The sequence below is a fragment of the Neomonachus schauinslandi genome, chromosome 2 (genome assembly GCF_002201575.2).
Source record: "Neomonachus schauinslandi chromosome 2, ASM220157v2, whole genome shotgun sequence".
NCBI classification, from domain to species: domain Eukaryota; kingdom Metazoa; phylum Chordata; class Mammalia; order Carnivora; family Phocidae; genus Neomonachus; species Neomonachus schauinslandi.
In genome coordinates, this window is record NC_058404.1 from 81,672,230 (window position 1) to 81,816,408 (window position 144,179).

At 38.0% G+C, this 144,179-nt stretch overlaps 2 protein-coding genes across 2 annotated transcripts in view; one reads left to right on the forward strand and one right to left on the reverse strand.

The window, feature by feature from the left end:
• Positions 1-7,433, forward strand: part of ANAPC10 (anaphase promoting complex subunit 10) — a 254,833-nt gene extending 247,400 nt beyond the window's left edge. The window contains exon 5 of the mRNA XM_021679318.1: positions 7,270-7,433. Within this exon, the coding sequence (XP_021534993.1) occupies positions 7,270-7,398 (129 nt within the window). The 3' untranslated portion in view covers positions 7,399-7,433. The remainder of the gene's footprint in view (positions 1-7,269) is intronic.
• A 10,139-nt stretch (positions 7,434-17,572) lies between these two features.
• On the reverse strand, positions 17,573-108,119 carry LOC110571204 (hedgehog interacting protein). The gene is made up of 13 exons (XM_021679319.2): positions 107,335-108,119; positions 101,222-101,414; positions 95,123-95,279; positions 94,236-94,437; positions 50,276-50,427; positions 49,723-49,896; positions 48,869-49,012; positions 45,315-45,436; positions 42,863-42,986; positions 41,757-41,887; positions 37,504-37,585; positions 22,117-22,265; positions 17,573-18,902 (listed from the first exon to the last, which is right to left on the reverse strand). Exons 1-13 carry the CDS (start codon positions 107,611-107,613, stop codon positions 18,709-18,711), a joined length of 2,103 nt encoding a protein of 700 aa, XP_021534994.1. The 5' UTR covers positions 107,614-108,119; the 3' UTR covers positions 17,573-18,708.
• Positions 108,120-144,179: the final 36,060 nt, after the last annotated feature.

Here is a 144,179-nt window from a genome sequence, read left to right on the forward strand (position 1 = left end):
ATTTCCTGAAACATTGTTACTCAAAGAGGAGTCTACGGGGCAGCAACATTGGAATCTGAGTCTGCTTAGAACTGTAGACTCTCGGGTTCCACTGCACACTTAGTGAATAAACTGCTTTTCACAAGACTCCCAGGTAAGTGGTGAGAAAGGACAGTAAAGTTTGAGAAGCACTGGCCTTAAAGACTGCATACTAATGAGCAGGGCGGGGGCTGGGGGACCAGGATCTGAAGTTGAAGAAAGGAGCACATACTTTATTTATTTATTTTTAAGATTTTATTTATTCATTTATTTGAGAGAGTGAGAGAGAGAGAGAGAGAGAGAGAGAGAGAGAGAGCACACGAGAGGGGGGAGGGTCAGAGGGAGAAGCAGACCCCCCGCTGAGCAGGGAGCCCGATGCGGGACTCGATCCCGGGACTCCAGGATCATGACCTGAGCCGAAGGCAGTCGCTTAACCAACTGAGCCACCCAGGCGCCCAGGAGCACATACTTTATGAGGTTTGGGGTTCTGAGGGTTTTGGCACTAGAGGGTGACACTGGGCTGTACAGCTGAGGGAGCAAGGCCTCTCTCCAGGAAGCAAACAGGCATCTTAAAATGAGGTACTATCAAACATTTTTGGTCGCATGTTAAATTTTCTCTAGTTACCAAATAATGACTGACATCTAGTTAGCATGAACTATGTGCCAAGCACTGGGCCAGGCCCTTTATGTGAATGGCTTCATTTAATCCTCCGAGGTGCTATCATTGCCCCACCTTAAAGATAAATTGGGGCTTCGGGGGTTCAGGAAATATGTTCACGGTCACACAGCTGAGAAGTGCTGAGAAGCGCTTTGTCGGACTGAGTCGGTCGGACTGAGTCTGTCGGACTGAGTCTGTTGGACTATGAGCCTGGGCTCTGATCCTCCATGTCGTGCTACCCTCTTTTCGCTTCTCGCAGCAGCCCTGCGCGGCAAGCATAATGAAATAAACAACTGCGACTCTGCTAAATAATTAAAATAGAAGAACAGAGAATTAAGTTAAAATTCGGTACATTTTTAATGCACTTTCTTTGTGAGGCAGGAGAGCATGGAGGTTAGGTCTACAGGCTGTAAAGTCCTTCTGTTCAATACAGGGGCCCCTGTATTGTTCAATAGCCACGCCCAGCTGATGAGCACTCGAAATGTGGCTACTGTGACTGAAGAAATGAATGTTTAATGTGCTTAATACTGATTAGTTTTCCATTAAAAACCGAGACTTGATTCGGTTACTGGAAGCTTTTAAGTGTGCTTGGAACAACTTGGGTATGTGAATCTACTTTTTCAACTGTCACGTCGTTTTGATAAAAAAATTCATGTCTGAATTAAAATGTACTTTAAGTGTAGAATACACACTGGTTTTCAGACTAAGGATAAAAAAGAATACAAAATATTTCCTTAGTAATTTATATACCGATTACATGTTGAAATCATACTCTGGGTACATGGAGTTATATAAAATATATTACTAAAAATAGTTTCACCTGTTTCCTATTTTACTTTTTTATCGTGGCTACTAGAAAATGTTAAGTGATACACAGGGCTCACATCATATTCCTGTTAGACAATGCCACTCCCAGAGCTCGATTGTTGGGTTCAAATTCTCACTGTACCACTTAATAGTTACGGGAATGCTGTGTCCCTCCATGTCCTCATTTGTGAAATGGCATAAGAATACCTACCTTGCATGATCGTTGAGAAGGTTAAGTGAGTTGATATTTGTAAAGTGCCCACTGGGTGACAGTTCTTCATGGGTCTTTTGTGTTTCTGCACATCTTGTAAAGGAGAAGCACTGAATGCCTTTGTTCTGAACTGTTTTTTCAAGGAAAACAGAGGTAGCTTCTCCCTCTAATGCAAAGATCAGATAGGTTTGCGTAGCTTCCATTATAAAAGAGTTGGTGCTCCTACACTCAAAGTTCCTTTTCTGCAACTAAACCCACTGTGTGTGCAAGTACCCATCTGGCCCTTTCTGTGTTACTTTACGGAATTTGGGGCTCAGAAAACTAGATGCTGGTTATGGCTACTGTTTTGAGTAATCAACTATCCTTTGTCTCTGAACCAGGAGTGTCATGTCTTCTGCCAGCATTCATGAAATTGTGGCAGGCTAATTTGTTAGCTTCTAAGTAGAGTGAAATTCTCAGACCCTTCATAGTTCTTTATGGTACTTTGAATAGGTGCCTGGCATATGGCACTATGTAAGGATTAGATATTACTACTTTTACCCCCTACTTATTTACACTTGGTTTAGATGAATTGCTACTGTCTTATGCCTTTTGTGTCTACTTTTGTTTAGGGAAACCTCTTTTCTTCACTATTTCTTTGGGCCCCTGACAGTCTGCTTGGTTGTACCTCTTTGCTTATGCTTCAGAGTTACTTCAGGTTGCATGTGGTAAAATTGTCAGAACTGAATCTTATAGACAGCCTAATGGATTTGCTTTTTCTCTCTCTGAATGTTGTTGGTTATTGCTCTCAAATTCTTCTCCTCCACATGAATTTTATACAACTAAAAACAAAAGCACATAGTGGCGCTCTCATGCCCCTGGTTCCTCTGTCTGTACTTTGGGAAGTTTGGCACATGACAAGAGATAGCCACCATGACTTCTGTCCCCCAACATTCTGTGTGTGTGGTGCTACTTCTTCACTTGTGTATACTCAGAGATGTGCATACACATTATTACAATGCATGTTTCCACACTTGCATAATGGATTTTCACTGTACTATAAAACTATGCCCAGAGTTAAAAATTTTATTGGTTTTGGTCAAAAGCCAAAGTAAAAAATTTCAGAGCAGAGTATACGGTACTCTTCAGTACTGCAATAGTACAGTACACTATTTGGAATAAGCTACAGGATCAAAACAGAACAAAGTTACAGGGAATGTGAAGCATTTCAGTGTGAATTATATATAAGGGATTATCAAACAAATATCTCATCAAAACACTTAAACTGAACTGTCTGAATTGCCTTTAGTTCTGGTTTTTGAAGTAGCCAATATAAAAAGACACTCTTTCATTTTGGTAACTTAAATTTACATTTAATTAGAATTAAATAAAATTAAACATTCAGTTCCTCAGTCGCACCAGCCACATTTCAAGTGCTCAGTGGCCCCATGTGACTGGCTAGTGGCTACTGTATCAGACAGTGCAGGTATAATACATTTCTATCATCACAGAAAGTTCTAGTGGGCAACCCTGGCTCTAAAAAGTGCATAAATATTTGAATCAGATAGTAAGTATTATTCTTTTAGTGAACAGCATTAAAAGTTGCTTCTAACGCATTTTGACATCATTCTAGATATGTTTAGAACTTCAAGTAACATGATTATATCTTGGTGGTAAGAGAAAGGTATAAAACTTTATTTCTGAAAACTCAATACGACACAGAAGTGATTTTCTATTTCTTTTCAAGTCTATATCTACATTTCAATATATTTATAGATAGTGACATTTTCCTTTTTAAAGTGTTTTCTCTTGACAGGAGTCCTTCACAGTTTTCTGTTATTACTACATACTATCTTGGCACAATTTCCACAGCTTAAAACTAACATATATTTTATTTTATTTTATTTTATTTTATTTTATTTTATTTTATTTTTTATTCTTTTTTTTTTAAACTAACATATATTTTATTTATGGAACACATAGCCTTAGCAAGCCAGTTTAAGTTGATTTGGAACAGATAGATGAATTCCAGTGTACGTGAAAATATTGTACTTTTCTGTGTGATTATGATGCTATTGCTGAAAATGAAAACAACAGCTGTGGTAACAACAGCGGGCAGCCCCAGCTTCGCTTCTTGAGGAAGACTGACTGCCATGTGCAAATATTTACTCTGTGCTCTTGTGTACATTCTACTCAGTTAAGCACAAGCCTGGAATTAAGATATAGGACATTTGCTTCTTTCCCTTTTGGAGGCAGAGCCATGTTTCCATCAAGGACAGTAATACTATTCTGTCCTTATAGTTAAAACAGCCTATAAACCATGCTTTAGATCCTTGCCCTTCAAAGTGTGGCCTGTGTGTCAGTAGCATTAGCATTACCTGGGAATTTATTAGAGATCTAGAATCTTGGGCCCCACCCTAGACCTACTGAATCAGAATCTGTACTGTAGCGAAGTCCCCAAGTGATTGGAGGCACACTGAAGTTTGAGAAGCACCACTTTAAGACAATGAAACCAAGACCTCAGGAAGTGTGATGCCATTTCTGGAACATGGTGTTATGGGTTGAACTGTGTCTCCCTCACAAAATCCATCTGTTGGCCTTCTAACCCTCAGTACCTCAGAATGTGTCCTTGTTTGGAGATAAGGTCTTTACAGAGGTAATCAAGTGAAAGTGAGGCCATTAAGGTGAGCCCAAATCCAATATACCTGAGACATGGCTAAAATTTTTTAAACAAAAGGTATAAGAGCTCTGTGCCTATTTGTATGTTATGTATGTTACAGGTGTGTGATATTGTTCTACCTGTGGATCATATTGGCAAAATTAATTTGTAAAGAGCTCTATTTAATTGGCTTAAAGAAAAATAAGTGCTTATGTAAATGAAGTAAACAAATCCAAATCTTTTTCAAGGTCACATGATAGTTCCTTAAGTTGTCAGTTTAATAAAAATAGGCATGCCTTCAGAGTTATCAGCATTAAATACAATGCCGATAAATAACTGATTCCACCTGGGTTTATTAGTGAAATAAATTCATGTTCTCTCTGTTACAAAACTTGTTAGCAAGAAAATCCACTTGAGATGATGACTAACTTTGCTTAATGTCTCATAAAGTTTTTGTGAGTAATGTAAACATAATTGTTGGGAACAAATGATTAAGATAGATAAAAATGGGATAAGAGTTTTTAGATGTCATAATTATGTTTTATGGTATGTGTACTTAAAAAAGTAGCTTCCACAAATCTTTTTGGTAACTTGAAACTGTCAGGTTTTGCTAAGTTAAACATGGGAATTTCATTAAATATCTGGATCATTTTCCAAGGAAGATAAAACACTAAAACACTAATCATTGAACAGAGGTTTATCTACTTTTGGCTTCCTATTTCAGAGAAACAAAAGATAAATTCAGGACTGTGAGTAACCATGTCTCGTGCCACATTGAAAGATTGTACTATTCAAAGGGGCATATGCTTCTAGATAGCATAAAATGTATTTATACATCTGTCGGCCCACAATTGCTTACTTCTTAGTTTTTCACTAGGAATTAAAGATCTTAAGGGCTAAGAATTCTAATTAATATATGTAGAAATCAACTAGTAGGAACAATAAGGAGGGAAAAAAATGACTGTGTATGAGGAGGAGGCAAGGGAAGAACGGTGTGCATTGCCGGTAAGAGAACAGTAAGTTGTAGAAAGTTTGTGGAAAAGAAATCTTTGAAAAAGAATTTTAATGTGTGGTCAAGCTGGCTAAGATTAAAATGAATTTATTTAAAAATCAGTTTTAATATCAAAATACACTCATGCAAAATTAGAATTTCTCTCTGTTAAAAGGACAACATTTTCTGGATTATTGGCCCACTCTTAATAAGAAATTGTAAACAAAGTTTGTTTACCTTTAATGTAATTTGTCTAGCAGAGATTCTGTGTTTTGTTTTTATCAGGTCATTGATTACTTAGAAAAGCTGAGTTTTCTCTATTAAAAGAGCAAACAAATAAAAACCCACTCAGATTCTTAAATACAGAAAAAAAACTGGTGGTTGCCAGAGAGGAAGGGGGAGTGGGGAGATGGGTGAAACAGGTGAAGGGGATGAAGAGCATACTTCCTGTGATGAGCAGTGAGTAATGCACAGAATTGTTGAATCACTATATTGTACACCTGAAACTACTATAGCACTGTATGTTAATTATACTTCAATTAAAAAAAGAACTGTCTGGGTGGCTCAGTTGGTTGAGTGTCCGATTCTTGGTTTCCACTCAGGTCATGATCTCATGGGTTGTGGGATTGAGCCCCAGGTCCAGCTCTGAGCTCAGTGGGGAGTCTGCTTAAGGATTCTCTCCTTCTGCCCCTCCCCTCACACACTCTCTAAAATAAAATACATCTTTAAAAAACAAACAACAAAAAAAACCAAATGTGTTTCATCTTCAGAGAAATTCATAGAAAGGACTTTGACAAGTTCTTTAGAATGCAGGTCTCTGGTAACTTCACACCACTGAATTGAATTTAAGGAAATTTTCTCAAACTATCTGTGATTTACAGCAATTTGGTAAAATATATCTTTGTGAGCCTATATGAAACAGTGACTTTTTCTCCCTGTCTGATACCCCAAGAATTCAGAAACTCAATGAGTACTCTTATTTTCATGGTAATATAGCTATTTGCATAAGTTTGATATAAGAACCTGTTCTTGTAGACAGGCCACTGCCTTCTCCTAGGCTAAAATTCTATTAGAAAGGATCATTCCCACGTGGAGAACCATCCCCCAGCTTTTGAACTTCACAGTGACTGGGGAACCCACTTTACAGGTCAGGTACTTTGGCAAGTTTGTGCTGTTTGGCCAGTTGTACAGCATTTTCACTGCGCTTACCACCTTCAACCTTCAGGACTAATGGAATGTGCTAATGGCATGATTAAGACGAACCACGAGAGAGGATGGACTCTGAAAAACAAACAGGGTTCTAGAGGGGAGGGGGGTGGGAGGATGGGTTAGCCTGGTGGTGGGTATTGAGGAGGGCACGTTCTGCATGGAGCACTGGGTGTTATGCACAAACAATGAATCATGGAACACTACATCGAAAACTAATGATGTACTGTATGGTGATTAACATAACAATAAAAAATTAAAAAAAAAAGACGTCATTAACAAATTGGTAGAAACTCTTCAAATACCCTGGCTAAAAGCACCACCATTGGTTCTTCTGAGTCTGAGATCTACTTCTTTTGGAACCCCTATACTCTCCTCTTTTGAGATAATTACAGGATGCTCAATGGACCCTGCTTACTTTAATCCACAACTGATAAAAATGAATAGTTTCCATATTGAAAAGGTCAATTGCTTCTGTTGAAAATAACCATATTTGGGGTGCCTGGGTGGCTCAGTCATTAAGCGTCTGCCTTCGGCTCAGGTCATGATCCCAGGGTCCTGGGATCAAGCCCCGCATCGGACTCCCTGCTCAGGGGGGAGCCTGCTTCTCCCTCTGACCCTCTCCCCCTGCTTGTGTTCCCTCTCTCGCTGTGTCTCTCTGTCAAATAAATAAATAAAATCTTAAAAAAAAAAAAAAGAAAACATTTCAGTAGAGCAATCTTTCCAAAGTGCACTCCCAGGAGACAAAAACATCAGATGTCATAATCTACAGCCTGAAGATTTCATCACTGGAAAAGACACCTTCAGAAAGACTCCCTCCAACCTCGCTGAAAGGGACCTTACCAGGAATTGAAGCAGATGACAGCTGAGGCAGACAGCTTTCCCAAGGTGACTGGACCGGATTTGTATACCTTTTTTTTTTAAGTTAGCTTCTTTTTTTTTTTTTTCTTCAGACCTGTATACATTTTCCTTGCCATTGCTTCTTACCTTATTTTCTCTTTCTTTAAGCCATGCTTTTATTCACCTTTCCCAATCTATTGCAAAAGGGGAAAACCTTGGGGCACCTGGGTGGCTCAGTCAATTGGGTGTCTGACTCTTGATCTCAGCTCAGGTCTTGATCTCAGGGTTGTGAGTTCAAGCCCCGCGTTGGGCTCCATGCTGGATATGGAGCCTGCTTAAAAAAAAGAGAGAGAAGAAAAAAAGAGGGGGAGAGGGATACTTTCTGACTGCTGGATCTGTCGCCAGTGACTCCAATCTGTGCATGATGTCAGAGTCCTCTTGGCCTTACCTGTAACAATCTCTCTTTAATCCCCTTTGTCGCTGTCATTTATACCTGCAAGACTATGAATGTTAACTATTGGCTTAGGACATTACAGCTAGGTGTTCCCATACCTTGTTTCAACCTCTCCCCAGTCATTACTATACTAGCTCAACTGAACACCTCCACTTCTGAAAATTGTAAGATATTTGGTTCCCCATGTTCTTTTCCTTATTTAAGTATGATCTGTCCCACCGCACCAAGGGAAATGCAAAGGGCTAACTCCTCTTTGCAAGGCTTTTTAAAAAGGCCACTTTAGGAGGGGCGCCTGGGTGGCTCAGTCGTTAAGCGTCTGCCTTCGGCTCAGGTCACGGTCCCGGGGTCCTGGGATCGAGCCCCGCATCGGGCTCCCTGCCCAGGGGGGAGCCTGCTTCTCCCTCTCCCACTCCCCCTGCTTGTGTTCCCGCTCTCGCTGTGTCTCTCTCTGTCAAATAAATAAACAAAATCTTAAAAAAAGAAAAAAAAGGCCACTTTAGGAGTGGATGGTACCTCACAGAATGTTGTCCCAATTCCTCTGGCCCCTTGCTTAAAGGTCAATCAGGACATTTCAGCTAATGGATCTTTCAATGACCAGACCTTAGCTGGATCCTCTGTGCTGCACCTGGCTTCATTTTTGTCTGTGGTGGATGGCATGTTCATGGGCATGTGAATGTTTAGATAGCCGGTGAATTGGAGGTCAGTGTTTACTAGGACATTTAACTGTCCCCGTTAATATCCATAACAACTCAGAACCCTCCTATTGGCCCTCCCATTGGCCCACCCCATTCAGCCTCCATGGCCATCTTAAACAGGAACTTCCAGGAGTCACACACGACCCTGGGTTTGCCTCAGTTGGGACAGCCTTTCTCCCCTGGGTCAGAGTAAGTGCCAGTGAACATATATGATTAGAAATCTCTCGCCAACACGAAGAGAGCCAGTCGATCTCATGCCCAAAGCAGGAGCAGTCCAACAACGATCGCCTGACTCACTGGCTAAGGTGGTTTTGGACAATCTCATAGCCCCTGGTTACCTACTTGCTAAAGAAAGAGGCATTTGTGCAATAGCTAATGCCACCTATTGTATCTGAATAAATGCCAGTAGAGGTAGAAACTCAATTATACAAGATCAGGGAACAAGGGCACTGATCACAACAGATTTCACCCAGCTCTCCAGGATTCTTTGGTTTGTTCAGCTGGCTACTTTCACATCTTACAGTCATGGTTTAGAACTCTCACATAACTTTTGTTCAAAACAATCCCTCCCTACGCCCTTCTCTCTCCTATAAAAGCAAGCCCTTCTCCTCTGTTCTTTGGACTTGTCTATGGTTCACCATATTTCGCCTGTCCCAAATTGTAATTCCTCTGCTATTCTAAATAAACTCATTTTGGCTGGTTAAGTAACTGGCTATTTTATTTTTAAGGCTGACCTTTCTGTATCATGAATTGTCCGCTTTTTAGATGATGTCTATTAGGCATCTATGCCCTGCATCTGCTTAGAATATGGTATCTGTCTGGTAGGTAGGGAGCCTACAGCTGTCTTTTTGAGAATCCAGTTCACAGAAGAGGGAATAATATCTCTGACAGATTCTGACAGCAAAACTAGACATTAAGGACCCCAGAGGGAATGGTAGCCTCCCTATAACAGTGTATTTCTTGAGCACAAAGCAAATGATGGCCAGAGATTAGATAGTGTGTTTAGAAATTTAGAGTGAAAGCTGTGGGAAACATGAAAGGACTCAAAAATGAACCAAGAACATTGATTCCAAGAACACATCAGAGAAAACAACAAGGAACCACAGAAGGTAGGAGGAGAAGAGGCTGGGAGACTAGAGAAAAATGACTGGGAGCGTCTTTTCTAATTATTTAGCCACCACAAATTAATGAAATGCGGTAGTTAACAGACTTCTAAGATTTACCAATTTCAGATCTGCCATCCACATGAATCCTGGGATTAGTAGTATCTAGTAGCAATACCTGTTAAAGCCGGATGGAACTTAAGTCTCTCATTTTATATATAAAGAAACTGAGTCCCAGTGCAGCAAGAAACTTATGTGTCACCTGGCTAATTAGAGACACAAGCCCAGATCCACATCTCACAGCCCTAGCTCAGGGTTGCTGCCAATCCACCTGGCATGCATGGATTTTAGTAGCTGTAGATCATAGAACACAGCGTCTATGATAATATAAATTGCTTTACATCAAGCACATGGATTTTGCATCAAGTAGTTTTAATTATAAGGCTATAAATATGTCAAAAGGATCTGACAACATCTTATTAAATTACAAGAGTGAGCTGGAGTAGTTTCTGACGTGGGCATGTTCCCAAGAAGAATGAGTTTCATAGTCAGCAGCTACCCAGGCTTCTCCTTCCCTCTTCCTGCCCCCTTTTCTCCTCTTTTAAATTCTGTTTGTTTTAAGCATCGAAAATATTGTATAGAAATCAAACATAAATCAAATGATGGAAATGCAGAAGAAATATTTTATCCAAGTTGTTTTTCTTCTTTTTATCTTCTCATTTCTTTGAATGATGGTAGGATTTAATCTCCAGAGGGACCTGTTTGGGACTCCAAATATGAAAAACTGAATTTTTTTTCTAATGAGATACTTAAGTGTAGCTGCTATTTTAAGTTGCACTTCCTTTGGAACTAGTACATTAGTCTAAAAAAAAAATCTGAAAAAAAAAGTGCAAAGAAGCAAGTTCAAAGAACTATCTCTTACATTAGCTATCAGACTCCTAGACAAAACTCAAAGCTGATAGTTTTTTGTTTTGTTTTGTCTTGCCTATTTTTTTTTTTTAAAGAAGCTCATAGTACATATGGGAGGTATGAAAATTCTAATGACAACTGTGAGAGTAATGGCATTTTCCATCTGTAGCTGCCTAAATAATTTAAGGGTTTGTATCAGGTTTGGAGGTAGGATGTCTCTGATTACATCTTCCTGTGATCACGTTGGGATTCAAGGCAATGATTTCTGAGTGTGTTCTCCTACAGGAGATCTCATCATGTCCCTGTGTAATTCCGCTATGTTATCTCTCTTCATCTGTGTCTGAAGCACTCTTGTGAATACATGTATCAGGTTCTAAAAAAGGAAAACAGAAACCATTTCAAGTGTCCACAACAAAGGGCATTTAATGCGGGGGAATTGATTACACTGATGATGGCAGAGTTCAGAAGCCAATCAAGGGAGAGGGAGGGAACCCAGAGAGATTGCAAGAAACACTCGAGTCTCTAGGCTGTTACCTACGTATGATTATTTTCCTTATGGCAATTATGCAGGAGCTGCTCTAGGGCTGTCAGGGATTATGAAAGTAGAAGATATCCTCAGGAGATTTATAATCTGGTGGGGAAGACCAGCCATGCACAGGAAACCCAGGGTGATTAGGAGCTAAGCTGTGGGGACACATCCTTCATAAAGCAGAAGGGCAGTGCCCGAGGAAGCCAGAACTCTGGGTTCTCCCAGGCCACCGTGGAATGAACTAAAGGATACTTTTCATGGGGTGATTTTTGCCTAACTTAAAACTTTGAGAGACTAATCTGATCTCAGGGACTGTCTATGAATAAGCACCTTATAACACTTTTTATTCTCTTAGAAATAATCATGTCTTAGGGAGAAGCAGCTTTTCCTCTCAGAGAGTCAAAGAGATGTATTTATTCAGGAAGAAAGGAGACTCAGATGAAATCATTTTGCTCTTCTAAAGAATATTGGCAGATTTAAAATTTATGTTCAAAATAGCATATTTGACCATATATAAATCTTGCTGAGGTCCACTGAAAGCAACATGGCCAGGTCAACAAAGTTTTGGGGGTATCTGCAATCACCTTTTCTCATGTCTCGCCCCTTCTATGTGCTTCTTCGCTTCAATGTGGGCACTCAACACTCTCAACAGCTCTTGTACATGTTCCCTTAGTGATTCTAACTGGCTTAAAAGGATCAGATTTAAGTCATTTACAGTGTAGAATACATTTAAATCAGCATAACATCCTATGGCTTTCCAATATATGCATATATATATATATATATATATATATATATATATATGCAATAACTGATCCTTAACATTGACAAATACTTTGGTTGGGGAATAAAGTTTTAAAATTAGAACATGAAAAATGGCAAAAGGCAAGAATATTTTGAAGAAGTAGTTTGGGTATAGAATATTTAAAGATAAGTGCTTATATCATCAGTATGAATATTTAGGAAAAACTTTTAAATACTAAAATAAAAAAGAATTTTAGAATAGCACATGTATATCAGGTCATAAGATAAAGTTTAATACATTTGATCATGTTAAAGGACACAAAACACAGCCAATCTAACCAAATTTCAGGCATGCATTTACATAAATATATTAAATTAAGAAAAGAAATTGTACACTTAAACATCCTTTTCACCTAAAAATCATTAAATCCACAGATCAACAATAAAAACCAATTCTCTGCATTTACCACTTCAAGATACAATCGTTCTATTTTAAAGATAACACAAATACACTTGTTAGAATTTATATGCATTATACATATATTATATATTACATAGATAGTGTGTATACATATGTAGTGTTTGTACAGATAGATAAATATATATACATGGGTGTGTGCACACATACAGATACACACAGATGTACTTTAGGCCATCTGTACTATTATTGCTGGATTCTAAAGTTGAGCTGAATTGGAGCTGGTTGGGTGTGATTATTGTCTTTTGCTTCAAACATGTTCATCATACCCACTGGGCTCACAATCCCCCATAGTAAACGTCCTTGCCTTTTCTATAGCACATAATCATGCTAGGCACTTCAATAAATATTTGTGGAATTAATGGATGGAAGGATAGCTGAATAATAGAGGCTTGATCAAAGAGAGCCGCATGTTATAACAACTGGGTTAAATAAATCAGATTAAGTCAAATTTAGAGGGATTATCTGAGCCAATGGCTTTGCATATTACTCTTCAGAAGCACGTTTATAGGAATCCCAACTAGTACCTGTATTAACTCTGCTCCCTCCAACATGTACCTGCTTTCGCTACTTGCTCCCACAGCTTTCCACCTCTTGACAGAAGTTCAAGCAAGGATTTGTTCTGGTATCTTTTGTGAATAAGGTTATGGACAAATTGTCCCATTTGTCCACAACTCAGAGGAAAATGAACAGCTAGGGAAACTAACACATGTTGAAAGAATGATAAAGTTAACTATTGTTTAAAAGTGGACAAAGTTAATCATAGATAAAACCAGGAAAGACACAGGGTTTTCTTTTCAGATATCTTTTATGCTTATCGATGATAATGATTTGATAATTCTTTCATTTGAATTAGACGGGTTTCTTTCAAATTAATAGTCTTCTTTAACATGGCCTAGGGAATCAAGCCCATCCCCCAAATTCCATAGTACCTTTGTATCATTTACCTTGCTACTACGTGGTTCTTGGTCTAAAAATGTCCTGCGAATATGAGAGATGGAAAATACTTGACTTTCCATAAGGTTGTCAATTCAATTTCTCAATAGTATAATGAAAAGAATATATTGATGTATTAATAATATTAGATTCTACTATGCATGAAATCTTCATTTATTCTAGGAAAAGCATGTCTCAGATTTCAAGAATGAGGTAAATAAATATCCAACATATATTTTGGGCAGAGGCTACGCCAAACCTGACAACAAATTATTCATGTGAATGGAAAGTATTGGCTAGTTGTTTTTTAGTGCAAAAGGAAATGTACAGGAATTAGCTTCTGTGAAGACAAAGCTTATTTTAAATTTATCCTTTATGAATTTCCCATCGCTGTTAATGTTCTGTTTTTTCTATCCTATGTGCTAAAATGTGTTTTTTAACTTAAAATGTTATAGTCAATGGAGATAACTCCCCAAACATTTGTTAATTTGCATGCATATTTATACATGTACTTTGATTTTAAGTAATATATAATCAATGCAAAAAAATATCCCGACTGAAACTTGATGTCTGACTTTGTGATATACAACGAGATATAACTTTAGAATTCATGTTGAATTGATACCTTTTTTTTTTTTTTTGGTAAGTCAATATGTAGTCTGGCAAGAAAAAAAAGCAATAACAAGTTTTAGGCTTAAGGCTTTATGTTGATATGAGGAATCCATTATTTATTTTTTATTTTTTCAACCCACTTATATATGACCTTTACAAAAGAATGCAAGGTAAGTGATGGGTGTCTCTTGGGCTCATATGTAATTGGAGATTTTAAGAAAAGTGCTGATCCGACAGAGGAATGCACCTCTTCCTAGCAGCTAGGGAAAGTACCGCTCTGATTGAGAAGAACATGGCACGGCAACACTCACGCTCTCTTGAATACAGCTTGCTCTCCTAAACAGCTTTAAAACAATTTCCAAAACTTAGGAGAAGACATTTAAGAGAAAGAAGTGTTGAAGTTCACTAGGATTAGTGCTTGGCAGGTCTTATGGTCGTGTTTTTAGTGTTTTTAATATCGAAATGCTTCTGTTCTTAGGTTTCCACCTTCTTTGACATCATTAATTACTGGAGGCATGACTAATTTGGGTTAGTGTGATGAAGAGAAAGAATGTAAGATAGTAAACATGTTTCTTTAGGATATTCTAGAGGAACTTCCTAAAAGTATTGCCAGCATTCACAATAATGGGCCCACTAACTTCCTATGGGAGACACAGAAATATGTACATTTTCTGGGCATGGAACTTTGGTCTAATTTCTCTGCAAGTTCAAGTCTCATCCCAGAGGTGGGCAAAGAAGAGATTTGGAATAATCCTCTTCAAAATAGACTCCACAGAGATGGTCATGCCTGAATAGGAAATGGCTACTAACTTTTCCTGCTGTTAGCTCAAGCCCTTGCCTGGGATATTCTTTATGTTTTCTTGTTTATGAATGATGGCACACAAGCTGAACTGGAGCATCCAGGCTCGTGGTCATTTATGCTTTCGGTTATTTCTTTCAGTAACTGTAATAGATCAATCTAGTATATTCATATTTGTCTACTGTTCTTCATGATATAGCGTCTGAGCAAATGTGACATTGGGAGAGGGTATCTTTTAGGAAAATAAAGAAAAGGTCGTAACGAGCAAAATCAATCACAACCTACCACAGGACGTCTTCATTATGGGTGTACTGAGGACATATCTGTTTATTCAAAACCAATAGAAATGGACGAGAAGGAAGAGGTTAAATGGAAGAAGGATACATTGGGGGTAGGGGGGAAAAAGGAGAGGGGAAGGGGGGGGGGGGGGGTGGGTAGAGATAAATACCGTAGGTAACATTCTATAGAGACATAAGAAACTTCAATTTATTGATCAGCCAACTACATCTGCCTATGGTATACCTTATTTTTCCACTTAAAAATTTGGGTTTGGTTTCTGTTTTCTGTTTCAAAGTTAAGAATGTTAGACTAATAATTGAGTTTAAGTTAATGTGTACTTTGAAAGACCCTAGATGCAGCATCTAACCGTGTGTCTTACGCCTGGTAGGCTTGTTATACAGTTTATGATTCAGAGATAAAAGCAAAATCAAAAGAAACATATTAAAGTTGTTAGTAAATTGGTATGTAATCGTTTTCAAAGAAATCAGTAGAGAAGAGGTGCCTGCTCTGAAGTATATAAATGAAAAAGGGAATGGTTTTCTATTTAGGTTGCATGTGTATTTGGTATGTGTAGGTTTCTCTGTTCCTTATGATACAGTCCATTAATCTGAGAAGACTTCTGAGTATTCTTTGTGATAAAATATTTTACAATAGCCACACTGAAAAAAAATTCCAAGAAGAAAAGGTATGGATGGAACTTCTTATCATCACACAAAGTTTTGTTTTTTTTTTTTAACTCTTTCCTTCTTTTCAGTTTAATGATGTGCCAATTCAGTTTTCTTCTCGTTACCTTAACTAACTGGCAAGAAAAACAGGTTCTATTAACCAGGACAAGAGTTTGGCAAAAGCGGCGGTAGAAAGTTTTTCTCCAACCCTTTATAACTACCTTAACAGCCCTTCACATTAAACTGACACCCAAAGCTTAAGCTCCAGAATGGACAAAGGGATAACCGTACATTTTTCTATCTCTTTATTTTATCTTTATCTCACAAATCTACATTCATGCCAAGGACATTTTTCTCTCTTCTGATTGTGTGCGTTAAGAACCAAGTAGATGTTGCCATTCGCATGACAAAACAATCACTTCTTCCTGGCTCACACTTGAAACCAATTCCTACCCGCCTTTCATGGAGCATTTAAGATAATTCTCCAGTCACATAGTTTAAAAATCTGATTGAAAACAAAAAGGTCAAAAGATTGTTTTTGAAATGATCACAGAGTTTAAAATCTGTAGCCATCAATTAGCCACTGCTCTTTACATCTCTCCCAAGAAGAGAAAGAAATGACTCCAACGACTTGACTTTCTTTGCTCGGATTTAATATCCATGGATCTTGCTATCTTCTCTTTCAGAAGGTTTTGCTCTTTTATTCTAATGACTCACAATAGAAAAGGCAGTGACACCTGGGGTACAGATGTTTCTCCAGGACACTTGAAACTCTTTCACTTGGGAAAGGACTGTGTAAAAAGTCTGGGTCTGGTCAATTTAAGATAGATATTTTTAAATAGGAGGACTAATGGCAATATAACACCTTTTCTTTTGGAAGAGATGGAAGGATTGTGTAAGAAGAGCCCTCGGATTTTTTCAGATTTTGCTGACTCTATAGCAGTGTCCTTATTGTTTTCAGTGAAACTATGAACAGGAGAATGTGTAATAAAACTGCACAATTTGACAGATTTAGACAGCTGGCTCCCTCACCAGAAGTTCACATTTTGTTAATGTCACCCACGTTGAATAAGGGACGATTAGATGGTAAGGTCCATTGACAAAAATGGTTGTCAGGACATTTTTTTTTTTTAATTGTAAAACTTTCTGTGATGGAATTCAGTAAAAGGGCTATGAAGAGAAAGCAACGGAGACAAAAGACTGCTATTAACCTCCAGATGCAGGCTACTGCAGGTTCATGGCAAGATTGGTCACACTCTTGGGCCAATGAAGTGTTAGTGTGACTAGAAGGGACCACCCCTTCACTGGGGTAAGAGGGCAATTTGGTCTCCATGCTCATTTAATCCTGAGACTTCTTTGAATAGACTGTCAATTGAATCTAAATTGTGCAAAATTATGCATGCACTTTTTAATGCAGGCTATTGTTCACTAAGCACTGAACCAAGGTTTCTCAACCCATTTCCATTTGGCATGAGGTCACTTGAAACTTAAGTAATCATATATGGAAGACAAGAGCAGTGTACTTAAACAACCTTTCTACATAAACGCTCACTGTGCTTGAATTGAAAATCTCTCGCCTTCAAACAATAGAGAAATACTAGTTACACGATTTTATTCTTTTTAATTGAGGTTCATATTCCTATAGGTAAGGAGCAGGTTTGGAAAGTCAGCCTATGTTGCCTAATCTACACTAGTCTCCAGTTTAGATTCTGGAAGAACAGATGTTTATAGGACAACCTAGAGTGGGTGTGCACATCACGATAGATGTTTTCTCCGTAGTGCAAAGAGGCCCTATAATTTTGTTATGATCCGAATGTGGAGAGCTGGCCTCAAAAACCATTAAGAAAAATGTCCATCAGACTTTTCGCTGCTTTAAATTAAAACATGGCATTTCTTTAAAAACCTGAGCAGAACATTTACAGAAATTTATTCATACATGAACCAAAGAGGATTTTCATTGAGTTCTAAAGAAACATATACATTAAAACCCATATTTGGCAAGAATTATTATTTAAAAAATTTGTACAAGTGACAGCTTACATAGCCAAGATTTGTTCAAAACGAGTGAGTGCTTCTCCAGTGAGGTTCGTTCAGTGTGAAATCTGCAACATTCTAATCACATATACACTGACAGTCTTGCTATGCACTTTACATATGTTTAATGCTGGAATTTTATAAGGATTGGCTGTTTTCTTGCTTTTTCATCCGTCGTTAATGATTACATGTTGGCACAAGGATACATTGCTAGATTAGATCCACAGCACATTAAAGACTGTTTGCTTTCTCACTCCCCTTCTTTCCAATTAAGTTGGTGAAAAATGTAACTTTAGTATTTTACAGGACAGGGCAAAGGTGTTTCATCTAGGTGATGTCTATATTATAAAAATAAAATAAAAAATATAAATAGGTAACACAAACCCAGTGCCTATTGTTAGATACAATATATAATAAAAGCAGACCTTTTAGGAAGATTGATTTTAGAATATGCTGTTATGATTTAATTATAAAACACTTGAAAACAATCTTGGGATTAAACTAGAGTAACCAGATTTCTCTGCCAATAAAAAGTAAGTGGGTAACATTCTGTAATTGGATACATTGATACAAATGAAGATTACAATTTTATATCAAGTTGCCCATTTAGAAATTCATCAGGGAGTTCTGAAACATTCTCTCACATTATAATCCTTTAATATAAAAATATTGCCTTTTTTTTTATTAGATCCATCAGATTGCACAGTAATGTTTCAAAACTCCATTGAAGTTGACTTAGGTTATTACAGACAGAAAATTCCTGGGAAGCCAAATAATCTCTTCTGGTGACATAAACATTCCGTTATCAATTTACAATGGAATTTCTGTGTAAATTACTCCACACAAGGAAATATATATTTTTAAAACCCATCTGTTATGCAACCACGCGTATAGGGGTTGTTAGTGTATGTGTGTACGTGCCTTTGTGAACAAACGTGCCAACATACACACACAGAATCTGCACATTTCTGTAAATTATTTTTAAATTAATAAAAGAAAATGAAATCACAGGAAGTGTGTAGTAGGATAACAGTCTTTCTTTTTAATGACAGGATAAAAAATAAATGCCCATTGGAAAGGAATATTCAAACAGTCCCAGAAACTATACAATGTAACTTGTTAGATCCAGCAAATAAGATGTCATGTCAATGATCTGATCAAGAATACCTGCCCTGGTCACTCGGCGGATGTTTCTGTCCACTTGTTCACACTGAGGACCAAGATATCCTTTTTTACAGAGGCACTTGTTCGGTCTAACACAGACACCTCCATGACGACATGCCGGCTCACATTTTGCTGGGAGGGGGAAAAAAAAAAAAGCAATAAAACCACACTCTCATTCTGTGTGTCAGAAACAGTGCCGAGTATGAGGCCAACAAATATTTGATGAGTAAGGGAAGGGAGGGGGGGGAGGTAGCCAGTCACAAAATGATCCAAAAGATGATAAATACAAGAAGGAAAGAAGATTTCCAGAGCCACGGTTATGTGCAGGCTAAAGCTCAGTAGAGAATGGGAGACATTTCCAGGGAAGCAGAGATCATGGGAGTACAAGTTCAATCCCTTCCGGAACTGACTCGATTTCCAATGAGGATTCCGGCTCTTTCAAACCCCTGTGCCACTAGGGTGTTTCCAACAGAGGGCCTTCCAAGTAACTCTAGGTTCCCATTCTTCCAGGGTAGGACCTTAAAATGTGGGAAGGGCCTGGCCTGAGAGGGAGGCCTAGCGGCTTCAGCCTCTCCAGGGCCGTATAAAGGCACGGTCAGTTCTCAAGTTAGGTTCGATGGGATATCTCCCATGGGGACTCCCTTGGATTCCTCTTTTCCTTTGCTCCTGGGGAGTGCATTATATTGCTTCATCTCTGATTACACTTTGTAGCCCTTCTTGGGGCGGTGCAGTTGGCCAGGGAAGGATATTCTTAGCAATCCTTTTCAGGGTTACTCTACACACAGGATCTCTTCATATAAGGATTTTTGCCACCACAATATAGGTGGGAAATGTAAAGATTTACTGCTGGGGCACCTGAGTGACTCAGTCAGTTAAGTGACTGGCTCTTGGTTTTGGCTCGGGTCATGCATGATCTCAGGGTCATGGCTCCATGCTGGGTGTGGAGTCTGCTGGAGATTCTCCCTCTGCCCCTACCCCACTGCTGGCACACTCTCTCTAAAAAATAAATTAATTAATTAATTCTCTAAAAAAAAAAAGATCTACTGCTAAAATGAGATACAGAGACAAAATTGGTTTGTATAAGTTAATTGCATTTTACTGATGGGATAAATCTGTAGACAGAATCAAATTCTGTCACTGTAGACAGAATCAAATTCCTTGAACACATTTCTTTACACTTTTGGGGGACAGGGCTATTTTAACCTTTTCAAATGCATTAATCAAAACCCAGGGGTCTGTGGCTGACAAATGGAAAAGAAAAAACTAGAGAATAATTAGACGATTTTTAAAAATTTGTAGGCAATGAACTATGTTAGTATATGAATAAAGTTCTTGCTTGGGTCAAAAACATCATGAATAGATTACCTTTATAAAAGGGCTCTGGTTTATCTTATATATTCAAACTATTTAAACTGACTAGTAGAAAGATTAAAGTACTTTATTGAAATAAAACTTCATGTTATCTCAAAGAATGTCTATTTTCATTTACATCACTTATTATTATTATTAATATCTATAATGTAATGTATAATGCCACCTATATTCAAAATAATTTGGTTATGGGGTGCCTGGGTGGCTCAGTGGTTTAAGCGTCTGCCTTCGGCTCAGGTCATGATCCCAGGGTTCTGGGATCGAGTCCCATATCGGGCTCCCTGCTCAGTGGGGAGCCTGCTTCTCCCTCTCCCTCTGCCTCTCCCCTTGCTCATGCTCTCTTTCTCTCTGTATCTCTGTGTCTCGAATGAATAAATAAAAAAAAATTAAAAAAAGCAAAAGAAAATAATTTGGTTACCCTCAGTTCTAACATACTATTACCAGAAGGTACTCAGTAAATTTTTGTTATCTGATAACCTGAGGTGACTTAAGAGGTTAGGCAAAATACAAAGTAAGAAGTACAACAAAATGGACACTATTATAAAAGAAGCAGAGAGAATAGGTATTGTCAGTCATTAAAGGGAGCAGAAGAAAGATACATCATCAAGAATTAGAATATTTGTGCATTTGAAGACTGATTCTCATTTTTTTGTCAACTATGGAAAAAGAAGACAGAATGGGTCAATAAAAGGTAAGCATTTGTTTTAACTGATGTAATGACCTAATTTTGGTAGAGCTTTAATTATGATAGCTCTCTCCTAGATATATAACCCTAGTAATAATCAACCAGGTAGTGTTATCCCTGCTGAAGCAATTTAAGCTTAAAATGTATACTGTGTATGTGACTTTAAGTGTTGGCTACATTTTGTTAGACGATGTATAGATAAGTTATGGTTATCATTTTTGGAACAAATAATATATGTTTAGAATAAAGGAAAGATAACATTTAGGCATTAAAGATAATATTAAATATGAATTTGGAACACATTTTCATTGGCAAGAGATACTTTAATATCTGAGATAGCAGAGCTCAAGTTCTTTTGTAAGAATATGCATACGCTGGTTGTTGAAAATGCATTAAAAATGCATTTATCCTTATGGAAATCTTTCCCAGTTTTACTGAGAAATAAATGGCATGCATCGCTGTGTAAGTTTCAGGTATAAGCATGAAAGTTCGGTTTGCGTATATTCTGAAATGATTCCCACAACAGATTTAGCAAACACCCATCACCTCATATATAAAAGAAAAGAAAATTTCTCCTGAAAATGCATTTTTCAACACATACCTTCTTAAACTAGGTATCTGAATTTATCTAATTTTCTTCACATCAAGCAGAATGTAAACATCGTTGCATGTAATTGAGGAAATCCCTGGTTAAAGGATAGAGTAACCCTGGAATAAATCTCTTCTGCTGTCTCTGAGTAGCTGCACACCTAGCTGATGGGTCACAAAGGAGTGGCAAAAAGAATTAAAAACCTCATACTGTGCCTCCAGATAATTGCGCTTTCCCCTTTTATTTAATAACACCCACTGAAAAACCCTGCTTTTCAGGCACTGCCGCAAGAAAGCAAGCAGTAAAGTTAGGGAGGGCATTTATGGGGTGTCTGGAAAATGCTGGCACTTGGAGAGGGGCTTTGCAAACACGAGGTCATTGGCTGGTGTGAAATCTCAAACCTGGGACTGAGAGGCTGTACAGATGATCGCGTTGTGCTGTGTTCATTCTGTACTTTTTGAAAGGACTCGGTTATTTAAAAGTCTCTTATGTTTATGATTAACCTTTAGAAGTGCATTGTTTACAACAGGAACATGGGAAAGATTTCATTTACAAGTTTAGAAACAGATTGAGCGTTAATATGATAAATGGCTGAATTTTGAACCGTAGATCATTCTAGAAGAAAGAGCTGACATTAAGTTCTTGAGTTCCCAAGGACTGTCCCATGCCCAGTCTTTCCTGGGGACAACAGAAACACTCACCAATTCTGCAGAAGTCCCCTTCCCATCCCGGGGTGCAGCAGCACTTGCCCGTGGGGGTACAGTAGCCGTTCCGACAGAGCCGGGAACACTCCGAAGTCAACGTCTGCGCAGGTTGTACCGTGGCTCTGCATTCCTCAGGCATTAGAGGTCTGCATCAGAAGACAACGGTTCCAAGTATATGTTGGTTGAAAATCAGGATTAGGATGAAACCCAGTGATTTTTGTCACTTGCAAAGCATTTCCTTTGCTTTCTAAGGACACCTTCCTTTTAAGCGGCTCGGAAAGATTGACAACTTTCTGTGAGTGGAAAATCCACACCAGGGAGGCAAAATCTAACTAACCAATTTTGAACCAGAGAACATACTAGACATTATAAGAAACTTTATCACAATCAAAATTCATTGATTAAAACTGTAATTATGTTGATATTTTCCATTCAGTAGCTAAACATTTCTAGCAATTACATTTCTTAAAATAAAGACGTACCAATATTTTAAAACGTTTTTTTCCCAGATCTACAAAAATTTTTAGGAATAGTATCTGAGATAGTTTTTGCTTGTTTTTGGCATATTTGGTAATATCACAGAGCTGAAGGCATTCATCTAAATAAGCACTTGCAGCCTAAAAAAGCTTGGGAATCAATTTTTGTTTCATTTCATATTTTTCTTGAAATACCTGTCTCAGACTGATTTTTCCTGAAGGGAGATCTCTGTACTGTGTGTGTGTGTGTATGTGTTTACTATTGACTCAAAATTTCAACCCTTTATGCAAAAAATAATCCATATATATACATTTTCAGATTTTGTATTTTGTAATGCTATGAAGAAAAAGAATGCTATTAGCAAACAGACACAAACATCGTATCTGCTAAGTAAAAAGTCATAGACTTTAATTGCTCTACCACTGCCATCATTTAGGGATGCCTTCAGAAGATTTTTATGGTTCTTACTGTTTTTGACATAAGAGGTTGTCTTTCAGGCTGGGTGAGGCGGGAAGCATGGTCACAACTGCTCATTAACTAATCTCGGAGAAACAACGCGCAGTGGTACTCCTCCATCAGTCACTTTTGCCTGTGCTACAGTGTGGTGAGAAGGTTCTTTTCAGTTCAGGAATGTAAACAAACGGTCATCACCGCTCAAATCACCACCATTAAGATGGCCAAGGCAGTAGGACTCCTTAAGCACCGTAACAAAGAAGGTGATAATTATAGGTCAAAGCCACTAAAAGAAGTAAATGATATAGCTTTCCGAGATAAGCAAATAATTTGGCCCTGTAGACTCCAGTTTTCTTGAGATAGGTTATCTTGTTATGTCCTTCTGGCAATAGGAAGTGGTAATACCCTGGGGCCTGACTTCAGGCTATTTCTACAATGACTCAAAACTGTATTCAAAATATATAGTGACTTCTTAAGCTCCTCTCTCCAATAAAAGTCTCACTTTGTGTTGAAAGTACTGTGTTTTGCGACTAACGTGACAATTCAGAAAACTCCCTTAAATCCATTCTACCTCTTTTTTAAAATCTAGAAGCGGTCAATTTATGTGAAAGGTCCTCAAGGCATTCTATGGACTGAGCATATTTTCACTCAGATAACATTAGTGAATAATTTCCATGTGTTCCCCAAGGGAGTCTTTCTGGGGGTATAAGCAGCAGGGGGTTGAGGTGGAGAAAAAGTGAAATGGGTATGCCAAGGAAAGTGGGCGTATTAACTTCACCTTCCTGTTTTGTTGTTGAATAACCCAAGTTGGCTCTAGTTCTTCCTCAATAAAATTTTTACTTTGTGAAACCATGGTGGCATTTTTGATCACTAGAAGAGCTGTTTTTCAATAGCCATGAAGTTCCTCTGAGTCACAGGCCATGGCATTCAGTAAACAGGTATTTTACTGGTAACTGAAATTCTGTTTATCCAATTTCTACTGATTACTCCCTCATTCACTCTCTTTCTGACTCATTCAAGAAGAGATTCTAAAGTAGAGTGTGTCAAAAATATATTACATGTATATGACACCTTGGGGCGCCTGGATGGCTCAGTTGGTTAAACCAACTCTTGGTTTCGGCTCAGGTCATGATCTTGGGGTCATGGGATCGAGCCCCGCATCGAGCCCCGCGTCAAGCCCCACATCAGGGCTCCACGATCACTAGGGAATCTGCTGGAGATTCCCTCTCCCTCTACACACACCCACACGCTTGCTCTCTCCCTGTCTAAAATAAATAAGTGTTTAAAATATATATGTTTTATATATATATAAATACACATTTATATATGACATACGATATATATCATGCTATATATGATGCAAAATATGCAGGCACGTAGCTCATACACTCCTTGACAATATGGTTTATGCCTGAGCAGATGAATTTGAAGAGGCGAGAACACCATTTAGATCAAGAATGTAAATTACCGGTTAAACAACCACCACCAGAAGATGTCGCCCGCCTGGAGCAGAGTGTAGGGACACTGATTCATGTGCACTGGGAAAAGGAATGAGGATGTGACAAATAAGGACCCGATCGTGAAGTACAGTTCTTCAGGGGAGGCATCTGCCTCTTGTTTCCCTGCTGACCCTCCAGTTTGATGCTTTGACTCTTTTTCCCCAAACATTCAATTATGTGGAAACTCAGATGGGGGGGGATTCTAAGTTGTTTTTTGCCTAAGATTTAGTAAATGCTTATCTGTCTGTGGATGTAACTATTTCATACTTGGGCTTGTTTACTTTAGTTTATAAACCTATGTGATTATCATATATGAACATGATTCCCTTAAGTTTTTATTTAAATACCCAGAAAAGAATCCTTTTTCTCTTTAGTGCAGTGGCCAACTGCACTAACATTCCTCACTTAGCATCTTAAATAAATCCTCTCCCTCTCTTTAAACTGTTATTCTATTGGGGAATCCATTAATTGAAAATTTTCATGGAGGACAGCCCATCTTTTTTTTTTTTTTTTAAGTAGGTTTTTATTTTTAACGTGGGGCTTGAACTCATGACCCTGAGATCAAGAGGCCCATGCTTTACCGACTGAGCCAGACAGGCGCCCCAGGGATAACCCATCTCTTACAGAACTTTACTTCTCTTAATGAATGGATTCCCCTATCTCCTTTCCCATCCCCTTTGAAATGAAAGCTTTCTGAAGGCAAAAGTGACATATTCAATCCTCCTCAAGACCAGTCAGTCACTCACTCAGGGAAATACTGTGCTCTTCAAGGGGTAAGACATAAATAAAATAGGGTTCCAATCCTCATGGAGACACCATGGGGCAGACAGACATTTGAACACAAAATTATAACACAGTGTAACCTTTGTTATGATATAGGTGCATATGAAGTAACACAAGAATACTGACAAGGAAGCAATCAGTTTAGGATTGAAGGATGTTTTAGAAGATGACATTTAAACCACCAAAGTATTTTATCTCTTTCAACTCCTTATATTCAGAGGAGCTAGGAAAACACTACAGAAGCATTCAATAAATGTTTATTGAACGCATATAGTAGAAACTTTCTCAAATGCTTTTTCTGGACTATGTTTCCCTTTCTTCTCTTGTGTCCCTCCAGGACCTAGGAAAATGTGCAACATATGGAAGATATTTAAAAGTCTGTTGAATGAATGAATAAATAAGAATATGGAATTTTAAGAGAGTGTTTTTTTTTTTTCTGTGCTACTAAGTAAAGATATCAGGAATATACAGACTATTTAGGAGAGGGATATCATTAAAATCTAGTTGTTATACTTTTATATCCTAAGCTTAAAACTGAAAACACTTGTTATATTTCTGTTGCCTAAATTAACTCGAGGCTTACAAAATTCTTCTAAGGCATGGTTAAATTCATTTTCAATGAAACATTTTTACATTAATCATAGTCATAGTAAATAAACAACAGACTAAGAAGTAAGCATGACACAAAGATAGGATTGTTTTCTGCTCCAGCTGGGAATTAAGCCAATGTATTAAAATTCATTCTTCTGGTTAAATATTTGGTAAAAGTCTAACAAAGAGTTTTGGTTATCCCAACCATCCTCCTCCACTCACTCTCTGTTCTAGTGACATTTCTTCCTGCCATTGAAAAAAAACAGGGTTTCTTTACATGCAATGAGGAGAAGAGAAAAGGGGATAAAACAAGTAAATGTGAACTTTTATAGTGTCACCTTGAAATAGTCCATCATATGCGTACATAATTATTACATATACACAACTACATGGCATCAAAACAAAAATCTAGATTATGTGTGTATATTATATATTTATAGTGATAGGTTACCTCATTTTTCATTCTTATTTTTATTTGACTGGAAAATTGGGTGTTTTAATGTGGGTGTACTAAGAATTGCTTAAATAGTTTTGTTCTTCTTTTAAACAATTAGTTTCTTAACTTTTGGATTCTTATCTCTACAGAATGAAGTCCAAGATAGGTTTCAAAGTAGAAAACTTCCCCAAAGGATATTTAGGTTTGTAATAAGAAATATATCAAACCCATTTGTCGATAGTTATCTCTATAGTCCTCAAACTTAATTTAAATCAGAAAAACACTTTATAATCTTTACACTTGACAATGAAAAAATAAGGACTAGTGCCAAAAAATTGTCCAACATTCTTTAATGCATAAAGCATTGTTTCTGGAAATGTAAGATGTTTTCTTAGAAACCCACTTTTTCTGGTTTTGAGTAGTAGCATAAGGGTTGAGATATTTTCTTGAAATAAAGAAAGAAGTTGAGAAGCATAAGTGATTTATAACATATCCTACATGATGACTTTTTGTGACTAGCTAAAGCCTACAGTGAATGTCTTCAGGTAGTGAGATTATAGATGGCTTTAATTTTAGGATACTTAATTTAATAAATGATTAAATAAATCAATAAATGAGAAGTCCTCTGTGTATCTGGATGGAAGCACAGGGATAAAGCCTGTCTGAGTAAGCCTGCTCTTCAGATTGAGTGTGTTAGAAATCTGTCTATTGTGTTTTTTACAAAAAAGTAAAGGGACTCATTTTGAAATTTTTGTTAGGGGCTCAGATTTTAAATTCACGTTACTGTCAAACAAGGTACATAAATCATAAGTAATACTCATTTATAAATTCTTGACTTATAAGAGGTTTCAGAAGAAGTAATAATTCTATAGCTTCTCTTAGTCAACCATCTGTTTAAGGGAGAAAGGTGATGTAAGAACTATCTTATTCTTGGGACGCCTGGGTGGCTCAGTCAGTTAAGCATCTTCCTTCGGCTCAGGTCATGATCTCGGGGTCCTGGGATCGAGCCCCGTGTTAGGCACCCTGCTCAACGGGGAGTCTGCTTCTCCCTCTCCCTCTGATCCTCTCCCCCGGCTCGTGCTCTCTCTCTTTTTCTCCCTCCCAAATGAATAAGTAGAAAATCTAGAAAGTGTTCCTTTGTTACTGCAACCTTTGCAAAACTAGTTTTATTCCATGCTTTTTCCTATTCTCATGAGAAAGGAAAAAGTGAGAAGTCTAAATCCTTACTACCCATAGCATGGTACCAGACCAGAAGAACCAGCATCACATAGGAGCCTGTTAGACATATAGAAGCTCAGGCCCCTCTGCAGACTTAACTGAATTTACACTCTTGCCAGTTTGTCAGGTGATTCACATGCATTAATATGCACTGTTCTAAGTGAAGGCCACCTCCCAGCCAGTAGCAATTAATGTGGCCATGAATTGGTGTGGCCAGGGGCTTCCAGGTAGAGAATGCTTTGAAATTGTATGCTTGGATGAAGACTTCACCTCTGCACAGGAAGGCAGGCTTTGGAAGCCACCACAGATTCTCTGGTTTAATGGGTTTCCTCACTGTGAGCATTTTGATATGCAACGATAATCCGTAACCACTCGTCATTTCTAAAACCAGTCCTCAGCACTTTTACCTAGAAAAGGGTAAGGGATAGATTTTCCTGTTTCCCTGATGGGATAGATATTCCTGTTTCCCACCTGTCTAGCTCGGGGCGTAGGCATAGCCCTACTTTAGTAGAACTGCATGGTCATCTCTCCCACATTCTTTTCAATGCCTTTCTCCAAGGTCAATACATAAATTGATTTTTTCTTTAGTCTGAATGTTCACTAAATTCTTCTTGTTCACGTTGACATTTCTCTTTTCAGGGTTAGTTTACCCACCAGGAGTAGAAGTGGGGATTCCATTGGATTTCCAGCCTGTTTTGGGACCACACATAACCATTTTGTGGCAGCTAGTGAAATAATACATGATACAAATTCCATTTGGCTGGAAGGAATCTTACACACACATACTGCAATCATATTCCAGGTAAAAGAACAGAGAAAATGGCGTCTCTTTCTGCATAACCAAGCAATATTGCTCTCATGGGGACTTCGCAGCAGTATTGATGGCAATACTCATTTCCTAACAGTATTTTTCAAGGACCATTTGAGGTATTTTTTTTTTTGAATTATTTATTTATTTAAGTAATCTCTACACCCAGCGGGGGGGCTTGAACTCACAAACCCAAGATCAAGAGTTGCATACTCTTCTGACTGTGCCAGCCAGGCACCCCCTATTTGAAGTATTCTTAAGGAATACTGTCCTTGACATTATATCACATGTAGGTTGCAGAAATATCTTTTTAAAAAAATACTTATTTATTTACTTGAGAGAGAGAGAGCACGTGAGCAAGTGGGGGGATGGGCAGAGGAAGAGAATTTTCAAGCAGACTCCCTGCTGTGCACGGAGCCCCATGAGGGGCTTGATCTCAAAACCCATGAGATCATGACCTGAGCTGAAACCAAGAGTCAGGTGCCCCAGAAATATCTTTTTATATATGTCCCAAGCAACCTTGATATTGGAGTAAAGGGAAACATAATTTAAATTCAAGAATAGCTCTGAACTTATATACATTATGTATCATATTAAAATTTTTAATTTGTACTGTATATTTCTAGAATTCCAATTTAGGATGGATAAAGCCCATGTTTGGTCTTATTTCCAGACATCACTTTGAACCACTACATTTCTCTATTCTACAAAGTGCTGAGAAAAAGGGGCCTGGGCCCCAGCCGTTTTTGACACCAATGTTGTCTTCATTCTGAGGTCTGCAATTTAAATGCTGAGCATATACTCATTTAGAAAGTGTTGATTGGCTCTAATACCTGAGCAGTTTGGGATTGAATGAGTACTAAACTCAAAGGGGGCAGGGGCACTGATGATTTGATGAAGGGAGCCACGGGTTTGGCTGCTTAGTGCTGATAAGATTATCAGAATTTTGGGATGCCTGGGTGGCTCAGTCGGTTAAGCGGCTGCCTACGGCCCAGGTCATGATCCCAGGGTCCTGGGATCGAGTCCCACATCGGGCTCCTTGCTCAGCAGGGAACCTGCTTCTCCCTCTCTCTCCCTCTGCTTGTGCTCTCTCTGTCAAATAAATAAAATTAAAAAAAAAAAATTATCAGAACTTTCACAAATATCGCTAAATTTTGTTCTATGTCTAAAGATGAAACCATAATAAAAGCAAATAATGAAGCCACATATACTTCTTAATAATTTCATATTCAACTTATCCTCATGAGGCAGGGCTAGTCCTGTTATTCCCAAATTTAAAGAAGAAGAACATGTATGAAGAGATTAAATGGCTTTCACACAGCTAGTTACACATAGTCTGGAACTATCTCCTAGCCCAGTGTTCTTTCCACTCAACTGGCCCTCTTACTTTAGGAAAAAGGGAGCAAGGCACCCATATTTCAGGCCCTGCTAATCTCACTATCCAAACACCACCACCACAATACACAAGTATCTAAAAGGGTGTGTGGATCTCCATTCAACTTTTCAGGTTAACTCAATGTATATATATCTCCATGGGAAAATTAGGAAATGAAAAGTTATGTATTTCCTTAAAGGGCAAACCTAGGAGAAATAATTAATGAGACTAGATGATAACATCATCTGCTTTTACAAACCAAAAAAAGTCCAATTTTACTAAATTGCCTTCAGTGCCTGTTGCATTATGTTTTCAATGTCCTAAATTCAGAAACTGGTCTATCCCAATATTAGTGGTGAATATAGAAAAACAGGCCGTTCCGCTTTAATTCAATGTACACATCCCTGAAAAATCTTGTATGGTACAAAATTGTGTACTAAAAATAATAGGGCTTATGGGAAAAATAGGTTTGGGGCAGACCGCTGAAGACTGGTGCAACTTTGTAAAGTAAAGCAATGCAAAGCACTAAAACAGCAAAACTTGGTACCTAGGGGGAGAGTTTGGGCAACCCTGTGAATGCGGACAGGAGCTGGAGGCTGCCTCAGCCAAGTTCAGGAATACCCAAAACCAAAATGGCGGTGGAGGTGGGCCAGGAACTCCTGGGGGACGTGCCACCTGCAAAGAGCCCAGGCTGAAGGAAAGCCTCATCGGGGAGGAGAACCCAGTACAGACCCTCGTTTTTCATTTTACCTCTCAGCTGAGAAACCTCCTCTGCCTTTGCAACAGCCTGGCTGAGGGTTTGTTCTTTTTCTTATAATTCTGGCCATACTTGCTTGGAAAGCTATATGATTCCCATGTTATGTAGTCATCATTCTCTTTTATATGTGAGTTAATTAGTGTTAAAGAAAAGCACAGTGGAGCAGTGTGGACTGGGCCAGGGAGCCAAATCATGGTGAATTTTACCTGTCTCAGTATCCATAGCTTTCTGGGCCATTAATTCGGTGATTTATAGGGTATAATGTTCTTGCATAATTTTTTTTTGTCCCAAAGTGTTATTTATCTCAAATAATATTTACATTTTTGATAATGTGTGTGATCTCCCAATTTAAAGTAAAAATAAGTTCCTTAGAGAATGGGACTAAGTTCTCACTTATATTCTCCCTCTGTAGCACATAATACATGATCTTGAACACAGGGACAGGTACAAGATACTTGCAGACTAATTAAATCTCCTGTTTTAATCTTGGAGTATAACTACTTACTCTCATAGGATAAAAATAAAAACTGAAAAATTAGGGCACAATAAAAAGTCAATGCCACTGCTTCCTAATATAAAGAAGGAAATATATTCTGTTCAGAATTTTATGTCCAAAAGCAAGTTTGAACTTAAAAACTTAATTCATAAACCATAATTGATAAAAAATGTTAGACACGAAATAAGAAATGTTTGTAATTGGGAAAATAAGCATTTAAAAAAACACATTGATTACATTATAATTCAAAAGACTTAAAAGCCGGGCGCCTGGGTGGCACAGTTGGTTAAGTGACTGCCTTCAGCTCAGGTCATGATCCTGGAGTCCTGGGATCGAGTCTCGCATCGAGTCCCGCATCGAGTCCCCCATCGGGCTCTCCGCTCGGCAGGGAGTCTGCTTCTCCCTCTGACCCTCCCCCCTCTCATGCTCTCTCTGTCTCATTCTTTCTCTCTCAAATAAATAAATAAAATCTTTAAAAAAAAAAAGACTTAAAAGCCTAGAGTACTTTTTTTAGAAATCACCAAATAATAATGATAATGATAATAATAATAATATTAAATCTTTTCTCACTTAAAGCTGTAGAAGTACCAGTGTTTTAATTTTATATCAGAGGAAGGTAGAAATTTTAAATATCACTAAATGCTTTAAATGGGAAGTAAAAACTGACACAAGTTTCTGTCCTTTAAAAGAACACAAGAATGTCGGTTTAAGTTCTCTTTCAAGACTATTAGGGTGACAAATGCCCAAATTTTGATGTTACACTTTTTGATTCATTTGTCAATGTTGACAAAAACAAGTCATGTTAGCTTTTAACTCGACTACAATGAATTAGTTAAAAAAAAAAAAAAAGATGCTAAGAAGCGGTTTTTCTTTCAAAAAAATACACCTTGCTCAGGGTACCTGGCTGGCTCCATTGGTAGAGCATGTGACCCTTGATCTCAGGGTTGTTGGGTGTAGAGATTACTTAAAAATAAAAACTTAAAAAATAATAAAAAAAATAAAAAGTACACCTTCCTCTAGAAAACATCTTATTACAAATTTATGTGGCTGTTTTATTCAAGGTTAAATCTGCTTTTATCTCAAGTACTGCAATATCTGATGATATGTTGCCTTATTATGAAAGTACACAAAATTCAGATCTACTAAGATCTGACTTTCACCATTGTCCCAGGCAGGGGAGAAACATGGCAATTAAAAAGAAATGCTTTTACGAATTTTTGACTCTTAACACATGAGTTTCATTTTGAAGAATATATTCTTCATTATTTGTATTTTTCATTTTATATCTTTTTAACAAATGCCGCTTGAAAGTGGCAATTCATCCAAGTCTTCATTGCAATCTGCACAATTACTCTAGGAATTGATATTCCAACATTCAAAATTGATAGTTTAAGAGCGACTGTAATTAGCATAAAGCAGAACATTCCTTTGAGTGTTGTGGTCATATATCACATCTCCAGGAAATAGGAGATATATATATATATATATATATATATATATATATATATGGTTTTATATGAACATCTTAAATGACATGGTCACTTAGATAAAATTTTTTTCATAAATTGCTATATGATATTTTCTATTTATTTTGAAATGGGTGATGGCTCTCCGCAGCAGGGTGTGCCCGACCTGAGTATGTTTAAATGTGTGTGCATATACATACATATGCAAATCCTGGTAAAGTAGGACTAAAATTCCAGTTATACTTAGGTCATTACCATACATTATGTATGCATGCTCATTCATTCATTAGAAGTTTCTACTTTGATCTTATCCCATTCTTTGGTAATCTATCTTCAAAATTTCAAATGCTATAGGGCAGCTTAGGAAGGATTTGTTAGCCACCAATGTATCATGCCTCACTACGTACAATACAGTGCATTAAGAGTAAAATATAAGCTGGCAGATAAGAATATCTCCATTTTCAGTTATCGGATATGCAAAAAAATAATAATAGCAAAAACGTAGAACATGCTTCCTTGTCTTTTAGACCTCAAATCCACCATGCTGAATGGATTTTTATAGGGCATATACTTGTTCATGACCTCTAGTGTTAAGAAATTCTGTCATGTTTGAAAACTAGTCCCTGGTGGAGTCTGTGTCCCTGTTAATAGCTGAAAGGTCAATGGAGTTGCTAAACAGTTTGTATTTCTGTCAGGGTGGCTGTGCAGCAAGAGGACTTGGCAGCTGGGTCAACAGGCACTGTGGGGATTTCTCAACCTAGGGGGCCCACTTGCATAAAACTTTGACTGATGAATTGGGACTAGACTGGCTTATTGGGCTAAAGCCTCTCTATTATGTGTGACTTTCTTTAGGATGGCAGAGCTGCCTGCTGGCTCCCTGAGACATATGTGAAGGATAAACAGAACCGATTTCCTCTTATGAAGTGAGGTTTTTTGGGGGGATAAAAAAACAACCCAAAAAACAAACGACTCTTTAGCATCTAGTATAATTAGGAGTAGGATGAAGATATTAAGAAAAAAATAAACAAAAGGGCCATCGAAGGGAGACGTGGGGAGGAGGCGGGTGGGGAGGGGGGAGGAGCAGTTTTTGATACTGGTCACACAGGAGTTTGGGGATACAACATTTCTGTAAAATGACCTCCCAAGCCTGGAATTTGTTTTGTTAATTTATAGACCTCTTAAGGGAAGGGTCTGTGTGACTTGGCTGGATAACAGATCAGCAATATGTTAAAATATAGTAAGACTGGGTACATAGTAATTAAATCAAAATGATTAAGAATAATTTTGTTTTACAGATTCTTGGAGAATTTGGAAACATTTCAAAATAATAAAAAAAATAATATTAAAAATAATAATAAAAATAAATAATAATAATAAAAAAGTCATTTGGTCTCATCTGACGCAAAAATTAAAGAATCTTTGGCAGAGGTGTGAAAAAAATTGTGTTCTACAAAAATAAAGCTTAGAAGGTACGTAACTGTTAGAATTCTTTAATTTCCACCCCGCAGGCACATTTGTTTGATTCTGAAAAGGCTGAATTAAGAGCGAGCATCCAGGGCATGATTTGGACATTTGGAAACTATGTATCAAGAGCTCTTGAAAGCTCCACAGACATCTTTACCCCAATGTTGGAAAGACAACCTTAAAAGTTGAGCGATCACCTGAAAATAATTCTTGAATGCACAGAATGAATACCAACAATATTAAAGAATCTACTCTATTTTAAATGTATGATTTAATCATCTTCAAAAGCACTCCGCAGAAATGAGGAAGGGACAGAGTGATCATGTGCACTCCATTGATGGGCAAAGGGGCAGAGTAGGGTGAAGTAACTTGATGCAGGCTCCCTCAGTAAGGAAGATTCAGAGACAAGACCAGTTGCCTCCCTGTCCTGCCAGGATGGACTTGTTCCTAGTCTTGATTAGTCTTAGGTGGCACGACTAAGTGAAACTAAAATTATTGCCCCCCTCTCTTGTGCTCAGTGTATTCAGTCTGTTTTCTGGAACTACTGGCCAAAGAAGCTCCCCTGACCAGGGCCAGCAGGACCCTGTACTAGAGACTTTTGGGGACCCAGTGAGATGACTCAGCAAGCTGGGTGATTGGTATTGACTTGATCCTAACTCCGCTCTCTGATGAGATGCAACTGTTTCACCTCTGAAAACATTCCTGAAGTGTGTTCAATGTTCTCACATGGAGGAAAATTCACTCCTTCTCTACTTTTTGTTTAAATGACTCCTGAGTTCTACTTAAGGAAAACCGGGTTGTAGTCTTATTGAATTTTCATTTTTTTTAAGTTATAATGATATTTGATTTTTGTAACAGGTTATCTTGCCATCCTTTTTGAGATGGATGCCCACTGTAAAATGATTTTAAACTTATGTAAATGATTATGTAACATATAGCCTTAGACCAAATTGTCCTTACAGACTGAGGTGGTAATGCTGTAACCTCATCTGCTTTTGCCAAAATGACTTCAGAATATTGCAGATGGTTTTTAAACTCCCTTGTCTTCTTTATATGTGAGTGTGTGTGTGCGTGTGTGTAGGGAAAAACAGAAAACATAAATCCTATGGTGAGTAAGAATGTAACCTCTATGACATGTAGTATAGAACATAATTTTTTTTTTTTATTAAAAAATGCCCAACATGGCGCCCAACGCGGGGCTTGAACTCACAACTCTGAGATCAAGACCTGAGCTGAGACCAAGAGTTTGATACTTAACCAACTAAGCCACCCAGGCATCCCAAACATAAAAAATTTGTAATTCATTGTTACTCTCTTCCAGGACCATGAGTCAAGTGCTGTTTGAAAGTAGTGATTCTGAAAACATTATTCTAACAAGTCTGGGGACTCCTCCACAAGAATACAATTAACCTAAGATTTTAATTTGAGTTAGATTTTTGATATAACAAGAAATGTCTGTAACAAGAAATGTTTTTTTCAGTTGATGAGGCCCTTTCTTCAAATTCTCCCTCCAAAATTTTGGAGAAACAATTTGGCTCTGAAGCAGACATTCTGAACACTGTTACACTAGTAATTAGCTTGTGTTTCTAAAATAATCCTGTTCACATACACTAAAGTGTCTGCTTATATAGAACTTCAACTCATCTAGGGAGAAATACTATAATAATAAACGTTGGCATCCAAATTGAAACAGCATGAGGCTCCCAACAAATGTTTATGAAAACATTTGTTTTCTTACAGTCAGCTTCATTTTGAAATTTATGTCTATGCCTGTATACAAGGACAGTGTGTTTGGGACTCGGTAACTGCCCCCACCTTCTGAAAACCAAACACACATCTTAACCCCGGCCCCACACGTGACAGGACTCACCAGAAACAGGCACCGTAATGAGAAGTCAGGCCTTTCAGGTATGTCACTCTGAGACCACCCTACTAGAGGAGGCCCCAAGATCACAAAGCCAAGGTCCCTTATGGAAATCCTGGTAATTAGACACTAATAATGGATGGAAAGTGTAAAATTCACCTCAACTCACCACCAGCAGACTAAACAATCCAGATGAAGAGAGAAAGATTTTGTGAGAAGGAGGAAGAATTCATGATAAGACTAACCGGAAGCTTGTGAAAGCATATCAACTTTGACAAGCATGATGGAATAATGACTATTAGGAAATGAAGGGCATTAGATCTGAGTGAAATCCCTAGACATCATTAGGAATCAGGAGAATGCTGCTACTTTGCGTTTTGTTCTTAATATTGCCAACTTCAACCATCACCGGAGAGTCTGATATTTTTTCGTTCATTATTTTACTTTTCACAAAGAGGGCATTCGTTTCACACCCAAGGAGGAAAAAAATCTCCTACAATGCATAGATGGGTGCTTCTCTTACTGTGGAAGAAAATGTATATTGTTACATAGAGGAGGAACACGACCAGGGCGTGACAGATGAATATATGTGATATGCCGACAGACCATTTAGAATTGATTACGCCTCTTTTTGTTCTCTAGTACCAACGTCAACTTACACTTTTCTCAAGAAAGACAGTGTTTTGTGGTATGGGAAAAGGATGAAAATCTCTATTTTGTTAGTCTGTGATTTTTCAGAAAAAACCTACATCATAACTTACAAATAATATGTTTGAAGTGTAACTAAATTCATGCCTTTCGCAAACTTTTTAGGTTATTAGAATGTATTCTTCTAAAAGAGACTGGAAATATGGGAATTTAAATATGCAAATGGGCTCGTGAAGATAAGTTAGTACAGAGAGAATTTGAAATTCATAGCATGGTGTAGCGAGAGTCTGACAACCATGTGTTCAACAGGAGTGGTATCTGAGGACACCCTAGGTTCTGTTAACAGTTATTTCTAAGCTGATGACTAATACCTTTTTGATAATAAATAATTTTAGCAGCTGCTGAGAGTTCTGACTTTATCCATGAAATTAACAACTGACTAACTATGATTCAAGATAATGCTGTTGTGATGGGGGGGTGGGAAGGAGCAGGGGGGATAAATATATTTTTTAAAAGATTCAACGTTCAAGTGTTCCTCTTGCTGGGGTAAATGACAACATTTCTTCAGTTTCCATTTGTTTCGTCACAGAGGCCTGCATGAGAGCTGTGAGCTGCCAGATAGTTTTGAAATGAGGCTCAGATGTTGAACGGCCAAATAGCTTGTCTTGATTACCTGATGAAAAAATCATACTGAACAGCTGTAATGTCTGCCAGTATGGTTCAAGTTTTCTAGAAAGAACCCGAGGGTTTATTGCTTCCAACATGAAAGCTAAAGCCACAGCCCTACATAGGGTCCTTCTCCAGCATGTAACTGAGGACGCTGATTCCACAAATAGAATGCTGCTCTCTGATGGCAGCAAGAATGACATGAATATGTGGACACGGTAAGGCTTTAAAGTCCAGCAGAGTCAAGTCTAGACCTCATATGCACATGGCCAAAGTGTTCATCTTTGTTGACTGCTAATTGCAATTCGTCATCACCAATTTGAACACAGTAAAACAACTTGGACAAACATTACTTGACTTAAAGGAATATGAAGAGATCTCACCTTTTGGGATCTACAATTTTGTAGAGTTTTCCATTGTGAGTCTGGGTCATACTTTTACTACTTGACAGAATATAAACTTCACCTGTGAAGAGAGAATTACAGTAAGTTAATTTACAGTATCACAAGGCCTTACTGCCTATTGCCTAGGCAGATATTTTATATAAATCGATAGGTGGATATTTTAGATTTATTTTTTATATCTATTTGTAGATCTGTGTATATATGTATGTGTGGGTATATGAGTGTGTGTGTGTGTGTGTATGTGTATTTATATCTATCTGTATTATCTCCGTATATCCTCAAGGAAGATCACTTGCCTAAAGATGATGAGTTTCACAAGTGTACTTTCACAGTGCATCCAGAATCCAATCACTTCTCTCTATATCCTACTACTATTCCAGAGCAAGCAGATACCAGTTTCTCCTGGATTAGGGCAGTAGCCTTCTAGCTGATCTCCCTGCTTCTACTCTTGTTCTTCTATGTTTAATTTCAACATACCAACCCCAGAAATTCTTTTAAAGCAAGTCAGATCATTTAATTGGATCACGCTCCTTTGCTTCAATACCTCCAATAGATTCTAATCTCTCTTACAGCAAAATTAAGTCCTGGCAGTGGCCTGTGATGTCCCCCTTTATTGCTCTGTCTGACTTTATCTGCAATATATCACCCTCTTGTTCCCTCCTCCCTAGTCTCGCTAGCCTCTTGACTTTGTACACAGGAGCACCTGTCGCAGGCTCCTATCTAAGGTCCCCGCTGTTTCAGGCTCTTCCTGTCCCAGGCTCCTGACTCAGTTCCTATCTCAGCTGCTGTTCCAGGCTCTACCTGTCTCAGCATCTGTCTCAAGTTGTCCCAGGCTTCTGTCCTCTAGATCTCCCTTAGGTTGACTTTTCCCCCTCCTCCAAGGCTGTACTTAATATCATAATATCATCTTTCCTGACTGCACTATCTAAAATTGCACTTCTCCCAACCCTAGAGGTAGCAATCTCTATCCCTCTTCACAATGGGATTTTTCTCCAAAGCACTTATTACTAATTGACACTATATGTATATATCTATCTCCATTTATTTGTTATTGTCCTTCTCCTTTAAAATATAAAATTTATGTCTCTTTATCTGCTGCTGTATCCCTAAAAGCTTTGCACCGAATAGGTGCTCAATAAATATTTGTAGCATGAGTGTTGAGTGGCAAGTTTTATCTTCATTTATTCTGCCCAAGATCAAAAGGTTTGGTTACTACGTTGTTATTATTAATTGATAATTGGAGGCCAGATGGAATCCTTTTAATTTAAGTTTTTTAAAACAAATATATTAAAGTAAATATTTGGGAAAAGAGAGACCTGATGTTCATCCCAACTCTACCTCTTTAATTCTTGGTGTTGGGCTGTGTTATCAATGATGAAACACAACAGAGGAGAGAACCACTCTTGTTTAGTACAACTACTTCCATATAATGGATCACATGAATAGGGAATTATAAGCTGTATTTATGATGATATGCTTATAGGGCTTTAAAATTCATATTTGGTTCTCATTCATGAAATAGTCCTTGATTAATCTCTATTTCTCTATTCCACTCTATTGTGGGTTTTTTTTTTTTTTTAGCACATTCTACTACTCTCTTACTTCTGGAAAGGATGTTATGGGTTTATACTAAAAATGCAGACACAACAGAAAAAATAAAAATGAAGTTAGGAAGCAAAGGAATGTAAACAAATAAAAATTAATATTTATTTTGTCAAGTACTTTATACTATTTATTTCACTTAATTCTTACAACAAACCTCTTGGTTTATAGCTAAAAAAACAAAAAAACAACAAAAAAACACACACATAGAAAAAACAGACTCTCAATACTTTTTGTTTCAAAAAATGCAAAAACCTACTCATTTTCTTATGGCTCTTTAGTTTTTTTAATCTTCTTAAAAAAATTTTAAGTTTTATCTATTTAAGCAATCTCTACACCCAACATGGGGCTTGAACCCACAACCCCAAGATCAAGAGTAGCACACTCCCCCCACTGAGCCAGCCAGGCACCCGCTTTTTTAAAAAAGTAATCCCTATACCCCACATAGGCCTCAAACTCACAACCCCGAGATCAAAAGTTGGATGCTCTACCAACCAAGCTAGCCAGGCACCCCCATGTGGCTCCTAATTAAAGCCAAAGAGTTTCACATTAAAGCATAATTCAGTGAAGGCATGTTTAATTTTTTTTTTTTATGATTTTATTTTTTCATTTGACAGAGAGACACAGCCAGAGAGGGAACACAAGCAGGGGGAGTGGGAGAGGGAGAAGCAGGCTTCCCGCCGAGCAGGAAGCCTCATGCGGGCCTCGATCCCAGGACCCTGGGACCATGATCTGAGCCGAAGGCAGACGCTTAACCGACTGAGCCACCCAGGCGCCCCTAGGAACAGCATCTTTAAGGATGGAGAGGAGAGTGCTGTTCATTCTGCCAGGTGTTGTTAAAGGAAATTGTGTTGAGTTACTGGTACTGGGCCTCATTAGGATTTCACTACATTAAAGAGTGGGAAGAGGACTGAGGGTGTGGGAAGCAGCAGGGGGAGGTGGGAGAGGGAGAAGCAGGCTTCCTGCGGAGCAGGGACCCGGATGCGGGGCTCGATCCCAGGCCCCTGGGATCATGACCTGAGCCGAAGGCAGAGGCCTAATGACTGAGCCACCGAGGCGCCCCAAGACATGTTTAATCTTCATTATAAATATACACGATGTTATAGCTTTTGGACACTAAGGATTGTATATGCTTCGTTTGTTAGTTCTGCTCCCAACATAGTATTAAGTGCAGAGAGATGTTTGAGTATTTTAACCGGCGGTGTTGACACTTACAGGATGATCGATGGTGAGTCATTTGCAGTAAGGTCTGGGGAAATCAGAATGATTCAGTCACAACAGCGAAATATTCATCTCTAACTCTGCCGCAAACAATTTAATCCTCATTTATATTTTAAAACCAGAGTTTGCCAATGAAATTTAAATTACATAACAGAGGATTTCAGTGAGAAAGAGTTATCTCTTTGGTTCTTTTGAGTGAGCTAGGAGATATCGAGGGTAAATTAATTGTAAATGTTTTCAATTCTGTAATAAGAAAAGAAGGGATTGGAGGTCTCTTCTTTAAATCATTATATTCCTGTAGTTCTGAAAGGCATGTCAAGTCCCTGTTAACCTAAGTGAATGGCATGGAACTATTCCTGGTGAATTCTGCATCTGATGTAATAAAACCAAAACTGGACTTCTAGGGAAAATATTTTGATTTAGGGACACCTAGGTGGCTCAGTCGGTTAAGCGTCTGCCTTCAGCTCAAGTCATGATCCCAGGGGCCTGGGATGGAGCCCTGTGTTGGCAGGGAGCTTGCTTCTCCTCTGCCGGCCGCTCCCCCTGCTTGTGCTCTCTCTGACAAATAAATAAATAAAATTAAAAAAAGAAAGAAAATATTCTGATTTAGATGGGTAACACAACTCTTCTTTCTTAAGACCTAAAATTTATTTCTGAGGCTGAAGAAGCATAACGGCCATGGTTTGTTTGGTTGCTGTTCTTTATTAAATAGAGTCATTATGAAAGCTACATTTATCTCTATAATTTAAAATTTGGAGCATTTTCACTCTTTCATGGCATTCTAATTTCAATTTCTTTTTGCTTGTAAGCTGTGCACATTTTGATAACATACCAACAAATATATTTTATGTTATTCCATAGATCATCATCCAGAAGATAATTTTTATTCTATTCGAAAGCAGATCTACAAATTCAGCTTATCATGTACAAACTGCATGCCCCAATGCACAAAATAAAATAAAATTAAAAATTCAGAAATAGAGGATAAGGTGAGACTGAGATTACAACAGATTTTTTCTTTATTTAAAGAGACACGGATAAGTGGAAAGGCTTTCAGATAGAGAATAGAAACAAATGACTCAGATTTATCTAAAATTATCAGTAGACATTTACGATTTTCTTCTCTTTAGGACTCAAAAATTCTCTTCTGTTCTTGCCTTCCATTTTCCTGCTTTGTTACTTTTATATTTTTGGAGTGGAAATAAGATGTGAAGACCCCCCAGAGGAAGGTCATTGGGAGAGAATACATAGCTGGGCCATCTCTAATCTCCACGGTAGGTCACCCTTGCTGCGGGTTACATTGCCAGCAAATGGAGGGCAAGATTGTTACGCTTATTCTTCAGAGCAAAACAAAGCCTCTTGGGCTAGGGAGTGAGAATGGAACTTCATAGAAATAGTTTGTACAGTACCTAATTCATCTTCTCCAAATCCCAGTATGTGACCTGAAAAGTAACCTCTACAGGAACCACTGTTGCCGAGACAGAGTGGTTTTTCTTGCCATTGCTTGCTCACAGGACTTTGCTGGAGGGTTAAGAAATTCCTACAACAAAAATATACCGTAAACTTACAATGAAAATATGCTTTTGTTTAAAAAAAAAAAACAAAACAACCACAATAAAATGCTTAGAATTAAGGTCACAATGAATAGTTGTGCCATAAACCTGGCTTCTAAAAGGAAAAATAATATAGCCCATAATGTGTGCGAATACTGTGAAATTCTCATGTGGGGAGAAAGTACTTAAAGATAGTATTTTGTTTGGAGGGGGGCACTAAAAGTACCTGAGTATGAGAAAAGCCCTCCCCTTCATCCAGAGACTGATACTTCCTCTCCAGGACTAGACTCCATGCTGTGCTATTAATCAGAGAGAGGGACAGGGGGAAGATCATGGGGTCAGTAAACTTTTCTACGTCCTTTTAGCGACCAAGCATAGCAGTTCTGCCATATGCCTGAATGCCAGTGACTTGGGAAACAAGATTCATAATTTGGGTTTCATCACTAAGAGTTCCTGAGAATTATCCACACAGTGACCTCTAAAAAGGAGGCTAAAATTTAATTGTGTAGTATTCTTACTGATAGAGACTAATTAAATTCTGTTGCTAAAAGTTCTGAAAGTCTGGCAAAAACAAAAATCCTTAGCCTTCTAATTTCCAAATAATTTGGAAAATATTTACACAAGTCATGTATAACAATAGTTTTCAAATTACTCATTGTCATGATAAATTTATGTTAGGATGAAGGGAAAAGCCTACATAATATGAAAAGTCCATCTGAAGACTTCTCTGCTCTTAAAAATTACTTTATGAACTTAATCAAATTTGTTTAAAAAGCATCTCTTAGGAAGTTCTTTACTTAAACCACCATACATAATGAAACAAAAAGGAAATAATGATGTTTATGTGTGTCCCAGACCTAACCCCCAAAGAGAAACAATCATTTGAATATTTTATGACAGTTTGCCCACTAATCAATGGATATGTCATTTGATACATCAAATTGTGGTATCAGGAAACCTACCCATTACGGTCTCCAAACACATAGCTTCCATACAGTCTTTCAGACTGGCAGCCTCGGTAAACAAATCCACCAACCAAAGGACCATTACTGAATGGCTTGAATTCTAAAAGTGATGGCTCACTTTCTGGAAAGAAATAAACATAACATTCGATCAAATGAAACATTTTTATGAAATAAAAGTAATGGAGATCAAGTAATATAATCATGGTAATTTAGGCTAAATTTGAAATGTGTCCCATGATACACAAGATGAATCCTGTTCTAGATATTTAGTAAAAATAATTAAGTTCCTTTGCTTAAATAGTATAAAATATAAAGAGCTTCCATGTGCAGCTTACCGAAATGGGAATGCTCTACAAATGTTTGCTGCTAGAATTGCCACCCATACCAAATTTTCAATGAAATTAGAATCTGGATATTTTGGAAATCATGGTTATTTACTTAAGAACCAAAAGACTTTAAAAAATAACAATTGTTTTAAAATTGAATTTTTTTTGTAGAAATGCTTCTGCATATACTCAGTAAATTAAGCCAGACCTCTGTCAAGTTATATAAAATGTTTGAAAATTCATATTTTAATGAAAATAAAAGTATAGTACATAAAAGATCTTTAAAACCACATTTGTATATTTAAAGACATTGTCACTCAAGTGATATCTTCATTTAAACTATTTTAATAGTTTTGTTTATAAAGTTGTATGGTTAACAATGTCTATTGCCGCCGTTCTTTTTAAGTACATGTGTATAGTTACATATCTCAGTCTTTGCATGCATGTCATTATATACTTGACTATGCATACGCTAATTGCAATGGAAAAGATCTAAAGCCAGTTGTAAATTAATCTGAAAATTACTTATTATGTGCTTAATGTCAAATAAGTCATTATCAACAGGCAATATTTTAGGCAAAAGCTTTTGTGGGAAGATGGTAATTTTAAAGTAATTCTCCCTTCCCATGTGGTTATGGTGACTATATTATAAAAAGTAGAAAAGATTAAGTTTTAACTAGTTCGCTGAAAGGCAGCATAACTGAATGATTAAGGTCATGAACTCTGGAATCAGTCGACCTGGGTTCAAGTCCAGGCCTTGCCACTCTATGTTGTATGTTAATTAACCTTTCTGTGTCTCAGTTTCCTTCCTCATCGGTACAATGTGGCCAATAATAGTGCCTATCACACAGAGTTCTTCTTCTAATGAAAGGAGTCAAGTTTATAAAGTTACTTCAGGGGTGGGCATGTAGTAAGTACTGTGGATGTGGTTATTTGGTTTTTATTTTTGTTTTCTTCTTTATTGAAGTAAAAATGACAAATAAAGTTGTAAAATATTTAAGGTGTACATCGTGGTGATTTGATATACGTATATGCTGTTAGAGGACTCTGTGGATGGGTTTTGAAAACATAAATGCAAGGCTACGGATATTGTAGCCAGTTTCAGCAGAGCCCCAATTAATGTGATTGGAGAATTTAGTTTAATCTGCATAAATATAGCCAAATTCCATCAAACCAGTGTCTCATAGATTTTTTTTTTCAAAACATATCATTCTTTGGTTTGGTTTTTATAAGATATGCACGCGCACACACACACACACACACACAACACAGGAATACCTGAAAAAAAAAAAAAAGTAAAATAACTGAATACCACATGAACTAACACAGCTGCTTCATTCCTGGTGCTAAATAAATATCTGTATTGAACGAGTAAATAGAAGGAGCAATCAATTTAATAATCTTAATCTACTGTGTTCCCTGAATCGTAATAATTTTGATATATTGCTTCCTCCAAAAGGAGTAAATACTCAAACACTAAAAAATATTGAGTTTTTTGGCCTTCATTATTACCCAACTTTATTTTGTATATGCATCTCTAAAACACTCTAGTAATCATGTTATTAAAAATAATGTCTAAACATCCCGTTTTCATGACTTGGGTAAATAACATGTTTTTACAAGTCTATTACGTTGTTTTCTCTAAAATAGACACTTAAAAAATTACATTCTTATTTGAAACACATTATTTTTCTAATTGCTGAGACTAGCATATTGGGTGTGCTAGTTTCAGCAATTTCTTACCTTTTAACTTGTTTTTTCTGCTGTATATAAGATGTTAAGACAAGTTCTCCTTTATATATTAAATAAATAGAAGTTATTCATTTTGACTCTCAGATGAGCAAAATCTAAACAGCTGATTTTTGAAGGTCCGTTAAATTTTGGGACCTACAGAGCACACTTCAATCCATGGAAAGGTAATTACCCAAATGGAATTCCTAGGGCTTGTGAGTGTCATTGGACCTTTAAAAACTCGTGCAAGTTACTCCCTTACCACTGTTAGGTCAATGTTTTTATGCTTTCCCAAATGCTCATTTTGTAGAAATCCTTTGCTCTTCAATTAATATATTAAAATAAAACAAGGCCCAAACTAAAGCCAAATCAACAAATTATGCTCTACTTACCATAATCTTTCCCCTTTATTATCTGTAGGATTCTGGCTGATGATCTGTTCTTTCCATTGGAGTCCGAACAAAGTATTGTTAAATTGATGTTTATATCAGTGGGATGTCGGTCCACAGCACATCTGCATAACAAAAGGAGGACATCCATGAATTCTTACCGTGTCTTTTCTAAACTCAGACTGGAGATTCCTGACATGGGAACCCTTTGTGGGCTGGCAAGGACCCTGTGGGCTATTTCGTTTGGATCCTCAACAAAAACATTCAGATTTGTTTGTTAACTCTGCTGAAGCTAAATGACCTCTGGAGAATATTTCCTAATTTCTCTTGGTATCTCTCTCTAGTATGAATGTGCACAGTGACTTAAAATATTTGTTAGTGTGTTATTAAGGACTGCCACATATATAATACACTGATAAGGTATGAGAGCCAGCGCTCATCAACTCACATCTGCAACACACAAAATAGAATTAGTTTTGGTATTACTTTTGTGTTTTTTACATGGGATCGCTATATTCTAAAGCTCAAGCTGCTCTAACAAAGGAAAGAAAGTGTACGCTACAATATAGGGAATAAAATAAAGCTGGTCCCACAACCACTGAAGTCTTTTATATTAACTGTGTCTTCGTGTCACCCTCAGTCTGGAACTAGAATATTTCCATGACTTAAGCCATTGACTGTAAATTCTATGAGCACAGGGACCACTTCCAGCTTCTTTATCACTGTATTCCTGTTACCTAATTCAAACCCAGGGATATAAAAGGGGCTCAATATTTGTTGAATGTTTAAGTCCATGAGGGATTGGGCATGTGGAGTTTGGGTTGGGGTAAGAATGAAGCTGTATAATATAATTTTTGAAGTTCTCACAAATGTGGAAAACAGTGTTGCATTGTTTTCAGGTTTCTCAACTTTGGTAGTATTGACATTTTGAGCCAGATAATTCTTTGAGCAGGGGACTGGAAGATGGGGGAGAGGGAAGGTTCTGTACTGAGCATGTAGGATGTTTAGCAGCATCTCTGGCCTCCAGCCACTAGATGTCCGTAGCAGGAACCCCTCCAAAAATGTTCCTAGACATTGCCAAATGTTTGCTGGAGGCAAAATCATCCCATTGGCAATCACTGTTTTAGGTCAACAAAATATATTAATGACTTGACAACCGAACCAAACCATTGGGACTATTAAATAAACTAGAAAACAAAACAACCTGAGAGTAAGTTTTGGGTCTTAAGAGATGTTAAGAGTCATATGTAGCAATCATCTCAACAGTAACAGCAACTACAAAACAAAAATTGTTGCATCCAAATGATCCCATTCATAATAGGGAAACTATAAGCCTGACCTGTCAAAGATGAGTTAGTTGTTCTGTGGCAACAGTCCCTTTATTGTCCTCTTTAATTCAATGATTCACAGAGTACAATGCCTGGCAGGGAACAGGACACAGACATGATGTGACTTAAGATGGAACTAAATCCATACAGGAGGAGAAATTTTTCCCGTATTGTCTTCCTTTTAAAGATGGAGAAACTATGACAAAAGAAGGTTTGATCTCTTTCTATCAAGAAAAGAGCAAATCTGGAAGGAAAGCCCAGGCCTCCCAAAGGCGGAGATGGCCATCAGGCCTAGCTCTGGCTGAATACCGTGGCCACTGAGAACCACTTGACCCCTCTAACCTTTAGTTTCTTGGAAAAAAAGAGGTCGGACAGTGAAACTTCTCTGTATGATACCCTATGGTGGGTCCATGTTATTATATATCTGTCCAAATCCACAGAATATACAACCCCCAGTGAACCCCAATGGAAACTCTGGACTTTGGCTGATAATGATGTGTCAATGTTGGTTCATCCATTGTAACAATGTCCCACTCTGGTGGGGGATGTTGCTAATGGGGAGGCTATGCCTGTATGGGGGTCAGGGGGTTTATGGGAAATATCTATGCCTTCTGCTCAATGCCAGCTACCACTGAGTACTGCTGAGAGGCATAAATAAGATAATGTGCGTTAGATACTTAGCTCAGTACTCTGCACCAAGGTGCTTAATACAATCCAGCTTTACTTCTAGCCAATAATTGTTTTAGTTTCCTTTCTGCTTTATTAAATCTTTCTCTGCTTGAAATGCTCTTGGAGGGAGGCACGACTTCCCTTTAGCCCGCTGCTGCCAGAGGAGGTAAGACACCACGGCACAGACATCCTGCCATATGCAAAGTCTGAAAAGCGCCTCACCCTGTGTTTTTGCACCAAGGGTCCAGGACCCCCGGAGAGGTTGCACGAAAGCTCCAGTGAGACTGTGGTGACTCAGGCTGCTCGACTTCAAAGTGCTCTTTGCAGTGGTATCTGCGAGTTCTGAGCTATAGGAATGGAATGTGACAGTTTCCTCCACATCCTGAACCCACCTTAAGTATTCCCTGTCGCACAGATTTTAAGATCTGCTGAGATGCCAAAAAGGAAATGAACTGTAGACTTGGACTTTGATGGAGCGGAGATGAAGGGCATGAGGGATTATAAAAATAAAAAGTTCGAGAAATACTCACCTTGCACATAGTGAACACTCAATAAACATTAAATAGCAATAATAACTTAGCTAGTAAATGAATGAATGTGGCCAAATATCCCGTAGTATGAACAAGAGACCACAAATTGGATGAAGCTTTCATCATAGAATTGTTATATTATACTTCATAGCATTTTTTAAGTGTACCCCAAATTTCTCACTGTATGTACATCTTAGTACTACTTTCTTCATAGTTATTATAGTAAACCATCAATATGAATTCCTTTAGTATTTATAATTTTTTTTCAAGTGAAAAAACGTTAACATTGAGCTCAACTCCTTACGAACTGATCCTGCATCATCATATGTTAAGTAAAGTTATGATAAGAACTATAATTTATTTAAAACCTACCATGTATGTCAGGCACTCTACTTTGTACTTTAATCTAGATTTGTAGTAAATCATTATAGCCTCCTTGCAAGGTAGTTATTACCACCCCCATTTAATGTGTATGGAAATGCGGCACCTCTTGGTTCCGGCTCAGGTCATGATCTCAGTGTGGTGATCTCGGGGTCGTGAGATAGAGCCCTTTGTGGGGCTGGGTGCTCAGTGCAAAATCTGCTGAAGACTCTCCCTCACCCTCAGCCCCTCCTCTCCTCTCTCTCTCAAATAAATAAATCTTAAAAAAAATGAAAATAAAAAAATAAATGTGTATGGAAAATTTCATTTGGGGGGGTTTAAGGAGAAAATCTAAAAGGTTAATTATCTCTCTAAATTTGAACAACTGAAGTCTTAATCATTACACCTGTCCAACAGCGTTTATCTAATAACACTCCAGAATCTTAAGGTAATTTTTCTCCATTAATTTGTCCTTTTCCATATGTCTAATCTGCCTTCTCAATCTGCTTCACACATTAATAGAAGAAAGAGTGCTCAGATAATGAGCTGGTGTGATTCTGGAGGCGCGACCTTGGAGCGACCTTTGTGCCTCGACCCCTCTTTCTTTTCCCAGTTCCCGAATCCCGGCCTGGCTTTACAGCAGAGGCAAGAGGACAGATCGTGTTCTCACCTGCCTGGATCATGCAGGCCGTGTGCAAACACTTCCGGGGGCTGGTTGGTGCTGTTGAAGTGCGGGTTGCTCCGTGGTATGGAATAAGGCACGTTGCACATATCCGTGTCCACATCCAGCCGGAGCACCGAACCTGTGAAATCACTGAGAAATTTGAGGACAAGGTTCAGTGTTTCTGCTTTTGTTATGTATTTCACCTAAACCAAATGTAGGGCCGTTGCCCTACAGTCCAAAGAATCATTCCCTCATTTGAGACAAAATTATTTAAAGTTACAAATTCCGAATCGTGGGAAATGCAGCCAGGGGCAGGTTGGCTTCAGACAAGCGGCAGCACCGCGATGCAGCTCGATAGTGGCCGAAGACGGCAGCATCAAGGGCGTGCCACATTTTGCAATTGCTGTGTATGTTTTGCCAATCCATGCACTTTATGCGCCCGCAGAAGCGCCGCGGGACTCTGAGTCTAGCCTGCAGTGTGCCGCGCTCGGACGCACGCACTCGAGCTGCTGCCCAGAGCATGCGGAGGGAGCTGTGCCGTTCCCAGCCTGTGTATCCCGCAACCCACGCGGCACGAATGCACTTTAGAACATCTGGGTACAGCGACTTCCAAAAATACCATCAGCGTATGGCTGAATTCCTCTTCATCTTATAAAAGTTAAATATTTAACCAAGGCGACATAATTCAAAGACAGTTCTTTTTTTTTCCCCAAAGACAATTCTTAACTCACTGGCTCTGACATCTCCCGCCCCCCCCCCCCCCCCCCCCCACGGCTGGCTGTCACTTGAAACATTTTAACATCAAGGGGAGCTTTTTTTCCCCTTTCTTTCTTTCTTTTTCTTTTTTTTTTTTTTTTTACCTTAAACCATCCATTTCTTCCATATCATCCAGTGTGATCATCCCATCACCAAGAATGACGTATAAAAAGCCCTCGGGACCAAAGAGTAGTTGCCCTCCTAGATGCTTTCGGTGGAGTTCTGCGACTTCAAGAAATACTCTGGCTGTTCTCAAATCAACTTGATGGGGATTTTTTCTACATCGTGGGGAGGAAGCAATATCATAATTGTTAAAGATGTAAGGTGAACCCACCAGAAAGTAAACCGTACACAAATAGGGGAGAGACACTTAGTGTGTAAATAAGGAAACATATGCTTAAAATGGATCTAATAAAAATTCCCGATAGGTGACATTATTTTCTATGTTTCAGAAGAGGCATATAAGCTGAAAGAGAATTGAGGAAAAGTGCCAAAGCTACCATTTCTCTCAGTTCTCCTTAAGGACACATACGTGGTTTTCAGCAAGATGGAGATTGTGGTTTAATTACTGTCACCTTAACTTCTAAAATAACTAGGAAGAGATAATGAGAAAATAAGACTGAAAAATATTTATGCCTCAGGGCATTTTAGTGATACCTGGATACTGTGTATTCCACAACTCGAAGAATGTGGTCATGAGGCCCGATAGCCCACCGTTCTTGGTTGGTGGTATAAGACACATAGAGCTTTCCATTTTTCTTGTAATTGGGATGGAATGCAAGGCTTAGCAGACCTCTTTCATCTCCTCCCTGCAGTCAAATGAAAAACACAAAGAATTGTGAAGTTAATTATGTTCTTTATTGTGTTTCAACTGGAACCCCAAAAGAGTCTCTCTCTTTCTTCTGGATAATCTTTGCCCAAACTCTTTTCTTTTCTTCCTTGCCTACTGCACAAAAAAGGATTATAAAACATTTCACTTTGCAGAACTCTTTAAGGGTTAGAACAAGACAATTGTCTTGTGTGGTTATCTATGCACAAGACCCTTACACCACTTTTGTCAAGTGATTTGTGTATGCAATCTCGGGAAGCTAGGAAGACAAGTTTAAGTGCTACGAAGAATTCTTTGCCGGGTTACTAGGTTGCTTGTAGTTCATAGAAGACAAATAAAAAGGTTCATAATCAGCAGTCACTTCTAATCCAAGTCTCCCAAACCTAAAACACAGTGTGGGCTGCCAACTCCCACTGTCTTGGCAATATGTTTAGAAAACAGTTAAATTGCTTGTGTAATATGTAAACCTTTGTTTTACCCTGGAGGCATCCACATCAGTTGTCACAACGATGGTGGTCTGTTCATCATAACTAGGTAATAAGCAGCCTTGGCCTATCTACATAGGAATGAGGTATTTTTACATGTATCTTTCCCAGCATAGAGCTTTTCTTTATAGACGGATGGAGAAATAGGAGGAGAGCTAAAAACCAGGGCTGGCATGGGAGTGGGAGAAATACTAGAGAGGAAAGGGAATACTAGGAAATAAAAGAAAGATGCTCAACGACTTTCTTTGTTATTATGTGAACGTCAAGAATTGTATATGTTAGGCATGCCAAATGCTGTAACAATTAAAACATCATCATGTTCTTAAATAGAAAGGCATTTTATCTTTATTTTCTGCTAATTCAGCTTGATGAAACGCAATATGGTCTGAACATTTGTTTTATCCCACAAGTAGTCTAGGGATTTCTATAATGAAATTAAAGTATCTGAAATTATCTAGATCAGAGTTTTAAAGTTCAAAGTCTAGTAAGCTAGTGAGCGCTTTCTCTGTAGTCTGAGGAGTTATTCAAACTGGTGAAAAATGTGACATGGAAACTGTATGAAGCAACTCCTGCGAGTACATCACCTTTACCCACGTGATTGCATCACACACCACGTCTCCTGTGGCGAACAGCTGGAAGTGACCCCTTAGGAGTCTTACAGGAGGGAAACGATCTCCAACACTGCGACTTCTTCACAAGGTCATGCTCAGTAATGGAAGCACCCTCATGCTCTTCTCCCACAGAAGAGCTTGTGTTACTACCAAAGCAAAGAGCTGTGTGTGGTTTGGATTCTACATGGATTGAAGAGTTTAACGTTTTAGGCATAAAAGCTCACTTAAAGTCAACTTTGCTTGATTTAGCTCTTGGACTAGAGAAAAACTGCTTCAGATATATGCCATCCAAAGTGGAGACATCCAAACTTTAAGAGCGTGTAAATACTAAAGTGGATGCAAATATCCCAGCACTACCAAAACATTATTCAAGTGTCAAAAAAGTCAACCTCTTCATCTGCATGTCACAATATGCTTAGTACAAATTTCAATGAAAACAATCTCATTGAAGGGTATGGATCTAGGATCTAATGACTATGATTAATGAAAATGAGCCTCTATTTTTCAGCTTATCTTATAATGATTTGAATATTGATTGGATGTTGCTGTTTTTTAGTGTTTTCATTAAACAAATATCTCTTCTTAGGAGACATTGAAAGCTGGGATGCATAACTAAGGACTGATTGTAGAAAAGCACATTTAAACCGCTTTGACAGATGGATAAAAAAAGCCGAGGGGTGGGATTTAGTTTGTGATTAATTCCTCTTCCGAGTGTGTTTCACTTTAAAGCTGTGAGTGCAGGGTAAGCACTTTATGCCCACTTCACAAATATTTGTGTTCCACTATAAGAAGCTTTTACTGAAAGTAGTTCTTTTGTAGTTTTTAATCAAATCATCTGAAATACAATTTGAGTTGGAGAGCAGCATGGCTTAAAACTGTGCTAACTGCTTTTCAGGAATTAGGAATGTAGAATTCATGCACCGTAGAAAGATGGGGAAAGAGATTTAAACAAATCCAAAAGTGACAGAAGACAATTGTTCACTTTAGAGATTCACCTATCGCATGAATGAATTTGGGGGCATCACTGCATTTGTTGAAGTGCCAGATATGGAAACAGGATGAGACATCTGAATGACAAGAAAATAAATCTAAAGTGCAGTTTTAAAAAGTCCATAATTCTGAATTTTTCAGGTTGTAGGATTTCCATTTGTTTAATTATTACATATGATTTCGTATTTTTAAAGTCAACTTCTCGGTGCAAAGTAGTGATTTGGTTGGCTTAGAAACATGACTCATGACTCTTAAGTTATTTCAGAGAAATCCTTTCATAACTACATTGATGAAAAATTTCATGTATTATGTAAATATGCTAGAGTGTCTCTCAAAATTAGCTTTGTAAACTCTATAGTGAACCATGACTCCTAAATGTTCAGAGATTGTGAAGGGGGGTTATTCCACCACTGTCAGGAGATTAGAGCATCTGTGTAGGCTCACATTTAGCTTGAATTGGCCTTCAGAGTTACATGTCTATTTAAAGTATGTGACTGACAAGTCATGATTTACCTCTCAAATGCAAACCTATGTTTGAGGTATGGTCCACTTTTCAGGATCTATATGGAGAAATAGGTTGGTTTGGCATTAAAGGTTTAAATTTTGGAGCGGGGTCTGCTAGAGGCTACTACGCCAGAAACACCATCAGACATTTGAGGCCTCCAGGGTTCTCTGGTTGCTCCAACCACAGTCTTCACCAGGAAACTGCCCAGCCTGAGACCTTGACATTGGTGCCAGGAGGCGGGGCAGGCGAGCAGATCAGCTCTCACGGCTCAGGGGAAAGTCCTTGTGCTAATGTTACTGGCTCTTCTTCTTCCTCCCCATCCTTTCACCTCAATTATGTGTAGCTTTCATGGAATGAAAATCATGCACTCCTTCCAGAAATGTCAAATTATCAAATTGTTTCTAGTGAGCATCTGGGGAGAATGAACCTCTAGTGATTAGTTCAGTCAAGCTGGCTGAAAAGGGAGAAAGACAATAGAATGGTGAATGGAAGAGTCATGGTCCAGGGAGCCAGTCCTTTCAAAAAGACATTGACTTCTAACATTATACTTTTGGAAACATTAACCAATGTCCAAAATGCTTATCCTGACTCATGTGAAAAGCAGCGATTTATCAAAACATTCCCATGATACTCTGTACTTCATTATTTTTTTAAACACTTATTTTTTTATTATGTTATGTTAGTCACCATACATTACATCATTAGTTTTTGACGTAGTGTTCCATGATTGTTACTTCATTATTATTGATATATTGATATAATTGTATAATTATAATTGATTATATATTGATGTAATTGTACTTATTATTTTTTTTTTAAAGATTTTTATTTATTCATTTGACAGAGAGAGACACAGCGAGAGAGGGAACACAAGCAGGGGGAGGGGGAGAGGGAGAAGCAGGCCTCCCACAGAGCAGGGAGCCTGATGCGGGGCTCGATCCCAGGACCCTGGGATCATGACCTGAGCCGAAGGCAGACGCTTAACGACTGAGCCACCCAGGCGCCCCAATGTAATTGTACTTATTAATACTGAATGCTTGATGTGCACATTGTGCTTCTGGGAATGTACATCAATGCTAGAAATGGGCAAGTAATTTACAAATAATGCTTTGGGTTCTCTCAGTTTGGGGGTAATGCTTTTTTTTTTTTAAGTTCACTGACTGAAACCTCACCCAAGCATCATAGGCTACCTACCATAGGACCCTTCCTTCCCCTTTGCTCAGCTTTCTCAAACTGCATCAACTTCTGGGCAGTGCCACACCAAGCACAACTGATTTTTCAAAATCAGGCAGTTGAATGATTTGAAAATAATGTCCCTGTATACTTTAAATTGACCTATGTTTCAGAGTAAATCATAAAACCCTCCTAGAGACTTTAAATAAGTAATTAACTGCCATTCTAGTTATCATTCAGCTTTCAGGAGCAATTTCACAGGGTCAACAGAAAAGAGATAAATACCCCAAACAGAGAGTATTGATGAGTTTAATGTGAGTACAAGATCAGATCTAGTCCTATAGTTTTGGGACAAACTCTTCCCTAATGAACATATCAAAGTTCTAACCAATTGACCAAGAATATTCCTCTTCTTTGAAGAAAATGGAAGTATCTATTAGAAAAAAGAGAAGTAGGGACACCTGGGTGGCTCAGTCGGTTGAGCATCTGCCTTCGGCCCGGGTCATGATCCCAGGGTCCTGGGATCAAGTCCCACATTGGGGTCCTTGCTCAGAGGGAAACCTGCTTCTCCCTCTGCCTGTTGTGTTCTCTCTCTCTGACAAATAAATAAATTAAAAAATCTTAAAAAAAAAAGAAAAAGAGAGGTAATGATAAAATGATTATATAATATATAATATATAAAATAAATATATATATAATGATTTTTTTAAGAGAAATTGTGGGCATGGTCTTTCATTATGATTTTTAAGGAAATCATTCCCTTCATACTTTCAATGTGGTTAAAGTCAATTTTTTCTGATTTCTATCTTTAAAATTTGCCTTACTCTTTTTCAGGGAATGCTGACTTATATATTTTAGGAAACAAGACTGGGCAGCACTGAACTAGAAGCACCGTTTCTCATTTCTGCATAGTTTTTCTTAGTGACCCTTTGGCAAGTGACTAGCTTCAAATTTGGTACTCTACAGAATGGCCTTATGGTATCGAGAAAGCAATGAAATGTAAATTAAACTAAATAATGCAGTGCTAAGTTCAATATATACCTTGTTATATATAGTCTTTGTATAAAATGTTTGTATTTGACATTCATTCAACAAATATTTATCAAATACCTACTATGTGTTAGGCATTGTACTTGGCACCAGGGATAAGACAAGACAATTAATAAGAACCAGTCTCTGTCCTTCAGAAGCTAATAGTATACATACAAAGTCAGATAACAAAGTAAGTTTTTAGTTGTTCCATTCTCACCATACTTCGTGATGCTGATTTTTGGGTGCGGGGGGGGGGGGAGAGTTAAACATTGCTACACTATTAGAAATGTGCATGGCCCAAAAAACAAGTATTAAAGGGAGTAAATACATATTCTGGGTAACTTTGGACATACAGGCTAATTAGTATATTAGCACCCAAGGTTTCTCCGCTCTAAAACTTGGTAAGGAAAAGAAAAAGCTTGGTTTTGTGAAATCTAAATTACATGAAGAATATTAGGTAGAGTTTCTACAAACAATAAGACGATCTTCCAATTTCTTTTATGCATATGACCCAGGTATGAATGAAGATCTCTAGTAGAATTGGTGTTCTCTTAATAATTAAGGAGTTTCTGAGAATTAACATAAGAACAGAGTGGTGGTATTTTTAAAATTCTCTATAAAATAGATACTTTTATTAAGAGGCAGGTCTTCCTTATTAACTGTTACTCACATACCTACATTTTCTGTTCCTACACACCAGGAAAAGAACAGGAGAACTTGGAAGCCAACATGGGCTCCTCCTCATGCAAAAACTTTTGCTTCTCTTAGACTGCAAACTTTTGCCATTCCAAAATGAGAAATAGGTTTGTTTGAGAATTGTTAGTTCAAATACAATACCAAATGTATTCATTTTCCATTGCTGCTGTAAAAAAAATTACCACTTAGTGGCTTGAAACAACACAAATCTATTATCTTAAAATCTGTAGGTTAGCATCCAACATGGGTCTCCCTGGGCTAAAATAAATGTGCTGGTAGGGCTGTGTTTCTTTCTGGAGGCTCTAGGGGATAATCCATTTCCTCTTCCTTTCCAGCTTCTAGAAGCCAGCTGGCATTTCTTGGTTTTGTCCTCTTCCCTCCATCTTCAAAGCCCGAAACAGGGATGAATCCTCCTCCTATGGCACCACTCAGGCCTCCTCTGCTACCTCTTCCACTTTTAAGAATTTGTGATGCCACTGAGCCCACCCAGATAAACCAGAATAATCTCCCTATGTGCAATCTAGCAATTAAATTCCATTGCAATTTTAATTCCCTTTGCCATGTAAAGTAACATATTCCACGGATTAGGATGAAGACATCTTTTGGAGAGGGGCATTATTCTGCCTACTACATGGATGTTTTAATCTGTTTTTTAAAAGGATCCAGAGTACTTATGACCTGAGCCATCTTGGCCATGCCCTACTGGGAGCATCCTGAAAGAGACAAGTTAAGTTCATCTATAAATTCACAGAAATACTTAACGGAAGCTTTGTCACAGCAAGCACCCTCTCTTAGCTGTCAGTAATGAAAGAACAGCCACCACCCTCTAAAATGAAGTAAGAACACCTTTCAGAATTGAGGAGGAGAAGGAGAAGGAGAAGATCATCAGGTAGCATGTGGACACATATGAACTCAATCACAAGCAAAACTGCTGTGTTTATCACAGGATGCAAAGAACGTTAACATTAAATGTAGACAAACCATTTCTACAAACTAGAGGATTTCAAGCTCAATAAAACAGTGTGATTTTGTTTTGTTCATAAGTTTTGAAACATGCTGTAGAGTCTTAATTTCTTCGTAACTCCTGGAAAAGATGAGAAATGATGCTTTTCAGTAGTTCCAAAAGTGTAACTTGGACTCAGAAGGAGTCAGTTCCCTGAGGATCCTGAGTTAGCTTATAGGAGGGGCTGCATGATTTGGTTCTATGGGATAATGAAAAATATATTTGGTCTTGGTCCTGGGTTCCTGGCCCAGAGCTCCTAAAACCGTTGGAATTTCCTGAGTGACAGGGGTGTTTTTGTTATTCACAATAAACCCCTGTCAACCTTACCTGAGTCTATGCTAATGAAGTGACTCTTGGTGAGCCCCTGGATAGCTTCACTATGAGGGTTGGTAGCCAGAGGAACCAAAAATGTGATTAGCAGATTGGAACTTTCAGTCCCCACCCCCGACAACCTCCAGGGAGGGAAGAGAGACTCAAAAGTTGAGTTCAATCACCAGCACACATGATTTAACCAATCACATCTAATGATTTAATCAGTCATACATAATAAAGCCTCCATAAAAGCCCTAAGCAACAGGGTTTAGATAGCCTCCGGCTTGGTTAACATAATGAGGTGCTGGGAGGGTGGCATGAAGCGCTATACCTTGCCCGATGCATCAATTCCATTGGGCTGTTCCTGAGTTGTAGACTTTCTAAGAAACCAGTAACAGTAAGTAAAGCAATTTCCTGAGTTCTGTGAGTTAGTAAGCCTGAGGGGAGGCTTATGGGAACCCCTGAATTTATAGTCAGCTGGGCAGAAATGTGGACAGCCTAGGCACCCTATTTGCAACTGGTCCCAGAATTGAAGGCAGTCTTGTGGGACTGAGCCCTTAATCGGTGGTGTCTGGGCTAACTCTGGATAGTTAGCATCAGAACTGAAATTGTTGCACACCCAGTTGGATGAATAATTGATTGGTGTGGGGAAAAAAGCTCTCATTTGGTGTCAGAAAACACTCCAGAGAAAAATCTGAGAGGTTCATTAGCCCATCCTCCTTGCCGGAGAGAAGGAGATCATAATCAACTCTGTTGAAGAAGTTGAAGTTAAAGAGTACTTGGGAGGGGCGCCTGGGTGGCTCAGTTGGTTAAGCGACTGCCTTCGGCTCAGGTCATGATCCCGGAGTCCCTGGATCGAGTCCCTGGATCGAGTCCCTGGATCGAGTCCCTGGATCAAGTCCCGCATCGGGCTCCCTGCTCAGCGGGGAGCCTGCTTCTCCCTCTGACCCTCCCCCCTCTCATGCTCTCTCTATCTCATTCTCTCTCTCAAATAAATAAATAAAATCTTAAAAAAAAAAAAAGAGTACTTGGGAAAAATTTGGTAGTCTTCCTGTCATATAAATCTTACTTGGAGATTAACATTTTTATAAAATATCTTGTGTCATTTTATTATTCATTCTTTGGCTTTTTTTACGTTTATTCTCTGAGAATGAAACCAGCCACAATATACTCAGGACCCATTATAATAGCAATAGTTTTCTTCTTTTCTTTAAAATGTCTCCTACTGGGGAGCCTCGGTGGCTCAGTCCTTAAGCGTCTGCCTTCGGCTCAGGTCATGATCCCAGGGTCCTGGGATGGAACCCCACATCGGGCTCCCTGCTCAGCAGGAAGCCTGCTTCTCCCTCTCCCACTCCCCCTGCTTGTGTTCCCTCTCTCGCTGTGTCTCTCTCTGTCAAATAAATAAATAAAATCTTAAAAAAAAAATGTCCCCTATTTTTCCAGATTTGGCTTTTCTTTTAGATATGTTTTTAACTTATTCCAATTATTGTCTTGGTTTCCTGATAACTGAATGCTCTTCAAGGTACTGTCTTGTCTCTTCAAGGCCTCAATCTGGCTTCATTGTATTCACCCACTGTTCTAGTTCTCCAAGAAGTAAATACAATTTTCAAATGCTTGCAGGACCCAAGCTCACCTCTGTCACACTCCCCTGACAAAGAAATCTGACCTGCTTCAAGTGAGGTTGGAGAGCTGCTGGAGGCCACCCAGCAATTCAGTTTTTAGGCAGTTTCTCATGAAGTATACGATTTTTGTTATGTAGCGATTGGTCCATGTCAAATCTGTGTTTAGGACTCTACATTTTATCTTCTGAAGTGAATGCGAAAACAGACTTAAAAAGTACAAACGGGAGCGATTCTGGATAGAAACTGCTAGACCACTAGCTTGTCTCAACAATTCTCTTCCCCACTCTTTTCAAACATAAACTAAATAAATCAGTCATGCTGCGTTTAAGTTACGACCTATATAGGAGAAAGATACTAGAAGTGGTTCTTTTCTAGAAATCCAGCTTCCCAGTTGCTTCTTATGCCAAATACTAATGTTCTTTTGATATCTCACACCTATGGGGGGGAAAACGTATAAACATACTCAATTATGTACTTAAAAAGTATTATGGCCAGAATATTTTATGTGTGTATCATATGATTTATTTTATATAAACTTTATATTTATTGGGTGGAATGAAATTTCATCTTTCTATTTTCCCCTAAGCTTTTTACCCATTTGAACTGTGATATTGAACACAGTATGGCATATTAGATAGTGGATTGACTTGGACCTTTTATCTTGTCCAAGCAGAGCTGCCATAGAACCTGTAACAGATGCTGCCCAAGGAATCCAGTATGATACCAGGGAATGGCTTGAACACTAGGGACTATTTGTCTCAATATGTGTCAAAGGATAATAATATCTATGGTATTCCAAAGTTCAGTTCTCCAAAACATCTTCTCTAAAAGAAAAAAAAAGCCTCAATAGAATTAAACTGTGTGAGACATCTATTTGAAATAACAAAATAATAAAACTACAAAAATATCAATTCTCAAAAGCAAAATCCTGGCCCTAAATACCTTTTTGAAGAAGGAAAATTTATAGAGATGTTGGAAGCATTTAGAGAAAGCAAAGCTTTGATGCTGCGTGTTTAGGCTACATGAAAATAAATTAACAAGAGTTTGACAGAAACTACAAGAATATTCATGGGAATTAAAAATGAATAAAAATGATAAGCAAAAAAGTTTTGTAGCTACACTAAACTTTGCTATTACAACCTAGCGGTTTAATACTTATTGGACCTTAGATTTGAAAAAGTACACATTTCTAGACTGAACTGTAAATGGATAAAATATTGGGCAGCTACCTTGTTAGACACAGCAAAATGTCAGATATGTAAAATAGGAACTAGACCAATTCTCCACTAGACTGCAAGCTTCTTGAAGGCAGGGATCTCTGGTCTTTTGGTGTCTTAGGAAAGACCTTAACCACATTGGAAGCCTTGTTATAAAAGGTAACATAATGAATTCTTCCTATGTGCCAGAGACCATGCTAAGTAATTTACAAGCATTATCTTGCTTAAATTTTATAACAACTCTAGAGTTTAATACTATTCTGTCATTGTCTTTATGTTCTGGATAAGGACACAGAGGCATAGAGGATTTGAGTAACTTGCCCAAAATGCACAACCAGAAGTGGCAAAACAGAGATTGTCTGTGATTGGAGGACAAATAATATAAACAATTATGTGATATTGTCTGTGATTAGAGGACAAGTAATGTAAACAATTATGTGACACTGCCCCACCAACTAGTTCCTAAATGAAGAAATGAACAAACAATGGATAGATTGTATTTCCTCATCAGTATCCATTGTTGATAGCTTGAGACATTACTGAAACAGTCTTACTTAAATTTCCAAAACTTTATGAGGGAATAAAATGAAGGTTATAACTCAAAGGTTATATTAGTTTAACACAAAGGTTAAATTAGTTTTAGGGCAATATGCTGATACACTATCTGGAAAAAAAAATCCTGAATTGTGTATATTTCCATGGTGTAAGTACTCTCACTGTGGCCAATTTCAAACCGGCAAGTTGATGTCACTGACTGGTATCTGAAGAGACAACACAATTAGCTCTTGCAAGCCCATGACCACCACTGTAGAATACTTCTATTCTCCTTCAAACCTCTTTTATTCTTTCCCTCCCTTATTATTGTGCTCCTTCCTTTCTTCTTCTGCTTTAAAATTTTGGTTTACCTGTCCCTTTCAATGTGAAACACCCAAATATTTTTGTGAGTTGAGCAGGGGTTTAAAATCATTAAATAAATCATTATTTAAACATGAGGGAGGAGGCATTTCTTACAGGATTTGTATTTACTTTATTTATTATTATTATTATTTTTCTTACTGGATTTTTAAGTGAAACATACATAAAAACTAATATGCCACCCAAGAATAGAGCAGAACACTCAAGAATCCTTTTGAGGGGTTTACTTGGTTATTTAATGGGGCAAGTGAAAACTTCTCAGTATCTTTCCTCCCTCTCATAAGCTTGTTTAGATAATCAAAGAATGTAAAATCCCTTTGTAAATTGCAACATGCTATTTGAATAAAAGATAACTCTTATAATGGATAGGTAAGAGCCATCCTCAAATTCAACTGACCTGTCAAATAGTAAGATTTTGGAAGGGAATGTTATTCTGAAATACAGAATGTGTAGTCCTACATTTTAATCAGATGAGGAATACATTTAAATGATGTACAGGAAGTATTATCTCGCTGCCTATCATTCAAAGAACTTTTAGACTTCACAAAATTACAGGCATGGAATGGCATATTTATACTTATATTTAGCACAAGGCTCACCACATAGCTTTGATAAAGATCATTCCACATCTCTTCAGAAGACTTAGATGGTATCTATTACCAATGGCTTACTAATAAATGATTTGAAAGACTGGAGGTAATGAGATTTTATCTTTGAATCAAAACATACATTCTTCGCCACTGCAGGAATATTATTTTTTTCTTAGTTAAACAAATACATATACTGTTCATATACTCTAAGGTTAAACATAAAATAATTTTTTTAGAAATCAACCCCAACGTTTGAGTGTTCTCTAATGATACTGATGCAGATCACAATGATCTTTCCTCCCTACCAAAAACAAACTCTATTGGAAAAAGCATACTTGCAAGATTTATGATAAAAACATATGCATTATTGATATTGACAAACAGCTGTGACAATGACCTCAGAGCAACATCGCATAGTACAACACATTTATATGAAAAAAAGATACTGAATTTAGATTCAAATTTGGATATCCAATTATAAACTAAGGAAGAATTTAAGATTATTCAAAAAGTGTATGAGACAATGCACATCCATTCAAAAATATACATATACCCAAAGAATAAAGAAAATATTTATGTTTGGGGAGTTCCATTTTTTCCATCTTACACTCTCTCAAGGATTTCCTTCATAGGATCGTTCTTAAAGTATATTGTTTTTAAAAAATTGTTAAAATGATGAATGTTGGGCAAAACTTGTTAGTAATTTCTACAAAGCCCTTCAATTAATTTTACTTAATGAGTAGGAAAAAGAAGATATCCTTCTATTGTCTTGCAGCTTGGAAACATGTCTCTTAGAATGACTTGGTCTATAATAAAGAAAAATATTTTTTCATAGTTTATTAATAAAGGTCTTAAGAAAGTTGATGTTCTTATGTTTATAAGAATTATTTTTATTCTTATGGAATAAGTAAATTTTTATGGAATTATTAGGAATATTAAATCTTTAATTGGAAAACAAATGAAATAAAATGGACTAATATAATTTCATTTACCATCTTTAAAGCTCACACCTTTGAGGCACAAAGTCTGACCATTTTGTTTTAAACATTAAACCTAGGGGCGCCTGTGTGGCTCAGTCATTAAGCATCTGCCTTCGGCTCGGGTCGTGATCCCAGGGTCCAGGGATTGAGCCCCGGGTCGGGCTCCCTGCTCTGTGGGAAGTCTGCTTCTCCCTCTCCCACTCCCCCTGCTGTGTTCCCTCTCTTGCTGTGTCTCTCTCTGTCAAATAAATAAATAAAATTTAAAAAAAATAAATAATAAATAAACATTAAACCTAGAACTATAAAGCATGTTCCCTTGATAGTTTCATCTGGTCTATACCTCTGTGGCTTGAGAAGTCTTTTTTGTCCTCAGAAAATGGAAGATTCAGGGTCCTTTTAATGAAAGAAAATCACAATATTAAAAATAAATGCTTAACTACAGCAAAGGGTACAAAATTGTTTTTAATGAATTTGACCTCGTCCTTTTATCAAATTTGTTGTTTATGATGTGTGGCTAATATGGTTGTCATGCAGCTAAAAGCATTATCTTCACATCATTATATCGAAATATAACACTAGGATACTTGAGTTTCTTAGCCATGTTTCATTGCTTTTGCCATTAAATATTTCCTATTGTTACTCTAAGAACTCAAATTGGCTTATATGAGAACAAACATTAAACAATTAAGATTATTGCTTTGAAAAGAAACCTTGAAAAAACCCCCCAAAAATTTGGACCACCAAGGAGCACTAATAAATTTAAGAAAATATGAGGTTTCCTCTATGTGACTTCTCTTAAAAAGTTATGCAATAGATTACTGCAACTTCAAGGTCATATAAAAATTATGGTACTTTAAAAATTATTTTCTGAGTAAGGTTTGTAATTACGTGGTTTACATGTCATTTAAACTTGCAATTTATCAAAATAGTAAAATCAAATTTTTGAATCTTTGATACTTTCATTAATCACTATCTTGCAAAATGATAAAACGCAGGATTTTGGCAACACTACAAGACTAAAATATGATCAATTAAAACATTTTTACATTGAAAAACCACTCCGATTCCAAAATATCAATAGCTACAAATCAACATTGAGAAAACAAACTTTTGCTATGTGTCAGATATCCAAATTCAGCAACTCTTTTTGGTATTTGACATATCACATATTTATACTAATTCTGAATAAAAACAATTGATACATATTTCTGAAAAATGTATCCTTGATGTTAAATTAGGTAACATTTTAAAACATACATTTTTGCAGTTTCGTGTAATCAGGAAAGTATGATACTATTCCATAGTACCTATTCCAGAATAAGTGTGGGAACCATATATTATATGGTTTTTCAGGTATCTGAAAAATCTGAAGTCCACACTAAAGACAGGAAACTAATTATAAAATCACGAAGGAAGACTAAAGGGAAGGCTTGGATTTCTTAAGTTCAAAAAAGAAAAAAAATCTGAGAACACATACCTTGCCTCAAATACATGAGGATTAATTTTAAAGAGGACAATGTCTGGCTGTTCACCTTTTCCATGGAAGTGTCACAGTAGGACAATTTTCAATGCACAGGAAGCTCTATTCCCTACAATTCTTAGTGACACATTTTCTTTAAATATCTAGGGATAATATAATTTGGGGCCAAAAGCCAGAATTTGGGGAAACTTCTGATACTCAAATTCATGAGACTGTGCTCTTAGTTGACTGAGGGAAGAGCCGAAGAGAAAGACAGACTAGAGTTTTCTAAGGTCTATAATTCAACATATGCAGCCATTTGGACAAAACTGATGACGTGCGAATGCTTCCCATTTTAATGCACAGAATCACCATGCAGAGAAGAGTTCCTGGTTCTAAATCAAATGAAGTGTTTATAAAGATTCCACTTTCCTGACGGGCAGCACCCACTCTCTGTAACACTTGTAATGTCATTACCATTTATCCTCACTGACGCTGATGGCCCAGCCCTTGCTCTCAGATTCCCAGCACTCCGCTCAGTCATCAGGGGTAAATAGGGTAAGTCACTTGCTTCTGTGGCATGGTGGCTCCGAACTCCTATTCATTCGTGTTGAAGAGCATGGGCTCAGGGGTTCAGATTGCCTGGGTTTGGAACTTGGCTCCTTCACTTGTTAGCTTCTTGACTTAGCCCCTCCGTGTCTCAGTTTAATCACCTTCAAAACAGGCACATTTCCTGTCTCCTGGGTTGTCCGGAGGTCATTAAGGGAGAGAGGATAGATTGGGCCCCCCACGCTGTTGGTACTCAGTAAAAGTGAACCACTGTTACTATATGCCATGGCCATGGCTCTTGTATTCTAGTTGGCGAAAGAGACTTTCAACAAGTAAGCCCTCAAATAAACACATAATTAAATTTTGAAAAGGACTCTAAAAGAATAGGGTGTCAGGGGAGAGCGTATCGGGGGAACCTAATTTAGATGAGGGGGGTCAGGGAAGGCCTCTGAGAAGATGTACATTCAAGCCGAGACTTCAGGGGGGCAGAGGAGGAGACGAGAGAAAAGTCCAAGGAAAGAAAAATAGCATCTCCCAGAGAGAAACTTTATTGAGTATAATTCTTTGGGAAAAGAGAAATGTGAGGGAAGAGCACAAGAGTGGAGAGACTCTCCCATATTTGCTCCTGACGGCGAGAGTGTTAGGTATCTGAGGGCACACATGAATGGAGCGGGACAAATTTGGGTTCTTCACTATGAGAGCTGGGCTTGAGTCCTTGCCTTGTCACTTGCAGGCTGTTTGACTCTGGGAAAGTAATAGAACACCCTTGAGCTTCAAGGGTTTTTCTACTGTAAATGAATTATAGCTTCTCCTCCACAAGACTTCTTTTTTAATGACAAATACACAAAAGTTCACCGTTACTAGAACTCAGCTGGTGCGTATTAGATGCGCACTAATAGCTCCTTTCTTCCTTGCGCTAGATGGCAGAGAGGTGGGCTTGTAGTTCACGTACCTGACAGAAGGCAACAGGAATACTATCCTTAAATGGAAGGGAGGATTGAGAGTTTGAGATTATTACCAGGGACGAATCATCATTCATTCATTCACTGATTATTCTGCCAGAGCTACAAACCCAAACTAAGATGCCACTCTTGAAAAGTAAAAGGTCAGCTTCAAAAGAAAGGACAGGGCGCTTGGATGGCTCAGTCAGTTAAGTGTCCGACTCTTGGTTCGGCCCACGTCAGGAACTCAGGGTCCTGGAATCGAGCCCCACGTCAGGCTGGGTGCTCAGCGGGGAGTCTGCTCCTCCCACTGCTCTCTCTCTCTCTCTCATATATAAATAAAATCTTTAAAAACTAAAAAGGATAATTCAATTATTCCTCCTAAGCACTTATAATTTTTTTCATTTCAGTAGGGAAAACTATTTTTTTCCATTTCGGTGGAAAGCTGCAGTGAGATAAAATGTTTAACTTTTTTTCCCTCACTGGATGGTGTGTGTGACAAGTGACTTGAGGGGTGAGGGTCTCGAAAGGGCCCTGGTGATAACACTTGGTTTTTCTCATGTGTGGCATTTGCAGTAAAGCTGCTTGTTTTACTGTATATTTGTAATCATTTGAAATCAAATAAGGGAACCAATTTATAAAGGCCTTCTTATATACAAAATCTAAACTTACACAGGCTCATTCAGTTATGTCAATAAAGATACTTATGTTTGTATTAATACATGATGTTTGAATATTTAAAAAGAAAATATAAACATAAACACATTAACAAAAACTATATAGATACTTCAAGCATCATCATACAGTTAAAAAAAGTAAAATTCTAGAAACAGCAGTCCATCAGCCAAATTATGGACATAAATAGCGGCAATATTAACAAGCTATTTTGTTCTTCTCTTTTTAAAATATTTCCAGACACAAAATATATTGCCTTTTATGCTCCACCTATAAGCCTGGATTGTGGGAATCAGTGACTTGAAATGTGAAATTACTTATCAAAATTAATATGCATGATATAAAACTTTTTAAGGATTTTTTTTCTTTTCTTTTTTTTTAAATTTTTTTTTAAAGATTTTATTTATTTATTTGACAGAGAGAGACACAGCGAGATAGGGAACACAAGCAGGGGGTGTGGGAGAGGGAGAAGCAGGCTTCTTGCTGAGCAGGGAGCCCGATGCGGGGCTCGATCCCAGGACCCTGGGATCATGACCTGAGCCGAAGGCAGACGCTTAACGACTGAGCCATCCAGGTGCCCCAAGGATTTTTTTCTTATAACCAAAACGTAAGGCCATGTTGATGTGAATATTAGAAATCCAGGTATCTGGAAGCCCACATTTTTATCACTATAATGATAAGGTAAGTTGTTTCTTTTATTGGAAAACTGGCAATCTTTCCATCGTGTGATAAACAGCAGACTGTTTATCTCTAGACAATGTGAGATTGTCTAGAGAACTCTCAAATGTCAGTGAATATTATTTTTTATAACACCACACGTCATTCCAGAACAGTCTAGAAGCAGGAAATGGTCCGAGACAGAACTGCCCTTATCAATGCTGGAGTAACTTTGGCATCTGTCCATTGCACTGGTTAAAGCACAAATAAAGCTAAGTTTCCTTTGAACCAAGTTAGTTTCTGAGAAAAATCAAAATGGAGTTAAGAAAAGCATGGACAGGTAAAGGACGACTCATTTTTCGTCTTTGGCTATGGAAGTTTTTTGTTTCTATTGTCTGTGTCAGATGATTAGAACAACCTTTCCCCACTTCTGCCACACAGGTTTATGAAAAATAAATCCAATCATTTCACTTTGCCTCCTTAAAACAATAACAAAGCTTTCTGACTCTCACCACCTAAAGAATTAGTCCAAAGTATTTAACAGGGAACACAAGACCCATAACAAGACAGCCCTAATCTTCTTCTCTAGAAAAAGTAGGACTTCCACTTGGTACCAGTAGAACAAAGGAGCATATTGCTAACATATACAATAGTTGTGAAAAACCTTTCTCTGATAGCAACAAGTAATAGGCTATAAAATACTGGTCTAAAATTGTTTTTCGAGTTGTAGACTAAGTGAAGCAGTGGTTCAGACAAAAATAAAAGTAATTATTTCCCATTACAAGTTTTAACAAATTTGTGCTTTACTACCATGTTGTTCTTTGGGATAAATGGGTAAAAGACAACTAATGATAATATAGCAGTCCTAGAATCACTTCCTAGGATTATTGTCACTAGAAAACATAAGGCAAAGCAAGTATTAGGGAGTCACACTAGACAATTTGTTTTTCCTTATAACTACTTGTCTAGAGCTTCAGAGCACAAACACTAATAAAAGTCAGTCATCATTATGATGTCATTCTCATAATTTCCTTAGAAATAAACTAGCAAGTACAAAAAATATTTATAATGTACGACATCATCTATGTGCCTTTCCATTGCTTAAACTTTGGGTTATATTTAGGGAGGGTTCCTGTTCGTTATAAAGAACACCTTCTGGGTGAAATAAAATACATTAATAAGAGCGTTCTGAAGTCAAACTATCTTTTCAAATTGCATATGTGCTGGTGTAGCTTAAACACTACGGCCCAAGACAACTGTGTGACCTAATCTGGCATATTAGGACAAGATTTTTTCATTTTTGCAACCTAAACTCTTTGGAAGGTGTTTATCTGTCACTGAAATGATTTCAGTATCTAAAACCAGCTCCTAAATGTTATCCGCCCACTGGTATGGCATGGGCCCTAGATGACATTAATAACACACCAAACTGTTTGGAGAAACGAGTGCTCCAATGACATTTTCAGTTAGAGTTTTCGATGCTCCCCCACTTTAAACCCATAAAACGTCTATGCCCTTTACCCACATTCAATTTCCGAGTAATTACATCTTGCACAGAATGGGAGACACAGGAGAGTTGAGAAGTTTTGTTTGTCTGAGAATGAATTCTCAACCTTCCATTCTTGCATGTAACTTCTTGGATGATGCATTTCCCCACGTCCCATTCTACAGGTGTTTCATCAGGCAGAGTTAATGAGTTTCTACCACTTTACATAGTCTCTTTGACATTTAACACCCTCCCCGTGACATGTGCCTTTTGGAGTATAAAATGGACTAGAAAAACAAAAGAACAAAAGAATCTCAGGTTTTTTCAAATACATTAGAAGGGCATAGCCCTTCCCCATAAGTTCTAATATTTAGACTCTCAATTTGTTTTGGCAGAAAAATCAAACTTCCCACTCACCCAGGATAGGGGAAGGCTTATCTCACCACAGGTGAAACTTTTCCCTAAGACCTGCATGAACATTTTCACCTGTTGGCTGCTTACGACTTCAAAAAAAGAATCTATCATTAATTCTACAGAAGGGCCCTCTGTCAACCAGCATCAAACTGGGGCTCTTCTAGCAAGCCACACTTAGCTTCCTTGACCCTTTATATTGCTCAAGGCCAAATCAAATGTAGCTACCTTTTCTGCTTCAACAAGTTAGTCCAAGATTGACTCCTACTTAAAAACAGGCTGCGTGGACCAGGAACTTGATGAGTGTAACTTTCTATTAGTTTATTATGTAACCCTCATAGAAGACAGCCCCATTGGCCTTCAGTGCTGATTCTGGAAACAAAATTTTTTTCAAATGTTCACAGACTGGATCTTAGATAGTTATTGGACGAATTTTGCACAAGTACTCGAGTCAGACAGCATGAATTTGAATCCTAGTTCTGCCAGTTACCAGATATATATCTTTCAGAAGATTACTTAACTTTTCTAAAAATGAGTTTTCTTATCTAGAAAATAGGATAATAATGCCCAGATCATAGGACTATTGCAAGGATTAAATGGAAGCATATTTTGCAACATCTCTGAAATGTAGTGGACTTCACAAAGGTGCATCCCCTTCCCTAAACCAAAGGCATGTAGAAGACTGGCTGTATAAAAGATGAATTTGCCAGAGACTATCTTTAGCCCCTTTCTGTTTGGCCAGCGTCATCTGAAGGGTCATCCTTTACACGGAGTAGCTGTCCTCCTTCTCTACCCCAAAGCACTCTACCTTTATGAAAGCAATGTTTATTGCAATGTCACAAGGCAGGACACATGAAGAGGATATTATTAGGATACTGAAGGAGACATAAGTAGAATGACCTGCTATAGTATCCGGTTGTAACCAATGAATGATAAGAGGACTGGCTAAGTATCACAATCACATAGAATGACAAAGCCGCGGTATATTATCGAAGAATAAATCACCCTTGCCCTGAAGAGTTGATCGTTTAAGCCAAGCTGTCATGGAGTCTGAGAAATAAAGAGTAATGCCTTGAAAGACAATGATTTGGAAAGAAATCCAGGCTAAGCATCTTTCTTTTCAGTGTTTATGCTTTCATACATATTGTGAGAAAGTTTTTGTCCCTGTGACTGTTGAGACCAGAATAAAGTCTATCGGGAGCTGCTTTGCCGAGAACGCTGTGGCCCTATGACAAGCCAGTAAACAGCTCTTCAGTCTCACTCCTTGATCCCCTTCTTTCCACTCAGAGTCGTTTACATCTTTAATAACTTTTTAATAGTCTATATGAAGTCTATAACTTACTGGTCTAAGTTGTTATCAGAAATTTTATTTTATTATATTTTAAGAGTTTTATTTATTTATTTGTCAGAGAGACAGCACAAGCAGGGAGGGCAGCAGGCAGAGGGAGAAGCAGACTCCCCGCTGAGCAAGGAGCCCGATTGTGGGGCTCGATCCCAGGACCCCAGGATCATGACCTGAGCCGAAGGCAGACGCTTAACCGACTGAGCCACCCAGGTGTCCCCAGAAATTTTATTTTTAAGTACAATTTAATTTGGATATGCAGAGAGCAAATGTCTTCCCAATAATTTAAGAACATTTCCTATTTTTACTTTGTTTTCAATATTTGAGAACATCTTTAATCCCCCATTTCCACCCCCCCCCCCAATCTAACTCTAGTAGCATCTTTAATCCCAAGACATCCTACTCTGGAAAAAATACACTTAATGCACTCAGAATCATAGATAACAAAATATTGCATTTTAACCAGTTTTTTTCCTTGAACAACTTTTATGCCGTTTTCTACTGATTTTTTTTAAACCTTGCAACATTCCCCCAAAGACTGCTTCTCACTAATTTCCTGGCTCTTAAAAAAATTCCTTTTCTTTAAGTTTGGTGTCATAATAATACTTCTCAGAGCCTCCAGGGAGGATACTGAACTTAATTATATTATGGCTACTGTAATTTGGTGGGTCAGCCACACTTACTTCCTTAACCAATTCATATGCTACTCAAGGCTAAACCAAGAGTAACCTCTCTTTATGCTTCAGCAACAAGCTGTTCCAAGAAAGCCGTTGTTTATAGTATTGAGAAACTGTTCCTCCAAGCCACATCCCAGTGTAATGTTCAGTTGGCAAAAAGAAGGTTGTATGTTGTTCAACACGGAAATCTGCCTCATTCGACCACCCAAGAGGGCAGCAAAAATAAGTCACCTAGTAAAGGTGGTCTTTTATACAAAGGTCAAACAGAACTTTACTGGAAACTTTGGGTGGACTGGGAAGTCCTGGCTGAATATAGTGAACTGCATAATTTAACATGTGCTCAGCTTTTACTATATAAGTGAAGCTTATTGCAAGACTGATGCATGCTTGTTGATGTTTTTTCTTTAAGAAACAGTGATTTAAAAAAAAAAAAAATGAAGCAAGATGGCTTGTGCAAGATATTCCTTCCTAATCCTGACACAAGTCTAGATCAGCCCCTTTCTCACTCTGCTTTTTTTTTTCTTTTCTTTTTTTAATTGGCAATTGTCTGTAGTGATAGCCACCTGCTTTTCCTGCTTTTCTTGATGACTGAAAGGAGGAGAAGATACTAGGGAAGTAGGAGAGCAAAAGCAGGAGGCTCGGTCATTGTGTTGCTTCTATCAGGCACAAAATATACTTAAGTTAAAGTTAACTGACATTCTCTCAATTTTTAAAACATTTTTGTTTTTAGTCATTTTGTTGCCATCATCAAGGTCATTTTTATGCCTATTTTATGATAAAGAGTTAGTGATCAGTTGTGGTATAGTTAAGGACATTTTGTAACTTTAAAATTATAAAATTTTAGGGTGGCCATTTGTCCTAGTTTGCTTGGATAAGTTCTGGTCTATGTTCTAATGAAATCAGGAGACCCTCTGTTCATTCTCAAAAATATACCAGTTTGGATGACAAATTAAATTGTCACCCTTATTGTAATACATATTTCACCTGCTAAGCATGGGCAAATGAGGAAAATTCTAAAAGTACGCTTTTAGACAAAAATGTCAGTTGTGTTTAGTAAATGATTCTAAAGGTTGGTATATAGGAAGATGACATCAGTATGGTCCCTGTCTTCTCAGAGTTTAGGTCTACATGGAGAGATAACGGCAGTGTAAGGTGGTTCGTCTTACAATAAAGGACGTAATTCATAAAGAATGTTCTTAGGCTATTTTGTAAAGAGCAGAAGGGTGGAGTTATATATAGACAGTGTTTCACTGTTAATGGTAGAAAGCAGCAGTATACCCAGGGGGTCAAAACAATGCAGTTGGGATTTGAGATATGGATAAAAGCCCCAGGTGTGCCAATGACTGATGTAAATCCAATATAAATAATTTAGAGTAGGAAGTTGCAGAACGCAATCAAAAGCACCTATATTTTCTTGTTACTAGTCCCATACATATAAGTCTCAGAAACAGTTCTTGGTAATGTTGTCCTAAAAAATGCAAAACTCTAAGAATAAAAACCATAAAAAAATTAGGTTTTTAAATAGGACTAAACTGTGACAAATACATTAGACAAATACATTAACTTTTTAAAGATACCCCTAATTTTGTTAAAATATTGTACAAATGACATTCTAGTGGTCTTCAAAGACTTAAAGCAACATAATTTCTCAGAGAGGAGTGTACTGAGAATAACTAATTGATCATCTAAATTTGGGGTCAGCCAACTTTTTCTTAGGGCCAAATAGCAAATATTTAAGGTTCTGTGGGTCATATAGGCTCTCTCTGACCACTACTCAATTCCACTGTTGTAGCACAAAAGGAGCCACAGATAATATGTAAACAAATGTGTTCCAATAAAACTTTATAAAAACAGGCAGCAGGCCAGATTTGGTCTGTAGTTTGCCAACCCCTAATCTAAGTGATTACCACATAGTGTGTCTTTTTTTTTTTTTTAAAGATTTTATTTATTTATTTGAGAGAGAGAGAATGAGAGAGAGCACATGAGAGGGGGGAGGGTCAGAGGGAGAAGCAGACTCCCTGCGGAGCAGGGAGCCCGATGTGGGACTCGATCCAAGGACTCCAGGATCGTGACCTGACCCGAAGGCAGTCGCTTAACCAACTGAGCCACCCAGGCGCCCCACATACAGTGTCTTAAGTATACTTTACTCTGGCCTACAAGCCAAATAATGTCCACATATGTTGAAGTAGTTGGTATAATTTATTATATGCTTTAAATTCAATTATTTAACTATAATCTTAAATTTATTTTCCAAGAACCAACCATTGTAACCACAGTGATCTTTTGTTAATATTTTAACATTACTAAAACAAAAAGAAATGATGTAATTAGCTCCAGTTTTTTAATAATTGGTCACCTTTTATATTCAGAAACTCATAAATATATCATACTTATTCTTTATTTCTTCTATAAAAATGAAGAATAAAGAAAAAGTATTTGCTTTGGACATTTATCCTAAGTAAGGATCGAGATCGAAAAAAATTTTGTTTCTGTTCAATCTGATCCAAGGTCCTTTATTTTAAAAAGAAGTTGAGGAACATCATATTGCATATGAATAGTCTAAGCAAATTAATAAGATTTCAAAATTCTTGGACAAGAATGTAAAATCCCCCACCCCCCCCCACCAAAAGGGTCTATCTAAAGACACATTCAGGGGGTGTCTGGGTGGCTCAGTCAGTTAAGCGGCTGCCTTTGGCTCAGATCATGAACTCAGAATCCTGGGATCAAGCCCCATGTGGGGCTCCCTGCTCAGTGGGGAGTCTGCTTCTCCCTCTCCTTCTGCCACTCCCCCCCACCCCCATGCTCTCTCTCTTTCTCTCAAATAAATAAATGAAAATGAAATCTAAAAAAAAAAGAAAGAAAGAAAAGAACAACAAAACAAGAACATAAAATCCTGAGATCTGAACAATGGAGCTTACTGGAAGTTACTACTTTAATGTGGGCTAGATTACAAAACTAGAGATTTATTTCCAGTGCCCAAACCTTCTCAGGCTTCACATTTCTATTTCTTCCTCTTTGAACCTAAAGATTCTTGAGCTTTCTTACCATCAAAATCTGCATTTGAGAAAAGAGCTGAAATCTCACTAAACTAAAAAGACTGGTAAGGTTAAGAGTCAGTTTTCTTGGGGACATTTGCATTCTAAGAGATCAGACTAATAAAAATTTTTCCATTGAACTTTAAAAAATATATTTCATACATCCTTGCTTTTGTAAATACAATTTTAATGTCTTAGTGGCATCCTTTAAAAGAACAATCTTATCTGTATTTTTTTCACACATGGAGATTGTTTTCTTGAAAATAACTCTAATCATCAATAGCATTAATAGTGCTGTTTCATGTCTCTATTCCCTTAAGAAATTCCATTTAATTGAAATATCGTTGAAAAGTGAATGCAATTCTCTTTTTCTATTTTGGCATTTGAGGGTGTTTTTTCTTTTTCTTTTTTTAGAGATTTTTATTTATTTATTTGTCAGAGAGAGAGAGTACAAGCAGGGGGAGTGGCAGAGTGAGTGGGAGAAGCAGGCTCCCCGCTGAGCAGGGAGCCCAATGCAGGACTCGATCCCAGGACCCTGAGATCACGACCTGAGCTGAAGGCAGACACGTAACGGATTGAGCCACCCAGGCGTCCCAACCTTTGAGGATGTTTTGAAAGAAAGAAATCTAACCCACGGTGAATAGGTTGGCAAGTAGTGCCATTTAGCCCTTCACTTTGTGTTCATGGAGAAACACCATTTTCATCTATGAAGAGCACCTGAACAACCAACAGGTATTGTCATCCTGACATGAATCTGTCAGTCGTGCTGTCTTGACTTCAGGGTATGTTATGGTATGTTCTTTCTACTCTGCAAATCTGCTGTTTCCTACCCTGCTATGTTTCCACTTCTTGGGAAGTCAACCCCTTGAGTGCCGTGTATGTTCTCCATTATTTCACTGTCATTCAGAAACATGAACATTCTGGGAAAACTAACAGCAAAACATCAGACTGTTAAATAATGAAGATTAATTTTACATATAATTCAATGTCAGTATGACTCTGTGTGGCTAACCAATCTCAAACAAATTATTTCGTTTCTCCAGGCTCCGGTTTCCTCAACTGCAGGATGAAAGAGCTAGGTTAAATGATTCCAAAGGTCCCTTTGACTTCTAAAAGTTTTATGATTTTATGACTAAAGCACATGCTGCTTAGTGACAGCTATTTTTCTTTGAAGTTCAGAAGCCATTTTTGCTTTCCCGGCTCTGTCCCTAAAAGTTGATATTGAACTGACTGCCAGACAAATGAGATGCTACAGTACAGTACCATGATCTGAGAGGTCCACAATCTCTTCTAGGCATTTTGGCAATCCAAAAAGTTTGAAAAGCAAGAGCTTTCTTATAAGTTTAGTGTAAATTTATTTTCCAGCAAAACTAGACCTGAACTGCTGTGAAGCATTTTATAGTCTTTATTGATTCCACTCAGTATGCATATTCAGATGTTTTTCTGTACATTTATGACAAGGTGCTACCCTGGACCCCACCACGGTTGTCAAGTAATATGTAATAAGTGAACCATATTGATTTCGTAGAAATCGGAACATCCTACAATTCTGAAAACTTATCTTGTCTCAAGGGTGTCACGTAGAGGATGGTGAGGGACGGCAAACCCGGTATGTTTCTAAGGATGACCTTAATACTACAATGTTTCATTCTTGCAACTAAGAATAAATGATGCTTGGTATAATTTTCATGTTTTCATGACACTTTCATGTATATCCTTTGATAATTCTCACCATGCATCTTTTAAATTATTAGCTAATCAAAATAATCAGCTAATAAGAAGTCCCCATTCCTTGTTATGGGTAAATGGAAATGTTACGCATTTGAATATTTTGCAGGTCAATGTTGGGAACAATCAGACAGCCTCATACTAAATAAATGAACAAATAAATGGGGAGATATTTGAACCTGCTTAGAAAGTAACCCGGGCACACAAATCCGAAAGCCTTCATTCCCTCCATCTTTCTCTCTTTCTAATACTACCAATCTCTATCTGAATGTTTACAATTAATTCATCATAATCCCTCAACATACAAAAAGAGCATTTCTGGACTTTTCCCAGTTCCTCTGGTTCAATCCAAAGAGGTGCAATAAACATCAGCTTGATGAATGAATCCATCAATGAATGAACGACACACCTAAAGCCATCTCCCCCATGTAGACCTGAGCCATATTACTTTTGCAGATCTACAAAGCACAGGGGAGACATTCAGTAAGTTCCTACACAGAAACCCTTCGGAAAACAGGTTATTCCTCTGAGCTGAATTCCACAGCCCTGCTTTTCGAACAAACCAAAAGTAGCTTTATTACCATCTATCTTCTGGTTAATAATCCTCTGGCTGGATCTCATCTGGACCTTCTAAGAGTGAAAGGCCAGTTCCAGAGAAAAATGTTTTCCCATCATATGACATAACCAAGTGGCAGAATGAAGAGTCTGACAAGGGGTCAGGGTAGTGAAATAAAGCAGAAGGGGCAAGTCATTTCAATGTTCTACATGAGCGAATTAAAGACGCTTTTAGAAGGAACAAATATGACTGAGAATGGTAAAATACGTGTTACGGAAAACAAGTAAACTTTTTAAGTGAAGGCTAGTGAGTCCTTAGGCATGATTTTAGGCAGAAAGAACAGAAGGGAAAGTCTGTCATACACTTATGTAATACTACTCCTATTTAAAACTCAGACATATAAGATAGAAACTAGTTTTTTTCCATTAAAAAGAAATTAACTTTTTATTTTTGAATGCTTATTGCATGTAGTTAGCATTAATATGAAGAACATGCTTAAATGTGACAAAGGCTTTCAATGAGAAAACAAATAACTAAAGATTTTCCTGTTAGCGATAAAAGTATACACATCCTTGGGTAGAGTCAGGATCTGCACTTTTCGAACTTTCTCTTGCTTTCATTTAAGTGAATAAACAAGAACAGATTTTAATATGTATATTAAATACCTAGCAAAGGCACCCTAACAGACTCATGTAAATATTCAAAGTATAAAAAAGGTGACAATATTACTCTTTAAGTAGTCTACAGCACATTAATCATACTATTATGACTAAAGACAAATTAAAACATGTCATACTTGTTTACCAAAGTTAATTAAATTGCACACAATGGAGCTCAACGTCAGTGGAAAGAAAATGTGAATTTTACAGCCACAGGGTGCAAAATATTCCAAAACTATATGTTATAAAAATGCAAAACCTTATCATTAAATATTTCGTATTCTCTGAGCATGTTGGAGGCAGTTCCCTACATACATCTGGTATCCTTGTAGATTTGGATGCAAACTCTATAGTGACTCACTAATAAATATGATTAATGGAGGAAATTGAAATAGAAATTTTACAGAAGGCTTTCAAAACAAGGAGAGGACTGTGGGTTGTGTAGCTGTGTTTCCTACAGGGCCTCAGTGACCCTTTTGTGGAGTAGAGTCATATTTTGCAGCTTAGAAGTTATTAAGTCAGTCTCTTGGATGTCATTATTTCTGGTGATTCAGCAATGTTTCCTGATGCATATTTTACTGGTCCATCAAATCTAGGGTATCTTGGTCTATATGTCTTAAAAATGGAAGTGGACATAAGAAACTAGTATTGAGTGAACATTGACAAAGCACCACCTAATTAGGTATATCGTACCTACAGAAAGCTTTCGTTGGGTTGCTTTGCAACTCATGAATGTCCCTACTATCGATGTGACACAGATGAAAGCTCAGTAATAAACAGCATGGGGAGGAGGGCAGACAGAATTAAATATTAAGAGCCTGGACTCTGATTCAGAGCAGGCTTAGTTGCCCCATGAGCAGTGAATGTCTGCTGTCTGCATGGATAGCCCAGCATCCACGCCCTCTTCGTCTAGGAAGAACAATTCCTTTCTAGGAAGTGTTCTAGGAAGAACACTTCCTTTCTAGGAAGTGTTCTAGGAAGAACTTTCCTCCGGGGCACTACCCCTTCCATGCTTGGGGTTCAGTGCTTTGGACTAAGCTGATCTCTGCCCCTAGCTCCAGAGAAGGGCATGTGACCCATGCCTGGCCAATCATAGCAGCACATGTTCTGAAATTCATGCGTGGCCTCAGTTACAAGACTTATGTTGGAACTCTTAGGAAAAAGCAGCTCCTACTCCTCCGGATTTGCTAAGCTGGTGAGCCTGGGGCTGCTACGGTCTGTGCCACAGAAGAAAGTCTGCCCAAGAATGAAGCTAGCGCAAGGGAAAGCCCCAAGTCAAAACAGGGGAAAGCAAAGCCAACAGTTGTTTTGTTTTGTTTTGGGATTAAGCCCATTTGAACGGAGTTTCTGTTTTTCCTAGGATCTTCTCCCCTTGCATGCATTTTTCAATTATTTCTAGATTCAATTCTTAAGTTGCCTTGCCCTCTGGACGAGGAGAAGCTCCCAAATCCCCTACAAGGGGAAATAGAGCAGTCACAGCACCTGAAGAAGCCAACTGGTTCCAGAGAAGCCTACCACATCGCTGGGGGCTGGCCATAATTGTCCTTGTTGCCTACCATAGAAAGAAACTCCGAATCTTTCGGTGAGTACATAAGACCCTTTATGAGTACTGTCCCTTGCCCCAGTTTACATGTCTAGCTTCATCTCAGTCCCCACGATCTTTCCTGCATAAAAGGCTCTTGCCTCTTTTCTGCCAATACCCTTTAAGAGTCGTTCCCTGTATACCAGGTAATTTATTGTTTCCTCTCCCTCATTAGATTTTTCTCATATCCCTATTGCTTTTCCTGCCCACCATCCATTCCCTGTGGTCAGAGCACTCTGATTTTCCTGTGGGGAACTACCTTCCACACTCCAGGTCCCGTGTTTTGGGTTGGGTTCCAGAGATGGATCCTGTTCAGTACCTAACACATATTATGAATTGTCTCCCGGTCCATGTTTAATGGTAACTGAATAGTAAGTTCCCAGACAGTGACAGAGTGGAGCAGGCTGTACTGGTGAAAATCATCAAGATCCTTCAACATAAAATTTCTGATGAAGCAAAACAAAAACAAACACACAAACAAATAAAGACCACCTAGCCATATCTCAGCAGGTGCAGACATGATGACAAACAAATGCTTTTGGTAGGATTAATGTAAGCAAACAACCTAAGACAGTCTGAATATTAGTGTCTTCACACATATCTATTTTGTTCTAACTCTTGTTTCCAAATGTGGTTCAAAATTGTGAGTTTGACATTTTCTCAAGTTAAAATCTTAGGGTTATCAGCAAGTTACATCGACATTCTAATTTACTATTAGTATGTTTCCCAGATCCAAAGATAAACAATTGGGGGTGGGGTGCAGGGAAGAGGACATTCTGTGCTGGAATTTTTGGAAGCACATGCTCGTGTAGTCCTAACATTATAGTCACCAATTTAATATTGTCTCCATCATTTAAAGATTCCTTTCCGTCTGTTGACAACTCTTTTACCATTGAGTTTCTCTCCTGGGTGGCATTTAAGCTATATTTAAAACTTACATCTTGTTTACATATGCTCCTGAGCCAGAACCTTTGATTTACAGGAAGGAATTTGCTGATCTCTTTCCTTCCCCACAAAAAAATTACTGACGTTATAGTAACTGCGTCTATGACTGTTATTGTTGATCTCCTCAAAAGGTTGATAACAAATGCAAAGCTTAGGTATCTTGGCTTTGCTTGTGCTATAGTCCGAAATAAAAGTCAAGAAGATTATAGAAATATTCTACATTTAGCCTATGCATTTACAGTTGCATGCCTAAATACTACCTGATTAAAAATTAGGTGTGTCATTTGGGGGAAAAGCTTATCTTTAGCAATATTTCATTCAGCCACACAGGGTTCTGTTATACATATGCATACATATAAGTATGTATATATAAAATATGTAAGTATTACATATTTTTAAACCATGTAGTACACTTACAGACAATAAAACTGAGCAGTGAAATACTTTTCTTGAGGGAAGAATTAAAAATACCAGCCCATTATATGTCATCCAAAACTAATGGGAAACGAAGAGAAATTAGACATTCATGCAACTAAAGCATGAACATCTGGGTCAACCAAGTTATGCCCTGATCATTAATGAGAAATTAATGATCGCTTTGTATTTTGTATCTTGTAAAAAGGCATTATTTCCCAATGTTTTCAGTCTAATATAGCCAAATAAGGGTATATTTCTTCATCCAAAACTGAGTCTAAATTCCTCTGTTTGATAATGTCAATGTTATCCCAAAAAGCACAATAAAAACTTTCTCATGATGGAGACAACAAAAAAATTGACAAGACTTGTTTTCAATTACTAAATATTTTGTGAAAAATTAAATATATTCTGATGCAATATCATCATTCATCTTTAATAACATAAATTTTCAAGTACCACAATAAATTCAAATTAACAAAATTATGGGATTAAATTTTCTACAGTGTTTTCCAAATGTCACCCAAGGCAGTCATAATTTAACTATGAATCTGTTTTGAACTCATTTATATTTCAACCCATTAAATGTTTGGTATTTAAAATTAACTTGTAATGAATTACAGAAAGGGAAAAAATTAAATTGTAGAAATAAAAAGCTTACTGGCATGCTTCATCTGGAAGTTTAACAACAAATGTGTGGCTAAGACTAACTCTCGGGTACAGGAAAGGTCTCACTTTTCATATGATATCCAACAATGTGACTAAATGCCTCCCAGAAATTTAGAATTAGAAATGCAAAGGTTAGATAAAGTTAAAGGTCATCCCCCTACAGGCAAGAGGGGGCCAGCTCCCTACCAAGTTTCTAGCAGACCTGCTTCCCTAGGGCACATCATAAAAGTAATTTACTGACAACTCACCTTACCAGGGGTCATTGGGGGCCTCAAGTCTTCTGGAATTCACTTTTAAGAAGCATGATTAAGTGGGGACAACTATTGGCCCTAAAGTATTTATGCTGAGAACAAATGTCTGTCAGAATTAAATTCTTTGTGTGTGGTGGTTTCAGACTTAAAAAAAGATGTGTGGCCTGATGAAAAGCACATATATTCTATTCACCAAATTAAATCTTAGAATGAATACTGGTTAATTGCTTTATTAGGTTTTAAAAAAATACTCCAGAAATCCAAATAGACAACATAGCCTAATAAAGTGGAGAATGGATTTACCAAGTTAGTTAAATCCTTTTCAATCTTTTCTAGTCCAGTTTTGTCTTATGCTGGAGGAAAAAAAGCATTCACATTATTTCAAAGAAAAATGAAAATGTCATTTAAACTGAGCCAAGAAAAGTTGACTTACTTTAAAATTTTTGCAAGAAAATAGATTTCCTGATTAAAACAAATCTCCAGCCTTTTGTGTTTTTGATAGTGTTGACATGAAATATTTGGTTTAATATTAGGCTGAGATGGCTTTTCCACATTCAAAAAAATTACTAAAGGTTAGCAATGGACAAAATTAAAGCAGATTATCCGACACTGTGTGTGGGATACAGCTCTAATCTCTATAGTGCGTGGAAGCGAAGCTGGTCCTTTCAACTGCACAGCACACATCTCAGTAATAACAGGGGATGAGGCATACAATTTCAAGGAACACCCACAATGAAAATTATTCTTTCGAAACAAAGAATTGTTTTGGAATAAGTTAGGTTAATTGGCACCATGGGATTTCTCTCAAAGAAACACAGAGCACTGAAATCCTTACAAGTGCAAGTAAAATGATCAAGCATTACTCTCTTTCCCTTTTCAATTGTTCACATCTAGTTTATTCTATCCACAATGAAATTAACTTTTGTAGTTTCATGGGCAGGTAGAATAGGAGATCGTTTTTTGCCCGCTGAATTTATAGCCTGAAGGACTGGTTAGTTAAATGAAGTTCAGTTGCCAACAACAAAGAAGAAACTCACTGAGTCTATCTGGGAATACTCTACTTTTGAGAGTAAATTATGGGTACTTTGTAAGTAAGGTCATTATTTTTTAATTTAAATAGCTAAAAATTCCCTGCAACAACATTTGCATATCCTTCTTATTAGAGGGCCATAGTTTTGTATTCTGTCATCACTTTACTCCTCTCGACTTCAAGATACCTGGATTTGGCCTCTTGTATGCTAAATCCGAGTATAATTATACTTTAAAAAATGATCCTCTGACCCCTTTTCTCCACTTAAATTTGCATTTCCCAAGGAGGTATGTGTGTGTGTGTATGTGTGCACACATACAGTATTTGGTTGTGGTTACTATTTTTAGGAATTATTATTTACAACTGGTGTAGAGTGACTCCTCTTCTTTATTTTACCATGACTGATATTTTCCTGTCATTTAGAACCTTTCACTGGAACCCATTAAATGTCCTATGTTGTTAATGTACCAAGTTTGAAAATTTGCACTTTAAACCTATGGGAAAGGAGGTATAAATTCAGTAAACAGTATATGTAAAAATGTTTACACTTAATAAGTTATTTTTTTTAAAGATTATTTATTTATTTATTTATTTATTTTTAGAGAGAGAGAGAGCATGAGTGGTGGGTGGGGGGAGAGGGAGAGAGAATCTTAAACAGGTTCCACACCCAGCGTGGAGCTTGACAATAGGGCTTGATCTAACGACCTTGAGGTCATGATCTGAGCTGAAATCAAGAGTCAGAGGGTTAACAAACTGAGCCATCCAGGTGCCCTAATAGGGTAAATTTCTAAATATTCCTCCAAGTATTGACCACCAAAAGTTGGAACTGAAAGGAACCTCACCTATCACTGATTCTCTTATTTACAGGTGAAAAATTGAAGCTTGAGTGGTCAATGACTGGCCCATGAGCACAAAGCATATTCGCAGCAGAGCTGGTGCTCGAAGTCAGTATTCTATATCCCTGCTTCCTCTCTCGTCCCTCCGAGTCTACTCTCAACAAGGCTGCTATTGATCTTGTTTCAATAGTTTGTCAGATCACGTCACTCTTCCGTTCAAAATCCTCCAGTGATTCCCCATTTCACTTGAAGTAAAAGCCAAAGACCTTAGAACATGTTAAGGCCCTACATTAAACAAAGCATGCCTCCCATCCCCACCAACACACAGATGCACAACTCTGTGACCTCACCTCCAAGGACTACTTTTTCTTCCTTTACTCAGCTCCAGACTGGTCTCCTCCTCAGTCCACTTTAAGGTCATAATCTATCTTCACCTTCAGACTTGTAGATTTGAAAACTTACCACCCTGTTATCCCTACAAACTAAAGATATTACCCTGCCATTATTAACTGAAACCTGAAGTCTCACTTCATGCTGAGTTACATAGCTTTTAAAAGTTTAACTGGAGTAATGATGACCACACATATGTATTTTACTTGACTCAATGAATGATAGAATTTTTTCAAATAAAAGATTCCACCACCAAAAAAAAAAAAAAAAAAAAAGTTTGAGTAATGATGACCACACAGAAAGGTGAGGGCACTTATTGGCCATTGTGGTAGGATGCCCGGTAAGCTTTGTACTAGCAGACGCTGACGGGGTTTCTGCATCAGGACAAAGGAGAAAAAAAAAATCAGAATAAAGCAAAGTAAGCCCCACACTCTCTGAGCCTGGGCAAGCATGAAGCCTCTAGTGCCTGAGTCACACTGGTTGCTTCTCTTTCCCATAATTCCCCTGGAAACAGTTGGAGACTAGCACTGCTTTCCATGTCACAGAATTTGGAGCTAGAAAGGACCAAAGGTATCATTTAGCCTAGTCCTCTGACTTCAAAGATGAGGACGCAGAGATCCCAGGTTAAGCAGACTGCTCCAAGGCTCATAACCACTGGCAAAATGGGTACCCTCATCTTGGCAGTGGATGAGTGCTATGGCCACGCAGTGAGGTGGGATATGACAGGAATGCAACAGATTAGGGATCAAAGGTGTTGAAAATTGATGCTGTCATCACAGGTTTTCCTTAGTAGTGCCGGTAATAATTATTTACAAAGGAAGAAGCTCACCTAGTCCCTCATGTCCAAAAGTTGTGTTTTGTTTTTGTTTCTACGCAGAAGTTTTATATGTATTGACATTTAATCAAAGCCAAAATCTTAAAATAGACACCCACCCACACACCTACACCCACCCACCCACGTACACACACACACGCGCGCACACACACACACACACACTCATACACAAGCTTCCTTGGACAAGGAGACACTCTCTTTAGGTTGCAATTAAGGAGCTATGCCAGCTATTGGGTAAATCTTTTTGGAACTAGCCACATTACTGCGAGTCACAAAATCCTAAGATCAGCCCCAGGTGACATGCACAGAGACCCTGAGTGTAAATACATTATTAATGTCATGGGGTTAATCTGATCTTCCAAACCCCTGGAGATTTGAACAGAAATTTTAATGGTGGTTAAAAGGGGGAAAAAACCACAGCAGATTGGATAAGAGAGAACAAGCTACGTGGCTTTTTCAAATTCAGGTCATAGGCTTGAGTCCAGTCTAAGGTTAGGAATTGATATCTTATGACAGATGTTTGGTGACCTGTGTGTGGAGGGAAGTCAGTTCAAGTTTTGTTTCACCTTTTCTGAATAGGTGTGCTCACATCCATCCAACAAAGATGTTTGAACTGTGAGAGCCTTATCACCAATTCTTTCATAGAAAGCCCAAAATGTTAATGGGAATTAAATATAGTTATCTTTTTATCCTTTTTAGAGTAATGCTTTCCTAATTTTTTCTAATCTCAAGAGTCTTCCATTGTCATTGTGTACACTGTGTTTTTTTCTTTCTTCTAGGAATTTTTTTGAACAGTTTCAAATTGTTGGCTAAGGGTTGTCAGAACAGATGTGTTTTCCCTATCTAGAAATAGCCTGAGGTCAGATGTAATTTTATTTAAGTTTGTGATCCATTTGGATCAAAGGTGCTTTAGGATAGGAGGCTGGTTTAGAAATAGCTTATTAAAATTTTTTTAAAAAGTAAAGAATTTAGCTACTCTTGAAGAGAGAGACAGAATATTTGATATTTGGATATTTGAAAGGAATATTATTTTCTCAAGAATTTTTTAACAATATGTAAATTTTTAAGATCCTTTTGTCATAATGTTTTATTTTTATATTAGCTTCAGTTTATTAGGTTCAGTTCATAATCAGATTAAATAATTTTAATTGCTAGCAATGATGGAATTAAATTCACTGATGTTCTCATCTTCTGTTCTTGTCCTACTACAATGTGTGTGATGGAGTAATCAGCACATATTTTATCTTAAATAACTATTTTTTACAGATTTTCTGTGATTTGAAATTTAGGTGTGTGGAATTACATATTATTTTAAAATGAGTGAATAGATGAACTTAAAATTAAATTGTACATGCCATGTCCAGGTAGAGTAAAATGGAAATTCATTGACTAAAGGATTCCAATTTTACTTCCCTTTTGATGGTAATTCCTGAGAGCCATTGTGACCACATGTGTGGTCACCTGGTATCACAAAGTCATGCTGAGAGAGGTAATTAGATGGTTTAGAAAAAGTTTTCTCAAGCTTTTCTCATTATAATACATTATAGAATGGCCTCAATAAAGAGCACTTTATTTTTCAAAACATATCTTTTTTTTTTTTAAAGATTTTATTTATTTATTTGTCAGAAAGAGACAGAGCACAAGCAGAGGGAGTGGCAGAGGGATAGGAGAAGCAGGCTCCCTGTTCAGCAGGGGGCCCGATGTGGGCTCCATCCCAGGACCCCGGGATCATGACCTGAGCCGAAGGCAGACGCTTAACCAACTGAGCCACCCAGGCGCCCCTCAAAACATATCTTGACTGCAAAGTCCAGAGCTGATTTAATAATCTAGGCAGTGATCCAATTTTTAAAAACACTTTATAGGGGCACCGGGGTGGCTCAGTCGGTTGTGCTTCCAACTCTTGATTACGGCCCAGGTCATGATGTCAGTGTCGTGGGATTGAGCCCCGCACTGGGCTCTGCACTGCGCATAGAGACTACTTAAGATTCTCTCTCTCCCTCTCCCTCTGTCCCTCCATCCCGCCCCCCTCTATAAATAAATAAATAAATAAATAAATAAATAATAAAACACTTTATATATGTCCTCAGTTCTCGTCTCGTTGGCATTATGATAGTTCAACATAATCACAGACTTTACAGACTTAAAAATAACTAACAGTCAGTTGATGAATACTACCAAGAAATAAACTAAAATGTATTGTAGTAATTGATAATGTATTTATTATATATGATTATTATATATTATACAAATAAATCTATCTATATATTTATTATATAAATGTAAAAATTAAAGAAATCTGTTAAAAACAAAATGCTACATAAACAAGAGGGAGATAGTTGAGGTCATTCCATTTACATTTTCTTGCATTTGATCTCCAACACATTTCAATGATATTTGTGGTTGCTCTTGTTTAACTTTGAAGTTTTCCTTTAAAGTTCTCTCTTCCCTGACTTCATGGTACATTTTACTGACCTGCTTTAAAAAATATATATATTCTGTGGAGTAATACGCTCTCTAAGTCATGACATTACATGTTAACTTCGAAGCAACTCTGCCCGACTGCCTCCCTCCCAAATCCCGAGATTCTATGTCTGTGCTTTGAGCAATAGTTGCTAGTGGGCAAAAATATGTGCCTTCTTAGTTTTCAGTCCCAGTATATTTCCTTTGCAAATCCTACAATTTATTAAGTCTATGGCAGATTGACACAAACCATGTTCCAAAATAAACACACAAAAAGACCTTCATTACTATAATATCCAGGTTGAGAAAAACTACTGTGGAAGCACGGAAATTCTAGTGAAAGGCTGCTGCCGTGCTCAGGGGTCGCCACTCTGTGCTTAATCATCCTTGGGCATGTGCTCTGAGAAACCCCAGGACTGGGGATTTTTGCATCACGAGGCAGGTAACAATGCCATCCACCTACTGTCAAGAGGTGATGCTGTAAAAGTGAAGGTTTTGTCTTTCTCTAGTTACACACTAAAATAAAAATATGTTCTAGGTTTTTCTTTTTGAATTAAAGAAAACACACACATACATCAATATAACTTTGTTTCCATGGATCTGCCATATAATTTTGGTGCAAATGCTAACACTACCACAGAATTTCCTTAAGTTATCATTCAATCCCATATTAAGGGGGCTGTCACATACTAGGGCATATAGTTAACAGTGGCCCCTGGAGCTTGTGGGTCGTTCTGGGGGCTGGTCTTGTTTTCCCTCCTTCCCCCCTTTTCATGTTAGTATGATAGATGATAAGAGCTAATACTTACAAAGCATTTCAGATTCATGTGAGATTGTACATATAAAGTGTCAGGTGTAACCTTTTATTACTGTTCTGCAGATGAAGAAACTCAGACTAGAGAGATTAAATCACTTGCCTAAGGCCAAACAACTGGCACACGGTGTGGATACAGTGACTGGAACTCAAGTTTGTATGCTTGACCCTAGATCTAGGCCGTCAGGTTCCTCACTGTCCTGCCAGCCAGGTCTAGCGCTACAGAGAGTACTAACATGGCCCGTCACCAATCTCTGCTTCTTTTTTTTTTTTTTTCTGCTGCTTGAACATACTTCTCAGTCTTTCCTCCTGAACAGTCAGCTGACTAAAGGCAGAGAGTAGGAGAGCACTGGGGTTCAGAGCATGACATCAGATAACTGCCTTGGAAATATGGCTCTGGTGCTTGCTAGCTGTGTTAGCCTGGGCAGTTTGCCTAACTTCTGGGCCTCAGTCTCTTCATCTGTGAAATGGGATAGTAATACGTGCCTCACAGGGTTACTGTCAGAATTACAGGGGTCATCTCTGTCATGGCTTAACAAAAGTAAGTGCTTAAAAATAAATGGTGGCTATGATTGGTAAGAATGAAGACTGAAGGATACTTGCTAACAACACAGCTTGCTTGAGGACTGTAGTTTTGAGAAAGAAAAGTTTTTGAATGTCTCTAAAAGGGAGCGTTATGCTACTTTCTCCCATTTATAGGTAGTTTTGTGATGCCTGATATTTTCTTTTCGTTAGATAATATAGCTCCTGGAAAGCAATGACAGGTGGCATCAACAATAGCTCTTCTTTCTCCTCCTTCTAGTCAGATACTGTGAGGTGGTGGCAGCCACATTCAGACAGATGCTTTTTACAAATGGCAGAGTCTTTCTCTAGGGCCCAGATTTCTTAGTTTTTCACTTGTTTTAATGATTACCACAGACTACTGAGATTTATAGGCTCTATTTCCTCTGCCCTTCAAGTCTTAGATAAATATAAAGACATTAATGTAAAAACTTTCCTCACCTCAGCTGTGACTTATGGGACCTAAAATGTAGGAGAAGGCAGGCCTTTCTCTACTCAACCGGAGGGACATTACATCGGCCACTTCAGTTTCTGCTTCAGTAAAAAACATGATGCATGATGGAAAAATAATTTATAGATTGAACTGATGTATACTGGCATGCACCATATATATGCACATTTACATTTATTAAAACGTTTTATCAATAGGATTGCAAAGGCCAAAATAAAGAAATAAGAACACGAGAAATGAAAACTAACTTAATTAACCGAACAAAAAATGACACTGACATTATTTCACATCACCAAGGGACTTTTTGCTTTACATAAAATAATTGCTCCGTGAACATTCCTAGTAGATTTGAAATGAGATTCAACTTATTTAAAAATTAAAAACAGCATTTTTCACAGAGTATAGGGCATTCTGACGTAAAGTGTCAGGGACACTCCATAAAAAAAAAATAGTTGGGTTTAATACCATGTCATTACTACCTCGATATAAAAAAATAACTGTGGCCCCAAATTTTACTTGTTAATCTACATTTTGCTTACATTTTAACTTAATGGTTTGGAGCCAGGATGTTAAACTACAAAGAAAGGGAAGGCATTAAAAAGTTTTTATATGGGGGCAGACTATTTCATTAACTTTCTAACCACTTTTAGAATGAAGTTATCTAATGGTTATTTCCACCTCTATAGCAAGTCTCTCCTAATGCAGTAATCTGATTGGCCAAAAACTTCAAAAATGCCATATATACAAAAACATTTTAGGATGGTGATTCTTCTTTTGCAATATTTACCAAATATATTTTGCAAGCTTTCTTTCAAGGAAACACATGCTTTCTTCCAACCTAAAGTATGCTTAAAAGCAGGCTTCTAATGATTTTCTGAGAAGGTATTTGACCCACAGTCCAGTCATCGACATATGCATTTGTGTGCGTGATATATATCCACTACTACTTTTGATAAGCAAGTTGCTTTTTCTTCTGCTCTGACTTATTTCACTTGAGAAAAAATATACTAACATTTCATGGGCTACCATAAGATAGCAAGTTGAAGGCAGAGGAAAACATGAAAGGTTAGGTCTCTGACAAACCTCAGAGAAGCAGGACATCAGCCCCAACGGGTTGATGAGCACTTGGATTTCATTAAACTTTCGATGCTCATGATTATGCGTGTGATTTACAAGCATGTGAAATCAGAGGCTGCCCCACTGGGGCTTGCCCCGGCACACCCTGCGTCCTCCTCCACATGCTCCCGTGGCTCGGGCGCCTGGGCCACTGTCTCTCAAGAGTCCCACCTCAATGGACTCAGTCACCCGGACAATCAGCAGCTTTCAGCCTTATGTCCTCTCCTCCCCTGGTAAAAGGATTGTTTCGAAAAGCATCTTTTGAAATGAGGATCCAAGTAGATAGAGAGGGACAGGAGTGCAGTCACACTTGTTCCAATGATAGACAAGTCTTTCGGCTTTGTCTGCTGCACGCTGCTAGCCAAAAGGGCTGCTGTGGGTGTGAGCCTCTCCGTCTTCTGGCCGCTCATGAGAACTAAGTGGCAGAGGAAGCTGCGTGTTGGTTTCCTTGAGAGGCCACCCTGTAGGTAACAGGTGCAGGCTTGTCCTTCCTGCACACACACAAAGCTAAGGCTGACTTTCAGATCCTTGGTAGTCAGAAGTTTGGTAAAATTACACTAGAATAACGTTTGGTGTCCTTGTCATTTTTACAAGGGTTTACAGATATAAACGCAAACTACACATTTTAGGAACAGGAACGCTCTTTTGCCAACTAGGTGAATACCAGGTTCCAAAAGGAACAAAAACAGGAAAAATTTATAGGCAAAGCAATAGTCCAGTTAGAATTGTTGAGATTTTACAATACTATTTTTCAAAACTTTGTATCAAGAATCTTATATGGTGCAAGAATGAACTCATCTTCTCCCTCAAAGTGGACAAGTAATATGTATAGGCCAAGTAAGTGACAAAAGGTACAGGGCAAATGACAACTAGTATTCAACCATTTGCTCCCCGTGGACACTTCAGTAATAGCACTTGGGCATCGTCTGGGCAGAGAAAGTGTGCCTCATTCAATGTGTAACTGACCCAGGGGTTTGGTTCAGTCTAGATCGGTGCCTCTCAAATTGGCTACACATTGAAATTGCTTGGGAAAGCTTTAAAATCATACCAATGCCCAGGTTCCAATCGCAGACAGTGCGATTTAGTTTGGGCAACAGAATTTTTGAAAGCTTTCAATTATACTGTGCAGCCATTCCTGAGAACCACTGGCTTGTCATTCCCAAGGACTTCAGACAGATGAAGCTGGTTCTAGCACTTGCCAGAAGGTCTGATTCAGAATTCAGATATAAGCTCAATTTAAAAATTTCAAACTACCAGTATCTTAAAGAAGTTTTTACCCAGGGAGATAGATAGTATGATTTTTAAAATTTCTCCCTTTGGGATAAGACAACCACAACAAACAATGCACATGCACACACATACACACACATACACACCCACAAATGAAGATTTTAAAGACTGCTCACCAATTGAACACTTGGATCATTCTTCAGTGTATTAGTGGTTAGCTTATACAGGGCACTGTAATCAAAAATCTACCAAATCACTACATACTTTTAAAACATTTTTCTGACTCACTCTTCACTTGGCAATTTCACAAAGCTTAGTCTTCTAGGATTTGAGCTATTGTGAATGGGATCATCTCTTCCCAAATGAATGGCAGTTTAAATTCATATGGCATAAGAATTTATTCCATTAATCCAACTCGACAATTTGTTTCCTATAACAAAGAAAAGTCAATTCTCTAGCTTGTGTTTTGCATTTTTGCATATAACTTTGGTTTGGTGAGACACAGACAATTATGTGTACTGAAATCTCCTATAATATAGGCAGCACGCTATGGGTGTTTAAAAATAAGACATCATATTTTTAGCTTCAGACAGGACCACGTAGGGGAGAGTTGTCTAACTTCCCTGGATGATTGGCTATGTTGATGACACTTCTCTGAAGTAGCTTTAAGAATCAGGGCTGGTAAAGGTTTGAGGATACCAACCAAGTCCAGCTTCTTGCCACAAAAAGGTCAATCCTTTACCAGGTGACAGAAATTCCTGTTGATTCTTAATTAACAATTAGCAGAAATGGAATTCCAGATTCCCTTATAGCAAGCACTATTTTTTAGAAACTCTTGTAATCAGGAATTCCTCTTTATATTTGATTTAATATATTCAAACTGATCAGTAGTGAATATCATGGGGGGATCTTCATGGTGGTTTGTCTTGTTTTCATTTCAAACATAGGAAGGTTAGGTTTAGTATACCTTATTAATTTCTGTAATCTGAGTATTGCCATCAATACTTTAGTCAGTTAAAAAAGCTTTATGCCCCCTCTTAGAATTTTAAAACTGAAAACACAGAGAAGTGATATACATAATAATTATGAAGATGCTATTTGTATTATTTATGTAAAATGATTATTGACAAACACAGAATACTGCCATGAACACACTAACTATTCATATATCAAGAAGCCTGAAAAAATTACTGTGAAATAGGTGTGAAATTTTTTTTTTACTTCAGGAGTCTCTGAGGGGCATATCACAAAAATCAATGGTATGATCAGCTCATGAATGTGTTGGCATCTGCCCCATCATACCAACAGTAGCCTCTTCTAATAGTTACAATTCGTGACTTGTGAGGGAAGCTTCATGGAGCCTAAGATAAGGACGGTTGTAGCATCACCCACCTGAGGTAACAAGGCTGTGGTCTCATTACTCACTATACAGTATACACTCAACTATGCCATGGTAGGTTCCTATCTTATTGACATCATTAATCCCAAATTCCAAGAGAATTCAAATATCGCACTTTAAAAAAATACGTTATATTATGTATTCTACAAATGGAGAATCATGGATTTTGAAGTTTATGTTAAGCCCTAAAAGGCCTACAACTGTCCTAGGAAACAAGGCACAAAGGGGTTTCTACAGAATTTCCAGAGGCCTGCAGAACATACCTACTGCAGAATCATGGCACTGTCATAATCTTCTTGTTCAATTTTATTGCCTGATGAAATGTCTCATGGTCGGAGAAGCAAAACTTTCATTCACTATCCCAATGAATGGGCGTAAGTTGAAACAGAGGCACTCTGAAGGAACCCTAATTAAAAGGCTGTCATTCCTTAGGCAGGTAAATTGAAGTAGAAATGAGAACATCAGTTCTTTACTTCTTACAACAAAATTGAGCCCATTTCTTACACCTACATTTTATCATGCATTATCTTGTTAATACCAATATTTTTATTCAAATAATATTTAAAAGCTATATGTTATTCTTTCAAATACTTGAAAATATATTCTAAAGCCACTGGCAATGTGTATCATGGTTTATGTCCTTCATCTCCGTAATGCTCTATGAAGGGACATTAAGGAAGTCATTCATGAGCAGGTTAAATAACACACAAGAGAATGATAAATCACATTATTTACACTGATAAAAAGAAAATACTGGAGTTACTCTAAATGTCTCATAATTAGGAAATGGAATACCCAGAAGAGATAAAAACTAAGTTTTTGAGAAAAGTTTTCAAATCTGGTAACATACTCATGACATATGGTTATGTCCAAAAAAAGAAGGCTAAAAAGATGTATATATGGTTTGATTTCAATTTTATTTTAAAGCTGCTTAGGAGAAAAGCAAGAAGAAAACATGTTCTTGTATGTTTCCACATTTATTAATATGGACCTGTATTACCTTTGCAGTCAGGATAAATTCATCTAATTTTAATATAAAAGCTGGAAGTATATAAAAATGTTAGTAGTGGTATTCTTTAACTGATGAGATTATAGGTGATGATTTTTAAAATACATTCCCCAATTTTTTCTTTCATAGACAGTACGTTCAACTTTCACAGCAAGAAAAATACACTGCTAGTGAGTAATGTACTTAATGCTGTATCTTAATTCTTTGCTCTTTAGGTACCACTGGCAGTGAATTCTCGGAACACATTTCAAAATGTACTTATTAAAGTCTTATGTGCAAAACACTAATGCTTCATCTTAAGAGACTTTTGGTGATTTGCTGGGAATTCTAATGAAAACTTTTATCGGGAGAAAGTTGAAACTACTGAGTTAAACAGATTTTCCAAATGATCTATGTGTTGGTGCTGAAGTCCTTTTCCATAAAGGACCATACGTACCACAAAATACTTATCTTATGCAGGAAGTCTTGGTGACACAGTCACAACACACAACTGAATTTGGGTGGTACCAACAATACGGAATATAGAATCCCTGTATTCTAACTGAATCATTCTCATTATTTTGCATGGTAGGTAATGAATCGATATCAGGACTATACCTGTATTTTTTCCTGACTTGTTTCTTCTGGTTTTGATGTTCTTACCTTTGAATAGAGCTCAACAAAGCAAGGAGGAGTTCATTTCTATATGAGCAGAAGAGTATAAATCCTCCTTTGACTTTTTTCCCCATGTAAGAAATATAAAAGACAACCAGTTCTTCTCAAATCATACTATTACTTTGTTTCATTCTAAATTAGTCATGAGCTGTTGAATGTGCCTCAACTTTAAAACGTCACAGTTCGCTCTGCAGCTTCATCCTGCTAATAGTATCGCATGTTATGCTCTCGCCAGACAAACTTGACAGTAATTTTATTTACATACTACTAGATTATTTAACGTGAGAATTCAAATTGGAGAAGTGAGGAAGAAGGCAATATATGCATATGTACTATAAAAATGGCCAATTATAGATGAGCACATTTGACTTACCTGTAAAAACATTGTACAAGGAAGGACCAGTAAAAGTAGCATTTTTCATGACAGACTCAAAAATGGATGCGGTAAAAGAATGCTTTGCTATTGCCAAAATAACCAAAAGACCTCTTTGTTTCTACTAGCAAGTGCTGACACACAATTCTAAGTATGATGCCTGTTAAACAACATTTAAACAGGTACTTTATAAAACCAAGAATTATTTTAAATATATAAATTACATAAGGAAAGCATGTCAAGGTATCAACCTGAATGCACTGCTTCAGAGTCACCAAATAACATTAAAAATGTAATGTCACTGTCCCAGTTCAGTTGCCATAATTATTGTCCCCTTAGGTTGTCTCCTTATGTTCTCCTTAAACATTCTTTCTTTTATTACAAATACTTTCAGTGAGAGTGATAACCCTAAAATAAAATTAACATAGCCAGAGCAAAGATAAATAAAATTTAAAAAGCCAACCTTTATTCCACTTTGAACAAGTTTGTGAATGTCCAAATAAGGCTCCTTGAAAATTTCTCCTTCAGGGGTAAGTATCTTCACGTAACCTTCTTTTTCCAGAATGAAGAGACGGTGCGAGCCATCCCCACTATGCAGGGCGCCGACAGGCTGGCGCAGCCCACTCACAACCTCCTGAATACAGAAGCAGTTGTGTTTGTGCTTTCTAAACAAATTAAAGAAAACCAGTAAGCTTTTCTTGAGGTGAAGGAGGTAAAGGATGCACTTAGCATCCTTTTCAAAATATATTTCCTCTAGGAATCAATGGTTTTGAGAACCATGACGTGCCGTTAACCCCAAAGTCACAATATGATTCTTTTAAATTCTTTTCAGTGGAACAAATAGCCTTCTACCAAAAAGTCAAAGAGAGAATCAAAATAAGAATTTCACATATTTTAAAATTTCATAAGCTCATCATCTTATCTTTCAGTGACTATAATTAAAATTAGCTCTACTCACAATAATTAAGCCTTACAGAAAGGCCCTCAGAGAGAAAGTTCTAAGATCTATTTATAAAACTCTGATTTGCTAATAATAATTGTGCTGAATATTTCCATATGCTAACAACACTCATAAAGGTCAAGTTTAAAACTATAATCATGAAATTCACATGAATCACAGAGAAGCCAAACTCATAATAAAAGATTAGTAGTCTAAGCATTAAAAGCATTTGAGCAAAAATGATATTAGAGAAGCAAACTACCAAAAAGAAAAAAAAAAAAATCTGGAGGATATAGCTGCTGGAATCCAGCACAGACAGTTGATTCACTATCAAAACCACAAGATTTGTCAGTTGGCTTTTTGTTTTTGTTTTTGTTTTTTAAGATTAAAGAGCATTTATCTTTATGAACCTGCTGATCTCTTCCACTTTGTCATATTCTTCCATCTGGTCCAAGTAGTTAGATGCTGGTCCTCTGATTTGTTTTCTTGGAAAATCTGGAAAGCACAACCCACCATCTTTTCTTGCATAGTAAAAACAAAACTCTTCAGCAGTGGTTTGAAGGAAACCTTTAAAGAAATGCAAAAAGACTCATTAGAAATATTTAGCATCACAGTAAAAACACCCTATTTGGAAGATAAAATATAGGAAAAAAATTTTTTAGAAAGTATATGAATATTCTAGGAAAATAATAAAAGGAAAGAAAGCCACTTTTTTTGGCTTGGGATTTCCATTTCTTTAACCAAAATTTAAGAATTTCAGTTCAAGTGAAATAATATTGCATTGGATATTTTAAAAGACTCATAAGAAATACACATAATACACTTCCAGAATTAAACTTGCTATTGCCCTGACTCTGTTTGCAAGCTTCCTCATTTACCATATGTTGTACTTGTAGTTTATCCTATCACTAATTCAGCACTTTCCCCCCCTACCGTAATAAATAACTTCCTAAGAAGAACACACTAGAATCAAGAAAGAGATAGGCCATCAGGTACTTATTTGGGTCATTTTACAATTCTTTTTCTATTGCCACTCACATGTGATTAAATAATAAATCTAATGAATATCACAAGGTCCTTATATGCTGTAATAAATGACTGACTGGCTGCAATGGTGCTAAGAACAGAGCCTCCATTTTCAAATATGTATGAACCTTTTTCCTGCACCTCACTTATAGAAAACAATGATTATTTTGTAATACAAGAACTATATTTAAAATATCCCTTCAGTCTGCTCAATCAGAAAGCTGGTATGCCACCCTCACCGAAAAAAAAAAAAAAAAAAGTCAAAACAAAAATGCAAAACAGATTTACTTAAAGAGATCTGGAAGAGGTTTTCTCTTTTTTTACCTACTGAGAATTTTTATCAAATAAAAACAGCTATATTTACTAAGAGAGGAGGACCTTATGACAAAAAAAGAATTTTGACATTATTTTCACAATTTGAGTTAATAAGGTATTTTTTTGGGGGGGGGAGGCATATTCCTAAGACTGCTTCCATATTCTGATTATTTCTGCTCTCAAAATCTGATACTGCTACCAGAGTCAACCTTACATGATGTCCTGACTTCCTGCTGCAGGTCTCCTATCTTTGACTATGCACACTGTTTTGATTTTTACCTAACAAATTAGATTAGTGTACACATAACAGCTTTGTGATAAAGACACCTCGTAACTTGTTTGATGTTTAGAAGTTGTATAATGGATTCAGGTTTGCAAGGATTTCTAAGAACAAGAATTGGGGACGACCCAGTGAGACTTATCAGTGGAATATGAAAGACTAAGTCTGTTTTCTATGAGCTTGACTTAGGTCCCCTCAAACCTAAAACCAATCTTAGAATTCTGAGGGTCTTGATGTACAATTTGACCTAACTTTTGGATAAAATGTATCACCCCTAAATTTCTGAGACAGACTCCTCAAGGCCAGTATGTGTCTAGGCTATTGGGAAACATCTTCTCCTTGGAAATCAGGCAAGTGAGAGCAAATGTCCTTGGGAGTGTGTGTGTGTAGGGGTGGGGGTAGGGGTGAGACTGGAAGGAGGCATGGCAGCTGGGAAGGATGCTCCATGGGAGGGACAAGGCAGCTGGAAGGAGGTTATCTTTCTTTGAAAAAAATTAAGGGATTAGAAATTGGGGAGAGGAATGAAGGCTGCAGTAGCATTTACTCTTCTTCAGCGATTCACTGTCTACAAAAGATAACTTTTCTCCTCCATTCTTTCCTGGCTAAGCATATAGATGAAAACTGCCCAGTATGGTCGAACAAGTCTGTTTGATGTAAAAAGAAGAAAAGGAAAACTGCGTTGCTAAATCAAACTTCTTGCAGTTTTGGGTTAGACCTTTTTTTGGGGACATACACACATGGGGACACACACACACACACTCACACACACACACACATACACACAGCTCCCAGCAGGCAGCAAGATCTCCATGCCAATATTATGCATGCAGGAATACTGTCATACTACAGATATATTTATAACTGAATGTGTAAATGAGAAACTTTGTTTTAACATGATTTTTGCCTGCAGGATCACAAAAAATTTTCAAAGTGCAACTGAGAAGAAATTTCAAGTTTGCTTTTTAAAAAATATCTGCATTCCAGGATTACAGTCTATAAAACCAATACCATCTTAAGAGAAAATTAACAAACAATGCTGATGGCTGATTCCATTTTACAAAGAGTTATTGGCTGGGGACAAGTGTGGAAGTGACAAATCATTTTCAAATGGAACATCTGAAGATTAAAGAGTACAGATTTATAAGCTCTATGGCTCCAGAGGTGTTCTCTTAGCCAAATTAAAACAAAAACAAAAATGGAATTAACAATGAATTACTCCTAGCTTTTTACAGAATCTAGGCAAACTGAGTAAGTGTGAAGGAGGGAGCCAACTCAGAAGACTTTTACATAAAAATATGGGCATTTTTCTCATAATTACAATATTTGTCACATGTTACAATCACATATTACAACATTTGAATTGCAACATCTAATACTTTCATTAATACTTTACCTTAAATGATCTGATTTTGTGGACAGTGATGAATAAGATAGATTTTGCTGTGAAGAGCTAAAAGGGACCTGGTTTCAGGACACTGGTCTTACATTTATTGCCATGGAAGACATAATTTACCAAATGGTACCCTTCTACTATTTGGAACAATACCCCGAAGAGCATTTTACTGAAGGTGGGTGTTTAGTTCACCCTGGATCATCACAGTATGATCAAGTCTACTGATGATGGGAATACATGGATTATTCCAGCAGCTGCATTTTTAAAAATTCCTTATAATTTATTAAATATCCCGGACCTGTAACTATTCTCCTGGATCCTGGTGAATCCACTCCTACTATACCACAAAGCACCCCCTAACATACTGATGTAAATAAATATCCTCTGTGGAATATTCTAAGCTCTAGCTTTTCTCTTGGCCATGTATGCTAGAGAAAAGTTACTTTTCCTCATTATACATGCTGTTTATCATGATAAGGAAAAAACAAAACAAAACAAAACTCACTCAGTAGGGCCTGCACTTGACAGCATTTTCTAATAGAGGTAGTGGATTTTGATGTATCCATCCATTCCGTCTGGTTTGCTCTGCTGGGGACTAATAAGCCCCATGTGTAAGATATCTGACTGGGGTCAGGAGTGGCTGTGGACTAGAGAGCCTCAGTGGAATCAAACCCTTGACCTTGGCCTCATTAGCAACAGGATTAAACCAATTGAACTAACTGTATACAGACATTTTGCACTAAATAACCCATAGCTGAAAGAGAGGACGGTCTAAGAGTGAGAAAAAGTATATCATGATACTCGTGGTAACAAGTGTAAAGGAAGAAGCAAGGCCAATACATGTCCGTTTCTACCCTTTCCACAGAGGGTACTATATGCTATCATTGAGTGAACGGCAAAACTTCTACTCTGCTCATTGTACTGCAGGCAGAAAAAAGGGCGGCTGGTGGGAGCAAGGAGCTCCTGTGTGCCTGTGTGGGTTTTTTTTTTTTTTTTTCCAAATGTAATTTTGCTATTCTTAGAAGTTTTAAGAATTTACTTCCTTAAGTCAATTCACAACTGGGGAATATTATGATTAATAAAACACTAGTGTACCCTCACTACTGATTTTTAACTTTTCTTAAGTTTTGAAAAGAGGCAGACCATGAATATTTCTGAATACAAGATTCTAAAATGCAGTTATCGTCCAGATGTGCATGGATTCCCAAGTAACTGGTGCTTTCTTAAAGTCATGAAGGTGAAACAAAGGGATAGAGCATTTATATGTTTATTTCTTGACCTACTGGGCAATGGGGGGAAAATGAAGATGCCTCTGAGATCTTTTTTTTCCTCTCTCAACCCCTTTCAGCATTTGTCCTAGCAGTGGATTTTCAAGTTTTTGACGTGCAGAAAGATGAGGCTATTAATATTAGAGGCTCGTCAAATACATTGACTTCTTACAAGAAAGAATCAGAAAGTATCTGTTTCCCACAGTTCTGAACTCTGGAGGAAAGTAAGCCATGTCATGCCATAGATTTAAGAAGGTGAAAATATTAAAAATTTGCTTTGAGGGCGATTTCTGAAAAAGAAGTGTTCCAGAATTGTGAAGAGCCTTCTGTGTTGGGGCAGGGGCTGAGGGGCGGGATTACCATCTTATCTATCATACTTTAGAAAATGGTCAACTGTGTGCCAACGATCAGTCTGGAAACAAACCGATTAACATAAATTAACACAAAGGGTGTGTTATTACAACTCACTTTTGGGACAAGTCTTTAGAATGATTATTAGCATTTGACGGATGCAGGGGAAGTCCCCTCTGCTTGTTGCTAGAGCCTATAGCCTGTCCCCGGAAAGCACCTTTGCTGCTCTATCCACCATTGGAGTGGAGCTTTCATCTGGTTATCTTTCAAGGCAGCCTGGGTGGTCACCAAAAGCACTTGACATCTTGATGCTCTTCAGCAGTTTTACATATATACAAACTTTGTAGAAAAATAAATTTGTCATTCGTCACCACATATGTTGATCTGGGGAGCGAGGTGCTTGCAGTTCTGGCTCCTGAGCTATTTGCTGCACTCTCTCTCTTTTGCTGGATACTGCTTTCTGTTGTTTGTTTTGGAAGCTAAAATAACTTCACATCTATGGAGACCTTAGGGGTGAGTCCTTAAATCCAGCACAGTTGTGTTTCTCTCAGGTAGGTAAAGGTGGACGAAAATGGTAAGTGCCCATATTACTTTCAATTTATATTGGTAAAGGCAACCCTTCAAGACTTGAAATTTGCAGCAAACCTTTATGGTACCTAATCTGTTATTGCTTCTCAGGAGGACATCTGGGCACCCGTGACCTATTCTGCTCTGCTTTGGGGAATGTGATAAAGAGGAACAAACAGCTGGTTCAAGAAAAGCCTTACAAACATGGCGGTAGTTTATAAAGACAATAATAATATTTTTGCACAAATGGGTTTAGATACATGTTATGGCACACCAAAGGAAGCAAGCAATCCTAGTCAAAATGTTTTCTTAGGTTATTAAGAGAGCTCTATAAAAAAATAAGAAATGCACACTTTTCTGGGTCAGAGAAAAATGTAAAATATGTATGGCAGTTAAAAAAATTCTCCAAGCACATCCTACAGTTCTTAAAACTTGTCTTTTCCTTCAATGCCATTTAGCTTTATAAACTGTTAGCTTCAGTAGATTTGCTTGTGTGTGACTCTGCCTAATTGAACAATCTGTCTCGTTAAATTCTTCTGTATCTCTATGTTGATTCTTCCAACTAAAGCAACAACAACCAAAATTTACAAATTTTTGATGGTAAAAGTAATCAAGGTCCAAGAATCTATGTGTTTATTAGGGTCCAAAATATGGTAGTGATCAGGTTTTATTTGTGACACTGTCAGCCTATGAACTTCTACATCTGTCCTTTCACTTCCTCGCCACACAACTTTGGTTGAGGCATTTAACTTCTCTGGAGGCTCGGTTATCCTCATTGGTCAAATGGGGATGATTCCACTTTTCCTTCCTGCAGCACAGAGTTTTTGAGGAGCAAATTAGTCATTATATGTAAAGATGCTCTGTAAGTAGCAGTAAGGTGTTACTTTTTTGGATTTCTAAGGATAAGGAAATAAGACCTTAGGAGTCCGTGGGCAATCAGCCCTTTGGTATCAGCTAGGTAGAAAAGGAGGCTGTCTTGGTATCGATGCTGATGGATGAAGAAGACACCAACAAGAAACCTGTACTGATAATCCAATGTGTGTAAAGACTACCAACTGTATTATCGATTTAGCAAATGTAAAACATCTCAACAAAACCAACATACTGTTTGTAGACTGAAATGACAGTAAGCCTTTTAGCAGCAATTTTGAAAGGTTACAAATTTGTAAAGGTTAACTGTGAGGTAAAAATAGGTATTTGGGAAGGTGAGATTAAACTTGACCCTCTCAGAAGCGAACATTTAAGAACAGATATCTTGTAAGGATATTCTGCAGTAGTTTATTTAATTTATCCATTTTTTTTTTTTTACCTGGAATATGGCCTCGGCAAGTATAAAAGAATTCTTTGCAATAGTCTTTGCAGAGCAGGGGAAGTACAAGGTCTCTTTCCAAGGCTTCTCTTTCAGGTGAGTGGAACAGGCTCTGGGAATGTGGAGAGCATAGCGCACATTTGATTTCCTCCAGTAACTTCCCACATTCTGTGTTGTTGGTAACAGAAAATATCTGAAAGCCATAAATCAGACACAAACTTCTTTTTAGTCATGTGAAGTTAGGTTTAGTTATGTTTTTTGTACTCCTATACGTAGAATTGTGTAATTTAGCCAATGCGGTTGTCTGAAAAGAATTACCATGTTACAAATACAGAATGCTTTTAATTAGGATGTAAGTAGAGTCTCTTGGGCTGGGCTGCGGGACCAGAGGGTAAGGATGCACAAAAGTGCTTCTTAGTCTTGCAAACCAAAGTCTGTTTATCTTTTGGGTATGAAAAATTAAATGATGATTGTATTGAGACCCTTTAACTCTTTATCATTTTACTCTGTATCAAAGTGTATAGTGACTGATATTTACCTTTAAAACTCCAAATACCTTTATCCAACTGTATGTAAAGCAGAATTTTTTAAGACATGGTTATTTGTGTCTTAGGGAAAAATGTAGTTCACTCCTGATATTCCTTAATACGATATTCTCAGGGATATTACTGGAATTACATTTCTCTAATTTTAGTTAATTTTCAATCTATGGATTGCATAGGGAAAGTTTCCTAAAGTGGGGGAAATACCTCCTTTTCATGTTGTATAAAAATAATATCTGAAGCTGAACTGGTTTAAGACCAATTTTTATTATTCATTTTATCTTAGCCAGGAAAAACTTTCTAACTAGCTCTTCAGGTATGTTATATGCATGAATAAACACAGGAGTTTAATAAAAGTGCTTTTGTATAGGATTTAGTGAGTTTTGGTAAAAAAAAAGGAATACTTTTTTCTTTATTTATACAGTATTATGCCTTTTATTTCAGTAAGACCAATTCGGGAGTTACTGATTCACTGAGGTTAGTAATTTGTTGATAAAATAGGTCTTGGTGTCTAGTACTAACTTTAAAAAAACTGACTTCAGGAGCTCCTCTAATAAATATGGAAGACAATACCAGCACAATATTTGAGACATGAAATGTAGTGCTGTCTAAATTAAGCATTGATTTTTCATAATAAAAAACACCATAATGGGAATGGATTTCATACCTTTTCTGTTTATATAACTACATTTATACCTAGTTATTTCTTTCTTTTTTTTTTTTTTAAATTTTATTTATTTGACAGAGAGAAACATAGCGAGAGCAGGAACACAAGCAGGGGGAGTGGGAGAGGAAGAAGCAGGCTTCCCGCAGAGCAGGGAGCCCGATGTGGGACTCGATCCCAGGACGCCGGGATCATGACCTGAGCCGAAGGCAGACGCTTAACGACTGAGCCACCCAGGCGCCCCCTAGTTATTTCTTTAGAACTATGAACTGAAATTAACATCTGAAACTTCAGATCATTGTTTTAAAGCAAATACTTCGTTCACAAGGAGGTTCAAATTTGAGTAAATGGTCTGGCTTCTATTTTTTAGGATAAAGATATTCTAGGTGATCACAAAATTTGGATCTGAAAGAACAAAGCAACTAAAAAGTATCACTGAATACAAGCATGCTAAAATTTTGGCATGCACTAATTAAAAGTTCCATAGAAGTTACCCTATTTCAAAATAAATAAATATATATATATATATGCGTGATGTGTTGTAACTATCTACAACATTCAGAAAAGTTATTATTAATCACAATTATATTTACATTTTGATTTTTATCAATTTATTTAAATGACAATTGCTTAAATGGTTAAAGTTTTCTAAAAGGAAACATATGCCAGACACTTAGAATTTGCATTCCAAGAATGTTTTAAATGTCTTTTATTGTCCATACTCTGGCAGACCTCGCCGGATCTATTCAATATTAATACTGTTCAACTTTGTTCTGTTTGCTTATCGTATAGCAGTCCGCTAAGAACAAAACAACTGCAGGATGCTGAAGCCACGTTTTTTTGCTGGCTGAGAAACTGGAATGTAATTACCTTTAGTTTTATGGAGAATATACATGCTTCCATTTTTTATAGCTAAAACAAAATGATCCCCATATACTCTCCCAGCTGCTGTCCAGGAAGAGCTTGATTTTAGTGCCTAAAGAATTTTGTCTTTTACAATTTTTGGAATGTGTCCTGGCCACAAGATCTCTCATCAAAAGTTTCAGAAATAGGATTCAATAAATTATCTGAAATCGAGTACAATATTATTCTTTGTAAAGTTTCATGCTGTTCCGGCCCAGCAGGATGGTAACATTTTGCTCTGTGTGAGGTCTGCAGTGTAAATACCTATTTGAAGATAGATAGAGCCATCATTCTGGCTTTGGTTTCAATGAACCAATAGTCTTACTGAAGTCAATTAAACTGACTCAGCCCAAGCTGCAACACTGTTTTAGACAGATGAGTCCTGGTGTGTGTAGTGTAGTTTTTCTTCTTTTTTTGCCTATGTGTTTGCGTCGATAAAGGTCCTTAACTTTATGTCTGACAATGTCATCAATCTTAAGAAGAAATTTAAGCTAATTTCCTGTTTCGATTTTTAAAAGCCATATATGAAACCATCAAATTATAGTGGTTTAAACTAAATATACTTTGAAAGTCATGTAAAACTTCGAAACATTATTACAGCATGCCTAGTAATGATTGTGGCTGTTGCTGACTAATTTATAACATCTGGCAGGTCATCCTTTAATCTTAAGCCACAAGAAAGTAAAATCCATAGAAGAAAGGTAAGATAAATACTGGAATACACAGTGAAGTGTGGCCTACAACTATAGCTTATCAACAAATAGTAAAATGGGTGACAGAGACCTTCTGTATTTCTCTTTATTTATCAAGTAACTGAACAAAGAGGATAAAAAGGCACCCACGTGGGTTCAATGAGCAGACAAAAGGAGAAAATACGTGACAGTATATTAAGATGTCGCCTTAAGATCACTTGGTCCACAAAAAGTTATTTCTAAAAATCATATGCCTACAAGGTTGTTCAGCTGTTGGCTAGAACACATGCGTCTCTGGACTATAGTGCTGGATTATGTCATTAAAGAGTTCAGTTTCAATTTTAGGCTAATATGTAAATAGATCATTGTACTAAGGCAGCTGTTAAAGGGACCCCAGGATGAGTTATTTGTTTAGTTGGATGTGTTCAACAATAGCCTTTGTCCCTGAAAGAGCCAGAGCAAACAAATGATTGTAAAAGGGCACACTTGAAAACAATTACTTTTCACCCATTCCTTGACAGCTTTGGCTGTGAAACCACCCAAGGTAGAGAGAGCTTCTATGCCTCTCTGGCTACAAGTTAAGTTTTAGAAATGGGGGTATTTCAGTTGGCTGCGGATTCAATTTGGCTAATGGGAATTAGATCCTTTTAGCATGTTGTATTTAGGAGCTGCAAAAATATTGCCAAGACAATATAACTTCCTAAATTTTGGCAGCATTTATTTATAATGGTAGTTAATAATCTTGTTACGATACATAAAATTACTAAAATATACCAAAAAATTAAAATATAAAAGCATGATACCATAGCTGAAGGATTGAACTCAACGCTAGCTCATTATATTAAAGAAAATGTGTTCGCTTGGAAACTGGATTTAATTGCACAGTTGAGCATGCTCAATATTCCTACCTAGTGTGCTACTATCTATGAAGTTTCTTCCTGTAGGAGAAAGCTATGCCTGTAGTTTCTTGAAAAGTTGCAGAAATGCTTCTTGGGATTTTTTTTTTTTTCGTAAGCAAAAACGGGTCCTTTCAAATAGCCATTATCTCTCCTGTACACACATTATGAAATAAGACCCTAACATATATTATAAGCCAGAAAGGCTTAGGGGAAAACAGGGAAACACTGAAGTTTATTATAAAATAACATGTTTTAAAAACTATTAAAACGTGAGAACTAACATAGGTCAAGCATGCACATGCACAGCTATATCACTACTCTGTTTTGAACAATTTGAGTATTGTTGGTTTTTTATAAAGCACTTGTAATGGAACCAGCAAAGTCTAGTGTACCAAATTTAATTCAGACACATTTTCCAAATGAGTAGGGGTTTGTTGGAGATTGGAAGCACGTAAAACGGAAAGGAATGTGGATAGCTAACGTGGCAGATTTCTTCCTAAAGAATGATTTCTTAAAAAAAAATTTATATAACTCCTCTTAGGGGTTATAACTCCCCTCAGTTCCTCCCCCAACCCCTCCAACTCCCCACTATATTTAGTTAACAAAGTTTTCATTCCTCATGTTCCTGGAAGAGTTCAGTATTGCAGGGGTCTGCAGATCATTGGTATATTCATAGTGTACACTGCACACAGGGAGACTTAATGGCAAATATTTCTAAACACTTCTATGAATTTCCTGGTTCTTTTGGGCTCCTGGTAAAGCCCTGCTGATGATGTGATTGTAGCTTTTTTTTTTTTTTTTGTAATTTAATTCAATTACCATACAGGAGCTTAATGACATTGTTTTGAATAAAATGCTGGAATATCTGTTCCCTGAATCTCAGACTACTGCTGCATATGGTAAGAATAAAGAGAGAGTTGCAGCTGAAAACCTGCAGCAAGACAGTTCTCACTCATCTGGGAATAGAGGGAGTTGGACAAATGCTCCCTCAAAAGGCATGAACATTTGGACAGAGCTGGGGACTGAAAGAGAATGATGTTCTCTAGTTTCACCCATTAGTGAACCAACTAACAAACACAATGGTGTTGTTGTTATTCTTTTGCCATAAGCAACAGGACTCTGTGTGTGGGCAGCAGTTTAGTGGGGAGGAGGATAAGTCGACCCCTTTTTGTCCTATTGATTTTTTCCTATTTGCATGACTTGAGCAAATTAAATGATGCAATATGGCTTTTTGTTACAAAACAAAGTGAGAGATACCACCCAGACACATATGTTGATTCGTAGGAGCTGTTTACATGAGAATAGAGTGAAATCTACCGTGAACTGAGCATAAAAATTAGATTCAGCCTGGGTATTTTTTTTTTTTTTTTAATGCCTGGGCCAGCAAGACTGAAGCACAAGTTTTCCAAGAGTCTCTCAGACCTTGACAACTGCACTGTTGTAACAGAGGAATTCTTAATTAAACCTAAAATGGGGAAAGGGAGGGGGGAGCAAAGACACCTGATTGTTTATTTCACGTGCAGGGATTGTTAATGACGTGCTCCCCGGGCTTCCTTGCAGTACAGTAGAGAGCACACGTTGCTGCATCCCATGACAAGAAAGATGTTGCAAACTCAAAAATAAGCTTGCCTTTACACTCAACCAACACTATTTTATATTTGTTTAAATTTAAGAACACAAGGAAAGTGTAAATGCCATTACGCCTCAAACCAATTTCCAGAGAGGATCTTCCTAGACAGCTGCCATTGAAAGCCCGAATTTATAATGTTTCAAAACATTACAAACTGAGGCGGAGAGAAGAGTCTCAGTTTTATGTGACAAATATGCCCCAGCAAAATCTTTCGCCCGTCCTTCGGGTTCTCAATCGGAGTACCAGGAGTTCCTTGTCGCAGCTTAACTATTGTAATGCGAGACAACCCCCTCTGACGGGGCTGGGGCTCCTAAACCAACCATGCTTCAACATCCTTTACGATTCAATCCTCTCCCTAACCGAGCACGTGGAGAAAACTGCACAAATCTTGTTACCCTAGAAAAATAAACCGGAAACCACAGCCACCTTAATTTACAGTTTCACCGCAGCCAATGCCCGATTCGATCCAAAACACACTGTTAATCGCGATTCTTTTAAAATATTTACCCAGCCCAGAATGCGGGTACCACAGAAGCTTCTCTTTTCTGAGACAGGCAGTTTTGCACAGCATCCCGACCGCGGACTCTTGGGGGCGGGAGAGCTATCTGCGCACCCCAGAGAAGCACCACAACCGAATCACACTAGCACTTCAGGAAAGTTACCAAAAAGAACTCTCCAAACAAGTTTCGCCCTTTTCACATGCACCAGCATTTCTGGAGCCACGAGGAACCCCCACCTCGCCAGTACGTCAATCAGGCATCCGTGAGGCGGGTGCGTGCTTACCTTGTTATCCAGGCGCCCCAACCCTGGGCTGTCACTCCGCAGGCAGCAGGACAGCCGAGGGTAGAAGCCACCGCACAGCATCTCTCCCCCACTCAGCAGCTCCAGCTGGGACATCATCCGCCTATCTCTCCTTTTCAGGCGCTTCGGGGGGTTCCCATTTAGGCACCTTCTCCTCCTCGCTCCGCTCCCTTCGCTTCTTTCCCCAAACTTAGCATCTCCTTCAAAGAAGCCCAGAGCCACGGCCAGCAGCAGCAGCTTAAAGGAGAGCATCTTCAGCATCGTCTGCCCGGAGCGGCAGGGGCTCGGCGCGGGAGGATGGGGGGGAACGCCACTGCCCAGCAGGGGCACTAGGGCGCAGCTCCAGGAGGAGGCTGCGGGGGACACTCGAGAGGCAGAGAGTGGTGGCGGGGGCGAAACTATGTAGAGCGATGCAACTTTGCAAAAAAATAAAAGACAAGGCGATGGGTCCAATGCCTTAGGGGAGTCCGAGGAGCAAGATAAAGTTGTGCGGATGACACCGTTTGCAGTTGTGCCAGTGTCAGTTGGGTTAGGGGCTTCCTGCTGCGGCTGGGAAGTGGGAGGAGGAGAAGGAGTTGGAAAAGGAGGAGGAAGAAGAGGAGGAGAAGACGGCCACAGAGGTTCACTTGTCCGTGTAACGGGAGTTGTTTAGGTGAGACAGTAGCAGGAACAGAAACGGCGGCGGCTGCGGCGGCGGGGCAGGCGCAGGCAGGGCCAGCGCTGGGCTCTAGATGATGCTGAGGTCTCCTCTGCCGGCGGCTGCAGCTTCTCACACAGCCTCTCATGTTTCGCTCCCTCTTTTCTTCTTCTTTTTAACTAGCGCGCGGGGAGGTGCTGCCACCGCGCGCCCCTTGACGTCACCGCTCCTCGCGCGCCCCCGCCCGGACCCGGCCGGGCCGGGGCGGGGGCGGGGAGGGGAGGGGGCGGCCCCGGCGCGAGCCCGTCCCCCGGGCCCGACGGCCTCGCGGCTGCGGCGGGGAGGAGCCGCGGGCCGCGGCGGCGGACGGAGGGGGGGTCCCGGTGGAGCCCTTGGAGCCAGCGTCGAGGGCGCGGGACCGAGCGCGCTTGCCTCCCCGAGGCGCACGGCTGGGGGGCGTCCAAGGCCCTGGTCCTTCGGCCCGCTGGCCCGGGACGAGGGCGCGGCACGGAGATTGCTCGCTGGCTCCTCTCTCCTCCCCTCAGCCCCTCCGCACTACCCCTGGGTAAAGGCGGCTAAGCCGAGGCTCGGAGAGCAAGTGAGTAAAAGTGGGCCGCCGGAGGTGAGAAAGGGAGGGGCCCCTTCCAGGGCCTCCCCCCCACCCCCGGCCCGCCCCTCGCCCCGGGCGGGGGGAGGATGCACCGAGTGGGCTGGAGTTGGCGGGAGGGAGGTTTTCGGTCCCTTTCCCGTCTCCTGGCCGCACGGACTCCCCCTGTTCCCCGGTGATTTTCAACGTGAAGCTCGAGTCGGTAAAGCTCTTCCTTGGGGTCTGATTTAGAGGCGGGGGGACAACCCAAATGCTGCGAGCCGCTGAGTAGGTTAAGACGGTTTGAAGACTGAGAAGAAGTACCCATCCTTGCTTAAGGTGCTCCGCGCTCCTGAAGTGGCACAGTCGCGTGTGCATGCGTGGGCTGGGGTGTCGGGGCCCCCAGCCTGGAGGGCTGGCCCGGGACGCCCCTTCCTACGGACCCACCTGTGCCCTGGAACTCATCTGGGCCCGGCCCGCAGCTCCCCAGAACGCGGGAGCGCAGGTTTCTCCCTGTCAGATGGAGGAGAGAAGAAACTGGCCGCGAAATCAGCGTTCATTTTAAATGGGGGGGGGGGGGGGGGCGGGGAGGATCCTGGGGCGATTTCCCCGGGGGGTGTAAATACAGAAGCTACGGAGGCGTTGGTTCTGGAGGGAGAATTAGTAGCAGGTTTGCGAGCCCAACGCATCCCGTGTACCTAGATATTAACCTTTCCCCCAGCTAGACAAAGTCTGTGTAAGTGTTTCTAAAAAGATCTGTACGTTATCAAGAGTGGTGACTTGACGTTTACGGGATCCCCGCAAGTTGGCATGAGGATGAGCCTACACGGGATTGCACACAAAATGTGCTTTCTTCCCATTTGAGTATTTTTACCAGGGGAGCAGATTTTCTGGTAGATAGGATTTTGAAGAGGAGATAAGGCAGATTTCCCATTTTGGCAATGGAAGAATGTTCCCCATATTTGGATTTGCTTCACTTCTCGGACATAAACTTCGCCAAGCTAAGGTGAAAGTTGGTGATGGTGGAGGTGGACAGCGGATTAAACGAATTACTGTTAAAGTGGCCGCAGTGGCTAGATAAGACTTCTTCTGCCCCTTTCGATTTCTGGACCCTGATTTACTAGTGGAGCGAGGCTTTTCCCCGAAGAGGTGACTGATTAGAGTAACTGAAAAATCTGCTGCGATATTTGGTCCAGTACTGAGCTCAGTGTAGGTCCAAGATGGCATATTTACCATTTCTCTCAGGGGCTGTTGTATACTCATGACTTCTTTATGTGTGTGATCACAAATGCTACTTCTGATCCCACAGACTGCTTATCTGACATTCTTCCTGCATTGAGAACTTTTAATATAAAATAAATCTTAGAGCTATAAGGACTTAAGACTTTAAACTCTCATTTAATAAACAGGAGAAGACAGACATTCCATCAAGATTAAGTCACTTGCACAATCTCATGTAATTAGGTAGCCTAAAAACCAGGACTCAGGGATCCAATCTAGGTTGTTTTCCACTATCCAATCCTTTATTCCCAAATAACCAGTATTATGTTCAATTTCCAAAATAAAAATCCTTTTAAAATTATATTTCAGTGGTTTGAGCTCTCACTCCAAGTGATGAATTCATCTTAGTAGTTTTGGAACAGACCTTCCTTATGGTTTGTACTTCGAGACTAAGGACATTGAAAAGGTAAATTAATTTTGGTTTTAAAAAATTATGTGGCTCTTAAAACCTGTGACCCTACGTTTTAAGAATTAGAATTTATAAAAGATTACTGAAATGAGACAAACATGTTCTTTCTTGATACACAGGAGCTAGAATTGATCCCATATGTTGTCAGTCATGACAGTCAGTAATCAGATCACTGATGGGATAGCTGAGCTTCTTCTCAGTGCCACTGATATAATTTCCAAAAAGTCACTAAGCAGTGCTATGAAAGTGAACTAACTTCTGATTCTTTCTTTCTTTTTTTGCAGGGGGAAATTGCATAGCTCACCTAGAGCCAGCTTGACAGCGTAATTTTTAGGAATCAAGAAATCAAGAATCAATATTGGGTTATTTCTTAAGATTAAGCCTTGAAAGTCCACTTCGACATGGCACACCATGTGCACACTTGAACACGAAAATGATCTTCCCTCAAGAAGATCACTCTCTTCAACTACATCAACGGAAGTGGTTCCAAGAAGAAGAGACCCCATATCTGACCAAACTCAGCCAGACAAATTAAATCAGTCTTTTTGAGCAAGGAGTAAAGCTATACAAGAGTGGCCTGATCACCCCTTTCTGCTTGCATCACCACCGAGCAGCCGCCTCTAGGATGGCCACCTATTGTGCCTTGTACAAGGGCACCTGGCTGGGACAGCCAGTGAGAGCTGGAATCCTGTCAGGCTCCACTCACCAAGCCGGGTTTATGGGTGTGTGGTTGTGTCTCCTCAGACTATGTGGCTTTTCTAAGTTATGCCAAGGCACCCTGTATGGGTGAGGGGCAGTTCTGACCATCCCAGTACCATATCCCAGTTCTACCCAGGATTCCTGACCTCAGATGGAATGACGATTCTCATGAGCAGATTAGGTTTGTTGTAAAAGATGAAATATTTGACCCAAATTGAAATTAATTTCATAGATAAAGCTCAAAATTTTACTATGGATATGAATTAGGTTTGTATGTATTTATATATGTATATATAGTTACATGGCTACACATTTCTATGTATCAGAAATTAGCACAACTTAAACTTAGTAAATGGTGAAAATAAAACTATTTTGGGTATCGGAATCACTTTTATATATGAATTTCTGGTCTTGACAGAAATACATACTATTACCTTTCAACAAAGAATGTATTAAGTGCCAGGCACTGTGCCGAGCAATGTGTATACTGTAATGAAAAATAATACACCCTGCTTCCAAGTAGTTTATTATCTAGCAAGGAGGACAAATGATAAGGTCACAGAATAATTTATGATTTTATCAATTGTGCTAAGGCCTGTGAGAGACATGCCAAGATGGAGAATAACAAGGCACACTTATTTCAGATGAAGTGACTGGAAAAAGTCTGTGAAAATGACATTTCAATTTGAGACCTGAGGTGAGTTGGAACGAGTTTATGGTGTAACTCCACCCTATTACAGTATAGAAGCATTTGAATTCAGAATAGAATATGAGACATTTAAGGGAAAGCACAGAATAAAGAGGTAAATAAGGAGAGAGGTTAAATTCATAGTGGAGTTTATAAACTCTAGGTAACTAATGAAGTCATATTCATGTATTTGTCATTTCCTTTTGCAAGTACCTAGTCCTCATTGATCTTTGTCTCTTTCTTTAAATCCTGGGTTTTTACTCAACTTCTAGGGATTATTGTAGTTTGAATGGACATGGTAATGGCCATTGTTGTCTTACCTAACCAGGACTTAGGTGTTATGTTTTTGTTTTCATTTGTGCATTGTTGGTAACTGTCGAGACTTTTTCATTCATGGGAGTTAAATACTCATGAGATTTTAAACTCTATGAGGGTAGGAATTACATTTCCTTCTTGTTTGGCTCCCCCAGCAAGGAGTCTTAATCATACAGTGTCATACATTTCATACACCTCATCCCACTCATACAGTGTCATACACCAGCCTCATCATGCAATGACCAGTCTCTTCATAAATTCTGCTGACTGACCAGTCTTGCTCAACTAATACCTTTAAAGGTTTAAAATGGAGGAAATACTTGCCTTATAAAAAATCTAATTTTTTTTTTTTTTAAGATTTTATTTATTTATTTGACACACAGAGAGAGAATACTAGCAGGGGGAGCAGCAGGAGAGGGAGAAACAGGCTCCCCTCAGAGCAGGGAGCCCGATGCGGGACTGGATCCCAAGACCCTGGGATCATGACCTGAGCTGAAGGCAGATGCTTAACCAACTGAGCCACGCAGGCGTCCCCAAAAAATCTAAATTGTTAAACAGAAGGGAACACACAACTTAAAGTGCACCGTCATGAAGGAATTTCAGGACATGCTGCTACAAAGTGTGGCCCCATGGAGGAAAGGCAGCCAATAAAGCCAAAGAATAATCACACATCTTTTTAAAAATTAAAGATTCATTATAGTTCAAGCACACTGACGCAGTGGTAGGGCTGCTGGTAAGGGTTTTTCTACAGTTACTCAGTCTTCCTTTCAAAAGTTGGCACAGCAGCGCACAATGATTCTCTCACGGAGCTTGCATGCTACTGGAGAAGGCAGTAGATAACAAATGGATATAAAATATGCCAGGAGGTGATGCGTGCTGTAGAGGAAAGGGATTATGCGGAACGAGAAGGCAGGAGTTATGAGAAATAATACTTTTGTATACATTGTCAGGAAAGATGTCTCCAGAGGTATGGGCAGAGACTTGAAGTAGTGAGCCACATGCATGCAGATGTCTACAGGCATAAGGAACAGCAAGTCAAAGGCCACAAAGCCAGCATGCTTGGTATGTCTAAGGATTAGCAAAGAGACTAGCGTGGCTGGAACAGAGTGGGTGACAGAGGAAATGACAAGAAATGTAGCCAGAGAAGTAGCCAGGGGCAGGGCATAGATTGCCTAGGATTTTGTAAACTAGGTTTCAGATTGGCTTCCACGTGATAATGAATGATTATCGCCTGGGGTTACCAGAAGTAGAGAAACTACTCGTTATTTCCTATATCCACAGAGTGAATTAGATATAAGGCATTGGTTAAATGGGTGTCAGGAAACTGAAAAAAGCAAAAAGGGAACACTGAAGAAAAACTGGAGCAGCTCCCATCCTTAGGGACTGAGGAACAAAAGAGGAATTAGGATTACCAGAACCTAGAAGCTGACTGAGAGCCCCGAGGACACTTGGAGATAGGGCCGCGGCCCAGCCCGGCTGGGGATTCTCCAAGATGGTGAAGTGTAGTTGATTATGGGAGTGCTAGAAGAAAGCTGGAGACTGGAACCACGTGCCACTGACAGGATGTATTTGTTTTCTAAGGTTGCCATTACAAACTACCACAAACGAGGTGGTTTAAAACAACAGAGATGGGGGCGCCTGGGTGGCTCAGTCCGTTAAGCGGCTGTCTTCGGCTTGGGTCATGATCCCAGAGTCCTGGGATCAAGCCCCGCATTGGGCTCCCTGCTCAGCGGGAAGCCTGCTTCTCCCTCTGCCTGCCACTCCCTCTGCTTGTCCTCTCTCCCTCTCTTTCTCTCTCGCTCTCTGATAAATAAATAAAATCTTAAAAATAAATAAACAAATAAATAAAAATAAAACAACAGAAATGTATTCCCTCACAGCTCTGGAGGCTGAGTCTGAAATCAAAGTGTCAGCAGGGTTGATTCCTTCTGAGAGATATGAGGGAGGATCTGTTCTGTGTGTCTCCTAGTTCTGGTAGGCTCAGGGGTTCTTTTGGTTTGTAGATGGACTTCCCTTTATGTCTTCATATCATATCCCTATGTCCTTAATCTGTCTATGTGTCCATATTTCGCCTTTATATAAAGACACCAATCCTTGGATTAAGGTCCATCTCATCTTGATCATCTGCAAAGACTTTATTTTCAAATAAGGTCACATTCATAGGTACTGGGGATTAGGACTTTAATAATCTTTTGGGGGGCACAATTTAATGCATAACACAAGATAAGGAGTCATTGCCGGGGTTTGCAGACAGGAACAGCAAGATAAAAAGGAGGAACAATTCTCTTCTGTCATCCTTTTGCCTTCCATCCTCACATGCATTTGAATAGCAGTGTGTAACTTCTGACTCCCCCCAAACTTTACTAATATAGCCTATTGTTGACTGGAAGCCTTACCTATAACATAAACATTCAGTTAGCACATATTTTGTGTTGTATGTATTATATGCGGTATTCTTATGGTAAATTAAGCTAGAGAAAAGAAAATGTTACTAAGAAAATCATAAGCAAGAGAAGATACAATAGTGTACTATTTTTATTGAAGAAAATCTGCATGTAAGTGGACCTGCACAGTTTCAACCCATGTTGTTCAAGGGTTGACTGCATTTTTTATTTTATTCTACAGAATCTGTAGTAATGTCGCCTCTCTCATTTCTGATACTGATAATTTGTGTCTTCTGTCTTGCTTCTTGATCAATGTCTTTGTTTCATGTATTTTCAACTTATGTTAATTGGCTGTGTAAACATTTAGGATTGTTATGTCTTCCTGATAAATTGTCTCTTTTGTCATTATGAAATGTCCTTCTTTGGGGCGCCTGGGTGGCTCAGTCGTTAAGTGTCTGCCTTCAGCTCAGGTCATGATCTCATGATCCCAGCATCCTGGGATCAAGCCCCACATCGGGCTCCCTACTCAGTGGGAAGCTTGCTTCTCCTTCTCCCACTCCCCCTGCTTGTGTTCCCTCTCTCATTGTCTCTCTCTCTCTGTCAAATAAATAAATAAAATCTTTTAAAAAAATGAAATGTCCTTCTTTATCCTTGGGAATGATCTCTGCTCTAAAATCTACTTTGTTACTAATACAACTACTCTTTTTTCCTTTTGATTAGTGTTAATAGATTTTTTCCGTGCTATTTTTAATTTATTTCTGTCTTTATATTTAAAGTGCATTTATTGTAGGCAGCATATAGTTAGTTAGGTTTTGTTTATTTTTGCCACTATGACAAGCTATTACTTTTAACTGAAGTATTTAGACCCTTTACATTTGGTGTAAGTACTGATCCAGTTTGGTTTAAAATCCTTTACCTTACTATTTGCTTTTTATTTGTTCTGTCTATTCTTTATTTGCTTGTTATTCTTTTTCTCCTTTTTTTAGATTGAATATTTTTATTCAATTTTATCTGTTAATGGCTGATTAGCTATAACTTTCTTTTTTGTGTGTGTTTACTATAATGTTTGGAATATCTTTAGTTTATCATAGTGTGTCTTCAGTTAATATTATACCACTTTAGGGGCGCCTGGGTGGCTCAGTCGTTAAGCGTCTGCCTTTGGCTCAGGTCATGATCCCAGGGTCCTGGGATCGATCCCTTCATCGGTTTCCCTGCTCAGCAGGAAGCCTGCTTCTCCCTCTCCTACTCCCCCTGCTTGTGTTCCCTCTCTTGCTGTGTCTCTCTCTGTCAAATAAATAAATAAAATCTTTAAAAAATATACCACTTTATGTATAGTATAAAAACCTTAACAGTATACATTAATTTCCTCTTCTCAGCCTTTGTACATATACTGTATATATGTTATCAATTACAGTATATATTATTATTTTTGTTTAGACAGATACCTATTTTTTAGGGAGATTTGAAAATAAGAATAAAAGTTTTTTATTTCCACACACATACCATTTCTGATGCTCTTCATTCCTTAGCATAGATCCAGATTTTTATCTGGTATGATTTTCCTTGTGCCCGAAGAACATGTGTTAATGGTTTTTGTAGTAAGGGTCTGATTGTGATTTTATTTTTAGTTTTGGGATGTCTGGAAAACTCTTTCTTGTGCTTTGGTTTTTGAGAGAGATTTTTACTGGATATAGAATTTTAGGTTGACAGTTCTACCTCCCACTGCCAGTACTTTAAAGATGTTGCTCTACTGTCTTAATTATATTTTCCCAACAAGAACTTTTTCTCATTCTTATTTCGTTGTTGTTGTTGTTGTTGTTGTTGTTGTTGTTTATGTGTCTTTTTCTCTGGTTACTTGTCACATTTTCCCTTTTTTAGTGGGTTTAAGCCCTTTAATTCTAATATACCCTGGTGTAGTTTTCCTCAGGGTTCTTGTGTTTGGGGTTTCTTGAGATTCTTGGATTTGTGGGTCTATAGATCTCCTCAAATTTGGAAAAATTTTTGTCCATTATGTCTTCCAATATCCACCCCCCCTCTTTGAGGATCCTAATTACATGAATATTAGGCCAGTTGTGTTCTACAGTTTACTGAAGCTCTCTTCATTTTATTTTATAGTCTTTATTTTCTCCGTACTTTAGATAGATTCTATGTATTTAAGTTTACTAGTCTTTAATTCTGCAATGTCTAAATTGCTGTTTATCCCATCTCAGGTATTTTTTTTTTTATTTCAAGCATTATATTTTTCATCTCCAAAAGTTTGATTTGGGCCTTTTTAAAATCTTTCAAGTTTGGGGCCCCTGAGTGGCTCAGTTGGTTGAGCGACTGCCTTCGGCTCAGGTCATGATCCTGGAGTCCCGGGATCGAGTCCCGCATCGGGCTCCCTGCTCGGCAGGGAGTCTGCTTCTCCCTCTGACCCTCCTTCCTCTCATGCTCTCTGTCTCTCATTCTCTCTGTCTCAAATAAATAAATAAAATCTTTAATTAAAAAAAATAATAATAAAATAAAATCTTTCAAGTTTGTATTTTACCTGTTCAGTCCTTCCTCTACATTCTTGAACATATGGGATATAGTTGCAGTAACTGTTTTGATGTCCTTGTTTGACAGTTCTATTATCTGTGCCAGTTCTGGGACTGTGTTTATTTACTGATTTTTGTCTTTATTATGGTTTATATTACCCAACTTCTTTGCATGCCTGATGATATTTTATTTAATTCCAAACATTGTGATTTTTACCTTGTTAGATGCTTAATATTCCTATAAATATTCTTGAGCCTTGTTCTGAAGTGCAGTTAAATGACTTGGTAATCGTCTGATCTTTTTTTTGCTTTTAAACATTGTTAGGTAAAACCAGTATTACCTTTAATCTAAGGCTAATTTTCTCCACTACTGGAGTGATATCATTGTAAATGCTCTTCCTGATTTTCTTTTCATTATGAGGTTTACCTCTGTGGTATTTGGAACATGAACTATTCTTGGACCTGAGTTCTATGTATCTGCTCCTTTCAAGGGTTTTTTCCCTTTCCTCAGGCAAGTTCTCCATAGTCACATGCTACTAAAAACTCAACTGAAAACTTGAGGGGTATCCTCTGTGGATCTCCACAGCTCTCTTTCTGTGCAGCTGTCTCCTCTCTGGGACTTGGCTTTTTGAACTCCTCCTCTCAGCCTCTCTAGACTCCATGTGTCTCTTCTGTCAACTCAAGGTTACTGCCTGGTTCTGTTTGGATTCCCCTCCCTGCACCGCAGCCTGGAAAATCTGTCTGGGCAGTATGCTGGGACAGTCATAGGGCTTACCTTGCTTGTTTTCCCTCTCTCGGGATCAACATTCTCTGCTTACTTAGCTGATATACAATGCCTGAATATCTTGTCCAGTGTTTTAGTTTTCATGGTTATAACATTATAATATTAACTGTTCAGTTGTTTCAGGTGGTGTGGTGACTCTGGTCCCTGTTACTCCATCTTGGCTAGAAGCAGGCATCCCAGAGTATCTTTTTTTTTTTTTGGTGAGAAAGTTTTCAATAGCGAAGTCAATTTCTTTAAGGATTTAGGAAATAATGGGAACCAAGTCAATGGGGGATTCATTTCAGTTTCTTATTGCCAGCCTATGTTCATGTCTTCCTGCCTCCTTAGACCTATAGCTTCATATAATTTGTACCCTCATGAAGTAGTTGGCAAGAGTTTATTTCAGTCTTTTTCCATTTTGGCTCTTCATTATAGGTAATGATCCTAACTACATTTCCCCTTCTTCTATCATGTCCTTTTATCTCTGTCTACCACCTTTTGTTTTCAGACCCATGTCAGACCTTCTTCCTGGCTCTGCTATTACCCTGGGGAAACCTGACTCTCAGAATGTTTTTCCCTCATGCTCCAACAATAACAGTTACTTATTTTGTTTATGCTAAACAGTGTGTTAAATTTATTTAGAAAACACATAAAAAAACCTTCTTCTACTTTTTTTTTTTCTTCTTTGCCTAGAGGGTAACACCTGGCTGCTGTGTACTCTGAATATAAGGATGGGGAACTAGCAGCAGACTTTCAATACATGCTTCTGTTTTCAGCCCTCTGTTGTACTCTGCTGCCCATCACACCTGGTGTCCTTGAGTCAATAACCCCTCCTAAGTTCTGAAAGGCAGAATGCCTCAGTCCTTGGCTGCAGCCTCTTCATATTTATTCTGGGCTGTGTCTTTTCTTAGCCTGCTTCACCTCACAGAACTGTATTGAAATAGTTCATCCATTGATAAACTCCCTCATGTCCTTCTCCCTGCTCTGTTTACCCCTTCCCTTTTAAACCGATATATTCTTATTTTAATGGGATCTGAGGAATGAGGGGAAATTAATTCATATGCTCAGTTTGTAATCTTGAACTGGCATGGATTGCTATTTAGTTACTAAAGCTAAGAATTAATTTCTGTAACTTACATTTAATTCTTTAATTCACACTACTGACCAATTCCTTTCCCTGAAGCTGTGTCTTTCCTTATTTTAGTAACTCCAATCTCAACTGATTTTCCTCTTATTTATCTGGATACTACTGCTTAGTCTTCACTTCCTTTCTACATCTCTCTACATGTTTTTATACCCTAGACTTATATTCTTGACCTTCTTGTCTGCAGTATACCTATTGAACCCTTGCATTTTGATACCTGCCTGGTATTTCAAACTCAGCACACCCCAAACCAGACTTGTCAATTTCACATCTAAATCTGCTCCTCACCTATACCTCCTGCCTTGATGAACAGCACTTCCATACCTCTAATCACCATGCCAGAAATTTAGAAGCCATCTGTCCTCCCCCTTTCAGATATAATTGGCTGTCATGTCCTGCCTCTGAAGTATTCGCTTCATGTAACATCTCAAGTATTCACTTCTGTCTATCCTCTCAGCTTCTTTTGTTTCTATTATTCTTAATTTTTTATTATAGGAAAATTTAAACATAGTAAAATGTACCTATCACTCATTTTCAACAATTGCCAATATTTGGCTAATCTTGTTTCATCTCTATTCCCTTCTTATTTTGTCCTTTCACTGGATTATGTTAAAACAAGTTCCAGGTGTCATATCATTCATCAGTAAAAACTTCCGTGTTCATTTCTAAAAGGAAAAGACTTTTTAAGACATGGGCACAACAACTCTACCATCATAAAATAATAACAATACCTTAATAACATATTTATATATCCAGTAAATGTTTATATTTCCTTGGTTGTCTCATCATTTCTTGCTTTTACAGTAGATTGGTTCAAATCTGGAACTAAGCAAGAACCACACATTGTATTTGGTTCATATTTCTTTATTGAGTCTCATTTAGTTTAGAGGTTCTTCCTCCTTTTTGTTTTTACTTTCCATTTGTTTGCTGAATGAATCAGGTCATTTATCCTATAGAATTTCCCACATTGTGGATTTTTCTGATTTTATCTTCATGGTATCTTTAAAACTTTTTCTCTATCTCTGTGTTTTCTCTAAACTCATATTTAGATCTAGAAGCTTGATTAGAATTTTTATAAGAATGCTCTATAGATGGTTCCTATTTCATCATTTCAGGGGGCATATAATATAGAAATTTTCAGTGGCTTAGTATGTTATCATACTAACCCATCCATTAAAAAAATCCCTATAACCTTTCATCTAGTGGTTTTAATAGCTACTGAGTATTGCCTAGGTCCATTTTTATTAGAAGCCTATCATTTCTTACCAGATTTACTGCAACAATTTCTTAAGGTTTCCACACCTATAATTTCTTTCCCTAACTTGACCTCATTATATCCACTGCCACTAAATGGATTTTTGTATACTACAAATAATTTCATATGATTCCCCTGGATAAAATTCTTCAGTAGATTTTTAGCCAATTCAGAATAGAATCTAAAATCTGTAGTAAGATATGCAAAAGCCTTTACCTCTGGTCCCTGCTCCATTTATATTCCATTTATATTTAATTTATTCATAATTCATTATAGTTATTTTGTTATATATAATTTATTATAAAACAACTTTTAAAAACCACATATTAATTAGGTCTTATTCCTTACACATTACATATTATATTTACTTATTCAATTCAACTGAATAAAATTTTATTGCTACATATAAATTCCCTAAGAGCAGAAACACCAATTAGCAGATGGCATTTACGTGAGTTTCTTTACAGATAGTTGACCTTTACTAAATATGTACAATTGGTCCTTAATCATGTCTGAATCACTGATGGAATGATGGAATCATGTCTGAATCAGATGGATTCTATCTGCAGCATTCACTGCATTTGGCCACAGCTGCAGGGACTGTGACCTGCCATTATCACCTAGTCTCTTTTATGTAGCCAGCTCCACATCTAATATGTGCTTTTGAGTCTCCAAAGACTTTGCTGATGTGCCTTTGAAAATCCTCGATTCACTGATTTGCTCTCTGCTCATTGACTGGAGTAGGTCTCAGTGAGAGGGACTAAATTAGAGTGGAGATCCCGGGGTGCCTGCAACAGGAGTTTCTTGTGTGGATTTGTCATGATGGCTAGCAGTTGTGTCTCTTGGAATTGAGTGTTATTGATTCAAACTTATTTTTAAAAAGTAGCTTAATTTAATGGTAGTGACTTAAACTGTTATTTTTATAGTATATGCTAGGGTTTTTTTTTTTCTTTTAGTAAATGTCAATTTCTTATAATACCTTAATCAGCTGCAGTGGTATAATTTGCTAATACATTTTACTTCAATGGAATTGGAAGGATGAGCTAATGGGACCAGACGATGTTCAGAAATGGTACTTAATTATAAAATATTTGGAAAATAGTCTACATCATGAAATTACCTCATGAACAGAATGATTACAACTGAGATGATTCAGTAATTAATGGTTACATCAAGTAAATTAACTCATTTGTATCTCAGCCCTATGTAAATGATGTGAGAAAGTATAATACCTTAACTATGTAGACAATTAATAAAATATGGAAGACATTATAAATTCACAGACTTGAAAGCCCACACAGCTATGGAATTAATTATTTTTGTGTGTACTAGGTGTTTTGGAAACTGAGCATTAATTTTCTGGCTTTGACTCATATCAAGACCACCCTGTAGCATAATTTAATTCCTCAATGAGTATCTATTTATCATTTAGCTAAATGTTTGGCAACTAAGCCACCAAAACAACATATGCAAATGAACATTTACTAATGATTGAATGAAAACATGCTCTATTTCTAGGTGTGTTTAATTCAAGAGTAATATAAAAATAATAAGACTTATTTATTCAAAACAGGCTACCTCAATCTTCAAAGATACCAAGCTGTGTACAATTTTGTCAATTTGACAATCTGGCAAAACATTTCTTTGGAAATATGAAAGATAGGTCCAATATGAATCTAAATCAAACGTAAATATATGATCATTTAAACATTTTCAAATAAACATTTAAAACATTATTTATCTTATAAATAATTGTCCTGGAGAAAATTTATGTTCTAGAAACCTTTATTGTGTAGTTTAAAATGTGGATTTGCAGTAGTGTTGTGGTTATTGGTCTGGATGGGGACAGATACATCTGTAAAAGAATGTTCTGACTAAAAACAAACTTAGCATTTAAATTTTAGGGCCAAAGAAATCATTGCATCTAAGGCAACAATATATCAAAATTTGATAGAATGTGATATAGTTAAAAAATTATTTGTGTGAGGTGGTTTGAGACCAAAAATTTGGCCTTATTCTAAAATTCACGAATTGCACATATCCTTTTATTTTCAAAATGAGTGGTTTACTCATCAAAGAAATTCTTCAGTTTTTTGTTGGAAAGGTGTCTAAATTTTATGTCCTGGCCAAGGGCATGAAGTTCTGCAAACATTTTCATTTATTAATAATTATAAACACCTGGGCATTTTGTAGACATTACAGATATTTTTACATGCACAGATTTAGAATAAATGTTGGATAAGAAAGAAAGCTTTCTAACTTTAAAATCTATTTGTATTTCATAAGACCATAGGTTCCGCAAGATTCAATCTTTTGGTGTTTTGGTTTGTTTACCTTACATAAAATGTGATTTTTCTATTTAAAATATCTGAAATATATATTCTCAAATATCAACTAGTTTTTGAAACATGTTTGGATAGTTTAAGTGTAAATTAACCCAAATGTCAGGATTTCATATCATTTAAAACAGATGATTTTTTTTTTCCTTTTTTGGTAAAGGAATGGAGAATTGTGGGTTTATTCTTGGGAGCATGAGTTTAAAACATACTGAGCCAGCCCTTATTTTCCTTTGAAAAATAATTCTATTTTAATTACCAAATGTACATTGTTTATTGCTTTTATTTTTATTTATTTATTTATTTTAAAGATTTTCTTTATTTATTTGAGAGAGAGAATGAGATAGAGAGAGAGAGCACAAGAAGGGGGAGGGTCAGAGGGAGAAGCAGACTCCCCGCTGAGCAGGGAGCCCGATGTGGGACTTGATCCTGGGACTCCAGGATCATGACCTGAGCCGAAGGCAGTGGCTTAACCAACTGAGCCACCCAGGCGCCCTGTTTATTGCTTTTAAAGAATAGCTTAACATGATTGATATGCACCTGAGGAAGAATAATTTTATTTTCATCCTGAAAAAGTGAGAGGCTCTGCATGTGAAACCAACCCAAAGGCCAGCACTATACATGGAGATAGTCCTAAAATGAAGTCTTCACTCACAGGAAAAGAAAATTTTAAAGGTGTGTTGATCTTGTGAAGTACGGATATTGATTTAGTGTCTCCTTAGGAAAAACTTAGATCATATTTCTGAAGTTCAGTGTTGCATTCTGTACATTTTTAATCCAAGCTTATCTCATTTCTTTAAAAACTAGGATTTTCTCTTTTTTCATCTCTGGTGGGACTTAATGAATTTCTCCATTCTTTTTGTGCTATTCTATTTATACAGATGAGTGGCTATTTTTTTCATATTGGTTCTTCTAAGAGCTTTCTCTCTTTAACCACCCATGTGACATTGCTGTCTAGTCTTTGAATCCATTTGATCAATTACTCTTGTGAAATGAATATTTCTTGAATGGAAGAGCTGTTGTTGAGCGGTATTTATGCCAGGTTCAGCAGTAAGTGTTTGGCATCTATCACCTCATTTAATCATTGTAGCAGCTCTACACTGAAATATATTTTGCATAAAAGAAACAAAACTCAGTGAGCTGAGGAAAAGACCATATTCAATCAGTTCACTATGGTGCTTCCAAAAGAGCTGGTTAGGAGTACAGGATCAGCTTTAGGGCCTCTCAGTGCTGCTATAAAAGTGTTGACTGGGGCTCCAGACTCAACTGAGGCAAGACTGGGGAAGGATCTGTTTTCAAGTTCATGTGGTTGTTGGCAGATTTCAGTTTCTTACAGGCTGTTGGACTGAAAGCCTTAGTTTCCTGTTGACTGCTGGCCAGAGGACATTTTCAGTTATCACATGGCCCTTGACATGAGTATGTGGTTCAGCTCACAACATGGCAGCTTGCTTCTTCAAAGCTAGCAAAGAAGAGAGGGAGTCCTCTTAAGATGGCCATTAAAATCTTGTGTAATGTAATCATGTACATCTTGTCACGTTTGCTGTATTCTATTGGTTAGAAGCAAGGCACAGGTCCTGCTCACTCTCAAGGGAAGAGAATTACACAAAAGTGTGAGCACTGGGAGGTGGACATCCTGGGGGTCACCTAATGTCTGCCTGTCCTCCTGTCTTCAAGGCTTCTTGCTTAACTATTTCTGCCCTCTTTGTTCTACCTCATTTGGTGCTCTAGGCCATTGATCTCTCTTCTTTCTCTTGATGAAGAGAAAAAGTTTTCTCCTATTTTTACCTCTCTCATTATCCTCCATAGATTAGATTCCTTGCTCCTGTAATAGTTCAACTACTGTTTCTTGCTAATGACTCCCTTGACCATTTGCCTGTTGGCCACATTCACCTGAAAAGCCTTTAACTCTAGGTGATCCCAATAATCCCTCTCCTCTGAGTCTAAACTCAGATGGCACTACTATAAATTCATGCTCACAAATTCAACTCAGTTCACAACTGTGCTCAGCAATTTTACCAGGTCTCCCAACTCAGTTTGCTTTCCCACTTGCCACAACTATTCCAAACTTTCTTCATACTCCTCAAATCTCCAAGCCCCACTCCCTCCACCTCTTTATTATCAGTATGACAAGTTACCTCCTGTATTATGCACATAAAAAGAGAAACCATCATATGGGATTTCCCTTGACTTCCTGCCACTAAATTTACAAATCTTCCTGCATCTGCTGCTATCTCTTCCTTTATCCCCACTTTCACTGGACAGACTGCTCTGTTTCCTGTAAAAAGTCATATCCTCCACCTGAATCTCATTCCTACTTTAACATATAGCTTCAACCTCTTCATCTTTATTGGCTTCTTCTCATAAATATTTAAATATGTAATATTTAAGCCATTCCTTGAAACCCATGTTTCCCTATGCAGCCACATTCTCATCTTTCTTCTCTTCACAGCCTGACATCTTTTTGTTTTTTTAAGATTTTATTTATTTAGAGAGAAAGAGTGTGAGCAAAGGGAGGGGCAGAGGGAGAGAGAGAGAATCCGAAGCAGATTCCATGCTGAGTGTAGAGCCAGTTGTAGGACTCGATCCCATGACCCTGAGATCATGACCTGAGCTGAAATCAAGAGTCGGAAGTGTAACCAACTGAGCCACCCAGACACCCCTTCACAGCCTGACTTCTTGACAGTGTTGTGTACACTGTCTCTTTTACCTTATTTTCCACTCCATTCCATTCCAGTTTCCAACATCAGTCCTTCTCTGTAGTGATTTCTGCTAATTTCATCCATGGCCTCCCAGTTACTGTATCCAAATAAGATATTTCAGTCCTCAGTTAATTTAGCCACTCAATAACACTCAATAGAGTTGACCATTTTTTTCTTAAAATATTCTTTTCCCTTTTTTTTTCCCCACATGAAGACACAGCCCAGGTTCCCATTCTGGATATTTCTTCTCAATTTTTTAGCTAGATTCTCCTTCTCTGTTAAATCATTAAATGTTGTCATTCCTCCAGATTTTGTCCAAAGTCTTCCATTCTCCTCTTTTTCACTGTCCACTCTCCTGAGCAATCTCATCTACTCCCGTGGGTTAATTTCCATTACTATGCCAAATAATTCCAAATTTATATATGTAGATCAGGTATCCCATGTAGCTCCAGGATTACATATCTGCCTTCTTGATATTCTACTTTAATATTTCATAAGCATTTCAAATCCAAATTCACAATCTTTATTACATAGACCTTCCCTAGTTTTCATGTTCTTTACTCCAGTGAATGGCACTATTATTTACTGATGACTTGCTCAAGCTAGAAACCTGTGAGTTATCCCAGATCATCCTTTTTCCTCACTCCATAGTTTTAATCAGTTACCAAATCCAGTCCTTTCTATATCTTAACTAACTAACCTATCTTCTTTATGTCTACTGGTATCATCTTAGTCTAAGTCACAATTATCCCTCACCTGGACTATTGTGTCAGCCTCCTAACTCATCTTTCAGTGTATATACTTACTCTTTCCAGTCCATTCTCCACATTGTAACTAGAACAATCTTTTAAAAATGCAAATTGAATTAATTAGCCCTTGCTTTAAAGATGTTTAATAGTTTTTTTTTAAATTTTCCTTTTGACAAATCAGATTCCTTGGTATGGCCAATAAGAACATAAGCTCCATGAGGGCGGAGGCCTTGTGTCTTGTACACTGGTGCATCTCCAGTGCCTACTTAACACACTGCCTTATACATAGTTAGTGCTTAATAAATATGGGATAAATGAATAATAACCATAAGAGCCCATATATTCTGTGCTCTACTTATATCAGTTAGCTTTTGCTGTGTAACAAACCATCCCCAAACATAGCAGCTTAAAACAATTTTTTTGCTTATAATTCTGTAGGTCAGCTAGGCATTTCTCATCTGAGCTATTTTGGCAGATCCCTGAGGTCATTTTGCAGCTTTGCTGGAGGTTGGATACAGCCTCACTTATAAGTCTCACCAGTACAGGTTGGTTCATTTAAGGGGGCTCAGCTGGGCCGTACATTTCTGCTCCACATGGCCTCTCATCTTCTAACAGGTTAGCCCAGGCTTGTTCACAGGTGGTGGTCTCAGGGTTCAAAAGAGCAATGTGAGAGAGAAAACTTCATGCATAAGCACTTTTCAAGGCTTTGTTAACATTCTTTGGTTCTATCCAGTTATCCAAGGCAAATCACATGGTCAGGCGTAGATGAATACCTGGAGGCATGAATAAATTGGTGGTTATTTCGATAACAATCTGCTGTAGCACTTGTGCAGCTTCATCTTGATAAGTCTACCCCTTTCTATTTCTATATCAGACATATTGAACATAAATTTAGTTTCTTGAATGGGTTCTGCATAATTATCCATTTGTCTAGAATGCTGTCTTCTTCTGGTTTACTTGGCCTGTTCCTTCAAGGCAGTATTAACATATTATGTCCAACTGTGTATAACAGAGAACAAAAATAACATTGGTTTAAATAAAACTGAAGTTTATTTCTAAGTTGGTATGGCTGCTATACTCAGAATATCATTAGAGGCCCATACTCTTTTCTTATTATTTTACTAACCCCACAGAATTACCCTTACTCACATCCTCCAGAATGCCTTGTTCCCATTATCATATTCCAGACAGTAGAAAGTGAGGAAAAGAGAAGTAAGATCATATACTTGCCCTCTGAGGGTAGAAAACAAAAGTTCCATACATTGTTTCTATTCATATTTCCTTTGCCAGAAATTAGTCATTTGACTCATTTAGCTGCAAAGAAAGTAAGGAGTCTTTATTCTGAATCTCTATGTATCCAGGTAAAGCCCTATTACAGTGGGATAAGGAAAAAACAAATATTGGGAGACAACTACCATTAGGTCTCAGCTTAAATATAATTTCCTCCAGAGAAACTTTTCTAAAACCCTAGTCAGTATTAATTCTCCTTTATGGGATTCCATAGTATTTTGCACTTCTTCATAGAATCTGCTTTGTTTGCTTGTTTGCGGTTTTGTTGTTGTTGTTGCTGTTTTTGTTGTTGTTGGTGGTGGTTATTATTGGTTGAGTAGCAGTTATTCCTGTTAGATCATAGGCAGATTAGAGATAATATTCTTCTTACTCATACCATTATTTACTTAGTACCAAGCATAGTGTTTGGCACATTGTAGGCAATTGATGGATATTGGTTGTAGAATAATTGTGGCCAGGGCCAAACCAATTACAAACAGTTCAAGGAGAAAGGAAAGCTGGTTGCTTTTATAATTTTATTGTCCACATTAATTTTCTAAAATTTAAATGAACCAAAAATAACATTAAAACATGAACTGAAAATCAAGATTTAGTTAACAGCAAGTAAGAAGTTGTTGCAAGTAATTGGTACACCACCCTAATTAGGTATAATTAAAAGCAATTCTTGGAGGGTGCGCCTGAGTGGCTCAGTCAGTTAAGCATACAACTCTGACTCTTGATTTTGGCTCAGGTCATGATCTCAGGGTTGTGAGATGGAGCCCTGTATCGGGCTCAATGTTGGGCATGGAGCCTGCTTAAGATTCTCTCTCTCCCTCTCCCTCTGTCCCTCCCCCCCACCCTCCACCCCCCACTGGCAAGCACACACTATTCCCCCAAAAAACAACCCATTTTCAAACAATTTTCATAAAATGTATGAAGTAGAGATAACCTCTAAACTGCAGAGTAAGTCTGTACAAATCCAATTCCTACATCTTTTGGAAGCAATTTCATAATGTAATAGATATTTTTATCCATGAAATTAAAAGCAAATTCTTAACATGGTAGATATGCTCAATAAAATGATTATTATACCACTCATTCAATTGTAAATTTCTACAATATTTTAAAATGCTGAAACGGGGCACCTGGGTGGCTCAGTTGGTTAAGCATTGGACTCTTGATTTCAGATTAAGTCATGATCTCAGAGTTGTGAGATTGAGCTCTACATTGGGCTCTGCACTGGGCATGGAGCCTGCTTAAGATTCTCTCTCTCCCTTTCCCTCTGCCCACTCTCCCTGTCTCTCCCTCTCAAAAAAATAATGCTGAAACATATAAACTACCAAAACTGAAGCAGGAAGAAATAGAAAATTTGAACAGACCAATTACCAGCAATGAAATAGAAGCAGTAATCAAAAAACTCCCAACAAACAAAAGTCTAGGACCAGATGGCTTCACAGGGGAATTCTATCAAACATTTAAAGAAAAGTTAATAACTGTTCCTCTCAAACTTTTCCAAAAAATAGAAGAGGAAGGAAAACTTCCAAATTCATTTTATGAGGCCAGCATTACCCTAATACCAAAACCAGATGAAGACACCAGAAAAAAAGAGAATGACAGGCCAATACCTCTGATGAATATAGATGCAAAAATCCTCAACAAAATATTAACAAACTGAATCCAACAATACGTTAAAATAATCATTCACTATGATCAAGTGGGGTTTATTCCTGGGATGAAAGGATGGTTCAATATTCACAAATCAATCAATGTGATACATCACATCAATAAGAGAAAGGATAAAAACCATATGATCATTTCAATAGATGCAGAAAAAGCATTTAACAAAGTACAACATCCATTCATGATAAAAACCCCAACGAAGTAGGTTTAGAAGGAACATACCCCAACATAGTAAAAGCCTTATATGAAAAACCCACAGCGAACATCATACTCAATGGGGGAAAACTGAAAGCTTTTCTTGTAAGGTCAGGAAGACAAGGATGTCCACTCTCATCACTTTTATTCAACATGGTACTGGAAGTCCTAGCCACAGCAATCAGACAACAAAAATAAATAAAATGCATCCAAATTGGTAAGGAAGAAATAAAACTTTCACTATTTGTAGATGACATTATATTCTATATAGAAAACCCTAAAGACTTCACCAAAAATCTACTAGAACTGATAAATGAATTCAGTAAAGTCGCAGGATACAAAATCAATGTACAGAAATCCATTGCATTTCTATACACTAATAATGAAGCAGCAGAAAAAGAAATTAAGAAAACAATCCCATTTACAATTGCACCAAAAATAATAAAATACCTGAGCATAAACTTAACCAAAGAAGTGAAAGACCTGCACTCTGAAAACTGTAAAACATTGATGAAAATCAAAGATGACACAGAAATGGAAAGACATTGCATGCTCTTGGATTGGAAGAACAAATATTGTTAAAATGTCTGTATTACCCAAAGCAATCTACAGATGCTTTCCCTATCAAAATACCAACAGTAATTTCACAGAACTAGAACAAATAATCCCAAAATTTGTATGGAACCACTAAAGACCTCAGATAGACAAAGCTATCTTGAAGAACAAAAATAAAACTGGAGGTATCACAATTATAGACCTCATGTTATATTACAAAGCTGTTGTAATCAAAATAGAATGCTATTGGCACAGAAAATAGACACCTAGGTTAATAAACTAGGATAGAGAGCCCAGAAATAAACCCACACTTATATGGTCAATTAATCTATGACAAAGGAGGCAAGAATATACAATGGGGCAAAGACAGTGTCTTTAACAAATGGTGTTGGGAAAACTGGAAAAATACATGCAAAAGAATAAAACTGGACCACTTTTTGCATCATATGCAAAAATAAACTCAAAATGGATTAAAGACCTAAATGTGAGATCTGAAACCACAAAACTCCTGAAGGATAACATAGTCAATAATCTCTTGGATATTGGCCTTAGCAACATTTTTCTGGATATGTCTCCTCAGGCAAGAGAAACAAAAGCAAAAATAAACTGTTGGGGCTACACCAAAATAAAAAGTGTTTGTATAGCAACAACACTTTTGTTAACAAAACAAAAAGGCAACCTACTGAATGGGAGAAGATATTTGCAAATGGTATATCTGATGGGGGTTAATATACAAAATATATAGAGAACTTATACACATCAACATGAAAAAAAACAAGTAATCCAGTTAAAATGTGGATAGAAGACATGAACAGACATGTCTCCAAAGAAGACATACAGATGGCCAATAGACACATGAGAAGATATTCAACATCACTCATCATCAGGGAAATGCACATCAAAACCACAATGAACTCAAGAAACAGTAAGTGCTGGTGAGGATATGGAGAAAAAGGAACTCTTGTGCATTGTTGGTGGGAATGCAAACTGGTGCAGCCACTATGGAAGACAGTATGGAGGTTCCTCAAAAAATTTAAAACTACCCTATGATCCAGTAATTGTATTATTGGGTATTTACCCCAAAAATACAAAAACACTAATTCAAAGGGATATATGCACCCTTATGTTTATTGCAGCAGCATTATTTACAATAGCCACACTATGCAAGCAGCCCAAGTGTTCACTGATAGATGAATGGATAAAGAAGAGGTTATATGTGTGTGTATATGTATATATATATAAACACACACACATATACACACACATATACACATAATGGGATATTATTCAGCCATAAAAAAGAATGAAATCTTGCCATTTGGAACAACATGGATGGATCTAGAGAATATAATGCTAAGCGAAATAAGACAGAGAAAGACAAATACCGTATGATTTCACTCATATGTGGAATTTAAGAAACCAAAGAAATGAACAGAGGAAAAAAAGAGAGACAGAGCAAAAAACAGACTCTTAACTATAGGGCACAAACTGATGGTTACCAGAGGGGAGGTAGGTGGGGGATGGGTGAAATAGGTGATGGGTATTAAGGAGTCCACTTGTGATGAGCACTGGGTGTTGTATGGAAGTGGTGAATCACTATATTGTACACCTGAAACTAATATAACAGTGTATGTTAACTACACTGGAATTTATGCTTTGGAAGTTCTCTTTCCTTTTTTAAAAAATGTACTTTTATTTGAGGAACTAAGAGACTTGTGACTCTATGTACATTCCTTCCTTTCTGTTATTCCTTCAAAGTAGTACTATGATAATGGTAAATTATTTTTAAAATATATGAAGTGAAAGAAAGAAATATTTGGGATCCCCTGATAAAGATCCAGAGAAAAGTGAACATAAAAATACTGTTTTTAATATATGTTGTGAAATGGCAACAGTTTCATATTCCCTGATAACTTGCTGTTAAATTAGCTCCAATATGTTTATGGGTAATGTCATCTGCCTGTAAGAAGTCCTCTACCACTCCAGGGACAAGACTTCCTGTAAGGCAGAGAGGTAGGTTGGGGTGTGGGAGGTAGGTTACAAGCCCTTAGAATATTAACATGCTTTCTGATAATCCCTTTATAAACAGATTGGCCTGAACTTATTAGGAACTGGACAGCCTCTTCAGGGCCAAGTGGAGCATTTTCTATGTTTCTGTGTTGGCCTGGAGGACAAGACAAGACCCTTCTCATAGACTCCTACCACAAGGCGGTCTGCTGTCAGTGTGTTTAGCTCACCCAGAGAAGCATGAGGTTTCTAATGGCTTACGTAAGTCTTTTGGATCCTTTTTCTCTTGATGACTAGGGACTTGTTTCTAAAATCAGTCATGCTATGAATTAACAACAACAAAAAACCCATCAGAACCTTGAGCACTCCAACTAAACCAAAGGAATGATTTCCAGGAATTGTGTCTTCTTAACTTGCATTAACTCTTTCATAAAGAAATGGTACCCCAGTGGCTATACTTTACCTTATCTTCGTATTTTGCATAGGGATATTTACACCGAGATAATAATATCGATGTATAGAAATCTAGGGAAGTAAGATGAGGTTAAATTATTTTTGTATAATAAAAGATGCCCCTGGCTGCTAATGTGTTCATAACTGATACCATTTCACACTTGCTGTTTAAATGGAGGTTGATGTCCATGTACATAAAGAAAAGAAAATGGACTTGAGTTGCCTTAAAACATACAGTCAAGTAAAGCTGAGTACATATTGTCTAACCCAAAACCACAGGGAAAATTTTGTTTTACTTTTGCTTCATTACTGAATTAGTATCCACTGGCAAAATCAGATTATCATATCTAGTCTAGTGTCATGCTGAGAATAACAATATATATCAGAGGGCAAAATATAAGTTCTATCTTGAGAGAAATAGGGCTCATTGATTCCCTAATAACAGTTCCTTATGGAACTGGGAGAAAGCTATAGAAACCAGAAGAATCTAACTTTTAACTTTCATTCATTAATATATGACAGTTAAATCAGGTTTTATATTATTACCTGAACCAGCTGAGTCAATGTTAATAGAAATAAAGAGGAAAGTCCTTAAGGCAGTTAAAAAGTTGGGATTTTAATTACACCACAGAATAATTTTTAATTTAAAAAGAACCTTACAAAAAAAGAAGAGGCTTGCCCATGTCCAAGTTGGGCAAGTAACATTACTCTAAATGAAAAGAGTGAATGAATGGGTAAAACCTTTCTATTTTCTCAAATGCTTTGTGTTAATAAAACCCCCTGCATGCTGTTTCTCTAAATGAAGTCCTCCTTAATTTAAACCTACTGCCATTTTAAGGAAAATTTAATAAACAAATGCTTTCCTGATCCAAAAGAATTCTGTGCTATGCAAACAATGAAGAGAACCATGACAGAAGATGCTGAGTGCATGCTGAGCCAGGTTTCAGTTCCATTCCCCAGATAGCTTGTTCACACACAGAACTCCTTGGAAGTCAATGAGAGGAAGTTAATGTGCCACCCAGAGCAGAGAACATTGAAATGTGCTGAATTAATATTTTGGGTCATAAAACCCACTCAAAGAAAATTCTTTCAATAGGGTGCCAGCCAGAGTTGGTTATATAATTCTTATATAAACCTTATTTTTTTCTTATGAAAGGGAATTTTGGTTTTCCTCAGAAAGAATAATGGTACTGTGAATGTTTACTTTATAAATAATTCTTAATTTTTTTCTGATTATAAAAGAAATATATTCTCAATGTAGAAAATGTGGAAAATACAGAAAACCACAAAGGAAACAAAAATCAGGGGCACCTGGGTGGCTCAGTCGTTAAGCGTCTGCCTTCGGCTCAGGTCGTGGTCCCAGGGTCCTGGGATCGAGCCCCGCATCGGGCTCCCTGCTCGGCGGGAAGCCTGCTTCTCCCTCCCTCTCCCACTCCCCCTACTTGTGTTCCCTCTCTCGCTGTGTCTCTCTCTGTCAAATAAATAAAATCTTTAAAAAAAAAAAAAAGGAAACAAAAATCATAATAATCCCACTCTATCCCCTAGCCTGAGATAAAAACTGATATATTTTGGTATATTTTTAAAAAATTGTATTGCTTTAAAGCTAATAAAGTTAGCGTATATTATTGAAAAATGTGAGTATATTTTATCTGAATGATGGATATATATATATAACCGTTAATAGCAAGATCAACTTTTTTCAACAGATGCCTCAAAAAGAGAAAGCAACGTAAAGAGAAGGCAGCATTGTACCCTTGAAAACTGTCACCTTGGAAATCTAGACACTTAAACACTTAAATCTACTGATGGTTCCTTAGCTCCAGCATTTTAACATCACGTTCTCAGAGTGGCCCTCAGAACCAATTTATGAACCATAAGACAAAATCATCTTGTAATTTTATAAGCTAAGTGCCTCTTTAAAAACTGTTCTTTTTCTTTTTTTGTTTGTTTTATTTTTCAGGTCATCTTTATGTGGAGAAGCAAAGCAGAGTTACCTGTAGATCATTTGGGGGAAACAAATGTCTTTGAGTAAATTATTATAGTTTTTATGTGTATTTAAGGTAGGTTCAGCCTCAAAAGTTTTGGCTAATGTGAAGTGACATCTTACATAAATACTCCAAGATTTCATATTAGTCACTAGTTTCAAACTGTGCGACGTATCTGTTCCTGTTACATTTGCTAAAAAGCAGTTCAGCAGTCACAACACTGACAAATTTAAAATTTGGTTTCAGTGATATACCAATGGAGGCAAACTCAAACTCCTTTAGAGCTTAGTCATTTCAAATATAGAGGTTGCAAGACTTCCGGAAAAGACTGAGGACACAGGAGACTGCATTAGCATGTCTTAATTAACAACCATGATGGCATATAGCTGTGGCTATGAGGTAAAAAGACTTGATATGTATGGGTGAATTGTAGAAGCTGTCTATAATCACACTATGTACTAAGTGACCGATGGATATGGTGGTTGGGTAGTGGGGAGTTTTAAACTCCAAAGTTACCTTTTAATGGAAGAGAAAGAGCTGGGAGATACAAAAGAGGCTTAAGAGCACTTTGAAATGGGGCATTTGGGTGCCTCAGTTGGTTAAGCGGCTGCCTTCGGCTCAGGTCATGATCCCAGGGTGCTGGATAGAGCCCCACGTCAGGGTCTCTGCTTGGCGGGGAGCCTGCTACTCCCTCTCCCCCTACTCGTGCTCTCTCTCTCTCTCAAATAAATAAATAAAGTCCTTAAAAAAAAAGAGCACTTTGAAAAAAGAAGCCTTGAGTAAATTCAGCATTTCAAACTTCTGATGACTGCCATCTGAAAGTCACCTTCTTGGGTGTTTGTAGGATCATTACATTCAAATTCTTTTCTTATTTCTCTAACTACACACAAATAGATTTTATTCCATGGATCAAGAATCCTCTACCAGTTTTCCTGAAGAGTGTTAACTAATTAGTCATTTCACCTCATGAAAAGCACTGTTCCATGTTGTTCCTCTTCTGTGTCAGGTGGGCGTGGCAATAGGAAGAGCAGTGATGTTAAGGACAGAGGACTGAAGATCAATACTCCCACTTGACTTGCTAACCTGTCTGACAAACAGGAAGCTGCTGCCTTCCCTACTGGTAAAATTACCTCAACCACTCCATAGTTATTAATAGAAAAATTCTCACTTTGAGAATAGTAGGTAGACCTAAGACTCACTTTCACTTAAAGGACCACCACCTTTACTGCCACAAATGTCTCAGGAGTACAGAGGTTTACACATGATTCCTTTTTGCTCTTTGCAACTCAGCACTGAGGAAGAACAACATATTTAGCTAAGATGTTGAAGGTTGGGGTTGAGTGAGGACAAAAGGGAAAATAAACAAACACACCCAGGGAATACCATGAATTGAAATAGTAAGGCTTACAAAATGTTTTGTCCTCCAGGGCTGGTCTGTCCTGTCCTCTCTGAGATCCTGACCAGCCACTTTGTGGTGGGCATGTTCTACACCAATTATCAGGAGTCTCCACCTTCTTTGAAGAATAGGATCAAGACAGTGAGGCCCAAAGAAATAAAAGTTCCATCTTTTGCAGGCTGAAAGTCAAAATTTTGGGTTCTTGTTTGGGGACCTGCTTCTTTCCCAGTTGTTCAACTCTAGCAATGCCCATGCCCATCAAGGGAGATCACAACAGTCCATGGTCTTCTCTGGTCTTCCGTATCTTAGCTCTATCTAAACACTACATAACCCAACGAAATATCAGGAAAACTGCCTCATTACTGGGACTGTGAGAAAGTGACATCTGAAATTGCTGAGCCATTGGATCCTCATCTGTAAAAGAGAGACAACACCAATTTCTCAGATTGATAATGAGGATTAAATGAGACTATGCCAGTGCAAATCCTGTATACTGATGTATTGTGCTTATATAAATCTCTACTATCTTATAAATAAATGCTTTCCTTACTACCGCTGGAAAACTGAACCAAGGTTTTGTTTTGCAAGTTTTTATATGTCTATGGCTTGTCTTTGGAACTGGTTTGTGGGTTTGTCGAAGACAGATATTTTGTGACCCTGCACTTTGTGCCACACACAATAAATATTTGGCACATAGTTGTCCAATTGCTTTCTCTGATTAACTTTCCCATTGCTGTTAGGAAAGGACCTGCACTTATAATTTATAACCACTGCTACTTGAACTGTGCTGGGGCATCTGGAGAAATGATAATCTGCTGTAGCAGCTTTTCTTTCCTTCTTGACTATATGACTCAATCCTGTGCTGTCATCATTCCCATTAGCAGCCACTCCACATGACTCAAAGGGAGAGATGGAAATGAGTTTCACTCAAGGCAACATAAAAGCAAAGATAATAGAATAAACTAAGACTTCTGCTAAAACTACCAGGGAGAAGTGGTGATTCTGAGAAACATAGATGTTCACTTTTTCACAATTGATTCCAAGTACTCCCTCAGCCCGGTCACTCATATTGTTTTCCTTACAGAAGCTGTTTTCTAATGAAAAGGTGGAGGTACCAGGATAGTTTGGGTGAGTGATGGCCATGGAGCCTGTTATGATAACGTCACTGCTCTGTGTGTGTCTTCTGGAATATCCGTTGGAAATTATGATGCTATTAGCCAAGAATCTCCTCCTAATGCAAGAATGTCATGTTTGGGGTAGGTCATCTTGTTTAAATTAGCAACACCCTGACAAAACTAAATTACTTTATGAACGAAATTATTGCCAAGCGTGAGTATTTCTGGTTAATTTACACATAACTCATTCAAAAGACGTGTCGTTAATTTTTTAACTAAATGTACCAAAAATCATCTATTAATTTAAACTTGGAAGGAATACTAACACTCATGTGCTTTACCAAAGCTAAATCTTAATTGTTTTCTTTTCCATAGGGTTCTTTATTATACAAAGAGAAAATTCAGTCTTGCAGTCACAAGTAATATTCTAGAGAAGCCATGTTATTTAATTGTTTAATTTTGCTTGCTTGAACTTGTTAATATTTATCCACAAAATACCAACAACTGCTACTTTCCCTTTGCTGTTTTCTAAGGACAATGGCTTTTTTTAAAAAGGGGGTATTAACACGAGTTGGTGATTTTCTCCTCTGTGCTGTCACTTTTCCTATATGATTGTGTTTCTAACAGTGTTTTGCAATTTTTCATTTTTTTGTCATTCCTCTACTAATGAAGGGGAGTGATCATATTTTATTCTTCTTATATAAGCAGTGGCTGGTAGAGTTTCTGTCACTTTTCATCTGAACCCTCGGTAACAAGCTAGAGGGAAGGAAAATACCAGCTCCCTTCAATGCCTGAACTTGAGGCAGGAGGTTCAGGGTTTGATCAAGATCCTGCTAGAATATGGGCAGACTATAGGAAAGAATTTGGAAGAAGGAGCTGTGGAAATCCTAACTCAGGACTTGAAAGCTATCATCCTTCCACCCCATGGTTAGGCACTCAGAGAGTTCATAGGGAAAGAGTTCAAAGGTCCACAGAGTTTCACAGGGATGGGGTGAGGATGGAGGAGTAAAAAGTTCTTGAATACTTGCACAGATTACAATAACCCTATTCTCTTAGAATTCAGCATGATCACACACCCACAGAAGTACACTGTCATGCTCCTTCAAGTCAGCCATGCTTGATTGGGCTACAGTTAATTGGAGGAGGCAGGTGAGGGGAAGGAAAGGAACAGGAATATATCTAACCCAAGCTGGACCAATTCATTTCTCTATCACAGGAGTCTGGCATTTGGATTCAGAGGCAGCAGTGTTAGTCTCCGCAGTGGCTGGAAGTGGGGTGATGTAAACTAGGGAGCTCTGGGACAGCCATCTTCTGCATACTGAGAAGCAGAGATAGCATGTAGGCATGGAGGGAAAAATTAATGAGTTTGTGAAGAGAGTTGAGAGCCTGAGAGAACAAATACTTTCTTGGATTCTGAACATTTTCCATTTCCTGGTTTCAGCCCTTTAAGAAGCCCAGTTACCCTTGGGTTCCATAAGATAGGTCTCTCATTTCAGTAAATTGTCTCTTTTGGCTTATGCTATTTTAAGCTGGTGTTTTGACTAAGAAAAGAAGCATTCAGATCCCTACAGAACCTCTCAGAAATGAACAAATGCAACTTGATCCTTCCTTATATTTTGTTTCCTTTTTCTTTTTCAGATTTATTTGTTCATTTAAGAGAGAGAGAGAGCGTGTGCGTGCGGGCACATGCGTGTGCACTGAAGCGCGCACGCACACACACACACACACACACACACACACAAGTGCGGGGGAGGTGCAGAGGGAGAGAATCTCCAAGAAGACTCCCTGCTGGGCAGAGCCAGACACAGAGCTTGATCCCACAACCCAGGAGATCATGACCCAAGTGAAACCAAGAGTTGCATGCTCAAGTGATTGAGCCACCCTAGTTTTTGTTTTCTTTCAATTCTTTATTCTACATTAATTTGGCATTCATATAGTCAATTCATAGACTGCCATTTTGCATTTATTGTTTCCATAACTTTTCAAACCACTTTTGGTTACCCTGGTATTTTCTAGAGCATTGTGTGTCTAGTACACTATTCAAGTTCTTAAAGTTCATTACAAGCTCATTAACTACCCCAGGGGGCTGGAGTCTACTGCTGCTACTACTCTGAGGTCTCCTGTTATCTGTTAGAAGCTCAGGCTTATGAGAATCCTGAAGCAGAGATGAGTTTAGAATCTTGTCCCAAACCTGCTCTTTTCCCAAGAAAGTCCATAGTCAGGGTCAATCCTTGGCAGGTTTGAATCCTGTTTGTCTATCCATGAACTGAACTAGAAGAAGTGTTAAATGATTATGTTTTTGTAAGGATAAGTGCCAATAATCAGATCCCATGAATTAGTTTTGGGATTATTTAATTTTTTTTCTTTTAATGATGTGGAATAAAATTAAATGAGGAGACCTCCAAGTTTTTAGATGAAATAAAATTCTTCTAGACAAGAAGTAGCAAGTTGGAACATTGCAAACTTCAGGTCTGTAAGTCAGCATGGTAATACATGTGAGAAAAAACATCTTTTTCCATTCTGAGGCTCTGAGCTCTCAGTTACAACTCAGGAAAGAGACCTAGAAATATTTGGTCCTCAATGGAATTTGGCACTCTCCTAAATTGGGGTTCAAATTTGCTTTTTTTTTTTTATGTTAGAAGCGAATAGTTCATTCTAATTCTGTGCCATGCTGTGTGCTAAATGCCTTCAATACATAGTCTCATTTAATTCATGGAACTATCCAGTGAATCAGATGCAACTATCTCTATTTTATTCAGAAAGGTTAATCAACTTGTGCGAGTTTCCATGGTTTGTATGTGTTAAGAGACACAAACTGTTAAAGCTAAGTGAATGATACTGTATTCATCTTTTCATCATTCAGCAAATTTGAGTGCCCACGATGTAGTAGACATAGTTTATAGTTGATACTTAAATACATTAATGAACAAAACAAAAAAGATCTCTGTCCTTATGTAGCTTATATTTTAATGAGAGTAGACAGAAAACAAACAATAGATATATTATAAATTATAAGGCATATTAGAAGGTGAGAAGTGCTATGGAAAAAGAAAAAAAAAACAAACAAACCATAGTAAGTAAAGAGGATCGAGAGAGTGAAGGTGGTAGGAATGTGAGCAACCATTCTTTTTTTTTTTTTTTAAGATTTTATTTATTTATTTGACAGAGAACACAAGCAGGGGGAGTGGCAGGCAAGGGACAGGGAGAAGCAGTTTCCCCACCGACCAGGGATCCCAATGCAGGACTCAATCCCAGGACCCTGGGATCATGACCCAAGCCGAAGGCAGATGCTTAACTGACTGAGCCACCCAGGCACCCCTGTGAGTAGCCATTCTTAAATTGGGTGGTCAGAGTATGTTTCAACAAGAAAGTAACATTTGCTCAAAGATTTAGAGAAGTGGGAGTTGCCCATGTAGATGTCTGTGGGAACAGCAATTTAGGCACAAGTAAAAACAGTGCCAAGTCTTCAAGGCAAGAATGTGCCTTGTGTGTTCAAGGAAAAACAAAGACGTAGGGGGCGCTGGACTGGAATGAAGTCAGAGAGCTAGGAGTTGAGTAGGTGCGGATCATGAAGCTCTCTGAAGGCCATTGTAAGGCTTTTTGGTTATACTTTGACTAAAATGTAGAAGTCGTTGCAAAGCCTGACAACTCTGCTTTTTCTGCTTTAAACGTTTTTTATTTCTAATATTTTGGTGATGCAAACAGAGAGAAGGCCAGATTGAAAGGAAGATTGTGACACAGAACAATGGAAATCCTCCTTCCCATCTTTACCCACCCTATGCCTCTACCTTAGAAAAAATTTTCCCCCAGTTTCAACAATTAGAAGCTTATTTGGGCTTATAAATCATCTTGGCACTATCAGTTTTGATGTCTTTTTGTGAATCCCTTACATAATAAGATTGGTCTCTTTTCAATATCTAGCTGAGATGGACTCTTTTTTTTTTTTTTTCTAAATTCCATCGTTTATTACCAGTATATCTGTTACAGGAGTGATATGTCCTTGAAGGATAATATCCTATTTGTTCTCTGGAAATAAAAGTGGTCACAGTCATATGAACTGTATTCGTAAATAATCAATCTTAAAAATGTTATATCAACAATCCCCTGCTTTATAATAGCTCTAAACATTGAATCTATACAAGTTTAAAAGGGAAATATAAAATTCTTCATAGCAGACAAAAGGTAGCTGCCCAATAAATATCTAATGCTTCTTGCTCTACTGATTATTGAGCCACAGCTCTCCATGGGTCTCTTATATTACTACAGGTTTTGAGAGCAGAGACACTGAGTACCTTTATTTCAGAGTATCTTGTCAAGGATGTTTGTAGTGAACAGCCTTGGAAGATATATTATCTCTCTCTGGAGCAAAGGGTGAATTTGTTTGCTATCTGTAAAATAAAGATGATATCTCTTTTGGGGGCAAAGGTCAGGCAGGCTTACTGTCCATTATAAAAGATTTCTGTTCCTTTGTCTTCTGTAACACATCCAGTGTATGTGTCAGTGTCAATTTACTCTGTGGGAACTGGGGCTTGGGGAATCTGAAAAAAAAAAAAAAATACTGATATTGCAGCTACTGGTATTGATGTGAGTAACAAACTCTCCTTTGTTTCTGACCCAGGAGTGTCATGTCTCTGCTAACAACCATGGCAGGATAACTTGTTAGCTTGCAAGTAGGGCAAAATCTCAGCCTTCAAACTTCTTGACATTGATTTTCCATGAAAATTACAATATAAACCTTAATTCATTTCAGAAGCATCAGACATGTGCTTCATTTGTTGTGTTTTTGAAAGAAAGTAAAAATATCTACCTAATGAAGGTAGGCACTTTCTTTTTTAGACCAACTACTTCCTCATACCAGATGTATTAGTTGTAACTCTTGGTTGTAGGTGTCAGAAACTAACTTAATGAAGGAAAAAATTATTTATTTATATATCAAAGAAAGATATGTCTAGGGGTGCCTGGGTGGCTCAGTAGGTTAAGCGTCTGCCTTCAGCTCAGGTCACGATCCCAGGATCCTGGGACTGAGCCCTGAGTCGGGCTCCCTGCTCAGTGGGGAGTCTGCTTCTTCCTCTCCCTCTGCTCCTCCCCCACACTCGTGTGCATGCTCTCTCTCTCGCTCACACATTCTCTCAAATAAATAAATGTCATACATAGCATTAATGGAGCAATTTACTATGCAAGACTTTTTCATTTTAGCTTTCAAAGTGTAGTGTCTAGTTATTTGACAACTTCCTAAGGGCAGCAGATAAATATTATTATGCCTATTTTATTTTATGGATGAATTATCTGAATTATAAAGAATTTAGTAACCCATAAAAAAACCAAGCAACAAATCAGAGAAAAAAAGGGGATGAGTATCCATAATTTCTAGTTTCTGATCCTGTACTTATTCAATTAGGTCAGAAATCTTTGGCTTTAGAATGCTGAAGCTTAAGAACAGAGTCTCAGAAAACCATGCAGTGCCTCTCCTTTCCTGGGATAGTAATTTATTATTATTATTATTATCATTTATACCATTAGTAGTATATGGTGAACCAAGATAAAATAAAACAAGAATCTAATTATTTCATATAGCATTTTAATGCAAGGTAGTTTAACCATGTGAGAGTGAAGATAAGGTTTTGAATTTTGTACCTGTTTTTATAGAATTTTTGTCATTATCATCCCATAATACATTTGCATTAATGCATGCTAGTGGTGGCTGAAGTGCTGTAAATTAATCTTCCCATGTTTTATTTATTTATTTATTTATTTATTTATTTATTTATTTATTTAAATTTTAGTTAGTTAACATATAGTGTGGTATTCGTTTCTGGAGTAGAATTCGGTGATTTATCACTTACATACAATACCCAATGGTCATCACAACAAGTGCCTTCTCCAGTACCCAACCCCATCTAGCTCATCTCCCACCACCTCCCTTCACCAACCCTCAGTTTGTTCTCTATGGTTAAGAATCTCTTATTGTTTGTTTCCTGCTCTCTTCCCCCCACCTTCCCATTTGTTCATTTGTTTTCTTTCTTAAATTGTACATATGAGTGAGATCATATGGTATTTGTCTTTCTCTGACTAACTTATTTCACTTACCATAAAACACTCCAGCTCCACCCACATTGTTGCAAATGGCAAGATTTCATTCTTTTTGATGGCTGAGTAATATTCCATTATATATATATATATGGGAATAGCGTGTATATATATATATATATATATATATATATATATATATATATATGTATAACCTCTTCTTTATCCAGTCATCAGCTGATGGACATTTGAGCTCTGTTCATGATTGGCTATTGCTGATAATGCTGCTATAAACACCATGTTACTTTTAACATTAGTGTGAAGATTGACATATAAGACAATTCTGATTGTTATAGCATGGTTTTGATTTGCAGCTATACATTTGACTTGGCTTTTTTTTTTGCCATCTGGCTTTGTGCAAATATTTAGATCTCAATGGTTGTGTATTTCATCACTGAGATAACAAGAGAAAACTGGTCAAGTGACTTTGTGATGTGTCTTGAAAATATGGGAACACAGAGAGGAATTCAGTGGTGTGCTGGAGCCAGTGCTTACTGACTCATGAGAACCAATTATTAGTATCTCCTTCCGTGGTAGGCAGAATAATGAATCTCCAAAGACGTTCACGTCCTAATCCGTCCTAATCCCTGGTTTATTACCTTTTGTGGTAATAAACGAAAAGGACTTCGCAGATGCAATTAAGGTAAAGGACCTTGATTTGGGGAAATTATCCTGGGTTACCCAAGTAGGTCCAATATAATCACATAAATCCTTAAAAGTGGAGAACCTTTCCTGGTTGAGTATCAGAGAGGGATGTAATGATGGAAGAAAGGTCAGAGGGATGCAATGTGGAAAAGACTTGACCCTCCATTGTTGGTTTTTTTTTTTTTTTTTTTTAAAGATTTTTTTTTTTTATTTATTTATTTGAGACAGAGAGAATGAGAGACAGAGAGCACGAGAGGGAGGAGGGTCAGAGGGAGAAGCAGACTCCCCGCCGAGCAGGGAGCCCGATGCGGGACTCGATCCCGGGACTCCAGGATCATGACCTGAGCCGAAGGCAGTCACTTAACCAACTGAGCCACCCAGGCGCCCTCCATTGTTGGTTTTGAAGATGAAGGAAGCGGGGCATGAGCCAAGGAATGTGGCTGGCCTCTAAAAGCTGGAAAAGGCAAAAGAATGGATTCTGTCCTAGAGATTGCAGAAAATAGCAGCCTTGGTGACACTATGATTTTAATCTAGTAAGACCTGGGTCAGAATCTCAAGCTACAGAACTGTAAGATAATAAACTTGTGTTGTTTTAAGCTCCTATGTTTGTGCTGATGTTTTAATGGCTGCAGTAGAAAACCAATGCACTTCCTAACTCTACATTCAGTGACATCATGCTGGTATCTTGAAATTAGCCATGGTGGGAGTAGTTACATCACTAAAACAGGCTAATGCTACAAAATGAGGATTTATGTCTTCAGAGATCCAGTTGTTCAACATTTTACAGCACAACCCTGGACATAATTCCTTTTCATTAAGGTTACCCAAGCAAAGTGGAATGAGTTGAACAAATACCCAATGAACTCAATCACTTTAGGAAATCAATCTGTACTTTGAGGATAAAATCACTGTTCACTAATACAGCAATACATGGCAGTGGTGAAGGAGGCACCTTGAAGATTGGGGTAGAAGGTGGGTA

Coding starts and splice junctions, on each gene's coding strand:
- LOC110571204 (XM_021679319.2), bottom strand. CDS start 107,613: ATGCTGAAGATGCTCTCCTTTAAGCTGCTGCTGCTGGCCGTGGCTCTG. Junction 49,897..50,275: donor GTGGAATACACAGTATCCAG/GTATCACTAAAA, acceptor CCCACGATGTAG/AAAAAATCCCCATCAAGTTG. Junction 41,888..42,862: donor GTGTTTGGAGACCGTAATGG/GTAGGTTTCCTG, acceptor TTTTTGTTGTAG/GAATTTCTTAACCCTCCAGC.